Genomic DNA, 142,581 nt, shown 5'->3' with positions numbered 1-142,581 from the left:
ATGTGATTTAGTGAGCTAAATTCAGTGCCGCAATCTGGGCAGAGTGGATCGATGTCCGGTAGGAGCTTGTTCAAAAAGCCCCTAGAGGGGTAGGACCCCGTCTGGAGCATGCGAAGCGTGCTATCTTGTGGCCTGTTAAGCTTATGATGGGGGAAAGGAAAACTCTGCCTATTCCCTCTGTAATGAGAGGTGATTTCATGAAAGGTAACCAGTGGATCACTGTGGACGAGCTATCCCGAACTCACGCGAGACACCATCCCGTCGCGGCCTACGAAGCCTCGCGCACGCTCGTGGGCTATCTCATTGGTGTTCAGGTGACCTGGTAATACGTCTGGTCCCATGTGAGCTGGGAACCAGCCTATGTGGTGAACAATGTCAGAGGGGTGTTTGCCGTTTAGAATCCTGGCTGCTTCATTGGCTATCAATCCCGATGCGAACGCTCTAACGGCTGCTCGGGAGTCCGTGTACACCGTAGTGCGTTTTGAGTCCAGTAATCCGAGAGCTATAGCAGCCTGTTCCGCCACATCGACCGAGGAGGTTTTTAGCGAGGCTGCCGAGAGGAGTTCTCCCCTGTCATTGACTATGGCTACGGAGAACTTGTTGGCACTGGCGTGTCGCGCCGCGTCAACAAAGGTCTCCGTTCCGGATATCTTCTTTATGAAAGTTCTAGCCCTCGCTAACCTTCGACCTTTATTGTGTTGGGGGTGGACATTTCTTGGAAAAGGGTCTACAATAAAGGAGTTCCTTGTCTGAACATCAAGTTGCGTGATATTTTCCTGATTGAAACTTTCAGCAATTGATTTATTGCAGCTGGTGAGTATATATATATACTCACTGGGACGCCACTGCAATAGAACACACTGACGGGAAGGAGGAAAAGACAGTCATGTGACTATTATGCCCAAAAATTCAAGCTCTTTCCTTGATAAAAATATAGACGGCGTGCTAACGCACTCGTCACCTGCTCTGGCTATCTCAGCTGCTTCCACAATTTCCCTCGTAATTTTATTCCTGTGGCGATAGACAGATACAGCTAATATTAGCAGGCAGGGAGGAAAGATCAAGTTGATATACGACAAAGTTCGCATTGATAATGAAATGTTTCAATGGGACAGTACCCAAACGAAAATAGTGCCCATCGTTACCCGTTCACTCGCGTCTGAGAAGACAGCATGACCCGACTCTCCTGTTAAAAGTACATGTTGTTGTCTCAACGTGAACGCACGTAGTATAATTAACAAAACAGCACATCTGGAAAGTATTGTTATGGTCCATGGCGCACAGATCATAATTATTACTGAAACTTGGTTACATCGAGGTATCAACGATGTCGAAATCACTCCAGCAGGGTACGGAATTTACCATAACGACAGAGATTCCCGAGGTGATGGCGTACCCGTACTTTTTAAGGAATGCTTGAATGTGTCCCGACTACCTGACCCCGTTGTAATGGAGAGAGAGAGAGAGAAACTTTATTGTGATTGTAAAGATTTGAACGAGGGGTGGTCGGAGCCTCTCAGTACAGGGCCCCTCTTGCCTCTGCCGCCTGCCTGACCTGGCTAATTAAGGACTTTTGTCCTGCCAGATCGGAGCGAGCGAGCTGCGCCTCCCACTGCTCCATTGTCCTACTGGTGTTTGGCCTATGAGAGTGCTTAGTGCAGTCCCAGGTTATGTGCATTAGGGTAGGTATGCCATCGCACCAAGGACAGTTGGCCCTATAACGAGTGGGATACATGGCGTTGAGCAATTTTAAATGGGGGAACACCCCGGTCTGTATTTTGCGCCAATCGGCGGCCTCTTCCCCGTTAAGTTGTTGGTGAGGCGGCGGGTATTTTCTTCGGACTCCACGCTGATGAGCAAGGATGTCTGTGGCATTTAAATTGGTGGAATTTTGTGATGGGTAGTGCGGGTGGTTGGGGTTAGAAGAGGACGCCGTCGCTCGGTTAGTGAACCCTCGAGCTAACGCGTTAGCCTTTTCATTCCCCTGTACCCCCGCGTGGCCCGGGCACCAGAGTAGGCGATGATGGTGGTTGAAGGATTTGGGGATTATCGCGAGGCTAGCCGCAGTCACGTGCCCCTTGAGAAACATGCGACATGTCTCCTGGGAGTCCGTGACCACGACCGAGTCCCTTTGCGAACGCTTCGCGTGAGCGAGTGCGATCGCCACTGCTAATATTTCAGCCGAGGTTGGGGATCCCGCCGTGGCCGACGCGGTAATTTGCTGTTGGCTGACAGCGTTCACGACTGCCAGGGCGTACCTCTTTTGGTAGCGCTGCCCGGTCGTCTCTGCATACAGAGCTGCGTCCGTGTAGTACGTGTTGTACCTATGGTTGTTAGAGTAGGCTGATTGAATGTGTTGTGCACGTGCTTTGCGCCTTTCTTTGTTGTACTCTGGGTGCATATTCTTTGGAATTGGGGCTACTGTAATTTTGGATCTCATCGAAGGAGGGAGAGGTATGGCCTGCTCTGTGAGATAAATGGGGTATGCTGGGATATTGAGTCTAGCCAATATTGCCCTACCAGTTTTTGTGAAGCTGAGGCTCTGTCGCATCAGGGTGGCTTGCCTCAGTTCGTCGAAAGTATTGTGCACTCCCAAAGCTAACATGCGCTCCGTTGAAGTACATTTAGGCAGGCCCAGAGCAGCTTTGAAAGCGGTTCGGATTATTGTGTCAGCCTGCTTTTCCTCCTCCCTGTTCAGGATTTGGTACGGTAAGCCATAGGTTAATCGACTAACCACTAAGGCCTGTACGAGCCTTAGGGTATCGTCTTCTGGCATTCCCGCTTTTCGATACGTCACGCGACGTATCATTTGGGCTATGTTGTTGGCTGTGGATTTGAGGGTCTTGAGTGTCTGTAGTGCTCTCCCGTCGCTCTGAAGCCACAAACCCAGGACTCGCATCGTAGGTACCTCTCGGACTGATTGGCCCTCAACCACGATGTTAATCGATCCTCTGGATTTGTAGGCTTTCGTGTGCATCCGGATAACCTCAGATTTTTCGGGTGCGCACTTCAGGCCACTCCATCTAGAAAATTTCTCCCCCGCTAATACTGCACTTTGGAGCGTATATTCCTTATCCCCTAGTGAACGCAGACGACATCACGCTGTGGCCGTTGCAATGGAAAGCGTTGTTGTAAAGGTTGTTCTTGAAGATTTCCATCTTCTAACTGCGGGATTTTATCGACCTCCAAACGGCAGCCCTGCATTTTTTGAAAACCTGAATGAATTTCTATGCGAATATAGGAACCAATCTTCTTGCATTTTGTTGGTAGGTGATTTTAGTGTTCCAGATGTCGATTGGGATAATGAGTTCCCAAATGCCCGCTCTCCTACTGCGGAGCCTTTTGTTGACATAGGTCTGCTACACAATTTAACGCAATTAGTGAAACTGCCTACTCGTGTTCATGGTGTAAGTGCGTTAACATTAGATTTATTCCTCGTAATGACAAAGTTATTCGTATGAATCCGAGCGTGCGCATTTTTGAAGGATTTCAGACCACAAAATAGTGTCCTTTGTCATGGAATTGAAGAAAATTTCAAAACTGACACAGACGGAGATCTTTGTACTCGATTTTTCTCGCGCCAGTGATGTGAACGTACTCGATGCATTGGACAATTCATTCGCTTCCTTTGTTTCCCAACATGAATGCAATGGCATATCCGTTGATACGGTATGGCTGCAATTCAAAGTTTTAGTCATGCACTGCACAAAATGTTTCATTCCACACGAAAATGTTGTAAAACGTACTTGCAAGCGATGGATGACTAAAGAAATAGCCAGTGCAGGCCGTAAAGTAAAAAAAAAAAGCAAGGAAGCGTTTTCTACAACGACATTCCCCTGAGGGCGCACATCAGTTATCTGAACTGCGACTGCTTCTGAAGAATGCTATCAAAAGTAAAGACCATTATCAGAGTGTACGTTTAAAAGAGTTTCTTATTGCGTCGCCGGCAAAATTTTGGCGTCACTTGTCGCCAAAGAAGCAATCAGTTTCATACCCTATCATAAATGGCACTGCTGTAACGGATCGAAGGGACGTAGCGGATGCATTGAACCTTTACTTCTGTTCCGTGTTCGCCAGGGATGATGACGTAATTCCATAATTCAATGCTTTTGACGGAATTCCTGTAATAAATAACCTATCTATTAGTGAACAGGGTGTACTGACACTTCTGCTCAATCTAGATATCAGAAAGTCGCCGGGAATCGCGGCATTCCTGCTTCTTTTCTCTTCCGTTACGCTGAATGGTGCGCACTGTACTTATGCTTGATATTTGATAAATTATTGTCCTGTGCTGAACTTCCGAATGATGGGAAACATGCTAAAATCGCACCGACACCCAAAACCGACGACCAGTCTCTTGTCTCTTCCTACAGGCCTATTTCCTTATTAGGTACATGTGCGAAGGCACTCGAGCACATTATCTTCGCACATATTTCCACTTTTGCTGAGGAAAACTGCATTATTGATAGCCGACAGCATGGTTTCCGTCGCAAACATTCCACGGTAACGCAGTTATTAGAGATTGTCCATGACCTCGCAGCAGCATTAGATAGGGGCAATCAATTAGACATGATAATTCTGGATTTCGAGAAAGCTTTTGATAGAGTGTGCCACCAAAAACTGCTTTTGAAACTTAAACCTATTCTTAAAAATGATACATTGCTCGCATGGCTTGCGGCATACTTATCATTCAGGCATCAAACAATATATATTGATGGAATCAGTTGGGACCCTGCCCCTGTAGAGTCCGCTGTTCCTCAGGGCTCCGTCCTGGGACCATTACTTTTCTTGGTATTTATAAATGACATTGCTGCCAATATATCAGTTCAAATACGTCTGTTTGCCGATGATTGTATACTTTACCATGAGATTTTGTGCCACGACGGTCAGGAATTATTAAGTATGTCTCTACGTAAAATTCAAGCCTAGTGCTAAACTTGGCAAATGTGCATTAATTATAAAAAAACAGTAGCTATGATTGTGACACGCAAAGTTAATCCTTTGAAGTTCCGCTACACCATCGATAACAACACCTTGCCTCAGGTTACAAAATGTAAATACTTCGGAGTCATAATTACACCAGATCTGAAATGGAATGACCACATAACGTACACTGCAAATAAGGAAATGAAACAACTTGGATATTTAAGAAGAATCCTTAGTAAATCATCTGCAGAAATTAGAATGCTCGCGTACAAAACTTTCATTAGATCAATTCTAGAATATGCAGCAAGTGTTTTGGATCCACACACAAAGTGCAATATTACCAAACTTGAAAATGTCCAACGCAAATGCGTCAGGTTCATATATAATTGTTATAGTTGGAAAAAATCCCCATCAGCCCTTTTGCAAACAGCCAATTTAGAGACAATACAGGTAAGACGACACCAGGAAAAACTAAAAATGTTTTACTGAATTTACCATAACGAACTTGGAATAAACAAAAATGCATATTTTCATTCAATTACCCAGCGACAAACCCGTTCTTTCCATTCGAAGAAGGGGAGCGAGTCCTTGTGCCGAGCAAATGTGTTCAAAGCCTCATTTTTTCCGAGCACAATTAGCACATGGAATAACCTACCTGCCAATGTGGTTGAGTTTTCGACGGTGTCTTCTTTCTTAAGTGCATTCTGCAATAGCTAACGATACTTCACATTGTCGTGGCATTTTGTTTGTACTCCGCTTCGTATAGCTTATGTGAGTTCTTCTAATGCAGTAGTTGCTCGACCAAATGTAGATTGTATTCCTATATGCTGTATTGTTATGTGCCCCACTCCTGCCTAAAGCCTGACATCCAGGCTGGCAGTACGTAATAAATAAATTGTGGGGGCCGGTTGATCAAACATGCCGTCAGAGGTTCCTGGATGAAGAGAGGCCGGACTCTCCGCTTCAATCTCACGGAGAACGAGACATGTCACGTTCTCTTGAAATGTCACGGGTCAGTGTCACGTTCTCTTGAAATTGTGGGATGACCCGGCGGCTTTTGTCTACCTCGAAGCGGAGGGATTGTTTTACGATGGCGTCGATGGTAGGAACGTCGTTATAGACGAGCAAATTAACGGCGTCGTCCGCGATGCCTTTTATGATATGGCCCACCTTGTCAACCTCGGTCATGTGCTCGTCGACGTTCCGGCAAAGCGCGAGCACTTTCTGTATGTAGGAGACATACGATTCGGTCGACGACTGGACACGGGTGGCAAGCTCTTTTCGCGCAGCCTGTTGGCGACCTGACGAGTTGCCAAATAGGTCGCGAAGCCGCTCTTTTAAAATGTCCCAGCTGGAGAGGTCGTCCTTATGGGTAAGATAAAAGATCACATTGGCCAGCTTGATTAGGGTCCCAGCGGTGGCTTTGGCTCATACATGCTGAACCAGTCGTCGATGTCAACGTCATTTTGGGCGGAGAATGTCCAATGATCACGGAGCATAGGAACCGTAACGTACGTTGTCGTAGGCGCCGCAAGTGTAGATGGCGACGGGGTGGCTCCATCGGAAGCCATGGCTGAGAAGACGATGGTGCGGCCCCTTCGGAGCTCTGTGGCGAGGACGGGGAACGTTCCACCTCCACCACAACGTTACGCAAAGGACTAGTCAGTAAGACGAGCAACTATTTACAGGTTATATTTACAACCCTGATTGCAGTGCTGACCGGTTAGATTCACAGCGCGTGCCCAGTTTGTTCTTCCTCCTCTTTTCTCGAGTGATGGCGCCCACGTGTCTCGTCAAAACAAGCAAATATCACATGCGTGTAGCAATATTATTCTTACCTTAACGAGGATAAACCCGTTGTCGAAAAAGTTTCTCGACCTGATATAACCCTTGTTCAACCTATGCTGTTCACCTTTAGCTGAATATTGTATATCACTCAAAGCAGGGCGATTCAACTATAATTTTTAGTTTTATAAGGAAAGAAACACTTCCATTGGATATAAAAAATATAATACAGGAGAAACTCTTAACAATATCCATAAGTGAGAAACTTTTCACAGGCAAAGTAGACAAGACTTAGCAACCAAGGCACACATCAGTCATCATCACAAACAGTTTCTCTGCAAAAAGCCCTAACACCCTGATGGCAAGTGGTGTTGCGTGGATCTATGCACGCATTTCAAAAAGTAGGCATTCTTTATTTTCTTTTTCCGCATGGAACATCTAGTTCAAGACACGAAGGCTGATGATGTTATTTATTTATTTTATTTATAAATGCTGTTGGCCGAAGGCCGTTACAGGGTGGTTGCAAGACAAACGAAACAAGATAGTAGCGCTGCCGCAGTCTAGAACAGACCAAATAAGGCATATACAAAGGAAAAGGCGCAATGCAAAGCAAGAAGCAGCAAAAACAAATTACAATAGGGCGGTATGAAATGTGCCACAGCCACTGGATTAATCATGTGTGTTACAACCAAGAACATAAGTAAGACAAAGTACCATTAATAAAGTAGCAGCTAGGTACTTCTAGCAGAAGTAAACAATTTTGTTAGTGTCGTTTCAAATTTATTTGGGCTGTCCACTGTTAGTAATTTATCTGGCAGCGCGTTCCATTCCTCTGTTGTTCTGTGGAAAAACGACTACTTATGTGCATCTATTCGTGCTGAAATGGGTTGAATTTGCTCTAGGTTGCTGCTTCTTAATGTTCGAGACAGACGTTTTATGTACTGCTGTGTAATAAGGTTAAACCAGTTATGGTGAATCAGATAAATTTTAGTCTAGCTATCCTTCTGCGTTCTGAAACTAGAGGTAGGTTGAGCTTCCTGACCATTTCAGTTAACAAGTCGGTTTAACGCTATTTTGGCAAGATGAATCTTGCCGCTCTTTGAAGTTTTTCAATTCTATCTGCCAAGTTTTTTTTATCGGATCCCACGCGACGCTCGCGTACTCTAATGTGGGACGAACAAGCGTTAAATATGCAGCTAATTTAGTTTGTTGTGCAAGCATTGCTGTGTTATTTTATGCAAGCAGTGATTGTTTTTAAAAGGGAAGGAATACACACAAAAACCCATGGTACTTTTGAGATGCCTGTGCATGCTAGGGAGCATTCTGAAAAACCAAACGTGAGAAGATTTACTATTGTTTTGCAAACTGACAGCGCATGAATATATAAATGTAGCATCACGAATTATTTGACAATGCTGGGCCATTCATTGCCACCACGTCAAGTGTATCTTGGCCACCTCGGATTTTAGGAATAATGATAGCCTATTGCACAATTGCAGACTGCACGCACAGAATATTTCGGGAAAACTTCGCATCGTGTGAGGACAGTTATCTTCGAAGGCTAAGGTTGAAACTTGATGCCACTGAGAAAGCTACAAATAAGTTTTTCACTGAATGACCACTAAGCTTTCCAGAATGTTTCATTAATTGAGATGGATCACTAATGTTTTTGATCTGCGCAGTGTGTCTTCTTGTTTTGACTTTATAAGTGGACGTTAGAGCAATTTCTGAAAAGTATTTTTATCCAGCTAGGGTGGTTTATAGGTGCCAATAATCAATTTAGGAACCCCTATTCTGTAGCGGGGAACGTGCTTATCATTAAGGAATTCTATAGCTGCAGTGATTAAAATGTTCTGAAATTTCGAAGCAACTCTTTATGTCTGCAGAAGCTATTTTATTACGCATTGGGACGCCTGGCAACACTGACAATGAAAGGAAATCATAACACATTACAAAAACTAATAAAAAGAATGCGGTATTGATAACGTAATGTGTCATTTTATAAGTGAACATATATAAAAACACAGGAGCAGTAATGTCCGTATTCTTAATCTGCCCACACAGTTCACGGACGTAATAATAATCAGTACAGGTCAACGTCATAAAGCAACGCATGGGTACTGGATTTTTGACATTGGCTTAAAAATCATCACATGAGCATTCGACCATCTAATAAACACAGCACTTGCTTGCATGATTTTAATGAACTTTTATATGTGCAAACTTGTTTAATAGCTTTTAATCAATGGGCATGACACTACTATTATGCTTATTTTGCTGCCCGTAAAAGTGGTCAATCAGGTGAACTGCTAGTTCAGTTCTGTCCTTCCAGTGAAGGATATTGCTAAAACTGTGAGGACACAAACGTTATAGGAGCTATTTGGAACCTATGAGTGCTAAGAAACAAGATAATTTGCAATGTTACCATGCTGACATAGACAGTCAGATAAAAGATGACACAAAGAAAAGGTGGTATGTAGATTGCACGGATGCAAGCTTTCTGCTTCTTTATTGCTGCAGAACTCAGCAGCTACGGAAGGGTTTCGTCCTCTGGAAAATATTTGTAGCAATATGTTCACTATGGAATTGTAATGAGCATGCACCAAATTTGCATGCTACAAGTGATTTGGACTCTTCAGAGACAGACATCTTGCTCGTAAATGCAAGACAATGGTGAAATACTGCAAATACTCAAGAAAAATGCTTACATGGTAAGAGAAATGACAAAACTAAGAATGTGCATGAAAATACCAAATTGCCCCAAAGTCTAATTTTAGCAATGTGTGTAAGGTTTTATTAAACGCATTTACAGTTCTAAGAGAAAACGAACTACCAACATAATATGTAGAGATTGGGTGCTGCATATCAAGCGACCTTACTAAACAATAATTACATTCATAAAATCCACACATTCGCAGGAAATTTCACAATACATGACATATAGCCTATGTTTGAAGTTTGAAGTTTAATTGATTTTTTTTCTGTACATCAACAGAAATCGTAGCAAAAGCAAAGGCTATACATCCTGACAGAGGCTCTTGCTCCTATGTACAGTTCAGCAAGCAGTCACAATACAAGTAGAGAAACAATATACAATAATTAACATGAGATAATCATTGAATAATCTAAATTGTCGTTAGATAAAAAAAACAAATATCACAGAGTAAAGAAAAGAAGCGGATCGAAATACATATATTGTGATAAGAAGCAAAAAAAGAAACAATGTGTGCTAAGAAATAAAACACACAGTGCACATTGAGTAAGAAAAAAAAAGTCAATACACATGGAAGCTGTAATCAACCCTTAAACAGTAATTAAACATATTCAATGCAATTTTCTAGAAGAATTTGTTTAAACCTATCTTTGGGAATTAGTTTATTTAGGTCTAAAATGTTGCCAAGCTTATTAAGTAGACTGGGTATTTGATGCAGAATATGCTGCCGGCCATAGGTAGTTCTAATTTTTGGTGTTCATATACTTTGTGTACAGAGGAAATATTGAACACATCTAGAAGAACTGTACGTGGGCTATAGATTATTATTTTGGATATGCAGAAAAAGCTTGAGATAATAGATTTGGTTAGCTTGCAATATGAAATGTTTTGTAAATAGCGGACGCGCGCTGAGACCTTGCGGCTGATAATATCGCTCAAATATTCGTAGTACCTCTTTTTTGTAATATGAGTAATGTGGTATAATTCTGTGCTGTCGTTGTGCCCCAAATCAACACGCAGTAACTAAGCCTGGAATAGAATAGCGTATAATATAGCGCTTTCTTGAGCCAAAGTGGTAATAATTGACTTAACCTGTACATAAATCCAACACTTTTGCTTAATTTTAATGCTAATTTATTTACGTGTTCATTCCAAGACAGGTCTTGCTGGAACAATACGCCCAGAAATTTTTTAGCCTTAATTTGCTGAAGCGTCTGGCTCTCAAAGGAAACATTTAAGCTTATATTCCTTGGCTTATTGATAGGTGAAAACAATATGTATTCAGTTTTACTCGCGTTTAACCGTAACTTCTTGATTTTAACCCAACAAGACAGCTTACTTAGATAGGTATTTACACTTCCTTCAACGTTAGAATTTGAAGCACCAATAAAGAAATGTTAGTGTCATCGGCGTACATAATTATTTTAGGAGAATCCGGAATGCGACACAGGTCATTTACGTGTCGTTACATGAATCTATGTGATTCATGATGCACCTTCGTCATACATCTTTTTGTTCAAGTAATCATCTTCTTTATACAACACCCCTGTGGAAGATGGGTTAATGCAGGTATTGGTTTCTCGGATGGAAAAAGCCTAGAAAATAAATCTGCACTTTCCTGTCTTATATTTGCCAAGTACATGTGTACAGTCAAATTTTGGCACAATTTGACATCGTTTATAATGATTGTCAGATATCCAGACGCGGTTAACACCTACAGCTGCGCACGATGCTCCTGCAGCCTGCAATAACCACAAGTCTGTCGAACGTAACACTTTCTGCTGAAGAAAATCAATAAAGGCGCCCAAAGGTGCCTCAAAGACAGGCTGAGCATTCGGCACTGGTTAGCGTGTTAGCAAAGTCTGGAAAACTTGCAGGACATTGTAGAAGGTGTCAATGCATGGCAAAGTGTGACATCACAAAAATACTTGGAAAATGTAAGGCTGAAATTCACGCTGGTATATAAGGCTTTTCCCTAACCAGAAGCTAATAAATGCAATAACAAACCTTCTATTGACATCTCGAATAAGAAAACTGATTACTTGAAGAAGATCTGTGATGCATACCTGATAGGTAAAATGAGTGATGCATCGTATATCTCATGTATAGTCCAATTTTTCCGCAAATGTGAGCCTTTCTTGCATGCACATAATCACACTTGTGCAGTAAAACAACTTCGTGTGCAGTGTCAATTCTGTGCATTTCACGTGTTTAATGATTTAGTATAGTAATCATGTTTTTTATTGCCACTAACCAACTCTCCCAGCTTTCAGCAAAAGTACGCAAGATCATTTGTTCATAGAAGTATGATAGCATGAAAACAACCAAAAGAAAGACCTTTCAACAAGACTAGCACCAACTAGAAGTTGCTTTTGGCTCCTGGATGGAAACCAGTATTAGTAACCGTAATCATTATCAATATTTCAGTGAAAGTGGGTGAACTGAGAACGTGCACGAAGAATAAATACAGTAGCCAAATGGCTGCACATGCGAGCTGTCGGTGTTTCCCTATCTACACACGAGGTTAGTTGCAAAGAGCCCTGAGAGAGCCGAGAGGGAAGTGATTAAGGTTTTCCACATTAGCAAACAAGGATCGACATGTGTCAGAAAATATTCACCATTTCTCGTCAAAATGATTTCAATTATTATATAGCATTTACCCTCAATTCATTGCACACATTGCGTTAGGTACCTAATTTGTACCGCTACTGTTCTTAGTGCTCCATATAAGATTAACCTTTTCCATGTCAATTTTATTTTCTGAAAACCACCAAAATTTCCCAAATGCTTTACGAGCTTTTCTTTGTGAAGAGTTTTCATGACTGCGATATCAGCAGTTCGTTTATTACTTCTCTTTTTTACTAGCTGTGTTATTTCATGTTTTTAAGTTGTAAACAGACAAGAACACAAAAACCATCTACATGAATCATATCTTTTTGGAAAAAGTCAAGCGTGCTTTCGTTATCCTCCATGAAACATGTTATTGCAGGTGAGGCACGAAAAACAAACCGTAGAGAAGTAAGCAAATAAGGCTTTTTTCTAAACAGGTTGCAAGTGGCCCGAATTTTCCTCCCAATTATTAGTGCTAAGTTCAAGCTCCAAACATGAGTTGTTAGTTTTCCAGCTTTCCAACTTCAATTGTTTACTTCAAATGAAGAAACATGGATTCTGGCATTGGGCAGGAAACCTTTGTCACTGCGGCCACTTTCCTTTGCACTGTCATCTTTAAGCCCAGGGAAGCCAACTTCTGCATGATTTCTGCTCACTGCGCCCTCAAATATCAATTTGCTCAGAAACTGGGGTCACTCACACCAAAATCATCAAAACATTGCCGCTTGTATTTTTACTAAGTAGGTAAAATGAAATCACTGGACGAGTCAGACTCATCATTAGCTCAAAAAGAATGAATGTGGTTATAACTGTTCTCCTTCCTCCAAGAATAAAATGAGGTGGTACTTTGTGCCAGGGCTGTCACTGTTTCTTTGTGCCCATTTCTTCGTACTGTTATGTCTACTACAATGTCTCACCGAGTAGCTTAAGCCAATGCTCAACTACAATATACGTTATCTACTGTAATTTCATTAACACAATCTATGCTGGTAATACAATATGAGCTATACGAGCTTTACTATGTTTCACCGAAATATAGATGTGTTTTGCAGTGAACTGTCCCGTAAGGTTTTGGCTAACTACAGCGGGCGTGTCCTGCAGTGAAGCCTCTTCTGTATTGTGGTAAGGCGCATTGATAGTGACAAGAGCTAGCCTGTATGGCTTTAGCCAACCAAAGTTCTCAAGACAGCCTCATGCCGTGAAAATCTGCTTTGTTGAGACTAGAACACTAGTTTCTTCGCTGACTGAAACTCTGCATTCTACATTCGCGTAAATCCTTCCCAATATCACCATGCTTCACCGCAACACACAAATATGTTGCGGTGATAAAGGTGGTCAAACAGGCTGGTGCAAATATTTCGACAGGGGAGCTTGCCTCCATCAGGGCAACTGCTTTCCTTGGCAGTTTTCATATATATGAGTCTCTCCCACCCCTTACTGGGGAGATTAGCTGGGCCTTTACTAAGAGACGTACCGACAAGGCTGGTAGAGATGCAGGAGTCTAGAAAGCCTTGCGAAATTCGGTTTTGTAAGGTTAGTATCACCGCAGTACAGATATGCTAAGTGGTTAGACATGCAAGAAGTTTCGCGGTGAAACATAGTAAGAGTACCTGCCTTTGACGTAAAGCAGCTTCTCAAGACGCACGCTGATCTCATGGCTAGTTATGCAGTTCTACGCGTGCGAGTGAGTTCCCCGCGTACGGTGCTTCCCCAGTGACTACCGAAGCCTATGCAGCTGCCTCGGAGCCCCTCTGCTGACAAAGCAGTCTGCACCAGTCAACATCTCTGCCTGTTGTCTGCGCCTGCGCCTTGGTCTCCTACACCAGGGCCCTGAACGGCTTCACGGCTGTACAAAAGGCGCTCCCCTACTCGGTCCCTCTTCTTGGCAGCACTGGCGGCGATTCGAACAGTCGCCAACACGCACTTTGCCTATTTACAGGTTTGTTTAGAGTACGCTTCTTCCGTCCGACTTGTAACGCTTTATTGCTGCCGTTGCTGCCACTTTGACTTTGACACTGCGCTGCCTGCTTTGTTGACATTTGCTGCTTGTACCAGTTATCTAGTGTATTTTTGCTATGCCTAATGAAATTGAAACATTTCGAGACGAGCTGAGGAAAGAATTTTGAAAGGAGGTTGCAGCTATGCGCAGCTCAAGAGAACACGACTTACGCAACGACTCGAGATAACTAACTAAAAGTGTGGAGCACTGCAGCGAACAGTTTGATGACTTGGTTGCTAAGGTTTCATCCTTACAAGAGGAAACTAAGGCACTAAAATCTGAGAGCGCTGAAATGTCATCCGAGGGCGAGCAACTGAAGACGCGATGTTCTGACCTTGAACAAAGTTTGACAGGTGTGGAACAGTATTCCCGGAATAAACACATTGAAATTAAGGGACTTCCAGGAAATGAAAGGTTTCCAAGCATGTTGCAAAAGATGGGCGAAATGATCGATGAGCCGATACTGGAAAGTCATGTAGACGTTTGCCACCGGCTTCAGACGAAGAACAAGAGAAACACGAATGTAATTGTCCAGTTCAAAACTCGAGCAAAGCGGGACACTGTGCTATCGAAAGCGAAGAAAACCAATCTCGCAGGAGAAAGCCTTGGATGTAGTGGTTCTGATTCTGTGTACGTGAACGAACACTTGTGTCCACTGCTCAAAAAATCGCTGAGAATGTCAGTGCCACGAAAAAAGGAGCAGAAGTGGAAATTTGTGTGGACGCAAAATGGGCACATTCTGGGTAGGAAAACTGAGTCGTCGGCGATTGTGCGCATCACTTGCGTACAAGACCTAGAGAAGATAGCGTAGATGCAAAGTATTTGTTTCTAACAACTAACTGACAAACTGCGCTTTAACATGTGCTCAATCGTGTCACCTTCTAACGTTTGTGCTACGTTTACTAAAAAAAAACTATGCTCTGTCCTTTTTTCATGTTAATGCGCAATCCTTGCGCAATAATGAAAAACAGACGCTTTTAACTCATCTGCGCTTCCACGTGTCATCCGCTTGTGGAACGACCTTCCCGATATCCTGGTAGCTGAAGCTAACAAAGAAAAATTCCGTCACGACATAAACATTCATTTCTTACTTAAAAAAAAAAAACTTGTCTGTGTTGCTTCTTGTATGTTTTTTTTCTTGTTATTTAGAATTATGTACTTGGTGTAAACTTGACTCTTCGTTGTGTTTTTAATAACAAAGCATTGTATAACTGTATAATTTTGTATAATTGTTTGCTGCTCTTTATACTGTGTCAATTTCCCCCCCCCCCTTACCCAATGCCCATTCTTCGGGCCTGTAAGGTATTTTGAATAAATAAATAAATAAATAAATAATGGTGATGAGCTATAAGCATTTTTCTGTACACTGAGCTTCCGTTTCACCGTAATAATGTTTACTGGAACTTGGTATCAAAGCAGTAGCGATGTTATGCACCTACCCGGCTACAATACATATGTGCACAATCGTACTGATAAACGAGGTCGTGGCGTCATGATAGCAACAGAAAAGACTTTCAAATGCAACATTCTTGTCGACTTCACTATAACCCACAAGGAGCACGAAATTATGTCATTACAAAGCAGAAGAAACGTCTTTTCTGTTATATACAGGCCACCGAGCGGTAGCATTTCGAATTTTGTTCGCTTTCTTGATGGATATCTGCAGTGGATCACAGAAAACAACCTTAATCTAGTTCTGGGTTGTGATTTTAATATTGATTTCTTATCTTCTTCTGCACGTAAATGTGAAGTCGACTGCATGTTACACAGCAACGGATTCACTAATGTCATAAATAAACGTGCACGGCTGGAGACAGCGACGGCAATTGATGTCTTCATTAGTAACTGTCGAGTTGACTGTCTTCACTCGGGAGTCATTAATGTCCAAATAAATGATCATATGCCCATATTCTTGTTTGTAGATTTTATAACTCCTCAAAAACAACGGATGCTTCCTGGTGGACTATACCGGCGCATAAACCAAGACACAATGAATTCTTTTCGGTCAGCACTTGCAGGTGTGAACCGAAGTACCGTGTTCCATGAAAGTGATCCAGAGGACGCTTATAATGCCTTCATTATCACATCTAAGTCTGTTTATGAGCAAAGTTTTCCACTTGAGACGCTTAAAAAACCTCGTAAGGCTTGTAAAACCTGGATAAGCGCCGAATGTTTGAAATGATAAAACAAAAAAACCATAGTTTTTTTGTTTTATCATTTGATATATCTTTATAAACGCTTCATCAAAAGCAGTCACAGGATGACCTGGCGCGTTTTAAGACGTATCGAAACAAAGTCACGTCTTTTCTTCGCCAAGCAAAACAAGAGTATATGGAAAAGTTATTCCACCCAGACGTGTTAAAAAGGGGTGACCTTGTATGGAAAACAATCAATGCAATTTTGAATCGAGATGCATATGCCAGCGGCATGTTTGATGTCTTAGCTGACAACATACTACTTTGTGGAAAATGATTAGCCAAAAAATTTAATGACTTTTTCGCGTCTCTGGCAGATAGCGATATCGTCCCCCCCCCCCCCCCATGTCAAATGCCTTGATTCGCGAGTTCCTTCTACTGCATTCTTTTTGCCAACAGACACCAGTGAAATCGAAGCTTGCATCTTGACCCTCCGCAAAAGTAGCTCACGGGACATAGGTGACCTTAAGATTCAGCCAGTAAAATATGTAGTCGATGTAATAAGCCCAGTCCTAGAACATATTTTTAATTATTGCCTCGAACATGCAGTGTTCCCTAAACGAATGCAGATTGCTAAAGTAACCGTTGTTCATAAGGGTGGAGACAAAAACGACCTATCAATTTATCGCCCAATTTATATTCTTCCGATTTTCTCAAAGTGTTTTGAAAAGATACTGTATACGCGAATGTCTAGTTTCTGTGGGAAATTTAATATACTAACGCCAAGCAAGCATGGTTTTAAGAAGAACTTTTCGACAGAGATTGCACTTCTAGCGCAAAAAAAAACTAATCTTAGAGTCCTTTGAGCAAAAGCTTTTCACTCTTGGTATTGTCATCGATTTCTCGAAAGCGTTTGACCGCATCAATCACCAAACAATGTTAGCCAAACTCGAACACTATGGTTTTCGTGGAAAATGTCTTGACCTAATTAGATCCTACCTCAGTTCTCGCGTCCATCAAGCAACAGTGAACAACGAACTATCAGCTGTTAAACATATTTCTACTGGCGTTCCACAGGGAAGTGTTCCGGGACCTCTGCATTTCCTCATTTATGTGAACGACATAGTCTGGTTAAGTAAGATCCCAACATTTGTGACGTACGCAGATGATACCACTCTGTTCTTCCGAGTAGCCCATGTACGAGATGTTGAACAGCAAGCTACAGGTTGCCTGCGCCTACTTCATGAATGGTCTGAATGGAACTCACTAATCATAAACACGGAAAAAAGTAAAGCTGTATAACATGATTGCTTCTACTCCACAGATCTGCTTAAAGATGAGTTCGTCGTCCATTCAAATAGTTCCCATGAACAAAAGTCTGGGTGTTTTCTTTAGCGAAAATTTATCGTGGGACGCGCACGTTGAAATGATATCGGTTGTTGGTATCGTGTCCCGACTGCGATATTTCCTACCGAAGCGTGGTAAGCAAATGCTGTTCAATGCGCTGTTTTCTTCAGTCGTTAATTACAGTATCTTGGTCCGGGGCATCACGTCATTTACTAATATCAGACGGCTGCACATGCTTCAGAAGAGAATTGTTCGAAATATTGTTAATGCTTCGAGATTTGAACATACCGCACCGATCTTTGCGTCACTTGACGTCACCCCCCTTCCCCAACTGTATGAAAATTTATTATTAAGGCGGTATAAAACAAGTATGAGACAGAATAATACACTCATGTTAGACCTGGCAATTTTGAAATGCAAGGAACTTAAGTATGCTACCCGCACTGGCTTCACGTGGTTTGTGCCTAAAACGCGAACGAATTATGGTCCCCAAATGCTTAGATACGTTCTTCCACAGACGCTAAATAACGCGCCATGAATTGATGTAAATTTATGTACCGCTGAAACGTTTCTCACAGTGCTTTGTACTTGTTTTTGTTTTGCCTGTGATTTTCAAATACCGTTTCATTTGTGCCAATGTTACTATTGCGAATGCTTTACACATGCTATATGACACGCTGTGATACTGTTGCCCAGTCATTGTAGTGTGTGTCGACCTCTGTCAAGCCTTTCTTCTGGCTTTTTGTCGACGCACCCAGCATCCTCATGAGGATGATGTTGAATGAAGAATTGAATTGAATTAAAATGACATTTCTTCAGTGTGCATAGGCGACGGCACTACTGGTGCAAAAGCGACGTTTCGCTTTAGAAAACTGCGCTCGGATAAAAAGAACACCTTGACTTGCATATGACCAAAACAGTTGGACAGGAAACAACGAAATTACGTACCTATTATGAAAGAAATCAACAGTTCCGAAAAACATTTACCATGTAAATATTTGCTTACGAGGTCGACAAACCGTCGGTTCAAAGCGTCACAGCCAGGTCCGAAATAGCTCTGAAGGACGGCCACTTATTAGGTGCCTCGGCGAGCGTAACGTAACAGGAGACGGCGGTTGCGCGAGTACATCATGAAAAACACATATTATAGGTGTTCCGTGACTGTGGCGCATCTTCACTTTTGACGTGCTTCACTGCAATACTGTTGGGTGTGCTTCACCGTGTAACACAAGTCTACTGCGACTTCAGGACGCCGAGTTATTCAACCTATCATGCGAGGCAGGTCCGTTTATCACGCTTCAGAACGTTTGACCACCCTTCTGCATTAATTTGGTGTGTTCTTTTTAATTTTCTTATCATAGTGACCCTGTATCAAGCAGTAGCAGAGCTGATGCCGCGTTCTAACTGCGTCAGGAAACGTAAGCGTGTATGCAGCAGGCACGGCGGCACTAGCTCTTTTGTCATATTTTGTCGTTTGTTTTATTAAAAGAATGCAGGTGATGAATAAATGAGTGGCAGCAAAGCTGTAAAAAAGCAGTAGTAATGCTGTTCTAAGACCATCTCGCTCGAGCGAGATTATCCTAGAAAAAGAAACCGCGGTGTAACGCGATCTCACGGAACATCTCGTCATACCTGTGTTTTCTTACGTCCTCGTTCTTTCGCGCATCCTTCCCTGAACCAGACTACTGAATGGTTCTGTGGATGCACTGACGATCCTGACGGAGGCAATACCGCTTTCATGAGCAGCTCTATATGGGACGCCAAGGCTTATTCCACAGGCCGGCTGCAATTTCGCGCGGCCAGGAGGCAAAATACGCGCGCAAGGTACCTAAGGGTAACGCATCAAACAGCTAACAGCCCCAAGCTTTTATTACAGGCATAAAGCGTGGAAGTATAAATTACTCACGCTGTAGTAGGCACTAAATACGGACCGGTCTCGAAAGACAGACGCCATGCAAATAGGCGGGTGTGACCTCATGGGTTATAGCGGACGTGACGTCGTGGGTGAACGTAGACGTTCAGGGCACCTTTCGTCTGTTGTGCCCTGGTCGTACCAGGCGATTAAGGCCGATCCGAATCGAGCGTTGCTATACGGTCATTTGCGATGGCGATATTGCGGGATCCGGAGGATCGCAGTCAGGGTACAGTGGCTAGAATTTTGTAGTCATTATATTCAGGGGCTTTATTATGGACATTCTGCCATTTTCTATCGAGGCGTGACATAGGTGCGACGCGTACAAAACGGTACTCGTGGCCTCGATCAGCGCCTGCCTGCGACATGTGCCCCAAAGCTACCTGCCATTCCCTTTTAAACCTGTCCACTGAATGGATGGATGGATGGATGGATGGATGAATGGATGGACGGATGGATGGATGGATGGATGGATGGACGGACGGATGGATGGATGGATGGATGGATGGATGGATGGATGGATGGATGGATGGATGGATGGATGGATGGATGGATGGATGGATGGATGGATGGATGGATGGATGGATGGATGGATGGATGGATGGATGGATGGATGGATGGATGAACGGAAGGACGGACGGACGGACGGACGGACGGCGGACGGATGGATGGATGGATGGATGTTATAAGCTACCCCTTTGGAGCAGGGTGGTGTACTGCGTTACCAAACACTTTCTATTATACTGCCTAATGTGCTACCTCGATTAAAACAAAAAAACGCACGACAAATTCCCATAACCAAATTTTCCGACCCTCTATGTGAACTTTGTTTTTGTACGTCTCCGTTATTTTTGTGGGTTCCCTACGTTTCTTCCACCAGTCTTCCAATCACCTCTCACCAATCTCTATTGCGGACATGTTTACTTTCCCCCTGCTCTCGCTGCACGCTAGGGCTTCAAAGAGTTCACGTGGCGTCTAAATCGACCACTGTGCAGATACACAGTGATACACAGAAAGAAGTGATACACAGAAAGTGATACACAGATACACAATGATACACAGTGATACACAGTGATACACAGAAAGAAGCATGTACATGCTTCTTTCTTATATCTCGCTTTATAGCTGCGTTTTTTAAGGCATGCCGATCTAGTTTCGAAAAGTATTGAACTTAGCTTTGAGTTATCATAAATTGTTTCTTTCCTGATTTCGTTTTTCCTTAAGTAGTTACTCATGGCAGGTTTCTTTTCCATTGCCGCCACCCATGAGTTTATTTTAGCCTCTTTGACTTTCCGCTTTACGTTTTTGACGTTGATTCGTTGCTCACCCTACAGGCCGCATACTTGCTGGTAAGCTTCCTAGTTCTTTTCCACCACTGTGAATAGATGCTTTTTTTTGTACGAATACCCTCAACACTCTCCCAGCCCATTCACTTTCTTTTATATTCCTCAGTCGTTCTTCATAATCAATGTTACGCTGAGCTTCCGTCACTTCAATACTTGTCCAACCCATATCACCCTGCACAGCTTCATTTGTGGTCCTCCCGTGAGCGCCCAATGCGAGGTGTCCCACCGAACTTTGGTTGCCATCGAGTTTTGATTGTACCCCTGATTTCATGCAAACAACCACATTTTCAAAAGTCCCGGAACCAATTACACCTTGCCGCATACCCCGGAGCACCTCGTACCTAGTGTATCCCCATAGCGCTCTGTGCTTCAGCTGCTGCTACGCGCCAGGGTGCACGACTGCCGCGGAAGCGCATAGCAGTTCCTGCGCGCGGCGCGGTGCCCCTTCAGTAGTGAACGGTGTAAAGCCGCCGCTACGGTCGCCGCGAAACGCGTCAGGCGAGGCGCGGTCGCGCTCTGTAGTGTCCCTGGATGACATATACAGGAACACTATCGTTCTCACTTGTATGCGCTTTTTACTCCGTAGCTTTCCTTTCATAGCCGCAGAAAGTTGTCGGCGAGTATTGATCCTTTTCGCGGTCACCCCGTGGCCGCTGCCATGTTTGATCACGTGGTGCCGCGTCCATTTCTTGCCTGAGCTACCTCCGTGTTTGCAACGGATGTTTATGATGCCGGCGCGGCTTCGAAAATTTATCTTTCGGAAGATATCGTAGACGGTGACTGGGCGGACGACACGAAACTTTGGCCACGGTATCAGAGAACACGGAAAAGCGCTTTCGGAGCTGATTAAGCTATGTCCAAACGACGTGAACAACGCATATGGTGCTTGTTCTAAAAGCGGGGCTAAATATGTGTTCGAAGCTATCCAAACTTCCATTTTATGAATTCAATCACGACCAGCATGCTTTGCTCTTCGTTCTTTATTTGGCAAATATTTTGAAGTAGCGGCTTGTCATGTTTACCTCAGTAAAGTTTCTAGGTGCCGTCGTTATCTAGTTTTCTGCCTGCTATCGCTCGCGGATGTGCTCATTTCCGATGGATTTGTTGTAACTGCGCCCAAGACGTGAAACGTAGCTGTTCTGTGCATTGTAATCATCATCATCATCCAACTATATGTCCACTGCAGGGCGAAAGCCTCTCCTTGCGATCTCCAATTACTCATGCCATGCGCTAACCTATTCCAACTGGCGCTTGCAAATTTACTAATTTCATCACGCCCCTTGGTCCTCTACCGTCCTCCACTGCATTTCCCTTCTCATGGAACCCGTTCTGTAACCCTAACGTACAGCGGGTTATCTAATCTACGCATTACATGACCAGGCCAGCTCCATTTTTTTATCTTAATGTCAAGTAGAATGCGGCTATGTCCGTTGCTGTCTGATCCACACTGCTCTCTTCTGTCTCTTAAAGTTACGCCAAAAATTTTTCATTCCAATGACAGTTGCAAAGCTCACAACGTGCACGAAGCAGTCCCGCTTCGTGCAATGTCGACTTGATGCGACACGCCGGCGTTTCTCGACCGCAGCACTGAAATGCCCAAATTGGCTAGGCCATGCCTTCGTCCATGCCTTTGAACATAAGCGAAAATACATAACCACAATAGGGACCTACCACACTTCTTTTACATCGTTCTTTCACGTGCAACAAAGTGCGCGGTGTGTACGTCGCTAACATTGACAACCATTTAACTTTCAAGCCCAAGGACTTGGCACTTCGAGACGAGATTGTCGGCATTGGGAGACGTAAGCTCAACAGATCATTTAACTAGGGTCACAATCATAGTCACCGTGCCCTGTCCAAGAACAATCGACATCGTTGAAAACGAAGTCTTCGTTTACTGATGATATAGTTTCCGGCCTCAGCTGCAACGTGCAGAGCCTAAACTCACAAGTGCCAGACATCGAGTCGGTCGTGTCCAAAACGAAAATCATCACTCCATTGGAGAATATATGTGCAGGGCAAATCCAGCTATGCTCTATCACAGACTTCCAGCTGCTCTGCTTTTCAAAATGTTAGTCCAGTCGTTGCGGGAGAGTTGTCATCTGCGTAATTGAGTATATCGCTCACTTAAATTTTTCATGGTGCCACCATCTACACTTCTCAAGAACATTGGTCTCCCAAGACTGTCGCTGGCCTGGTCTGGGAGATTTTCGTGTGTCTGCGTGGAAGTATGACTCGAAAACCTAGCGTAGTTGCAGTGTACGTGGAACCAAAAAAAAAGTCGCAGTTTCGCCCGAAAGGCGTAGCATTGATTGCGATGACAAATTAGTGGGCAGCTATACGAAGTAATGATAGTACCTTTATCGGCCACATAAGCTTGTAAACATAGCCATACTAACCAAATTACCAAGCATGGTGTCACACGTGCATAAGCAGAAATGAACACATCTCACTCGATGACAGCGGAAACTCGCTTTCAAAACGCTGGAGTGAGGAAGTGCAGCAGCAGCAGCGAGCGAACTGACCATCCTGTTACATCTCGCGTGAAGGTGAACTAAGCCTCGCAAGCAGCGCACGGTGGACTCTGTCCCCGTCGCAGATGGCTTTCATGATGCTGCGGCCCTGGCAAGTGCGCGTGGCTGCCCGGTATTGAACTAGCCCCTCCCCCCGACACCGGAGGGGAGGGGGGGAGGGGGTACACCATCTTCCGCGCTGCGGAAGACGGTGTGCTGCCTCCCCGCTATCCTCCCTTGCGTGCGGGAGATGGAGCCGCGGTCCCTGGCTGAGCGACGCATCCTTTCAATCCCACATACAGCATACGACGCGCGGCGAAGATTTTACCGCCCTCGGACTTTAATGGGGCCTCGCGGTCGCGCTGACGGCTGAAATGCGCTTGCAGTGTCGACGTAAATGCTATTGCAATAATACGAGCTAAAGGGAGATTCAAATATTCTCAGCCTTGCAGAGGAGGAGGAAATAACTTTATTGAGTCCTGAGGAACCCCTCCCCACCCACTCTTTGTTTAGTGGTCGGCAGGGGTCGCGGGCCGCACCCACGTTGGGACGGGAAGCCCGTGAGCCTCCGCCCTTTCGTGAGCCCTCTGGACGGCCCGGAGCTGGGTCTGGTCGTCGTAGCTTCGCAGGGCGTCCCCCCAGTCGTCTTCTTTACTGAACACCGTGACGCTTAACACGGAGCATTGCCAGTGCTTGTGCGCTAGCGAGCAATACGATTCGCCACAATCCGGACAATGCGGCTCTACTTCTGGTGAATAAAGGCTCAGTCTGCCTCTCGAGGGGAACGACCCTGTCTGAAGCATTCTGAATATAGACGACTGTGGTCTGGTACGTTTAGCGTGGGGGAGCGGGAAGGTCCTCCTCGACAGCTGATAGTGCGTTGTTATTTTGTTGAAGGTGAGTAGCGGGTCTCGGTGCTCTCCTCCCTCCCCGCCACTTCGCTCGCCACGATCGCCGCGGTGCATGAGTCCTCGCGCGCGTCCGTGCGCCAGCTCGTTGGCGTTGGGAACGTCGGGGTGCACGTCGGCCCCCATGCGGGCTGGAAACCATTTGACGATGTGATGAACCGCGGCTCCCTCGTTGCCGAGGACGGCCGCCGCCTCCCGTGATATCGAGCCCGATGCGAATGCTCTGGCCGCCGATCGCGAATCTGTGTACACATAAGGATGTTCGGGGTCCCTCATTGCCAAAAATAACGTACAGCGCAAAGGACAAGGACAGCGATAGACGACATACACAGCGCTGACTTCCAACAAGATTTTATTGCGTTGCCACATCGTGTGTATATATACAAGAAGAGGCATGCGCAGAAAATGTACGACAGTCACAGGGGGTGTCCAAACAGCAAGTCATTGAACTAAGAACATGGTCACCTGAAAAAATAAAAATTACAAATTAAGCACCATGGTGACCATGTTTCATGTGACCAGGTGACCGTGTTCTTAGTTCAATGACTTGCTGCTAGGACACCCCCAGTGACTGTCGTACATTTTCTGCGCATGCCTCTTCTTGTATATATACACACGATGTGGCAACGCAATAAAAGCTTGTTGGAAGTCAGCGCTGTGTATGTCGTCTATCGCTGTCCTTGTCCTTTGCGCTGTACGTTATTCTTGATCATGAATTACCAACTAGCCCAAGCAACCACCCTAGTTCCCCTCATTGCCATGGCTATTGCCACCTGTTCGGCCACCTCGGACGTTACCCCCTTGACCGGTGCTGTGTTTATGATCGTATCATCCCAGCGTATCGAGACGGCCGCGTACCGGTCGCTGCACCCGTACTGGGCCGCGTCTAAAAATGCCGCCTGTCCCGGGCAGTTGGCGGCCGATTTCAGCAGTGCTCGGGCCCTCGCCGTTCGGCCCCCCTCGTTGAATTGTGGGTGGACGTTTCTCTTAAGCAGTTCTACTTTGAAAGTGCCCCTGACCGCCGCGCTGAGTGCGACCTTGCGTGCGTTGCACTCTGCCTCTGCATTTATCCCTGCTTCTTCTAGCATGCGTCGGCCGGCCCTGGTGGTCGACAGCCTGACGACCTGTGCCTTGGTCTGTGCTTCTATGATTTCCGCTAGTGAATTGTGGACCCCTAACCTATCGAGCCCCTCTGTGCTTGTAGTGATCGGAAAACCTAGCACCCTTCTGATGCCCTTGCACATCAGTGTCTCTATCTTGGCCGTGTCTCTCTTGGTCCATTTTAGCGCCGAGGCTACGTAATTTACGTGACTCATCAGGAAGGCGTGGCAAAGTCTGATGAGACTGCTCTCGCTGAGCCCTCCCCTGCGGTTCGTCACCCTGAGGATCAACCGGAGCATGCTCTCCGTTTTGGACGTGAGTATCATGACCGTTTGGGTGTTGCCGCCTTTAGCCTCAATTAGCAGCCCCAGGATTCTTAAAGTGTCCATTCTGGGGATCGGCTGGCCGGCACTCATGTGTAATTTGATCGGTATTTGTTCGATCGGCGTCAAATTCCTCATGCCTTGTTTCGAGAACCTGTACAGCAACAGTTCCGATTTGCTGGGTGACAGATGCAGTCCCGTTTCCTTCAGGTACTCTTCCGTGATGTCCAGCGCCTCTTGAAAAGCCCGCTCGACTTCTTCGTCGGACCCTCTCGGACACCACATCGTAATGTCGTCTGCGTACAGGGCGTGATGACGTTGGTCACTCTCGTCAGCCGGTCCGAGAGCCCTTTCGTTGCTAGATTGAATAATAGTGGGGAGAGCACCGCCCCTTGTGGGGTGCCCCTCGAGCCCAGCGTGTACCAATCGGACGTGGTCTGTCCTATTTTGATCGCGGCCTTCCTGCCTCTGACGAAGGAGCCTATGTAAGAGTGGAATTCCCGGCCGAGCCCTATCACCGAGATCGTTTCCATTAGAAATCGGTGTTTGAAAGTGTCGGACGCTTTTGTTAGGTCAAGGGCCAGTATGCCCCTGGTGTCTCTGATCATGCCGTCGATTACATGCTTTTTGAGTAGTAACATTACGTCCTGTGTGAAGAGGCCCAGTCTGAAGCCCACAATGTGATGTGGGAAGAGGCCCTCTCTCTCTCTATGTACCGCGATACTCGCTTATGTATGGCATGTTCCACCGTCTTGCCTACGCATGAGGTTAGCGAAATTGGCCACATGTTCTCCGCCGCAAGTGGTTTACCGGGTTTCGGCATTGGTATGACCGAGGCTTCTTTCCAGACCTCTGGTACTCGTCCCGTTTCCCACGCTTTCCACTTTGTACCAGATGCGGTCATTCCCTGTCATACGGAGAGTGAAAAGAACAAGGCCATGCCACTCATTGTAACGAACGTCAGCGTGGGTATACAGGAGGTCGAAAATGCATGGATCGTATGAAAACGACTTACGGGTCAACATTGCTAATGCCGAACAGTACAGACAATCTCCCATCTTCCAGAATGGACAATATTATTCACCACGTGCTGGAGGCATATATTGCATCAATGTACATGCCAGTGTAGCTTTTTGGAGTTGCTTTGGGGTGCCCTAAGCTTGCTGAACACCAAAATCAAAAAGCTGAATCAAGAACCGAAAACAACATCACAGAAGAAAACAGCTAAGAATCTCGGGAGTCCATGCTCGTAGCCGCGGACTTGGAGGGCCAGCTAAAGCTGGTGAAACAGGCCAAGGAAGCATCAAATGCCAATGACTGCCTAGACTGAGGAGGCCGCACACCTTGGGTGAAGAAAAAAGTCTTTCTAATTTATTCGAATTATTACAGCTTTGTTCTCACTGTCCTTCTGTGCCCACTGTGGCTCAGTAAAAGTTCTCGAAACGCTCTATGTTCTGTCTGTGGGTCTTTTAGAATAGAATGTAGTCGACTTTTATGAAAAAGAAAATAATCAGATTCGAGTAAATGCAGTGAAAATCAGTGACGTCATGCAAGCTCTCTCGGGAATGTCTTGTCTTGTCTTGTGTCCTCAACAGTGGCACATACCCAATATGGGTATGCACCACTGCGCATACCCAATACGGGTATTGGCCAAGAAGCAATGGGTTTTCCGTATGGTTAGAAGTAAAGCGAAACTATATTTGAATAGTGGTGCGTGGGACGATAGAACTGTAGGTTATAAGTGTAATGAAAATATGGTTAAGCATTTTGATAAAATAAGTGAACGTAAATTAATGAAATTATAGAAATTATGGATAATTTTAGAAATTGAGCAAGGTACTCGTTTTGTCTCTCTAATAAAATTGTAAACTGCAAGAAAGGCACCCCTGTGGCTAGATTCCAGTGAAGTCGCCCCGCCCCCCCCCCCCCCCAAAAAAAAATGCTTGGCGAGGTTATCGATAGGCCAAGTTTTGTAAATAAGCATTCTAATAGTTTTCTTTGTCTTAGAAAGCGGCGGCACGAGAGAAAATAATGTTCGATAGTTTCTGGCGCACTGCAAAATGAACATAGAGGGGACATAGTGAGACCAGACCTGTGTAAGTAAAAATTTAGAGGAGCATACGACATCTCGATTTTGTAAAAAAAAAAAAAAAACTCGCAGTTGCCTCCGCGCAGCTGGTGCAGCCGACGAGATGTCGCCGGAGGTTCCATCCTAGGTACCCGATCTCTATCCAGAGGGCGCTCACGCTCGAGAAGGAGAGAGCCCAAACCGAGGCAAGGCTCCTCCAGATCGAGATCCCGGTCTCGCTCCCAGTTCGTCAAGCGGGCCAGGTGGGCTGACAAGGTCAAGGGAGCGACACAGCCGTCTGGGAAGAAGAACGCATCAAGCAAAGAAACGACAGGTGAGGCACAGCCAGAGCATAGGATCGATCCCCGTATCCAAGCGCTCGAAGCAGAAAATAGGGAACTTAGACGCGAGCTCGCAGAGCTTAAGGAATCTTTTAACAGCATGAAAGGACAACTTATAAACCGGCATGAGGTTAGCAACAGTAACCCAGGCCCATTAGCCGGGCAGTCGAAACGCAAGGCGCCCAACCCGGAACCTTTTAGCGACACAGAGGAGGAAGAAGAGGGTGACATAACCGAGGTCAATGAGACCCCGTCCGCCGTCTCGGCTTCCCCCGTCAAAAACGAGGGTAAACTGGAAAAGACCCTCAGTAGGATTATGGTAATGTTCTCGGCCATAGAGTCGAGAGTAACGCTATTAGAAAGACTTAGGGCTCAACCCAAAAGTAGACAAACAACACCTACTGAACCGCTCCCGACCGGATCAAATCCCGACGGGGGCGCCAAAGGTTTCTAAAATTTCACAGTAAACAAGATGGCTATCACAAATAACAATACCGTTAAAATTTGGCAGTGGAATTGCGCTAACTTCCAGAGGCGTGAGGCTCCGTTAGGTCAGCTCGTCAGATCGGTGACAGTCAAGCCACAAGTCATTTTACTGCAGGAGACGCTCGCGGAGAGGGAGATTACTCTGTCGGGGTATCGTGCAGTAGCGTACAAAGGCGAAACGGGTAGAGGCATCACCGCCTTAGTTAAAAAGAGCGTTTCTTTTGTGGAGCACACCGTTCCAAAATATCGTACCGGACTAGAAGCACAACTGATCGAGCTCGTGCCCAGTAGATCGAGCAACGCGAATGTCTTTATTCTTAACGTCTACAGTTCGCCTGCAGATAAGAACAAGGCCTTTAATGCACTATTCCATTCCGCAATCAGGGCAGCCAGAGACGCGCCCCTCTTAATTGCGGGGCACTTCAACGCTATCACGGAATGGGGATACGGGTTTAACAGCAAGAAGGGCACTAACTTAGCCGGATGTGCAGCCTATTTTAACCTCACGCTTGTTACAGATCCTAGGTTTCCCACTAGAAGGGGTAATTTGGTCAGTCGAGACACAACGCCAGACCTCACATTCTTCCGAAATATCGAGGGCACGTGGGATAATCTCCAAGAGGACTTGGGTAGTGACCACTACGTTCTCGATATCGCGGTGCGGGCCAAACCCAAACCTCCTGTCAAATACGAATACGTCGATTGGGATCTTTTCCGGAAAATTCGAGCCGAAACCGCCCCATCAAGCGAATCCTACAAAGAACTAATTACCAATCTTAAACAGGCCGTCAGAAACGCGACCAAAGAAATTAGCACAGAACTGGAGGTCCCCAAAATGGACTCGCAGTTAGCGCATCTCCTGGAGGCTAAACACGCTCTTAGAGAGAGGTGGAAAATACAGAAATTGAATCGCCGACTGCGAGCAAAACTAACATCCCTAAACAAGGAAATAGAGTGCTATTCCAAGCAACTGGCCCTGCAACAGTGGGACGAAACGTGCAACGAAACGGACGGTCGCATGAGAAGAGGTAGCAAGTGGAATCTGCTTAAAAGCCTCCTAAACGATAAACAGTCCCGAAATGCGCTAAATCTTGCCGTCGATATGGTCATACATAAACAGGTCACCTCGGGCCTCACAAACGATGTAATTGTCGACGACCTGGCGCGAACTTACCTGCCCGTCAAGGAAGGAGATTCGCAAGGCATAAGCACGAGAGCGATGTACACGGGGATACACAGGCCAGAATTAGACGAACCTTTCGCGATTTCAGAAATCAGAGACGTACTCTTCAACCTAAATGGAAGATCGGCCCCGGGGCCAGACGGGGTCACCAACAAGCTCCTCCAGAACCTGGACGACAAGGCCATCGAAATCCTAACGGCAGAGATAAACGAGGTGTGGAGCTCGGGGCAGGTCCCGTCGGAATGGCGCACCGCCAAGCTCATCTCCAAACCGGGGAAACCTCCGCACATAAATAACCTGCGTCCCATCTCTCTAACCTCGTGCATTTGCAAAGTGGCAGAACATGCAGTGCACAATCGAATCATCGAACACGTAGAAAACCACGAACTATTCACGCATAATCTAATAGGTTTTAGAAAGGGACTCTCCACACAGGACGCAATGCTCCTCCCGAAAAGATCTATATTCGATAACGAGACGCGGGACGTACGAGGTATCATTGCACTCGACGTCGCTAAGGCGTTTGATAGGGTGGCTCATGAACACATCTTGACCGAAATTTCCAATCTGAACCTAGGGCGGAAATTCTTTAATTTCACTCTCTCGTTCCTATCGGAAAGGAAAGCGTTCCTTCGACTGGGCACGATCTCGGGCGGTCCTTACGAACTGGGCAACTGCGGAACCCCTCAGGGCTCGGTCCTATCCCCGCTGCTATTTAATATCGCCATGCATAAACTATCCGAAAGGCTGGCCGCACTCCCAAAAATAGGCCCCGCAATCTATGCAGACGATATTACATTCTGGTCCCCGGGGGGATCTCTGGCCGATCTAGAGCAATCTCTCCAGGCGACCATAGATGTAACGGAAGAATTTCTTACAAGCACAGGTCTCAAGCTGTCACTGACCAAATCCGAACTCCTTCTCTACAGACAGTCGAGGCAGGGCGTTAGGAACCTCGAGCCTCTGGAAACACTGCCAGTCAAAATTACAACACGAGAAGGGCACCCCATTCCGAGGGCGAACTCCATCAAAATTTTAGGACTTCTAATCAACGTCAAAGGCTGTAATGCAGAAGCTCTAAACAAGCTGGGTGCGCAGGCGAAAAACATAAAACTCATAACTAGAATCGCAAACAAAAGGGGGGGGGGGACTCAAGGAGGACAACCTACTCAGGGTCTTCCAAGCTTTCTTCATCAGTCACATTACCTACACAGCACCGTACCTCAAATGGAGCAAAATTGAAAAGAACAAACTCGACACGCTCATCAGGTCCGGCATCAAAAGAATACTCGGTATCCCACAATCCGCTAGCACAGTAAAACTACTGCAACTCGAAATTCACAATACCACAGACGAATTAATTGAAGCATAGTTTATTGCACAGATCTCCAGGCTTTCGTCAACTAAGCTGGGAATCGAAATTCTCGATGAAGCTGGTCAACTCCCTATACAGGCACCGCTCGACAGCCACCCCCTGTCTAAATTAGCCCGTGAAGGTATAAAGGTTGAGCTTGTGCCGAGGAACATCCACCCAATATATAACGAAGGTCGCAGAAGAGCGAGGGCTAGAACCATCCTTCGACGAATCGATCCTTACGGGGCAGACGCATTCTTCGTCGACGCCGCCAAATATGGCAGCGAAGACAGGTTTGCAATCACGGTCGTTGACGCGCGCGGAACACTTATCAGCGCCGCATCAATTTACGCTAAACACGCGAATGAGGCGGAGGAAACCGCGATAGCCTTGGCTCTTCAAGCCGCAAAAGGCCCGGCGACCATTTTCTCCGACTCGCGCACGGCGGTTAGGGCTTTCTCGTCTGCTCTAGTTTGTAAACACGCAGCCGACATCGCCAACAGATCCTTTCGTATTACTACGCGAGAACACATTGGAGGTCATACATTAGCGTGGTTCCCGGCGCACATGAACGATGTAACTAACCAAGCGGGTTGCAACCCTAACGAGCGGGCCAACTGCCTGGCGCGTGAATTCACGAACCACGCCCGAGATAACGGTCCGGCTCTCCCGCAGGATTGCCCCTTCAAAGATAATCTTACGACCTTTCATGAACTTACATCACATTACAGACAAAGCAGGAGAAAATTCCCTCCCCCCAGCCCGAGACTGAACAGGGCTCAGGCTGTTACTTTCAGACTTTTGCAGACGAGATCCTAACTCACCCCTAGAGCGCTGAGTTGGATAGACCCGAACTTCCCGCAATCGTGCTCCAAATGCGGTCACGCGTGCTGCTCCTTCGACCACATGCTCTGGCTGTGCCCGTACAACGCGGGCTCCGACTTTCATAACAAGTCCAAGTGGGACGCCTTGCTGATGTGCTCGGATTTCACAAACCAACTACAGGCCGTCCAGAGGGCCCGCGACGTCGCGGAGAGTCACCACCTCTCTGTACCGTCGTGCGCGGATCCACCAACTTGATCGGGGAGCCTTCGGTCCCCCCAATCGAGTTCCTCAGGACACTCTTAATAAAGTTCTTGTCACTGTCACTGTCCCGATTGCCTTAAAGGACAACAATTAATATTCCCTGGGACGCCAAGATGGTGGAATTCAGAAGATGGTGTTAGCATGGATATTGCAGGGTTTTGAGATGTAACGAAATTTTTGTATCTAGCTGCGATGACATAAGCTGATGTCGGCAAAGCAGATATGATAGGGCAGTTCAGGGATGCTCGTGCTAGTGAATGAGCCATTTCATTTCAAGTGCAACCCATGATGTCTCGGTACCCAAAGCAAACATACTTTCCCTAAGTACGGAGGTACTATCGAACGAAAGGTTCTTTAAATTGTTGAATTTAAAGATACAGTTAGCGCTGTACATACAGATAGCGAGTCGGTCACAATACCAGCTGATGGGTCATTTTGGGGGAGTTTTCGTAATGCTAATGTAATCGCTAATAAATATGCCTGAAATATATGTGTGAAGTCGGGAAGGCGAAGAGAGTAAGACCATTTAATAGATTCAGAGAAGATCCCTACTCCTGCCTTCTCATGGCACACAGAAGCGTCAGTAGCTATTACATTGTCAGTGGTCAGGTAGTGTTGGTGGCCGTGTAAGATTTTAATTACATCTCGCCTTGGTAATAGTTTAGAATGATTTGGAAATATGTCCTCGAACTGAATTTTGAGGTTTGTTAAGGCATCATTTGAATGGTAAACTTGGCGTATGGACACATCCAATTTTCGTAAGTGTTCTTGTACGAATATTAACTGACGACTGTTGAATCTCGACCACGATACTTGAAAAAACTCAGACGGTTCAGTGATAAATGCATATTGCATACGTCTTTTTAAAAAGTCGTACATTTTTAAAAATGTCTGAACCTTAAGTATGCGGAATCTGCAATCTAGGGTGGGTATGTGAGCTTCCTGATATAAAACAGCATTGGCAACAAATCTAAGTAGCCCAAGGCATGACCGTAGAGCTTCTTTTTCTAAAAACATGAAAGGTTTAATTTTGTAGGCGGGGCCACCGGAAAACATTACGCAGCCGAATTCTAATATGGACCGAACATACATCTTATAGATCATCAGTAAGGTATCTCTGCGTAGTCCAGAGCGATGGTGGCTGAGCCGGCGGAGCATAGCTACGGCTAGTTCAGCTTTTGTTTTAATATGTTCAATGTGACTGCGTCAGATGAGTTTGCCATCGTAAATGACACCAAGGTACTTGACTTCGTCAACTTGAGGACTGATTTCCTGCCGGTATTGTAAAGATCTGAGCAGTCCACGGGAATACTAATACCTCACTTTTGCTAATATTTAACGAGATACATAACCACTCTAGCCCCCCTCCCTCTAATCCCTCCAGCATTCCTAATTCTGCAACGACTGGTGTAGTGAATGCATATTATTTGCGGATGTAAAAAATGCGATATGATTCGCATAAACACAAACATGTACTTCCGGTGTCAAAGGAATTGTGCTTAGCAAAATGTTAAATAATATAGGGGATAGAACGCAACCCTGTGGTACACCTCTTGTCTGCTTGTGTTTGGTCGTCGAAATACCGTGTTGGTAAGAATAACACTCTCTATCTCTTATAAATTCATAGATCCAAGCCGTTATATATTTTGGGAAATTCGTAGACTGAAGCTTATCGAATAGAATGCAATGTTCTACAGAGTCGTGTGCTTTTGATACATCTAGCGTCACCAAAGCTACGTACTCTCGTTTGCGGCGAGCAAGTTTAATGCGGCTCTCTAAATCTACATGGGCGCACCATATGGAGTGGCAGGGACGAAATCCAATCTGGCAAGTACTGAGAAGGGTATCATCCTGCATAAAATGTGTTATATGGCCGTGAAGAACCCCTTCTTATTTTTTGAGGGCATTAGAAATAATAGAAATTGGTTTTATGCTGTCTAAGTCAAGTCCAGCTGATTTCTTCTTTAATAGTGGAATAATTTACCTATTCTCCACTCTCTTGGAACCCATGAATTCTTGAGAGAGAAATTTATTATGTTTAGGAGGGCCTGAGGCACATAATCGAATAAAGCTTTTGTCATTCCTGTTGTAATTCCATCTGGACTCGGGGCTGACGCCGGTAAAGAACTAATAATGCCTTCAAGCTCTGTCGCTGTTACTGTTTCAAAGTCGTCTCCCAAGGGAGGTTTCTTTAGGCATAAAGGTCATTTATGTTTGAAACGTCGCGGAAGTCCTTGAGCAATTTCCTCAAGTGATTCCGATACTTCTTTTGTTGATAGAACGACAGAATCGTAATTCACGGGCGCCGGTATAACTTTTCGAGATCGAAGAAATTTAAGCAGGGCCTTTTTCGAAGACTTCGAAAGGTATGTTTAGAGCTTGGAACCATAATCCTCCTTAGCTTTTGAGATTGTTCGTTTAGATGTAGTAGCTATATATGTATAATCAACCCAATTATTTGACTTTGGCTGTATAAAAGCTTTTCTACGCAGGTTTTCTACGTCTAAAATCTCGCTCGCAGTCAGAATTCCATCAGGGACAATATTATCCACCCTTAGTAGATTGCACAACAAATTTATCCTGTTTTGATGACGATTTCAAAATTGAACATAGGCTCATTGCTTTATTATTCCTCTTCATGCCCTCCTCAGCGTGTAATGCTGATTTTATCGCATTTAAAATTTTTTCGTAATTAACAAAAGTGCGCACATTACTATCTAAACTAGTTAAAGGGGTAAGCAGTTCAAAAATTATAGAGAGGTTATCACTGTTAGTTTCGAAATCTACAGTCTTCCAGGAGGTGACGGACATAGCAAACGTAAGATCTAGGGCAGATCGCGACTGACCCTGAACGAAAGTATGAGCTCTCGAATTTTAAGCAAGAGAAATGATTCGTTAAGACCTAATCCCACAAGCATTTGCCGCAAGTGTCCGTTCGGAAACCCCACGATACATGATTAGAATTGAAATCTACCACCAGTACCATGTTCTTCGGGCTGCGAGCAATAGAGGTATCTAGATAACGGGTATCTTGCACTCCAGCGGGGAAGTACGTGTTAAGTATAGAAAAATGTGTGCAACCAGGAAGTATTATATCCAGTGCTAAGATTTCAGACTCTTGGGACATTATCTGGTATGTTATAGTAGCTCTATGGCAGATTTTTGATGAGACAAACAAAACTAAACCACCGCCTCGGGATAGGCGATCCAATCGAAAGCATCGGAAATTTTTTAGATGAAAAGTCTGACCAGCAACAAGCCAAGTTTCCTGTAAAATAATAATATCTGGAGAATATGTAGAAATAAGATACAATAAACCTGTTGCAGCGGAAAGTGTGGAACGACAGTTCCACTGAATTACTTTTAAAGTTCCTATGGTGAACAAATCCGAGCAGCAGAGACTGCTTGGTCTAAAACGCCCCCTTTTAAGAAGTCCTACTTAGTCGGAATCTCTCTAACGTACTTTTTCGCCTTGGAGGTGGTGGCAGAGCTAGATTTTTTTCAGTCGACGACCTTGTACGTTTAAGAGATCGGGGGTCCATATCTAAATCTTGATTTTCCATCCCATCTCTGTTAGAGAGACAGATTTGGTCGATTTTCTCAGAAGTTGATGGCTTTGATGAATTGTTATTTGTGACTGTCTGCGAGGTTGATATTCCAATTGGTCAAGAAGGTGTCACCAGGCGTGTGTTTCCCTTTTCTTCTTTCCTGGCTTTTCAAGCTTCTTGCAATGAGAATGGTCTTTGTGTGTAGTGGAAAGTTAATTTACCATTGCATTTCAAATATCTTTAGCTTTAGTGTGGCTTCAAAGCTTCACCATGTATAGACTACAACAAGGTGCACCTAAACGTCGCATTTCTTTAAGAGTTGTCCTCTACAATCGCCGGGCTCTGGGATGATTCCGCATAGTGGGTCGACGCTGTTATACGGGAAACAAGCAAGCAAGCAAGAGTCCGGGAGGCCAATCCCCACCCCCTTCCCTCGTGGCTACATTCTTCAAGGAAGAAGAAGAAGAAGAAGAAGAAGAAAATGGAGACCACGCAAACCTGTGCGTGGGACCTGATCGTGTCCCCGCCCTACCGGCTCTCCCGGCTCTCCCGGCGTCGTCTATTGACAGAAGCACTCACGGACACTTCGAGCACCGGGTCCGCACTTCACTACGGCGCGTTCGTGGCCCTCGTTGCATCGCTTATGTCCGCTTCGCTGCTGGTGACGCCCGCTGTCCTGCTCCGAGTGTTGGGGAGCGCTGGCTGCGGCGCCCGATGCTTCTCGCTCGAGGAAGACCTGCTCGCCTCCATCAACCACAGCGTGCACCCGTGCGACGACTTCTACCGGTGGGTTTCGGGCGCGTTGCATCTGATTATGCCTGTTGACTTATTGTGGACGATGCCAGCGCAATATATGCACCCGCGTCACGCGGATAAAACTGGGCCACGAGCACTTTCGTGTCCCTGTTTTCGAAGCAGAGTCCATTTGTGCTCATTTACTTGCGAGTATAAAAACAGCAGGCGGAGGAAGGTGTCTTCGCAATCGTAAGTTTCCTGGGGACCCGCTGTGGCGGCTTGTGCCTATGCGGTGCTCCTGCAGATCCTGAATGAGGTCGTGGGTTCGATTCCATCTCGAGGGGAACACAGTTCGATGTGAATGGCATCCAAGAAATGTTGACGCATATATGTTTAGGGGCACATTAAAGGGGCGATAAGGCAGTCGTCTGACAGCTCTCAGTTTTGTCATTGTAACTCTGAGTAAAGAGTCCCCAGTATAATATAGACCCAAAAAGCTGCGCTCTCGGCGCACATTCGAAGTACCAAGTTTCAATTTGAATTCACTGCTTCTAGTCCCCTCCCACCCACCTGCAGCGACCGCCATTTTATGGCTGTATGAGGCCAAGAAAGGAGGGGCCACCGCTGGGTCATTTGAGATCGCATCGGGCGTCTTGCTCCGCCCGTTATGACACCCAACGGCCCAGCATGGGGCGTCGTCTTAGAATAGCGCGCCCAATTCGTTCACTGGCGCGAAAAAATGTAAATGCATATGTAAAAACAACACGATGTATGGCGGTCATGGCGCATGACGCTCCTGCAATCACTTCCGGTGTTTGCACTATAGAAAAGTATGGCTTTCGAGTATGAGGTCGAGTTCTGGTATTTCAGGGAGTCGTTTAAGGTGACGTCAATTCATTTCATCACAATTTAATGTTGCCAGACTAGTTTGCGGTTCTACAGCGAGATAAAACAAAATAAAATACATTAATTTTACTGCACCGAATGCGCTCGAATTTCGCCTGAGTGCCGTGGAACGTTCCGGATTCAAAATGCAATGCATAATGCAAGCTGGAAAGTCTTTACGGCCCCTTAACGAAGCCCCAGGTGATCATAATAAACTACGGCCTTTCTCGCAAAGGGCAAGGATTCACAAACGACGGGTTGGTGAGTCGGAATATGAGCGGGCGCAAGACTTCAAACATTTAACGACCTCATTCCCCCGTAATTTATGTGCGAGTTGCGGAGCTGTAGCAAAATTCGAGCAGCATTGGTAAAACAGGAAGTGCAGCAACACAATTTTCATGGGTCATAAAAAATGGCCTTTCGATGTTATCGCTCTGTTTTTGCGATTATTACCTCGACGGGAAAGGCGCATGCCTCTCGCGCAAGGAAGCTGCGGGGTACGCAAAATGATTCTGTCGTGGGCCAGCGGCGGCGGCCAGAGACTAAAGCAACACAGGCAACCATGTCGCTGCGCAGGTTATCATCGGATTGACAGCCATGTTGGATAAGTGGTGGCGCCACCTACAGTCGGCGAAAGTTGCGAATACCGCGGCTACAGATGGTTTATACACTACTGCTAGATGTCTATACTGCTACTACATTTGTGCCGGTTAAAGGCCCTGGTCACTACGAAATAGACAATGGACGGTTTGCAAAGTAGTGAGCGCCATTCGGCGCAGAACAGGCAAAGCTGCAGCGCTCTGCGTGCGAGAGTGTGTGGCTAGAAAGCGAGTTTCGTCTCTCGGCTTCTGCCTCGCCTCTACCGCGGCAACCGCGTATGTTCACTGCGGCAAGAATAATTGAAGACGCCGTCACTCCGTTGCAGTTTTCGTACCTGACGTGGACCTCCGACAACTCGAAGCGTACGATTAACTGACCGCGTGCGGCAGTATCTGCTTTCTAAAACTGCCATTATTCAACAGGCTCATCGAGGTTCGGCTTTGTAGAAAGATTACGTTAAAAATGTCGTATATTCGGAGGTTGCTGACGCCAGCACGGGACTGATGCAGGCGACATGAACTCCTTCAAGAGAGAGCGGAGTGCACGTCCTCAAAACACACTGCCAATGTATCGCTCCGTGTTAACACTTGATTTCGCAGGCTGGCCGCGCACAGCGACCACCGTGCAAAGTGGCTCACCTTGTTTGCTCTTTGCTGCGACAAAGTATAGAGAGAACCCACTCTACGTTAATTTAACCGCGACCTAATTGCCCAAACGCTCTGATGCTCAGGAAAATAAGCGCTTTTTGACTCGCGGCGTTTTCGTTGCAAGCGCCGTCAGCTGCTGCTTCGACAACCCGGAGCTATAGGCCTGCCGGCTCGAGCGATCGGCGGCTGCCGACAAAGTCAGCGGGTTGAGCGTGATGTTCCGCTTAGGAGAGTTTACCGTACTAATACGACCCATCTGTAACAAAGCAAAGTTTCACAAAGCTCTTTGTCTTATTACGACTGTCCTTTTCTCGCGTACAGTAAATAGGGGAAAGTCTCAAATGGCGTGCCGTTCTCTCGACTGCATGCACTAACTGCCACCGACGAAGATGGTAGGCCTTGCTCGCTGGCCGTGGGTGTCACTGGTTACGAAGAAACTTCTACAAGTAGTCGAACGCAGAGCTTTTTTAGAAATATTTAATGTATGCACGAATATTAAGAGGCTTAATGAAAAATACATTTATATCTGTACACCGTTGGCAGAAAAGAGCAAACCAGGCGAGCTCCGTCGCATGGTGGCCGCTCTGCGCTGCCCGTGGTGCGTTTGATGGTGTGCTTCGGTCACTTCAGTGGCGTAGCACTGGGCGCTGATTGACATATGAGGTGCACATTCGACACCACTTTACAATATTTGTTACAACTACATGTCAGCGACAACCGAGTGACACCAGTGCGCTTTCGCAAGCGCTGTCCGTCCTCGTCCATTATGAGCTTTCCACATTTCCCGCAAAATGCGGCTGCGTTTAAGGGCGTCTCGAAGCTTGCAGGCCGAAATGAGCTCGCGGCGCTGCCATATGACGATTCAGTAGCCGCGAGTAGCGCGATGAGAACCGGCTCTGTTTGGAGCGAGCAAGTTGCGTGCTGTGATGGCATCTCCGGCCGTCGGTTATCCATGCTGCTTTCCTCTCCAGATAGCTCTTCTCGGACGGAAACCGAAATAAACTCGTGCTCCGTTATGCCAGTGAAGCAATTTTTGCGCAATACGCAACACCACTAGCCGCCTTTTCACGAAAATACCGCGATCAAAACCAATACAAGTCGGCGTCTCAAGGCGCACTAAGGCTGCGTTGGTTGTTCGTCTGCTTCTCGTACCTAAACATGTAGAGGGCGCTCGTGACAACCGTGTCGCCTCGCATTGGGCGCTGACGGGAAGACTACAAATGAAGCTGTGCAGGGTGATATGGGCTGGACTAGTTTTGAAGTGAGGGAAGCTCGCAGTAAAATTGAGTATGAAGAACGGCTGAGGAATATGGAAGAAAGTAAATGGGCTGGGAGAGTGTTCAGGTATCTGTACAGGAAAAACATTGATTCACAGTGGAGGAAAAGAACTAGGAAGCTTACCAGCAAGTATGCGGCCTTTAAGGTAGACAACACAACAACAAAGGTCAAGCGGAAAATTAGAGAAGCTGAATTAATCTCATGGGTGGCGGCAATGGAAATGAAACCTGCCATGAGTAACTACTTAACAGAAAAAAACGAAATCAGGAAAGAAACCATTTATGATAACTCAAAGGGAAGCTCATTACTTTTCGAAGCGAGATCAGGATGCCTCAGAACACGCACCTATGAAGCGAGATATAAGAAGGAAGAAGAAGCATGTGCTTGCTGTGGTAAAGCTAGGGAAACTACGGGGCATGTTTTATTAGAATGTGAAGACGTCTACCCAGTGGTCGATTTAGGCACCACTGGCCTCCTTGAAGCCCTTGGGTTCAGAGGGAGCAGTGGTAAAGCAAACATGTCCGCAATAGACATTAGTAAGAGGCGACTGGAGGATTGGTGGAAGAAAAGTAGGGGACCGACAAAAGACGGAGACGTACAAAAGCACAGTTCGCAATAGGGGATCAGAAAATTTGGGCGTGGTAGTTCATAGTGTGTTTTTGTGTCTTTTTTCATTGTTTAACCTAGGTAGAATATCAAGCAGTATAGTAGCAAGAGCTTGGTGGCGCAACCCTCCACCCCGTTCCAAAGGGGACGCTCATAACATCCATCCATCCATTCGCGCATGCGCAACAGTATTTTCGCAAACCGTCCATTATTTCAGAAGTGCGCTGCTCAGCCCGGCACGTTTGCCCTGCTAATGGCTGCAGTGGTCATCGTTCAATTGAAGGCGAAGCCCTGGCTGCGCACTTTGGGGCTCGTGTCCTGCGAAAGTTTTCTTGATCAGAGTTATACGTATATATACTGCGTGCGATAATTCGAGCAAACTGCGCGTCAATGCACTGCTAGCTTGCGAAAATGACTAGCCTCCTCAATACTTAACCAAACTGCCTCGCAGAAAAAAAGCTATAGCTGACAATATGAAAAAGGGTCTATTAAGAAACGGAACAACAAACGCTGTCTACCCACACTGCAACAAATTTGGGCCTTCAATCGCATAATTTCTTGAATAAAGCGAATAGCTTTCTAAAAAAATATGTTCGGCTGTTGGCTCACATTTGCGGTCATCGTCGGTGGTTGCTTCGGTATTTCACGAGTGCCTGCGAAGTCTTCGCACGCGGCCGATCAATGCGGGCGTCCCCCAGGCACGTGTGCGGCGGCTGGGAATCGGTGCGCAAGCGACGCCACGATGTCCCGCTGTTCAAGTACCGACGCTACGCCGACCGCCAGGTGATCAGCACGCTGCTCGGCCGCACGGTGCCCCGGGCTCCCAAGAGCGCACTCGACAAGGCGGCCGTGTTCCTGCTCCAGTGTCTCGGACAGGTACGGTGACGCGCTCCGTGTCAAAATGTGGGCGGATGTGGAGATTACTCGGGCGCCTTTCACATTTCTAATGCAACTGAATGGGTATGTTCTCGCAAAGCTACATTCGAGCACTGAATCTAATGCTCAATCTTTTCTCATCGCTAAACGAAGCGAAATATACAGGTTGCCCGAAGTCCACTTGATAAATATAACATTATCTGGTATTCTTTATTTCATGCACAAAGTGCTCTTCCCAACTGTAGTTTTGGTCAGTAGAACAACTTTTAAATAAGAAACAACAGAAACAAGACGGAATCTGGTACACTCCATCAAAGTGGAAGTAATGAAACAGAAATACAGAGAACGCCACCATTCTTAACTAGAAAAGAACAATACTGCTGAACCGCACATCGTTCTAAATAGATGCAAGAAGTGTGCGATTGTCCAAATAAAAAATTGCCTCAATCTAAAAAATAAAATCGAAGTTGGTCGAAAGGCGGGACGTTATTATTTAATGACTAGAAATTATGGAATACAAGTTAGCTACATCATGCATTAGCTCAGCAACTGCTTCATGTACAGAAAAGTTACCATTCCTTTGGAACAGGCTATTTTGGAGTACTCGCAAATTGCATCTGACTCTTTCCCTGCAAGATAGATAGATAGATAGATATGCTTTTTTAAAAGATAATAAGAAAAACCGCTGATTGTCGGGGCCCTTAGTCCGGGGCTCCGCTGGCTCTTGCCATCTTCTCAGCTCTCTTTATCAGCTTGAGCTGGTCGTCGAGGACCGAGCTGGACAGCAGTGCCTCCCATTGCTCCCTCGTGGTGTTCGTGTCTGGGTGCTCTATGTTGTGTAGCGTGCACTCCTACGTAATGTGGTATAGGGTTGGTGTGGCCCCACACCCTGGGCATTCGTCCCTGTCGGCTGTGGGGTGTATCCGATGTAATATGTGTAGGTTCGTGTAAGTGCCTGTCTGGAGCCTACGCCAGGTAGCGGCAACTTCTGTCTTTATGTTTCGATGGGTTGGTGGATATCGCAAGCGACGCCCTCTGTTGTAGTTCACAATGGCTGAATACTCGAGGTCGACAGGGTCCAGGTCTTCTGCAGCCGGTGTGATGAGTGCTCGGTTACGTACGAATCCTCGAGCTGCTGTGTGGTCTTGCAGGTTGCCCGTGATGCCACTGTGGCCCGGTATCCAGATGATGGTTTGGATGGTGAAATCCTCAGAGTCCTCCTTGAGTATTCCGGCTAGGACTTGTGCAGAAGGTCTTCCAAATCTACCCTTAAGGAAGCTACGGAAGGCCTGCTGGGAATCCGTGAGGATCGTCAGTGGTTGGTGTACGTGTAGGCCCTCGCGGATGAATAACGTGATGGCCAGCTCTTCGGCTTCCGTAATCGTGCAGGGGCGGGTCGATGCCGCGGAGGTAACGCGGCCTCGGTGGTCGCATGCCACTGCAACTGCGCCCTTGTTGTTCGTCCCATACATGGCGGCGTCTGTAAAAAGGGCCGCTGTATTGAACCTGAACGCTTTCTCCGTGCACTGGGTCTTTGCTCTCCTCCTGCCGGTGTGTAGGTTAGGGTCCATGTTGAGTGGTATCGGGGCAACGTGAAACCCGTCCTGGACGTGACGAGGTATCAAGCAGGTTTCTTGGGTTCGTGTTGTTATTGCTGGGAACCCCAAGGTTTGTAGGACCTGCCGGCCCGTGCGAGTCCGTGCAAGTCTCTGTTGTTGCGAGACATAATGGGCTTCTGTCAGTTCGCTGAGGGTGTTGAGCAACCCTAGCGCCAATAATTTTTCAGTCGATGTACTCATCGGCTGGCGGAGAGCGGTCTTCAAAGCCATCCTCAAAAGTGTGTCGGCCTGCTTTATCTCGGACTGTGTGAGGTGGTAGTAAGGCAGGCTGTATGTGATTCTGCTCACCACCAGGCTACTGACCAGTCGGAGGATGTCCCTTTCCTTCATGCCTCTGTTCTTGGATGTTACGCGGGAGATCATGCGTGAAATTGCCTTGACACTGGCTTTGAGGGGTGTAAGGTTGTGTGTGGTCGGCTGGTTGGACTGCAGCCACTTGCCCAGCACCCTCAGCAATGGCTTCTCTCGTATGAGGCCCCCGTTGAGGCGTACCTCGTCTCTTCTTGTTGGGTATGTAGGGACTGTGTGGTTGCCCACACAGTGTGGTTGTGTGGTGACTGTGTGGTTACCCACACAGGCGCCCGTCTTGTCGTTTGTGTTCTTCTTCCTAAGTCCTGGTCTTCTGCACCTTGCCTTTACCTACTTCAAGCATGAACCAACTAGCCCAAGCAAGAGTTTTACTTGGTTACCCCAGCCTCGCCAGACTCGTAGGAGCTCACATTTCTCGGGGGAGCATTGTATACCCCGTTGGCTGACGTAATCTTGGATGAGATTTGCTGCAGTCTGTAGCCGTTCTTTTTCAACGAGGGACCCTGTTGTGGTTTAGAGTGTTATCTCGTCTGCGTAGATTGCGTGCCGAAGACCTGCTACGTCCTGCAGTTTGCTTGCAAGACCGATCAGGGCGACGTTGAACAGCGCGGGAGAGATGACAGCACCTTGTGGTGTGCCCTTTTTGGGAGGGTGGTACACTGGAGTCTGGATCTCTCCCATCTTCAGCTCCGCCGGGCGGTGGCTCAGGAAGCTCTGAACATACTTGTACGTTCGCTCGCCGCAGTCTGTGTTGGCCAGCCCTTCTAGGATTCCTTGGTGGCTGACGTTGTCGAAAGCTCATTTGATGTCGATTGCTAGAAGGACGTGTTCGCCGCTGCGGGAAACGTTACTGAGGACTTCTTCCTTGACTTGGAGTAGCACATCTTGTGTGGACAGGCCTGCGCGGAAACCGAACATGGTGTCCGGCAGGTGTTTGTTATCTTCCAAGTGTCTCTGTAGTTTCGTGTTTACAATTCTTTCGTACACCTTGCCGAGGCAGGACGTGAGCGATATCGGTCTGAGGTTTTCAATTGCCAATTTCTTGCCTGGTTTGGGGATCATGATTATTCGTGCGTGTTTCCACATCGCCGGTACCGTACCTTGTTCCCAGTCTTCGTTGAGGAAGGCCGTGAACGCGGAGATAGACTTGTCGCTCAGGTTTCTGATCATCGAATTCGTGATTTGGTCCGTGCCCGCCGCTGTATTACGGGTGGTGGCTGCGATGACTGCTCTCAATTCGTTTTCGGTGATAGGTTCGTCCATTAGTGGGTTGGGTTGTCCTGTGTAGGGTGTTCTACATGATTGTGTGGGAGTGGGATCGCCATAGCACTTGGTCTTGATAGCATCGATGAGGTCTTGTTGGCTGCCTGGGTAGGTGTGTAGTAACCGTTCCAGAGCCCTGTGTCCTTCTCCTTTGGTTTTGGTGGGGTCCAGGATGGCTTTGAGGATGTGCCACGTCTTGGCCGTGTCCAGCGTGCCACCGAAAGAGTCACAGACTCTATACCAGTTCGCTGAGGCGAGTTGCATGGCATATTCTTGTGCTTCCGCTGTTATTTGTGCTATGCGCGTCTTCAGTTTCCTGTTATATTTCTGTTCTTTCCAGCGGCGGGTAAGGCCCCGTTTGGCATCCCACAGGTGTAGTAAGTGGGTATCCACCTCTGGTGTCTCTTCCGTTCTGGCGATTTCCTTTGTGTGGCGTTGTTTATGTTGACGGAGGTTGTCGCACCAGTCTTCCATGTTCGTGATCGTGTCGGCGTCCTGTTCTTGGGCTTCCCTGATTTTTCGCCTGCAGGACTCTAATAAGTGTTGCTATCCTTTATGTTCGACCCAAAGCGAATATTCGACAACTTCAAATAATGTATTCTCTGATCTAACACCAATCGTACGGCAAAGGCTGTTCGACTTGTTACAGAAAATTGAAATATTTGCAGGCAGCTTTTATTTATTTTATTATTGCTTAATATCGTGGTAGAAATTTAGGCGGTTTCTATCGTCGTAAAAACAAAAACGGCCCATTCCAAACAAGCTTCAAGATGCAAGAAATAGTAATGAACATCTGAACCACTGAACTCTGTTGAATGCCTTTGTCCTAAAAGTGCAGCTGAATGTAAAAGCAATTGGGAAGTGGCCCATAGCCTCAGGGAAGTGGCTTAAGGCGGCACGTATTGATTGGGGCCTGTTTGTTCAGAGTGTAGTTGATTGTTCTATGGAGGAACCTTTCATTATTTAGAGTGCGACAATTTCATGCCGTAGAGTAAGTGAACCTGATGGTTCTACTGACGCGGGTACGCAGCGTTATTTATGTTTCAAGCATTTGTTTGAGGAATTTTTCATCACGGTTGTAATCAACGGACCCGCTTTAAATTGGCCCACATACGACCTTTAAAGTACCCCCATTTCTTTTAAATGGAAGCCTTCTGGCACGTTGATTTGTTTCAGAACATTGAGAAATCTCCTTACGCTGTTCCTAGAATACGCTGGGGATAGCTGTGCATTGATTGAACAAGTAGTTTGCTACAAGAGCTGTAAATACGCTACAGGTTTCAAACATTTATTTACTGGTAGTTTAAAACATGGCCTTTATTTCCTCAGGGTATGGAATCGCTGTCGCATCTTGTTCACCCAAGCCAACGGGGAAACTCTCTGAGGCTTTCAGAGAACTCTCTAACACGGCAGGAATTGAGGGTTTATACGTTCTATATTAATAATTATTACCCACACAATTCACAGTCCTGTCCCCCCCCTCACTAACGTTACACATTATTTCAAAAATAATAACTTGGTGCACGATGTAGCTAATTCAGAACACCGCGAAGGCACACGTATAGCGTTTCCGAACATTCTTTTCACACTATCAGCATCACTGTAAAGAAAAATGCACAGGCAGCGTCCAATGTAAAAAAAATGGTGATGTCAGCCCTATGTGATGACGTAGTTTTGTTGTTTTACATAAGCCCTTCATTGCCGTCGCAGGCAGGCAGGCAGGCAGGCAGGCAGTGAAGCGACAAAATGTTTTGTGACAGAAGTTGCTGTATCCGACAAAACCAACATTGTCGCGAGTACAGAGCGTCCCATATAGGGGGCATACACTAACGTCATCTAGGGAAGCTGTAGCGTAAAGCTATTCCAAACTTTTCCAATTCTGCAACCAGCATTCCACGATTGGTCAAAAAATTTTCGACCCATCTCCCCTGCGCCTGTCTGTCAGGCGATGTTACGAAATTGGCGTTAACGCCCATTGTTATATGATATGTGAACACAGATTAAACATGATTAGACCGAATGAAAGGAAAATAATAATTCCTGATTCGACGCCTTTTTCGCCATCAGCGATAAAGGCGTCGTTTGACCAATCGCTATTGGTCAAACGTTTTCGGGCTGCGCCCACTTTGCCTGTCTGTGACGCGACGTCACAAAACGGCGAAAACTCACCGCATCAACGTGACGTGCACGCGTTAAAGGCGCATTAATTTGCCGAAGAAAACTGAAATATTTTCGGAATGGCCGGATACTGCCCCGTTCCGAAAGGAATAGAGTATGTCTGTCCGGAGATCACTGTGGTACTACACGCAGCAGCCGGGGAGCATGGATTCAGTTGCGTATAATAAAAAAAAGGCAGTATAACGTTATCTAGACCTTTCAGCACGTATGCGACATCACTCTGCCAACTCTTCTTTGCTAAGGAACCGTTCTGGGGGCATTTTTAACGTTCCGTTGCACGCCGCCGTGATTTTCGACCAGCCAGCGCAAGCTAAGTAAGCAGATGTGTACCAATCGCAGACGCCTTTCTTCTGCTTTGAAAGCAAAAGAAAGTGACATCTTACAAACAATAAGCGCGTTTGATTGGGCTTTTAAAACAACGCTGCAGGTTTCCGCCCGATGCTTGCGTCGGTGGTTATGTAAATATGACATCAAGAGATTAGAATAAAAACTGATCGGAATAGGTTTACGTTGTAGGGCCCTAGGCCACCATATAGTAGTGGTACACGCAGATCTATGTTGGCCACATCTAGGTTGGGTAGCTCTGACCTAAATCACCTTATCTCCAGCAGCGCAGTGGAAGCTGTGAATAGAACAAAAAAAATTCTATTCGTGGCGTTATGTGAATACTCCTATAGTTAAGAAATTTTCGCACTTAGTTACCTATCACGAAAACGCCAAACCACGAGACGAGAAAAGAAGAGAATGAGCGCTGATTTCTCAAGGTGACCCCCTACTTCTTTCATTGCTCCTCATTGAAACTGCTCGGTCGGTGTCACAACCGTGCGCAACGCAGCACGGGAAGCAACACTTGTTGCACAGGCAAAAGAAAGCTTTCTCTGCAAACCAAGGAGCTTTAAACAAACAAATATTAGAAGAAAGGAAAAAAAAAACGCCTTTGTGCCAGCGAAGCTGAGGCCATGGAGGGAAAGCACGCACAAGTAGAGCGCTCCTGCAAGAAGTGTTACATTTTCATCTTGGTTACTTTACGCTTGGGAAGGAGAAGACAAAAATCTTGACACCTGTGAATAAGAACAAAATTCTCCACTGAGTGTTAAGCTCTGACTTAATATACTGCGATAGTTGTGCAAGTGCACAACTATCGCACGTGAAATCTATGCCTGATTAAGTTTCTCTTCCAAGAAATCAAGGACGCTGTCGAACGCTGCCGGAATACCTTGCGCATTAATCCACCTGTGGAAGCTCCGCTTCTGTTGCTTTCCCCTTCACTACGCAGAAAACAGTACGCGAGTGTGCTAGGCAACGACCGCTGGATAACAAAAAAAAATTCAATGCCATTTCACTCTGTGGATGACCAGCGAAGCTCTGTATAATGATGACTATATTGATTTAACTATGGTGATTGCTGTATTGAGCGCATAAAGACACGTACACGTGACTTCGTGATTCTCCCGTCGTTTATGTTATTTGGTTACCATAGAGATCGTCGCTTTATGGTCACTGTGGTAGTCGGCCAACCATGGGCTGAACGACGATGCTGGAAAGATTTTCAGCAAATGTGAAGTCTGTATATGACCGATGACGCATAGCTGGTACAATGAAGTGTGTATAGCATTGAATGCCGAATCTATCCTCCTCACGGTATTCGGGGTCCCGACGGGTATCCCGCATACGCTTGGCGTTGATAGTGTCCCATGTATATGCGGGAGCATGTACAGGAACACTAGGCGTTGGCGGCCCGCTTGCCGTCGGTGGTCTCCTTCTGCCGCCGCCATGCGCGTTTCTGTTCGCGAAGGCGATCTTCACCGCCAGGCTGCTCTTCGTCAGACGCAAGGCACGCGCGCACGTACACCTACGTACCTACGTACGTATCTACGTACACGTAGGTCCAGGCGCGTCGACCAACGAGCACTCGGTGTTAGCGAGTTCTCTTCACTCCGTCTCTCTTGGAGGGCACGCGCTGCGCTTCCTCGGTGCGAACAATGCGCGTCTTACCCTGTCACGTACAGAACGCAACTGATCATAACGTCGCTAGGCAGTGCTGACGTCACAGAAAAGAGGCGCACACTTAACGTCAGACTATAAACGCGTCAATAGCGCTTATACTCCGACGCTATCGACGCGCGGGCGAGCGCCACTCGATGCCGTGCACGTCGGAGTGCTGGACTTAATTATATTGATTTCTTGGTCCACCGAACCTCTTCTACGCGTGCGGAAAAAAAACCGCAACCTAGCTAGCAAAAACCTAGCTAGCAAAAAGAAATGACCAACCCTTCCCCTGCCGGAAAATGGGAATAAACGAAGCTTATCTTGCGTGCACCAGAGCTTCGTCACGGATAAGTAACCTACAGTTAACGGTGCCGGATTGCTTCAACCTTCCGCTCCCTCATCTCGGGATCCTCTTCTCGTTGCCGTCAGATTGCCTGGACTCGGGCGGGTCTAACGGCTGGATCGTCGCGCCGACGGCAAGCCCTTTCATGGGCGAGTTTTTGTTGACGCTGGTCGAACGCTGCCCATTCCTCGGGGGAACGCACAATGCGTGGCCGTCCCATCCGTTTTCCAAGACTGAACGGAAGCGAAGCCGGCGCAGTGCGCGCGAAACCCTTCCCTGTCCTTTCCCTTCCAGGCTGAAGCGAAACGGCTCTGGTGGCGTGCGCGGCGTGAGCGCGCGCCTGTGCAGCTGTATTGTTTGCTAATGACTCACGCTCCAGCGCCGGCGCAGCTGTGAACTCATCAAACCGCCCTTTCCCGCAGCCGCTTCTGCTCTGGGAGCAACTGGGTTTTTGCAAGACCACGCCAATACAAGATTCGCTTGAAAAAAGTGCGCACTGCCGCGTCAGGCTGACTGAAATGGGAGCGAACGTGACAGCCGTAGTTGCACTCTAGGCTGCTTGGCTTGGCCGAACGGCGCTACCTGTAGGGGCTGGGTGTTTCGGCTTCCACAGCCGATGGCATTCCATGTGCCTTCCTCACGCATTTTCTATGCCGATCCCAGATAACAGGCCCCAACTGGTGGTGCCACAGCGGATCACATCGTTTGCAATGCAGGCGGCAGGCCGCACTTTTTTTTTATTCAGTGACCGTGGCCAGGCATCTCAGAACGCTAGTGTGATAAGGAGAAATTTTGTGCTTGCTCGGGCTTGCCCCCCCCCCCCCCCCCCCGCAATTGCCACGCGTCGTCTAGAAATGGCGGAGAGAGAAACGGGCAGCCAGACAGAGGGATCTCGAAGCCTTTCACCATGGCCGATCTTGTCCGTCTTCACAAGGAGCGCAAGTGCAGGAGATTGAAGCAAGGGTAAGAGCCATTAGAGTGGCGTAGAGCAGTCTCTGGCCCCACCATTAAGGGGGGGTGGGGCGAGGAGGGGGTCATTTCTGTAGCCTAGTGCCGAAACACCATTTGCGAAACAAATGCGCATTACGAATAGGGAGCTAGCTGTAACTTAAGCGTATGAGCTTACTAATACGTTAATGTATGTAACTTGTGTATCGTTCCGTCATTTCTGTACCCGAACCACCCTTTGCAGCACACACAAGATGGTTCCCGTTCAAATGGTGTACCATATTTTTTGGTGACCCGCGTCCATTATTGAGGTGTGCTTAAAACCGCTGTCCACCTTGTGAGTGCCCTTGCATATGATTCACGCAAGGGAGCACAGTTGCACGTCCGTTTTCGCGTGTCACTCGTGCCCTCATTCGCCCAAACACGGTCACGTGCGCTGAAAGCATCCTTCTTGCACGAAATTCGACTTCACTGCTGCGCTTCCAACCTCCGCGTCTCTGCCGCGGACCACCGCTCGTCGCTATTTGGTGGTCTGAAGATCTCTTGCGTGTTGATGCACTGCGTGTCATGTCGGTTGGTGCAGTCTTCTTGCAGGACCTTCTTTTTGTTTGTTTCGGTTTCAGCAACCCATTGTCACGATTATTACCTTGTCATTATTGATCGTATTGCTTCCCATCGCTGCTGAGTGGCGGCTATATCAGTGTACGCCGAGCAAAAAATTGCACAAATCGGGCAGAAAACGGAAAACATCTAGCAAGGCAGAACAATACAGTTAGGCAAATTGCGCTTGCAGAAGTTCTCAGCTATCTATAGAAACTATTTTGGCGCGATCACGTTAAAGAAAGCAAAAATCGCATTGGAAATCTTGGATTATTTATCGAGTACAAATACAGCAACTTCGTAGCAGCATTTATTGATCAGTAATCATTGTTTGCTCGAATTTTTTGTATACCTGTACAAACGTGTTGCTGCCGCCAACAACGTGGAACGAACGAAAGCGCAATGCAACCGCCGGATCGAACGTGTTTACTGCAACTGACAGGAATGGCTTTTCTGCCTACCTTGAATGCTTCGGCACGCAGGATGGCTGAACTACCCGCATATTGAGTTACGTTTTTTGGAACGCACTACCCTCGTAATATAGCTTTAAATTTGTTTTTCCCGAGTACGTATAGACACTTCGATAGGGCTGCGAGACTTGCAGTCGATTACAATTTTAGATTTATCTTACCACCCCAAAAGTGGCTAGCCACTGACCTCTCACGCTGCGGCGGGTAATAATTTCAGAGCATGCACGACGGCACCTCGGACATGAAGCAATTCCTTCGGCAACTGGGCCTCAAGTGGCCAAACCCTTCAGCCTCGAGTCGCGCCGACCTGCTCCGCTCCGTGATCAGGGCGTCGCTGGGCGTAGGTCTGCCGTTGCTCTGGGGTTTCCACGTGGGCCGGGACCCGCTGTTGCCGGCGCGCCAGAACGCCCTGTACATAACGCTCGACACGCACGTGCTGACCTGGATGGAGGACGTCCTGAAACTCGCCCAACGCGGCAGGCTCCGCCTGTACCTGCGACGCTGCGCCGAAGTAGTCGGCGGCGCCGGGCAGTCGTACGCGCTCATGATTGCCGACGTGGCCGCCATCCACAAGGAGCTGGCCACACAGGTAGGCCGGTACACTTGTGCCGTGGGTGCGGTGCGAGGCTTCCATTCCGAGGAGCTCCCTGTCACGGTTACTAGATCGAAGTGTGGCGCTAGTGTCTGCGGAAGCTGCGAGCACGTAGGACCGTTCACCTGTGCGTGAGAATGGTGGAACTGTGATGAGCCGTGCGTGGATTTGGCTATAGACTTCGTCTTTCAGTTTTTGAATGGCTCGGTGACTGCCTGTTGATCACATTCAATGTTATATAGCGTTATAAGTGCACCAATTCTCAATATAAACGCGTTCGGGTGAAGGCTATAATCCTCTTGCTGCGTTTTACAAGAATACAGCCTACTAAATAAGGCCGGAAGAACGTTTGAAGCCGCAAGCGGGAAGGCGAGGCAAGTCCATGCACTAAAGCTCATTTCCATGGCAGTGGCTATGGACGTGCGCTGATGAGTTCGAACCAGGTCGCGGTGGCCGCATTTTGATGAAGGTGAAATGAAAAAAAGAACAACAAAACGGGTGTACTTCCAGTTAGACACGCGCACTAGCGTTCTTGAATTACGCCCCCCATCGAAACGCGGCCGGCGTGGCGGGGATCAAACCGGCGACCTCGAGCTGAGCAACGCACCACCATAGCGACTCGTCGGATGCCACCGCGGTGACATGCTCGACAGTTTGTTCTTCGTGCAAAACAAATCCGTAGTACCACCATCTCATGCCTTACATATGGCATCGGCGCATGATTTACAGGCAAAACCAAATAGAGCGAACTCGGGTGAAGCGAGATTATCTACACGTAATACACTAGAAATTTCCTGACCGACGCTTACGCAACAACCCGCACATAACGAACTGGACATTGAATATGTTGAACTCGGGCCATTCGTTGCATGTGCCATAAAGCCGCTTGTATATCGCCCCACATGTTTCGTGGCAGTTTACCGTGATTTATACTTTCCAACCGTATCGAATACGCCTTTCTCGCTGACGATAAAAAAAGAAAGAAAATGAGATAGCCAAAGCAAACGGCAGAAAAAAGCTGTCTAGTACTTGGCACAAAAAGTGCGGCGCATTACGCGTAGTTTTGCTTTCGATAAGTGCCTTCAGTAAGTGTATTCCAATAAATGCATGAATGCAATGTAATGACTTAGTTTCTTTTTTCTATTGGAGATGGGAAAGCTGTGCATCACGAAGGTTCATAAAGGGCATCAACGCATTATAAAGGTTCGTTCAAGTTTGTTATGTGTGAGTCTTGTGTATCGAATTGTCTGATATATCGAAGGTCGAACTATTTTGAGTGCATAAGCCTTTTACGGATAACTAGGTCTGTTTGTAATGCCGTATTTATTCGAGCATATAGGAATGTCTTTTATATATATATATATATATATATATATATATATATATATATATATATATATACAGAGAGAGAGAAATGGCTTTCAGAAGTCGGGGCTTGGTTTACACATTCGAGGACGGGGTTTAATAACAGATGCTTTCCGCCAGTTCCCCGCTACACGGAAAGAAGAACGAAACGAACTTTACGTACCGGACTGCTTATACCGTACCACAAAAATGTATACGTCATGCTTTCGAAAAAAAGATGTTCAGTTTATCGGGAGACGAAAGAGAAGCGTTAATGTTCGTAATGATGCAGATTACACAGGTGAAGATGCGGCACGCTGTCAACGCGCAGAGTGTCGCTCGGGACAATTGAAGACAACTGTCTACTTCGGCGCGTGAATACGAGCAATCTTAATACGAGTGAAACACAGTCAAATGCCTTATTTTTTTTTTCGCTGGGCTCACATTGCATGAGCGTTTTAGAGCAAGGTTCTTTTTGACAACCTCCTCATGGTTTGACGTGCTTCGTTTTATCCCCGGGCTTGAAGTATATTCAAGTGGATGCGTCTTGCAAACACGCCAGCTAAAATTCGTGAATGTCGAAATGTGCCGTGAACTAATTAATCAACAAGATAACACGCGAATTTTTGATAAATACTTGATTTCTCGCGCTACTGCTACACACACACGCGCACAAACACTCACTCACACACACACACACACACGCACACACACACACACACTTCTCTTTTTGACAGCTAACGCATTAAATTAATCGTGCATAAAACTGAACTCGTAATGTCGCCTCAGAGGCATCCGTAGAGCAACTCAGCCTCTCAGAGCAGATGATTGTACCTGGCGGCTGCCTTTGGTTCGCCTGCCCTTTTACGACGTGGATTCAGCCACTAGGCAATGTGTCACTGGGCGCGTAACTGTTTTTGACCGGTCTTCTGAAATGGATATGTGCTTCTCCACAATAGGTATGCTGCGCAGTGAAACAACAAAAGATAACTAGATATTTACAGGTCAGCTAAATCATACACTTCCAAGAGCATAATTAGTATATTAAAGCTAAATTTTCTGCGCTTTATTTTCCGTGGGTTTGATGCGTCTGTTCCCCACCCGCTCGGTTGGCTTCTTGCCGAAAAGGTGGGCTTGTTCTGGAGATAGTGCTACAGCAGACTGTGCTCATGCAGGAGACAGCGTATGCGGAATTTGACACGCCGTGGTGGCGTCGTAGCTTCAGGCAAATGTCCTCATTTTTTTTCCGCGCTCACCCTCACGACGCCAGTACCGTCCTCACCTCACCTTCAAGTTAAATAATTTGACCGACCTCCCTCACTCTCGTGCTGAAAAGGCTACCATCCTTCTCTTCCGTTTTCTACAGATTCAAATAAACCATTTGCTCGACCCGCAAACTTATTTCACAACACTGATTGTCTAGCGTCATTCTTATTGTCAAAGCTTGCCACACTGTTTTGCTTTTAGACGCTTGACCATAGGTCGGTAAAATCATCATCAGTCCATTTTATGTCCACTGCAGGATGATGGTCACTCCCTGCGATCTCAATTACCCCTGTCCTGCGCCAACCGATTCCAGCTAGCGCCTGCGAATTTCCTAATTTCGTCAACCCACCTGTAGTCTTCTGCCATCCTCGACTGCGCCCTTCTCTTGGCACCCATTCTGTTACCTTAATGGTCCACCGGTTATCTAACCTACGCAGTACATGACCTGCCCAGCTACATTTCTTTCTCTTAAAGTCAATTAGGATATTGGCTATCCTTGTTTTCTCTCTAATCACCACCTCTCTCTTCCTGTTTCTTAACGTTACGCCTAACGTCCTTCGTTCCATCGCTCTTTGCGTGATCCTATGCGCTCCAACCCATTTTTATTCTTCTGTAAATTTCCTTCTGATGATCCAGGACCCTGCCAGTAATTGACCTAGGTAAGCCTACTCCTTCACAGACTCTAGAGGTTGACTGGTGACCCTGAACTCTTGGTCCCTTGCCCAGCTATTGATCATTATCTTTGTCTTCTGCAAATTAATCTTCAACCCCATTCTTATACTTTCTCTGTTAAGGTCCTCATTCATTTGCTGTAACTCGTCGCCAGTGTTATTGAACAAGACAATGTCATCTGCAAATCGAAGGTTGCTGAGATATTCGCCGTTGATCCTTACTCCGAAGCCTTCCCATTTTAATAGCTTAAATACTTCTTCCAAGCACGCAGTGATAGGATTGGAGAGATTGTGTCTCCTTGTCTGGTCCCTTTCTTTATAGGTATCTTCCTACTTGTGGAGAATTAAGGTAGCTGTGACATATCTGTAGATACTTTCCAAGATGCTCAAGTAAGCGTTTTCCAGGTCCTCTTTTTGTTCCAGTGCTTCCTGAGGAAGGTGTTCATTACTTGCAGGTTATTCCTTTTCGCAAATTTTACCAACATCTCTCTTCGAATGTTCAGAGCTCACTCGGACACACTGACAAATTATATATTTTGCTTAAAGCTGACTCGGACTCAGACTCAACGAAATGCTGCTCAAGCGGGATCACTCGGAGTGAGACTCGCCAGAACCGTAATCAGCCAGGCTCACTCAGACTCAAACCCTGCAAAATTCTACTCAGCCGCGTTCACTCGAACTCACTTAATTACACCCATAGATGTCTTCTTGGCCCACAGGTCTCACGAAATCGGACTTTTTTTAATTGAACATTCGTTACGGTGAGGCGAAGGGGAGACGGAGGATGGTCCTGAAGACGACGAAAAGTCGACACAGCCTGGTTGAGCTATTTTCCGTCTCTGAGAACTTTCTGTATATGCAAATACATCCTCTAAATAGTTTTTAACAACGTTGCTACTGTCGACAACCGTCATAAACGATTGCCGCTGTTTCGAGCTAAACCGCCATGACGCCCATCAGTTTTCCCCGCCGTTCAAATACCGCCGCGACATCCTCCCGGATCGATCATGACAGCCCGCCACCCTCATGCTACAACGTGACTCGTATTCTGCGTCGCGCACTCAAAGCTGCATTTTTCGCCTCGCGCCGGCAGACGCCCTGGAACAACTGCGCCGAAACGGTACCCTTAATCCTATCTGTGGTTCGACAGGAAGGCGCTAACTTGGGCCTCCCTACCGCCTGCTTTATTAATCGCCCTGACGCCAATATGGCTCCTCCTATGACCATGCCCTACCGCAGCCCACCCTTTACTGACCGTTATCGGGATCTATCGGAATGGCGCACACCTGACGACAAGGTCTTCCGTTTTTACTGCAGCCAAATTGGTCACCTTTCTCGTCACTACCGCAGTCGTCGGACGCCCCTGCCCGGAAGCACTTTTTGGGATCACTCCACTTTGCCCCGAAGCGCTTCACCGCGCCACTTCCACGACGCTTCCGACGCCTTTGCTGCTGATCGCCGTTATGCTGGCTCGCCCTTACCACAACATTGTCAGCTACATCCACCCCAACTTCGCCGCTCCACTTCGCCGACGTAGCCAGGACCCACACCCAACCGGAAAACTAGGCGATGCGGCACCTAGAGGTGGTGCTGCAATGTCCGATTTGTCCCAAGTCCTCCACTGAAGCTATCCACAAAGCACAACCTTCTACATCTTGGAAGTCGACGGCACACCTGTCACAACACTCATCGATACTGGCTCACACGCTTCCACTAGGAGCCCTCACATTCGCTCTCACCTATAAAAAATTCTCACACTTGCCATCACTGGAGTCGTACGCGTCGCCGACGGCAGGACGGTTGGTATACTGGGTGTCACGATCCACCCGGGTTCGCGAAAAAGGGAGGGCTCGAGGCACCCTCCGTTAGAAGGACGCTCCGCAGCGTGGGGGTGCTGAACGATGACTGACCAGCGAGCAGCCGTGCTCGTCGGTGTTTATTGCGGTGCGGTGACCAATGTTGCCTGCCGAGCATTAGCAGGCCGCCGAGCCTGGCGGCGAACGAACATTAGGCCTGGGGGGGCGTCACATACTTGCTACACCCCCTTACCCGCAGTTTGTTTGTTAAAGAAAAAACAAACGTCCATGTTTTAAATACGAGGCTCTACCTCCATCCTAGCTGGGTCGACGGTGCCTGCTATCCAGGCGAGTAACGGTTCGGAGGCCTCCGCCGTCGAGTACTCCGCCTGGGCACTGGTGTTGATGGGTCGGGTGTGGCAACGCCGGGCGCTGCCTGAGCCAGCCCTGCTCCATCCGGAGGGTCCGTAGCGGTCGGCCTTGTGAGTGGTGCCGGTCTCGACACCGGTCCAACGGTTGCCGCTCCACTGGCTATGGTTGCCGCCTCCGAGGTGGGTGGTGCTCCACTGGAAGCGACTGGTGCTGCCGCAAGTCCGCCTGCGGGCTGGAACTCAGAAGTGGCAGTCGAGGGTGCTGGCCAGGCCCCGAGGCGAGGCCTGACATGGTCGGCGTGTCTGTGCCACACGGCCCCCTCTGGCATGCGCACGAGCAGCGATGAGGCGCTGGCAGGAGACATCACCTGTCCGGCAGACCAGGGTGGGCCAGGACGGAAGTTCCTGGTGAAAACTCGAGCTCCAGACTCAGGCATAGGCCCGGGACGGCACCCTTGGTCAGCAGCCAGCTTCTGCTTCAGCTGCTTCAAAAGCACTGTGGATCAGAGGTCCGGATGCAAGACGTCCAAGGTGTCTTGACTATCCGGCCCAGCAGGAGCTCCCAGGGGGCACAGCCAGTGACATCGCGGGATGTGGTCCGGTACTAGAACAGTATCTGGGCAATCTGCGTCCAGAAATCCCCAGTCTGGCTCTTCTTGAGCTTGTCTTTGATGGTTTGCACCACCCGCTCGGCTGCACCATTTGAAGCACGGTAGTAAGGCGGAACCATCATCCGGCAGATTCCTTTCTTCGTCAGCCAGGCCAGGTACTCTGTGCTGGCCAAAGCAGGGCCATTGTCCAACACGATTATATCCGGCAACCCCTGGGCGGCGAAGACCTGTCGTAGCGCTGCAATAATCGCGCCTGCTGATGGAGTGGTGACAGGTAGAACCTCCACCCACTTCGGAAATGCGTCCACCACCACCAGGAAGTAATGGCCCTTAAAGGGTCCCCCAAAATCCACATGTAGGCGGGACCAGGGTCTCTGCGGGAATGGCCAGGGGGGTGCTTTCCACATGACGCGAGGCTCGCTGATGCTCCTGGCAGATGTGGCAGCTCTGCACCACATGCAGGCTGGCTTCCGGGTACTCTAGTAGACGAATGTCCAGTGCATGAATCCAGTTTTGGCCCAGCAGCGTCGGCGACGACCCCTTCGTTAAGTAAAGAGGAAGGTTTGCCTCCCTGTCGCCAAAACGAACGCTGACCTGTTCCTGCCCTTGGACCTGGGAGAGTTGCCCGAAGGAGCTGCGCAGCATCACGCCCGAAGCCTCGACGGACACGCCGGGGAAAGCAAGCTTGAAGAGTTTCGAGGCCATTACTGCCACGCTGGCTCCTCTGTCCAGCTCCATGGAAATGGGGTGCCCGCAGATTTGGACGGTCAGCATGTACGGCGGCACGGACGACGGTACAAAGCGTGTCTGCCACATGTCGAAAATTGGTGGGTTCTCGGCCACAACGTGGAGCCTGGTCGCGGACGAACTTGAGCCTGTTGCCGCACGCCACTGCCGCATACGCTTGCGACGGCTACCCTGGTCGCGGGCTTGTCTGGTACCTGGGCTTGAATCAGGCTGCTGCTGCTATTTGCTGTTCATCCTCCCCCTTCGGCATACACGTGCCAGGTGCCCAGTTTTCCCGCACGTAAAGCATTGTACTTGAGAGAACTGACACTGTGAGGGGGAGTGGGCACCACCACAGCGACCGCAGCTACTGCCCTTTGTCGCGAACTTGTTGACCGCTGCTTCCGCCGACGGTGAGCCGGTCGCACTGTCGCACGGGAAATCTCGCCGGCGTCCTTGGCGGCAGCTTTCATTGCCAGCGCTGCCATTACGGCGTCGTCCAGCGAGGGGTCGGGAAGCTCCAGGAGTCACGTCTGTATGGCGGGGTTGTTGATTCCGCAGACGAAACGGTCCCGGAGCAGCGAGTCCAGTTGATCCCCGAAGACGCAGGCACTCGCTAACCCTCGTAGTGCAGCAACGAACTGCCCGAGGGTCTCTCCTTCCCGGCGGCTCTGGTTAATGAAGCGGAAACTCTCCATTAGTGTGGACGGTGGTGGGTTAAAATGCGAGCGCAGTATAGAGTTACTGTATATGCTACCGCAGGTAGCAGAGTTGCGCGTCTGTTTTATCCCGCCGCTAGCGCCCCTATTGGCAGAGCGACATCACGTGGTGGTCAAGCAACCGTGCATTGCGGAGAAGCAGATGCCCAGGCCAATTTTTGTATTTCCCGACGCCACCGCTGCAGCGAACTGGATTGACACCAGTGAAATTCAAAGCGAATCCGGCCGATCTTGGCGTTCGCTGTTCGCGTGCGCGCTAGCTGCGGAGCAACAACACAACGTGCGCAGCGCATCTCACAATTGGTTCATCGCAGTGTCCGCGCAGTCCCATCGGAATGCCCGGGTGCTCTGCTCCCGTCTTCACGAATCGCTCTGAAAGCGGAAAAGCTTTTTATTCGATCCCATTCAAATCCATGCACCACACTGCTTTCACAGAACTGTCATAAAAAAGCCAGCTCACATTTTCAGAATTATGCACTGCTTTGGTTGCTGTTTCTGAACATAAAAGAGGTTACACAGCTAAGTAAAGATATTTCATCTACTACTGCTTATGTGAAGCAGGATGCAAGAGGAATTAATGTCGTTATTTACCATACGGTAAGGGCCTTTACTGTGTTTGGCATTATTACCCATATTGTAGCTATGTCAATCCTGTGAGAGAAAAACTTTCACTACACTCCCACAGAAGGTTACTTTTCGAATCCCTGCAGTGAAAAGGCACATAATGAAATGGCACTTGAAGGTGTGGCTGATATCCAGTGCCTGCTAGTCGGTGGGTACGTTTCTACAGCAAATTTAATGGGGTACCATAGTCGAAATACTAATGGTTGGTCATTGATTAACCAGTAATATTTAAGACTACCTACACGTTGAGAGCTTTGGCACATAAGCAGGTATGCCTATTGCAAAACCCAGTATCCAGTGTCCAGTGCAGCGCCGGAATATGGGCCCAGTGCCGCGCGCTGGATACTGGGGTGCTGGGCAGGTGCGGCGTACTGGGAGGCACTGGGTACTGGTGCGAAAAACAGCTCTAGCGCGTTAAATACGCGGTGCCTGGACACCGTATACATATTTTTGAGAACAGAAAGAAACAGAGCATTTTGGCGCGATAAAAAAAAACGAAAACAGAAAGCAAGCTCTGACGAGGATTCGAACGCCGTACCTGCAAATCCCAAGTCCGACACTTTACCACTACGCCACGCCAGAAGCAGAAAATCGTTGCATGATTTTCTATGTCAAGGTCTAAGAAGCAATAAAACAATAAAACTTGGTGCTGGGCTAGTTGGTGATGCATTCTTTAAAACTGATGGTTGCGCTAAAAAGGAACGGACACACGAAGAAAAAAAGACACGACGACGAAGAAACGCTACTGAAAACTGGTTTATTTTTCGAAAGAATTCTATATTTAAAAGAATCACAACACATGCGCACAACCGAACTACACCAGCCTTCTTTATCGCCATATCAAAAACAATGTCATGCACGCGAAGCGAGCATGATGACATGCTCGCGTGCATGACATTGTTTTTGATATGGCGATAAAGAAGGCTGGTGTAGTTCGGTTGTGCGCATGTGTTGTGATTCTTTTAAATATAGAATTCTTTCGAAAAATAAACCAGTTGTCAGTAGCGTTTCATCGTCGTCGTGTCGTTTTTTCTTCGTGTGTCCGTTCCTTTTTAGCGCTACCATCAGTTTTAAAGTCTAAGAAGCAGTTTTAGTTTCACAGAGATAAGTCTCGCTCAGTCATGGTAGATGCGCTATCGCCCAGCAACTAAAGCGTGCACGCCTGTACCACAAAGAAAATTTTGCTGTTCATATTCAGTAGCTTGCTCGGAATTGCCACAACACCGATTTTCCCTTGCGATTGGCATTTTAACTTCGAAAAAAGTCCTAAATGAGTCGCCGACCCGGGACTCAGTATGGGCTGTTACTGCCGATTTCGATAGCCGTTTCTTATTCTTCACGCGAGGGATATGCAACGTTTTCTTAGTTCAGTGATGCCTCTCAGTCAACACGTCCGTCTATTCATATATCGTCGAAGGACTGTGATCCTTCGGCGACAGCACATATATACCTGTGTTCATGACGCGTCCCATCGGCGCTCATCGCTACTTGTGCTGTTTGTGCGCTCATGCTACTTGTGTTTATTTAAGGACACTGATGCGAAAGCTGAAATATGGTGATTTATCCTTGTTAGACTTCTTGATTCCTGAGCCTAAACGCGCCGAGAGCGTGCAGACGGACTCGGCGGATACGCTTGGCATAAGCTTCGGTGGGGACCGATCTCGGCGCCTATTCTTGACGATCTTATTCAGTCAGCTGTTTCGATGCACTTTGTTTGCGATTAGGCGGAAAATCAGTCCACAAGCGATGCAAAAGCGTCCACGGTCGATCGACGATACGGTAGGCATGTCGCCTGCAAAAACAGAGTGCGGCTTCGCCGCATTGATTTGGTTGCTTACCAGGCAAGATGGCGGACCTACGCGCAACTCTGCTACCTTTGGTAGCATATACAGTAACTCTAGCGCAGTATGGCAAGCAGCTCACCGAGCGTCTTAACGTGCGGCGTGGCTGGCTTGAGATGGTCGAGCAGGAGGCTGAAGACGCGGGGCCCGCAGCTGGCCAGGAAAATGTCCCGCTGTTTGGCCTCGGGTGTGCCGTTTGCCCGGAAGAACACGTTGGACTTGCTCCTCGTAAATTTGCCAGGCGGACCCACCTTCCTCGAACGGCTCGAGCCTTCCGCACAGCGGCATGGCGACAGCAACGGGGGGCGGTGTTTCGCCGCTCGCGGTGGCGTGGGACGATCTGTGGGTACTCGTCGCCAGTGTCATGATCCACCCAGGTTCGCGAACAAGGGAGGGCTCGAGACACCCTCGGTTAGGACTCTCCGCTGCGTGGTGGTGCTGAACGACGACTGACCGGCGAGCAGACGTGCTCGTCGGTGTTTATTGCGGTGCGGTGACTAATGTTGCCTGCCGAGCTTGAGCAGGCCACCGAGCCTGGCGGCGAACGAACATTATGCCTAGGGGGCGTCACATGCGTCACGTCCCATGTTAAAAAAGTACCACCACACCAACTGACGTTGGACGACGCTACAGAAGCACCACTACTACAGGCAACGTACGTCACGTGCGCGCGCACGTGTGCGAAAGTATAGCATGCGTATTCATTCTTGCAGGCTCTTCCCAAGTGCAAGTGCATTATTGAACTAAATGATTCTATAAAAGTAAATTGCGTCATAAAAATTGTTGAGTGCGGCTTACACACAACCTGCAGACTTGATAGCATCGGATTGTAATTCGAAGCCAATAAACACCACACATTCATTCATTATAATTCGAATATGCGAAAAACATATATATTTTACGCGGAAACTCACACAAAGCCCTTTTCGAGCTGCCGTTTCAGGTATGTACGAGTGGCCGTGGTTTCTAGGCGGCAGTAGTGCTTCTTGGGCGAGTACCCAATGGAAAATCTCGACCAAGTAGAGGCTAACAGCTTCGCTGTATAGCCTTGGAGTGGCACCAAAAAGTCGCCGTCGCTCCTCTCGCTCTCGTTGCCACTTTCTGTGGGTACAGCTTTCAAGAGGTTTAGCTACATTTAACATAAACAGCCATTTATGACTTTATTCAATTAAAAGTGGGCTCGACGTAGGTCTATGCTAGAGAGAATTCCTCTCAGCGCACTTCAAAACTCAGCAGAGTTCAACCCCACCAGGCACACGATCTGAGTGACTTTTCTATAATGCGACAATATGAATCGCCTTTTCCTCATTTGACCTCACATCGTCATCGCCCTCACATCACAACCAGAAGTAGATGTTGCTGGGCTAGTCAGTTAATATTGCTGAGTAGACCATAAATATGATCCTCTAGCGCAAACAAGGAAGGACGGAAGGGAACAAGGGGAGCGCCAACTTTGGACTGTTTATTCTCTATTGTATAACATTGCAACATATACACGCAGGCTAATGCGCAACATACAAAACAGCTTCAATCGCACAACACCCTAATCACAGCGTGCAAAATTAAAACTGGTGCGTCGCCAATCCAAGACGAACCTCGCTCTTTAATGTCAAACGTCTCTAAAAATTCGCATGCCGTGGGGCTCCCCTTTCTACCTTCCGTCCTTCCGTGTTTGAGCCCCAGCGATCACATTTATGGTAGACTCAGCAATATCGCCTCACAACGTCCGTCCTCACCTCACCTCGTCCTCAACTCATCCTCATCAATCTTCGCGAAGGCGATCACCCCTTCCTTCACCCACTTGAGGGCGAGGTCAGATGAAAGCTGAGGGTGCCGGGGATGAGGGGATGAAGGCTGAGGGCTGAGATGAAGGCGTGAGGGTGCCGATGTGTGAAGAGGAGCAGATGCGTTACGCAGCTGCCGAGCCTCCCCTCAGCGCACGTCCCTGCCCGCGCCCAGATACGGGACCTGTGGGACGAGCATTCGCCGCCGGCGTACCAAGCGCTCAACGACAGCGAGCTGCGCCTCGCCATCAACAGTGAGCTACCGGACGACTCGCAGCTGTGGTACAACGACGCCCTGGTCAACCTGCAGCCGCGTCTGTACGAAGGCTTCGACCGCGACCAGCTGATGGGGGACGATGGGAGACGCAAGAGGCTCAAGCTCTGGCTGGGCGCCTACGCCGTTTGGAGAGTGGCCCCGTTCGCGTCGAGGTTTCTCTTCTTCTCCTTGCTCGACGACATTGGGTACGTCGACCTGTGTTGACCATCCACTCAACACGCTGAGCGCAGGTGACGTAGGGCTTAATTCGGGCGTGGAGTTTCGTTATCACTGTTCTGTCGCTATGCAGCGCTTGGCTGGGCAATGTTTTGCGATACCGCCATGCACCTCAGGTTCTGGTCATGTGATCTAGTCCTAAGGTATACATATACATAGCTTAAATACATGTTTCTGACCTATCGCGTTATGCTACCATAAGCGTACAGTAACAGTGGTCGTCACAATTATCAAATGTATCACCTCCTGTACAAGAAGGTTAACCTAGAAAACACTTATACCACGTCTAGTTACATGTTTTATTCCGCCAGCATACAAACTCCCGTCACGCAAACGAAGCACAGTGTATAAGACATTATGTGACACTGACACAAATGTCTGTCGTTCTTCTAAAGTGAAGCTGTCATTGCGACTACAAGAGCTCGAAATTCTTATACGATGTTTTCACGGCGTCCTGGGAGAGCTATGCCGTTCACCGAGTTCACAATAAAATGAATGGGGATGAGGACGGCCCGTTAGTAGTGACATGTAAATTTTGAAGTGTGTGGGTTAATTAGAAGCTAAATTCACATTGTCAAGCACTCATTTTCTGTCCTTTTCAAAGCGTAGTACGAAACGCTGACGTTTTCCCGCTGCTGTAGAATTAAAGATGGCAGCACTTTCAACATCTGCAGACACTAGTGGTCATGCTGTCGGTGTCGGGCACAGAAAGTTTAAAATATGTACGTTAATTATTAGCTTCGAAAATACGTATTGAATACTCGTTTTCTCCTCGTTTTGGTGCGTTATACAAGAGCAGCTATAGCTTACCCCGTCTGCTCAGTAAACCAAACGAGGCACATCGATTACATTTCTCTGAAGTAAGGTTAAAATTAAAGTGTTTAAAGACAACTATACAAGTGGATCAGCGTTCGGACCATGTAGAAAGCTTGCCAAAAGCTCCGAAAGAACTCTCCGAGTAAGTGAGTTGGCGTTTTGAGGCAGTGAGGGGGGCATTTTATGGGTGACGTGTGGGCGAAGTTTTAAGAGAGTTAGTCAGACATAGGTTGTGCGAAGCAGTTTATAAACAAGTGCTCGAAAGTGTTATAAGGTTGTTATCGACAATATATTTGCGAGTATCTTATAGGAGAGCCGTACGTGGTACCAAGTTCACATTTGGTGAAAGCGGTGGCCAGGTGTGTGTGTGTGTGGGTGAAGTGTGGGGAAAGCTCGCTTGTAACTTCTGGTCGGCGCCTAAATTACTGTGTACTAGCTTCCTCGCGTTGTTTCCCGAGTTGTACGAGGCGCGCAGGTTTGCCCGGGCGTCCTCGTATATATATTGACACGTGTACTTATCTTTATCGGGCGACCACGTTTCGCCGCCTAACAAATGTAATCGCACAGCGTGGGACGCGCCTACGTGTATCCGAAGTTTCTGGAAAGTTATCGATGCTTCTATCCGGCTATCTGTTATCGCCGAACCTTGTATTATCTGATTTCATTGCGTGACACGAATGGTGTAGAATTTTGTGGAAGGCACGCGGGTCCGAACGATTAGTCTGGAACATTCGACGACTGCTGTATAAAAGCCGACGCGCTTGACCCGCTTACCAGACTTTCGACGATCGCCGACCTTCTTCGCCGCTATCGCTGTGCTATAAGGGTAGCATGTTTTTGTGGGCACAGGTTCGCCCAATAAAAGTTAGTTTTGTCGTTCACAGCATTGCTACTGTGTTCTTCAACGTCACCACCACGCGACAATATATATATATATATATATATATATATATATATATATATATATATATATATATATATATATATATATATATATATACAGTCTAGCCCGGTTTTAACGAAGTAAATAAGAGCGCGTCAACGGATATAACGAAGAGATTTAATACCAACCGAAAAATAATCTGTCAATCAACACATTTTTGCGTCCTTGAGGCGATTTTTTCCGCGAAAATGAGAGCAAAATAGACGTCGCTGCAACCGCTGATGCTGCCGCCGCGATGGCCTGCTTGGAGCATCTTTGGGATTCCGCTAGTGACTTGAACCTTGTGCCTGCGGGTCTAAGCCACATGGACTTCGTTTTCGCCGATGAAAACGTTGTTGCCACCGAGGACTTCATGACTGAAGAAGTTGCCGGGAGTGTCATGGAAGAGACCTTGGCGGACAGCGCCTCCGACAGCGAATGCGACGATGCTAGTTGTGCCCCTAAGCCGGTCACCTCCGCAGCGGCCATCGCAGCTGTCGACACGCCACGGATGTACCTCGGGAGTCCGGAGTTCGACCAGATGCTTGGTTCGCAGTTCGATGGTATGGAAACCGCAATCCTGAAATCCGCACTCGCGAAGCGTGTTCAGGGGACGCTGGACCACTTGTTTCAGCGGCAATAAATCGGTATGCCCATGTTTTCATTTTTTTCATAGTCCACATATTACGAAATAGCGGATATAGCGAAGTGATTTCCGACTCCCGCCGACTTCGTTATAACCGGGCTAGACTGTATATCATTTCAATTCAGGAAGCATCCCGAAACGCGAAGGTCCCACGTCGTCCGAGCCTGCGTCGAGTCCGTCGACCTCGTGATGCCCCTCGTGGTGTGGACGATTCAGACGGACACGGTGCCAGACGTGACGCCGGCATTCACGGCGCTGCACGCGGTGCGCGAGTCGCTTCGCGTCCTGCTGGCTGCGTACGGACCCAGCACAGCGGCTCGCGTGTTGCCTGCCACGCGCTTCATGTCGGTCAACGCGCTCAACATGAGTGTCACCTGGCCCGTGCTGGACGCCATTTACTCGTTTCTGCCGGTGAGTCCGCGGCATGATTTCTCAAGTGCGTGGCATAAGGACCTTGGGGGTGTATACAGAGAGCAGGTTTTTTTTATCGAAGATAAGTCTGGAGAAAAGGTTATGCTCGTAAACTCTCATTAGCAAATAAGAAAGAGCAAATGTGGTTGTTGTTCACTGGCCTTTTTTTGTTCTTAGGTATTCATGTATGTCGCCCCTTCTGATTGGAGCCTGTTAGGGGTCAGCACTATAGTATAAACAAAAGAAAAAAATTAATAGAAGAATAAATATAAACTTCGCTCCCTCGTGATGAAGCACAGATTTCAGTGCCATTCCTTCGACATTGCTACTGTTGATACTGCTGTCCGGCACCCCGCGTCCGAGAGTGGTTTAGAGCGTGTGTGTACATGACAGGAGCGCGGCAGAGAGGAAAGACGACGTGAGAAACTTGGTTGGACCCCACCACGTCGAATGCGCAGAATGCCTTCTGGAGCTCCCTATACGTCGCCACATAACCTTCTTCACAGCTGTAATTATCCGTGGCCCCCTGCAAAAGCATTGCAGAAACTGCAGCGCTTTCCTTTCTACTGATGTGCAAGTCCAGAGTGAAGCTAGCTAGGATGGTGAAGAGGAGAAGACGGAAGGAGGTAGAGAATAGGGGATAGAACGGACGCAGTCGCGAAACGAGTGAATAACAGCCTTGACGCTCTTGTCTCGCAGTTCCCATACATGGGGGTGAGGGCGGATAAATTTAAGTGGATAAAAAAGTCGATAAATTTAAGTTCAACGTAGGGTATACTGCACGTTCCTGCTATTTCTGAAAAATAGGCACCATGCAAATTTGTCAAGCAGACAACTCCCGCAGGGCGTGCAGAAGCAAAGCCGGAGTTAAAGTGCACCCTAGGGTCTAGGCGACACTACAGAAGTGGTCGCACGTCATACCGACACTTCCGTGCCTCCACGGCAGCATTGCGGCTATGACATTGCTCGAGGTCGCGGGTTTGATCCCCACCACAGCAGATGCATTTCGACGAGGGCGAAATAAAAGAACACTGGAACATTTAGATTTAGGGACACGTTAAAGGATACCAGGGTGTCTAAATAATCCCGAGTCCGCCACTACAGTGTGCCTCATAATCCGATTGTGGTTCTGGCAAGTACAGCCCCATAATTCAATTAAAGCCTAATACTTCTCCCACGACGCGATATGCCGTGCAAGGCATTGATAATGCTCAACTCTCTCAGAGATTATGAACAGTGGCGCCCAACAACGCCTGAAGCAAATGGCTCCCTGTGGGTTCTGTGTATACTACGCATAGAAACAGTAATAGTGCACGCAAGGTCTTCCACAGTGGACACAAAGGGGAGATTTCACCCAAGTGGTCATCCAGGGTCTTTGAATTTGGCAGCCTGCACAAGTCTGAGTTGCCCTAATTGCACATAACTCAATGTAAGAGCGCCGCTATCTTGATTTTTCTTTTGTGCAATAATTCTGCTTTTTTCTTTTTTTTTCTTTGGTGTCGTTCTCATCAGCGAACGGCGCGAATGTCTGTTAACCCCATTCTTGTGCTATAGCGCGTGCGGCAGATAAGCCTAGGGGCATTTTCAGCTTCCACTAACACGTACGTCAGCACTCAAAGGGAAGATGACAAATTTTCATTGCGGAGCATGCACTGATGATTACGGCTCATATGTCGAGTTGCAGATTCCGCCTACGTGTTTACAGTTTGTTTACAGTTGTTTTAGTCGACTGAAAAGCGACAGCCATTAGGAGTCGCAATTCTGATTAGCTTGGCTCGGCGCGTCTGTTCAGCTGGGCGACCAGTGGTCACCAAGTCCAGAGGTGAGCACATTACAAGATAATCAACGAATCAGTTATTGTCACCGTAAATAAATGAGCGCTTGCCGAGAAGATTCGCGGCAAGAGAAAACTGCAGCTGCGCAGCTCGAATAAGCTGTGGTTATATCTGTATAACAGCAATGACACGGCGATTTGCATTACAGTACAATCATGCAAATACATAGAATGTTACAGAAGAATATGGGGAGCTAAAGGAAACAATTATGCAATATGCATATCGCTACAACTGAATTAAGTCATTTTAGTGCCAAAACCACGATCTTATTATGAGACACGCCGTAGTGCGAGACTCCGGATTAATTTTGACCACATGGGGCTCCCTAACGTGCACCTCAATTTAAGTACCCGGGTGTTTTTTGCATACAGCCGCCGTGGCCGGGATTTGATCCCCCGACCTCGTGCTTAGCAGCGCAACACCAAAAGCTATGTACAACTGTGTACACACCTGAGCCAGTTGAAGGAACAAAAAAAACGAACAGGTTAAATATTTATTTATTGCCCACACAACAACATCAGCACCTGATGACATCGTTTGCCTTTGTTTCCGGCAGGTGCAGGCAGGCGGCAGCTACTTCGGCGTACTCTGCAGTGCTGCGACCGCCACGGTGCGCTTTTTCATAAGGTCGCTGCGCCAACCCAAAAGCAACGTGTACCACGTGGCTGGGGTGGCACCGCTGCGCACCTACCGGCTGCTGGTCGCACGCGAGCTGGTGGTCATGGACTACTTTCTCCGGCCGCCGCTCACCGAGGAAGGGCATCCGCCCACCGTGCTGGCCGCGGTCTTGGGAACGACGATCGCGCAGCAGATCTTCGCGCTGCTCTACATCCTGTTCTTCTACAACGACCGTTTCGAGGTCAGTCTCGAGCAGAGCAGGCGCCAAATGACTTCGCCCGATGGTTGCTCTTCCGCAGCTTCTTCAGCCTATACTATACACGCTTTTATAGTCAACGGGCAATGCTAAAAAAGTACCTGTCGAAGAAGTCTCAATGCGCGCCTCCCACAGTGCAGTTTTTTTGTCTCTTTTTGTTAGTCTGCGATGCTTTCTGCGTCATAACTATACTTCGTATTGTCACGTATTAGTGACGGTAAAGAACATGGTAGCGATGTTGTGAATGACGAAACTAGCGTTTTATTGGGCGAACCTGCGCCCTAAGAACAGGCTACACTCAAAGGACAACGGCAGCGGCGAACACAGTCGGCAATCATCGAAAATCTTACCTGCGGCGCAAGCGCGTCGCCTTCACACCCGAGTCGTCGAAAGTTAAAAGAGTAATCGCTGCTGCCGGCGCGTCTTCCCGAAAGTTGTACACGATTGGCGTCGCTCATGGAAGCAGTCAGACTACAGAAGATTCGGTTACAGACAGAGGACAGAACGATCGATAACATTCGAGAAACTTCCTATGCATGCAAGCGCGTCCTGCGCAGTGCGATAACATTAGTTAGGCGGTGAAACGCGGTCGCCCGATAAAGATGGACAGGTACACGTGTCAGTACCCCCCCCCCCCCTCTTAAACAGCACCGTCCCGATGCTACAAACATAAGAGAGCGAAACGCAACAGGACACTAATTAAACAAAAGTGACAAAATACCAAAACGAAACAAAGTCCAAAGTAACACAGTCCAAAAAATAAAGTCCAAAGTCAGCTACGCAAAGTCCCAAAGTTCATTAGCGCTGGTACAACGGCTTAAGTCGCACAACGTCGACTATTTCAGGTAGTGAGCGGCGCCGCTGTGATAGCGAAATGCCGTCTGGTGCGACCTCATAGTCGAGTGCGCCAATGCGTCTGATGATCTTGTAGGGTCCGAAATAGACGTGTAAAAGCTTCTAAGTCCTCCTCGGCCTATTGGGGTCCAAACGCAGTCGCCGGGCTGGTACTCGACGCAGCGTCGTCGAAGTTTCTAGTATCAGCTGTCGGTCCTCTGCTGGTTCTTGATCCGCATGTGGGCGAGCTGTCGGGCGTCTTCGGCGCGCTGGAGATAGGTGGCGACGTCAAGATTCTCTTCGTCGGTGACGTGTGGCAGCATGGCGTTGAGAGTCGTGGTCGGGTTCCTGTCGCAAACCAGCTTGAACGGCGTGATCTGTAGTGTTTCTTGTACAGCAGCGTTTCTTGCACCGCCAGGTCTTGTGTTCGATGTCGACCTACATTGCTAGCATGTCGGCGAGGGTCTTATTCAGGCGCTCCGTAAGACCGTTCGTCTGCGGGTGGTAGGCAGCTGTCCTCCTGTGGCTTCTCTGGCTGTTATGCAGAATGGCTTGGGTGAGCTCCGCTGTAAAGGCGGTTCCTAGATCTGTTGGTGATGAGGATTTCTGGGGCGCGATGTCGCAGCAGGAAGTTCTCGACGAAGAATTTTCCCATTACGGGTGCGTTGCCTTTTGGCATAGCTTTCGCTTCAGTGAAGCGGCTGACGACAATCCACTTATTTCCGGTTGTCGACGTCGGAAAGGCCCCAACAAGTCCCTCCCGATCTGCTGAAGTTGTCAGCAAGGAGGCTCAATCGGCTGTAGTAATCCCGCTGGCCTTGTCGGTGGTGTCTTGTGTCGCTGAGAGTCTCGGCATGTCTTGAGGTACCGGGCGACGTCGGCGGTCAGACGCTGCCAGTAATACCTTTCCTGTATGTTCGATAGCGTCCGGGAGAATCCGAGGTGGCCAGCGGTTGGATCGTCATGTAGGGTGTGCAGTACCTCTGGACGGAGTGCTGAGGGGACAACAAGAAGGTAGTTGGCACGGACTGGTGAGAAAGTCTTTACGAGTAGTTGGTACTGGAGGCGACTGCATGCATCGTGTGAGTTCTTGAAATGCGTCGGCCTGCGGCGTTTCCCGCTAGAACTCGACGTCAGATTAAGTTAGATGTGTCAGCGACTCAGCGATGCATGAGAAGTCTTTGACAAAGCGTCTGTAGTAGGCACACATGCCAAGGAATCGACGCACTGCCTTCTTGTCAATGGGCTGCGGGAACGTTGCGAAGGCAGTTGTCTTCGGCGGCTCAGGGCGTACTACAAATTTGCTGATGACATGGCCCAGGAACAGAAGCTCATCGCAAGCGAAGCGGCACTTTTCCGGCTTCAGAGTGAGCCCTGATGACTTGATGGCCTCTAGTACTGTCGCAAGCCCCCTAAGGTGATCGTCGAAATTTTCTGCGAAGATGACAACGTCATCCAAGTAAACAAGACAGGTCTGCCACTTTAATCCTGCTAACACCGTGTCCATGACGCGCTGGAACGTTGCAGGCGCCGAGTGCAGTCCGAATGGCATGGCCTTGAACTCAGAGGCCGTCTGGCGTGATGAAGGCGACGTTTTTGTGGTCTCTCTCGTCGGCTTCTATTTGCCAGTAGCCAGACTTCAGATCCATCGACGAGAAGTACTTAGCGTTGCAGAGCCGATCTAATGCGTGATCTATCTGTGGTTGGGGGTATACATCCTTCTTTGTGATGTTATTCAGTCGGCGGTAATCTACGCAGAAAGGTAAGGTTCCATCCTTTTTCTGCACCAAGACAACAGGAGATTCTCATGGGCTTTTGAATGGCTGGATGATGTCGTCGCGCAGCATTTCGTCGACTTCTCTTATAGCTTCACGTTCTCGCGTCGAAACTCGTTAAGGGCCCTGGCGGAGTGGTCAAGCGCACTCTTCGATTGCTATGCGATGCTTTGCGACTAGTGTTTGTCGAATCCTCGATGACATCGAAAAGCAGTCTTTCTATCATCGGAACAGACTTCTGAGCTGTTGCGGCTCAATCATGGAGAGACTTGGATTTATGTAGAAGTCTGGCTCGGGAACTACGGTCGTCAGCGTAGATGCGGTAGAATCCGAGAGGACAAACGTATTGCTGGTTTCTAGAATTTCCTCGATCTATGCGATCGTCGTGCCCTTGTTGATGAGCTTGAAGTTCTTGCTAAAGTTTGTTAGCAACACCTTCATTTTTCCTCCGTGAAGTCTAGCGATCCCTCCTGCGGCACAAATTTCAGGGTCGAGTAGTGGACGTTGGCCACCCTCAATGACGCCTTCTACGTCAGCGGGTGCGTCGGTGCTGACGGAAATAATAATGCTGGAGCGCGGTGGGATCTTGATCTTCGAGCACGCTCAAGGCGTTGTGTCTACGAGAGCTCTCCGGCGTTAACGCTTTATCTTCCGACAGCGTTATCGATTTCGTCTTCAGGTCCATGACTGCACCGTATTGGTTCAGGAAGTCCATGCCGAGATGATGTCTCGTGAACAATGTTGGAGGATAAAGAAGGTGGCAGGGTAAGTCCGGTCATGAACGGTAATTCTTGCCGTGCAGATTCCAGTCAGCGTTATAAGGTGTCCTCCACCTGTCCGAATTTGAGGGCCTTCCCATGCAGTCTTAACTTTCTTCAACTGGGCGGCGACTGGTCCACTCATGACGGAGTAATCGACGCCTGTGCCTACGAAGGCGGGGACTGCGTGGCCGTCGAGAAGCACGTCGAGGTCGGTGGTTCTTTGTCTTGCGTTACAGTTAGGTCTTGGCGTCGCATCACGGCTGCATCGCGTTGACCTGTGGCTGGTACGTCGCAGCATCAGCTCCTTGATCAATGCATTTTTTGCTTCCAGGTTTCGTCGGGATGGCGGCGTGTCGTTGTCTTCCTCGGTGGCGGACGATCTTAGTCATTTCGACGAACAGCAACCGCCCCTCCATCGGTTGCTGCTTTTAGTTTTCCAGGATATGGGCTTGCATACCAGCCCCGGGCTTGGCCAGTGTATGGTCGGCGTTGCGGGGACAGGTAGCGGCCAGGTGGCGGCGAACGGGATGGTCGTCGAGGGCTCCACTGAGTGGCGGCTAGGTAATCGACGATGTCACGTGGGTGCTCCCCAAGCTGTGGACGTGGTGCGTTGGCATCGAACCCTCTCAGTCAAAAGTCGTGGTATGGGCATCGCTGGTACACATGGCCGGCTTCTCCGCAATGATAGCAGGGTGGGAGGTGATCGGGGCTCGCCAAATGTCCCTCTTCCTCACGTAGTTGCGCTGGTAGACGGAATTGCGGCGTTACAGGGCCCTGCCGCGGTCACGGAGGGGTACCTTGCCGGCGTGCGACGGCGGCGTAGGTCATAACTTCCGGCTGGGGCTGCGGTAATTGTGGTTGTACCTCAGGTGTTCCAAGCCATCGCTGAACCTCTTCTTTCAAGATGTCGGCGATTGAGGCCCCTTGAGGCTGCTACGAAGGCAAGACCTTGGGCAATTCTTCGTGCGCAATGACCATGATGGTCTCTTCAAGGTCGTCGGAACCCAGTTCTTCGATAGCGCAACGCGGCGTCAGCACTTGTCGGTTATACTGCCGAGTGCGCATTTCCAGAGTTTTCTCGATCGTCCATGTCTCTGTACAAAACTCCGGTATGGTCTTGGGCGGGTTGCGAATTAGTCCGGCGAACAGTTCTTGCCTGAAGCTCCGCATCAGGAAGCGGACTTTTTTCTCCTCCGACATTTGCAGGTCGGCGTGCCGGAAAAGATGGGCCATCTCCTCCGTGAAGATCGCTATGGTCTCATTGGGAAGCTGTGCTCAGGTTTTTAGTAGAGCTTGGGAATGTTTCTGAATGTTTGCAGGAAATCGCTTTGGAACAGGTCCCACGTTGTTAAGGTGGCTCCTCGATTCAGGAACCACGTCCTGGCGGCGTCTTACAATGCGAAATAGACATGTCCTAGTTTGTCGTCACTGTTCCAGCTGTTAAACGTAGCGACCCTCTCATACGTCTCCAGCCAGCTTTCCGGGTCCTCGGATGTAGAACCGCGGAACGTCGGTGGCTCCTTGGGCTGCTGCAGAACAATTGGGGACGCTGCGACTGCCGTTGGTAGAAGTCTGTATTCCGGGGGAAGCTGCTGTCGCCGGCGGCTTCTGGATGTTCCGTGACGACGTTGGTGTTGTCTTTGCGGTCCGGGTTAGGATGACGGCTTGTCGTGGGCGTCCGATACATGAACGTAAATCATCTCCACCAGATGTCACGCAGTATTGACGCTGGAGGAGGCAGCAAAACCGTGATTAACGAAACTAGCGTTTTAGTGAGCGAACTTGTGCCCTCAAAAGCAGGCTACACTCAAAGAACAAAGATAGCGACGAGCACACTCGGTGATCGTCGAAAGTCTGATCAGCGGGTCAAGCGCGTCGGCTTTTATGCATCAGTTGTCGATGGTTCCAGAGTAATCGCTGGGACCCGCGTGTCCTCCAGAAAGTTCTACATCAATCGCGTCGTGCGATGAATTCAGATTGCAGAAGGTTTGGTGGCAACAGACAGCAGATAGGCTATCGATATCTCTCGAGAAACTTCCCATACATGCAAGCGCGTCCTGCGCTGTACGATAATATTTGTTAGGTGGTGAAACGCTGTCACCCGATGAAGATAAACAAGTACGCGTGTCAATATATATACTCACTAATGTGCTGAGCGGTCGCGCTGCGGCGGAGGAAAACTAGGGGGATGCCTGCTACCAGTGGCCGCATGCGGTACTGCGAAGGAGGAATTCCCTTAACAACAACAACAATAACAACAATAACCCGAGGTTTCTCTGCATGTTGCACACTTAGGAACGACGTGCCCCTAGGCTGAGCGTGGCTTTAGGTAGATTGAGGCTCAGTGACTACTGAGATTTCCAATTTCAATTTTTTTAATAGTTTGATAACACTTACTATGTAGGGCAAAATGAGGCTTTCATTTGAACAGCGGTATTTGTATGGTTGTAGTTCTGTTGTACACTGGGCAAAAAAATGCTTATGCCTGCATCGAGTCGGCGTTTCTCGTCATTGGTGTCTAACTTGGAGTCGCCTTGCGACGTAACGCAATTTCGCTCGCCGAAAAATCGCTTCACATGAGCACATGCTGCTGATAATAGGCGTTGACGACGTGGATTACATGTGGCTATTCGTTCCACACGGGTGTTCTATGCTTCGGAAATCAAAAGCGCACGCATGGCTACGGCAACACGCTGAACTGCGTATCAAGTGTAAAATCGTCGTTTCGTTTTCAAGCCGATTGGTTTCGCTTTGGCTGTTTAAATACCAAAGCAGTTGGGCAGGAAACAATGGAAACATGTAGCTATTACCGCAAAAGTACTTAAAACTTCGGAAAACATGAATTGCAGGAACGTCGAATTGTCAGACAAACTACTTTGTCACACTTACGGCCGCACTTGTCGTCTGCCTCCCACTAATGCCGGCGTATAATCACTATCGCGCTCACCTACCACCGCGCAGTCTTTCACAGCCAGTGAAAGACTACAACCTCACTGCATATAAAAAAATTCTGATAAAATATGTTCCACGGCGTTTTCCGCGTTGCCACTTCATGATTACACACTCTGACTAGCAAACTTTCCATTGCATTAAAAAATAGGTACCATGAAAATTGGCTCTCAGCTCTTTAATATTCGCATATAAGAGTGGAATGTGTTAACATTCAAAGATCCCTGACTGCTTATCACCCTTCCCGGTAACTGCAGTGTACGCAGCCATAATGTTTACCTGCAAACGCTGGAGGCGAACAATATGCATGAAGGTGAGCTTTCTGCTTCTTTTTTTTTGCATTCCACTCGTACAGCAGGCGCCGCTGATGCTGCGGAGGCGAGTGCCATTTGTATGGTGTTGCATGGAACCGAGCGGGACGCGCCGCTCCTACTTTGCAGTAACCGCTTGTCCTCGTTTTTTTCCTGTGTCCCATGTCCTGATTCGCACTGCACCACTCAGCCTCATGGAAAGCCAACTAGCCCAAACCATCGCCCCCCTACTAAGATGCCGAATAGCAGCTAGAAAAGGCGTTTGTGTTCGAGGTTCCGCGTAACAAACACATGTTAACGCGACAGCGTTAAGGAGCTCGTGTCGCAGAAAAGCCGGTGTCGTCGGCGTTGGTGTCGGCGTCGGTGTCGGCGGCGTTGGCCGTGAGCGATAAATCCCAGCAGGCACTCCATGAATAAAAAACAACTTGCGAGATGGGCTGGGTGGGAATCGAACCAGGGTCTCCGGAGTGTGAGGCGGAGACTCTGAGCCACGAGTTCGATGCTTCAAAGCGGTACAAAAGCGTCTCTAGTGAATGCGGTGTTGCCTTAGAAACGAGCTGTTTCTAAGGCTCAGGCGTGCGTCGCTTGCTCAGGCGCACATTTCGTTGCCGCGCCGAACGCTGCGTTGCTCGACGCTCACCGCGTCCGATGCGGGGCGCGTAGTCGCTGCGCCGTATAGCGTCTTACACCGCTTGGCGGGTCGACAGGAACGCTGTCGCGTTCCACTCTTGAAGGCGAAGCTTAAGCGTACTCCAATTTTTTTCTCGTATAATCAAATTACAATTAGACGCTACCATGTCTATAGAGTGAGCGGAAGTCGTATTTTACGAATTTTCTGCCGCGTTTTACTTTGAGAAAATCAGTTACTTCAGTAATGCATATGCGCCAGCCGAAGGGCCTACGTGGTTCGGGATAATTTTTTCACACGGCAACGGCGTCGACGCCGGATTTTCTGCAACACAGGGCCCTTAACGCCTGTCGAATTAAAGTTCATTTTGCACGTAAAGGAAAATGGCAGTAAAAAGCTTACCGTGGGAAACGCGGACTAGGTCAGAATCTGTGCCTAGCGCGATACTTCAACCAGACACCTTCACCTTGGACACACTGGAGCGTGTCATTTACCCAGGCTTCCCTTCTTTCATGTCGGCGCCACAATGGCACAACCATATTGCTCTCTGTTTCTCAGCATAGCCATGTTAGTACAGTGCACTGTGAAACACCCTCCACTCGACAGGCTCAACCCGATGCCCAGTGATGGGGTGCCGGGATAAGACGAAGATGAGACAACATCGCTGGAGTAAATGTTAGCACGGTGAAGCGCGGTGTAAATTTAAGTTCGTCAAGGATAAAATCTTCGGCTAAAACAATGGTGCTCTGAGGGGGAGGGGGCATTTCGCGCACACGCGCACAGCCACGCTGCTGACTCAGCCAGCTAAAACATAGCCTTCAAGTTTTGTTTCTACTCTATGAGAGTCACCTCTGGATCGTGGATTAAGGTGCCACTCATAGCCTAAACAAACCCAAGTTGCAGATTTTCAGTAGCCCAAATATAGCCACGTAACCAACTCACCCAAGTCAACGCCCAAAATTTTTTTGCTGCAGCCCAATTTGGCTATATATAGCCAAACCTAGCAACACTGTCTGCAACCCGTGAGAGAGCACGGCGAAGCGTCGTCAGGGGAGAGGGAGTCGGGGCCGCGACGCGCCTCGCACTGGTCCCCGCACAGCCCCAATGCGCGCGTGGCGTGCCACCTGTCGGGGCAGCGCCGTACATTAAGAGGAGGGGGTATTCTGTGTTTGCCGCAAGATGGCTCTGCGTGTGCGGAAAGAGCAGAAGAAATGTAGCGGAAACGTACTTCGCTACTCGTGTAACTGCAACTTCTGTAAGTTACATGCTCATAATTACCGATATACACCGCAGTATAACATTCTACGGCACGTTTCTAAGACAACACCGCAATCACTAGAGGCGCTTTTGTACCGCTTTGAAGCATCGAACTCGTGGCTGAGTACATTTTCTTCCGGGTACCATTCGGTGTGGACGCGGAATCATGTGCTCCAGCGGAGCGGCGATAGCGGCCTCTGCAAGCCGCGGAAACAGGATTGAAGACAATGATGGTCAAGACTACGAGATCGTTTTGCCTATATTGCCCACCGGACGTGTTGTGGTTACTACTGTTTTTTTTGCACGGCGACGTACGAGTTAGGCTCTACAGGGTTGAGAACTCCCGCGGCGCCCTAGCCAACGCTGGTGCGCTTCCCGACGTGGTGGCGTTGGGGGCATACCAAATCAACCATGTTTGGGCGGTGACTCTCAACAGCACCGAAGCAACCAAGAAGCTGGCCGCTCTCAAGGAACTGGAAGTAAAAGGACGCCGCTGCATTATCTTCGATCCAGATAACCAACAGGTGAAACTACGGCTGCACTGGATGTTGCACGGCGTTGTGGACGACGACATTCGGACGGCTCTCGCTGCTTACGGCAGCGTATCCGAAGTGACCCGGGAGCGATGGCGTGTCTCAGGCGTCAAGGAGAAAGGGACCACAACGAGGACCATGCTCCTGAAGCTGAAACCCGGTTTGAAGGTCGATGACCTACCTCACCAGCTACGCGTTGCAGGAGAGTTGGCCCTTGTGGTGGCGCCTGGGCGGCCTATCCAATGCGTACGCTGCGGTGGTACGGGCCACGTTCGACGTGAATGCAAGGTGCCACGGTGCTCAAAATGCAGAAGCTATGGTCACGTCGACAGCGATTGCGTCCGCACATATGCGGTGGCTACATGCCGGCATCGCAAGACAAGTCGACGGAGCTGCTGATGGACGTCGACGAGGCGGAGGAGGCAGCGAAAGGAGCCGAGGAAGTGGGCAAGCCAGCAGAAATGACCGACCCATCGGGGCTTGCCAGTGGTGACACAAGCACGTCAAGCAACGGAGAGACACACCCCGATGAGAAGGAATTACCTGCCAGCAGTGACACAACCAAGTCAAGCAACGGAGAGACGCACCCCGAGGAGAAGAAATTGCCTGCGTCTCGGGCGAAGGCATCGGAGAATGGGAAGAGCGTTCCGGCACCTAAAGTCTTCGAACCAGCGAACAGCTCGCCGAACGCGGACCTGAGCGGCGGCCGCGCAGTCAGCGTCTCCACGCCAGCCAAGCGCCCTTATGGCCACATCGGAAACGAAGGGGATAAGGTGGCAGCCACCAGCGTCGAGGAGCCGCCTGCAAAAACAACTCAAGCCAGGTGGGCCACTCTCCGGCAGCGACCTAACGTTTCGTCTGAGAGGTGAACTGGCGATACAGCACCTACGCTGCAAGGTTCGGAGCCTGCACAGGCTGGCTCCGGCATCAACGATGGCGTCTAGCCACGCGCTAGACGCGGAGGGTAAGCACCATGCTCTCGGCCTTTTCACTTCCTTTCGAAAATGGCTCCTGCATCTCCATTGAAGGTAGCTACACTTAATGTCAGGGGCTTGGCAGGAAAGAAAAAGCAAAGTCAAGTGTATCGGCTTTTAACGGAGCAGGACATTGATATATTGGCCGTGCAGGAAACAAAAGTTGACGGTGAGGAAGAGACCGGGAGCATGGTGCGACGTTTCACGTCTAGATTCTATGCTATTGCAAGCCATGCCATCGGCACATCTGCTGGTTGTGTCCTTTTTATTAAGAAGTTGCCGGCTCTGGTCATGCATGCTGATTTCTCGTGCTTGTCAGGTCGGTGTGTTGCTGTCGATTTCACACTCAGCGATACAGAATGGCGTGGTTAATGTTTGTACGCACCAAATGTTGTGGATGAAAGGGTCGATTTCTTTAGAAGTGTTCGTCATCATCATTTAATTGCCCTTAAAGGCCCTTGGCTTAGAGCATTAAATAAGGGGGGGGGGAGCAGTCGTTACATATACAATGGTCAGTAGCAACAAAAAGCAATACAAAGTGCAGGATTCATGCTCAACATTAACATCATTTAGTAGCATCAACACTAAGATAGACACAGGTAGAGCAGCGTCTCAGCTTCGATAAACAGCTGATTATCATGGGCGACTTCAACTGTGTCCTGAGTGCTTGTGATAAGACTAGTGATCGGGGGTTCAGGGACGCCATCACTGAGGTACTGTCGCAAATCATAGACAAATGGAACCTTGAGGATGTGGCGGGGTGTATGCAAGGCGCGGGTGGTGTGAAGTACACACATTTCCGGCGTGGAAGTCATGCCCATCTGGACCACATTTATGTAACGTTGGACGTGATTCCAAAATGCAACAGTTATCAAGTAGTGCCGGTGTCTTTCCCAGACCACTGTTTAGTAGAGTGCGGGATTGGGGCAAAAAAAAACGTGGCAGTGCTTTTAGCTGGGAACTGTGGCAGGTAAATAACAAGCTGATTAAAGACGATGCTTTCAACCTTGCGGTAGATGAAGAAATCGGCAAAATAAAGCCGAATAATGAACTGAAAACATGGCAACAGTGGGAGCTTTGTAAGGAACAACTTAAAATAAAAGCAATAGAGCGGTCTTGTTCTATGGCGTACGAGGAAAAACTAACTGAACGTAATCTAAGTTCTATGCTTGCTAAACTGCTCGAGAAAGAATGCGAAGCGCCTGGTAAATGGATCGATGACATTAGGAAAACGAAAAAAAAAGTTGAAGTGATAGAAGAGGAGCGTTATCGTGGTGCGCTGGTCCAGGCGAGAGCGGAACATGTAGCTGGTGGGGAGACGCCGTCTAAACGAGCGCTCGGAATTGAAAAAGCCCACGCTCGTTGAGATCACATAGACAACAAAGAATGGGGAGGCGTCTTATCGGATGATAACGAACATATTAAGCGTGCATTTTCTCAGTACTATCAGGCTTTGTTCGCTTTACATGTTGCCGACACGAACATGTTTAAGGATAAGTTCCTTGGGGCACTGCCGCGACTCAACAATGAGCAGAAGGATAGGTTCATCATCATCATCAGCCTGGTTGCGCCCACTGCAGGGCAAAGGCCTCTCCCATGCTTCTCCAACAACCCCGGTCCTGCACTAATTGTGGCCATGCCGTGCCTGCAAACTTCTTAATCTCATCCGCCCACCTAACTTTCTGCCGCCCCCTGCTACGCTTCCCTTCCCTTGGGATCCAGTCCGTAATCCTTAATGACCATCGGTTATCTTCCCTCCTCATTACATGTCCTGCCCATGCCCATTTCTTTTTCTTCATTTCAACTAAGATGTCATTAACTCGCGTTTGCTCCCTCACCCAATCTGCTCTTTTCTTATCCCTTAACGTTACACCTATCATTCTTCTTTCCATAGCTCGTTGTGTCGTCCTCAATTTGAGTAGAACCCTTTTCGTAAGCCTCCAGGTTTCTGCCCCGTGCGTGAGTACTGGTAAGGCACAGCTGTTATGCACTTTTCTCTCGAGGGATAATGGCAACCTGTTGTTCATGATCCGAGAATGCCTGCCCATTCTTATTCTTCTGATTATTTCAGTCTCATGATCCAGATCCGCGATCACTGGCTGCCCTAAGTAGATGTATTCCCTTACGACTTCCAGTGCCTCGCTGCCTATTGTAAATTGCTGTTCTCTCCCGAGACTATTAAGCATTACTTTAGTTTTCTGCAGATTAATTTTTAGACCCACTCTTCTGCTTTGTCTCTCCAGGTCAGTGAGCATGCATTGCAATTGGTCCCCTGAGTTACTAAGCAAGGCAATATCATCAGCGAATCGCAAGTTACTAAGGTACTCTCCATTAACTTTTATCCCCAATTCTTCCCAATCCAGGTCTCTGAATACCTCCTGTAAACACGCTGTGAATAGCATTGGAGATATCGTATCTCCCTGCCTGACGCCTTTCTTTATTGGGATTTTGTTGCTTGCTTTATGGAGGACTACGGTGGCTGTGGAGCCGCTATAGATATCTTCCAGTATTTTTACATACGGCTCATCTACACCCTGATTCCGTAATGCCTCCATGACTGCTGAGGTTTCGACTGAATCAAACGATTTCTCGTAATCAATGAAAGCTATATATAAGGGTTGGTTATATTCTGCACATTTCTCTATCACTTGATTGATAGTGTGAATATGGTCTATTGTTGACTAGCCTTTACGGAATCCTGCCTGGTCCTTTGGTTGACAGAAGTCTAAGGTGTTCCTGATTCTATTTGCAATTACCTTAGTAAATAGTTTGTGGGCAACGGACAGTAAGCTGATCGGTCTATAATTTTTCAAGTCTTTGGCGTCCCCTTTCTTATGGATTAGGATTATGTTAGCGTTCTTCCATGATTCCAGTACGCTCGAGGTCATGAGGCATTGCGTATACAGGGTGGCCAGTTTCTCTAGAACAATCTGTCCACCATCCTTCAACAAATCTGCTGTTACCTGATCCTCCCCAGCTGCCTTCCCCCTTTGCATATCTCCTAAGGCTTTCTTTACTTCTTCCGGCGTTACCTTCGGGATTTCGAATTCCTCTAGACTATTTTCTCTTCCATTATCGTCGTGGGTGCCACTGGTACTGTATAAATCTCTATAGAACTCCTCAGCCACTTGAACTATCTCATCCATATTAGTAATGATATTGCCGGCTTTGTCTCTTAACGCATACATCTCATTCTTGCCAATTCCTAGTTTCTTCTTCACTGTTTTTAGGCTTCCTCCGTTCCTGAGAGCATGTTCAATTCTATCCATATTATACTTCCTTATGTCAGCTGTCTTACGCTTGTTGATTAACTTCGAAAGTTCTGCCAGTTCTATACTAGCTGTAGGGTTAGATGCTTTCATACATTGGCGTTTCTTGATCAGATCTTTCGTCTCCTGCGATAGTTTAGTGTTATCCTGCCTAACGGAGTTACCACCGACTTCCATTGCACACTCCTTAATGATGCCCACAAGATTGTCGTTCATTGCTTCAACACTAAGGTCCTCTTCCTGAGTTAAAGCTGAATACCTGTTCTGTAGCTTGATCTGGAATTCCTCTATTTTCCCTCTTACCGCTAACTCATTAATTGGCTTCTTATGTACCAGTTTCTTCCGTTCCCTCCTCAGGTCTAGGCTAATTCGAGTTCTTGCCATCCTGTGGTCACTGCAGCGCACCTTGCCGAGCACGTCCACATCTTGTATGATGCCAGGGTTAGCGCAGAGTATGAAGTCTATTTCATTTCTAGTCTCGCCGTTCGGGCTCCTCCACGTCCACTTTCGGCTATCCCGCTTGCGGAAGAAGGTATTCATTATCCTCATATTATTCTGTTCCGCAAACTCTACTAATAACTCTCCCCTGCTATTCCTAGTGCCTATGCCATATTCGCCCACTGCCTTGTCTCCAGCCTGCTTCTTGCCTACCTTGGCATTAAAGTCGCCCATTAGTATAGTGTATTTAGTTTTCACTCTACCCATCGCCGATTCCACGTCTTCATAGAAGCTTTCGACTTCCTGGTCATCATGATTGGATGTAGGGGTGTAGACCTGTACAATCTTCATTCAGAGCTGGAAATAACTGAATCAGAGGTAGAAATGGCGATAGACAATTTAAATATCCTGGTAAATCGCCAGGACCCGACGGGTTAAGCGCGGCGTTTTACAAAGCTTTTAAACGTGGAATCGCGCCAGTATTGACGGTAGTGTTTAATGAAGCTTACGAAATTAACGAATTGCCTCCCTCTTATGCAAGATCACATACTGTCTTAGTTTCCAAAACTGACGATGCAGAGAAGTTACGACAAGTAACAGCGTACCGGCCAATCGCACTTACAAATGTGGATTACAAAATTTATATGAAAGGTTTAGCGCGAAGATTACAGTCAGTAATCCAGGAAATCGTTGGACCGCATCAAACGTGCGGGATTAAGGGACGATCTATTACGACTAATATTCACACAGCAAGATGCGTGCTGGAATGCTGCGATATTAGAAATAGCCGCGTGGCCATCTTGCAACTAGACCTTGAAAAAGCTTTCGACTGTGTCACGCATGAAATTTTGCTTTGCATACTAGATCATGTTAACGTTGGTTCTGTTATTCGCGAGGGTGTCGCCCTGGCGTATCGGAACTGCACGACGAGGTTGATCGTTAACCAGAGTCTGGGGGCCCCCATTAGCGTGCAGCGGTCGGTACGCCAGGGTTGTCCCCTTAGCCCTCTTTTGTTTTGCATCTACATAGAGGCGATGTGCTTAAACATCGTGAAAAAACAGATAATTCCTGGCTTTCGGTTGCAAGCAGAGGAAGTCAAGCTGTTGGCATAGGCGGATGATGTGGCGGTTTTTTCAACCAGTAGGGAAGGTGTAACTGAGGCTATTAAATGTGTAGAGAACTTCTGCCAAGTCACAGGCAGCAGAGTGAAATTAGCAAAATCACTAGGGCTTTGGCACGGAGAATGGCAATCGACGCATGACCGCTTTGCAAACGTGTCCTGGGTTACGACCCCAACGAAGTACTTGGGAGTACCTCTAGAATGCTACCGTGATAGCGCGACATAGTGGACAGCGCAGACGCATGATACACGTGGAAAGGCGGAAAGGTCGACAGGAACGAACTTATCGATTTTTGCTAGAGCCACCGTGTGCAATCTGTTCTTTATTAGTAGGCTGTGGTATGTAATGCAGGTGTTACATTGTGCAAAGCTCAATGTACAGAAGCTACATCGAATTTTCGCCATTTCCGTGTGGGATGCGCAATAGGAAAGGGTGCAGCCGAACAAATTTGTTCAGAGGAGTCAAGAATGGTGGGTTGGGCCTGGGACACCTTTTCTTTTGCGGCAGATTGTTAACAGGTTTCTTTTCCTTCGTGACGTCAGCGATCCTTTCTTGCGCACCGCATGCCAAGTAAGGCTCGGGCGCGCGTTGCCAGACTTTGTTGTTTCAACCGAAACACTCACGGGAGGCATTTTTGGATATTTTTGAGAAGTTGTCGCAAGTGTACGATTCCTTGCAACGAGGTTATCAAATGAATATTTATCTACTGTCTAAACGAAAAAAAATGGCTGTGGCTTAGCTAAGGTTAAGCCCAGGATGCGAAGCATACTAGACTTTATTTTAGTTGTTATGCGTTGCCTATTGCAATCACTCAGTTCAGCCCTTGGGCGCGGCCGGGCAGCCACCATTTAACCACGTGACGTGACGTCACGACAGGCGGAGGAAAAGCTGGGCCCCAACTCGCGCGGTCGTGCGCGGCCGCAGCCACCACCTGACTCCCGCTCCTCCCGCTAGGGGCGCTGCGCCGGTGCGTGACGTCACGGGCACGCGCCGGCGAGCGCGTGGCCGTGACAGATGGTCACCTTCCGGCGAGCGCACTAGCTGAGACCCGGCTATGTAGCTACGCGGCCGCAAGTGAGCGCACGAGTTGAGCCTCCGCTTTTGCAGCTGTTATGACGTCACATGGTAGCTACGCGGCCGCGCGCGGCGCAGCAAGGAAGAGCGTGGTTGTGCGGCTAGTATGCTTCGCATAAAAATTGTACAAGGATTTGTGTGATGTCGTTCTGCCGGAGCCAATGTACAGAGCCTTGTACAGTGGAGGCCCTGGTAGGGACGTGTTAAAGAGAGTAAAAAAAATGCAAGTTGCGCGAGGGGTTAAAACCTTTTTTTTTAATTTACACACTGAAACGTTGCCAGTAAAATGTTTTTACAGGAAAAGGGCTTATTTCTTCCATGGGGATCTCATTGCCTTATCTGCAAACAACCAGAAACGATAGATCACGTTTTTCTTCATTGTTGGGGAGGGGTATTTTCTGGGGACGTACTACGAAGAACGTTAAAGAAACAATTTCCCCTCGACCCTCATGGAATACGGTATCTACCATTACTAACGAGGATGGTTTTCCGTTTGATTTAATAATGTTAATTGGCCTCCACAGTATTTGGCGCTCTCGAATTGCAGGATACTACTGCGATCCGGACGCATGACCTAAGCGAATTTATTTCCGTGAAACTGTGCTTACATATCACATACAAATCACATTCACACCTCACGTTAGTGACATCCCTAGTTGACTTTACAAGTAGAAGGATTTGTGGCTTCTGCAGGTACCTTTGATCGATTGTCGTTGAGTCCCTGATGTAGTGTCGGAACATATATGTGCCTATTTTCTTTCTACTTTTAAGATCTTAGTGACCTTGTAGCACTGCTCAACAGTGTGCGAAGATAATGTAACTAGTGAACATTGTTAAGCTAGGTATATTCAAGATTGGTATTCACAAAAGCGCTCGTGCTTCACCCCTTAATCGGGCTGCACATACGTCCACATCTTTCTTTGCTCGTGTACTCCGAGATTCTACCAAACTGTGCTTCGCGATGCTTGCAGTATTTTCGTACGATCCAACAAAAACAATCATCACCTGTGAATTTTTCACAGCGATAGCAACTATAGGGGCGTTGGAGTCATATCCCCACCGTCGGCGCCATCACTGCCGTCGTGCTGTCCGGCTACCAACAGCACTCGCGCGGCTGTTTCTTAGACGGTCTGCACAGACGCGGAATGCGTTTCACTGCGAACACGACGAAGCGAAGGGGACAGACTTCCAATGCTCCACCCAATCGTCTCGGTGTTGGAAAGAGGCCAGCGTTCTGCCTTCCGCTGCTGGCGTGAGCATTCTGTGGATGCACATTATGGGGCACACTAGCGTTTCTGCTGAGCTACTGCGTGTACGTACAGGTCTGGGCGGAATGCGCAGTAAACGTCAGGGTAAAGTTATCTAGCGTCGTCTTCCGCAGAACCGCCCTCCCACCCTGGGATGCAGTGGAGTGTAAATGTCGTAAAACACGGCACAAGTTTCGCGTTCGCTACGCGCCAGACCAACGTGTGAGCCACGAAACGCGGATGGGTGGATGGATGTTATGAGCGTCCCCTTTGGAACAGGGCGGTGGGTTGCGCCACCAAGCTCTTGCTACTATTGGCCTCGAGATCGAACAGAGTCGGCTCCTAGCGGCGAGGTGACGAAGCTCCTAAGTGTGGATGCCGGTTCCCCGTCGCCGCTCCAGCCGCAGTGTGCAGCGATCGTAGTTCGCGAAATCACGATGGATGTTGACGAAGACGGTTTGTTCGATAGTTAGTAACCTCTCAACCTGTTATTCTTTCATTTTTGTAACGGAAATTCGTAAAGTAAATCGCTGTACGTTTTTAGTGTACTGATGCGAAAAGCATTTGCTTAACGCGACCACACAATGTGCGCTCGTCTCCTTTCAACGTGTTGTGAGGTTAACATGCGTTCTTTTTCCGTTTTACAACACCCTTGCCTCTAAGCACAATTCTCAACCATGTTAGGGACGCTGTCAGTTGTCTCGTCGAAGGCGACCAAGTCGTTGCGGCGGGCCACATCATTGAGTGTAGTGCCGTCGCTTCCACCTGCTGCTCTGACGGTCCTGTGCACGTTATCACATTCATGCTCCAGTCGTCCGCGCTTCGTAGAGACCCACACCGAGTCGACCTGAATTTGACCGACGAGACAAAAATAGCAGAATTGAACTGCAGATGCCCTGCAGGGTAAAACATTGCCTCAAGTTGTTCGGATGTAGTTGGTCGCGGCGCGTATCGCGATTTGTCTACATTACATCACACTAGGCTGACTCGCTGATTTGCGATGTGTTTACGTTATACGATAAATTTAGAGAACTTATGTTGCTTTATCAATTTTAGTTTTTAGCCAGACCGACGAAATCGCGAGTTAGTTTCAGAGTGTTACTACGATTGTAAAATGTTTTCGAGTCGCTTTATAACCAGTTGCAACCGTTACACGAAGCTCAAATAAAGCATGCAACGTATAATTTATGTTGTATCATAATCATTAGATCCCTTTAATTACTTTCGCATGCAGCCACTTGAATTTGCAGTGGTGCTTGAATGCAGTGCATCGGGCTTCAATTTTTTCCGCCCCCCTATAAAAGAGAGAAAAAAATATATCAATATGAGCAGTAGCAATAAATTCGCTCGCGCATGTTCGTTCATCGCTCAATGGACCATCCGCTGTTGGCTCGCGAAACGACACTGTTTAATCTGTACGAGATCATGCGTACACACTTGCCGTGTTTCGATGCTCGTTTACACTTCTGAACACAAAGAACAGTGCCCGTGGCTGAGGAAAGACAACGGAAAACGTGACAACTAGTCACGCTCGGTGACGGTCGTTTAAACGGACTCGCAGCTGAGCGCGAACCTTGCATTCACTGCGCAGGCGGCGCATGAAGTTTATAAAATAAATTACATGCGTGGACACACGGTTAATTTACTTGCGGAAGTATATAAAAGCACAGGCAACTCATTACTGGCATCCCAGGCCACGCCGACACGAACTTTCGCGGACGGCAACGATCTTCACACGCACAGCAACCACACAACTACGCATGCAGCAAACATTAATGCCCAGATTGCCGATTAGGATTCCCAAACGTGATATCATATTGGACTACTCGCCATCCTTTTTCGTCAGCGAACGCTTGAGCGCACCATCGTCGAAGTGCTTACTGCACACCATCGCATACTTGGAAGGCGCCTTGCCGTTCCGAAGCCTGACGAGCCATTCTCGGTGACGTGCCGCGTCAACGGGATGGTAGTGAAAGCTTATCCCTGGCTCTGTGCAATATTTGCTGCATTGCGGAACCGAACAAAATCTCACGATGGTAAATGAAGCGTTTTCTGCGGGCACGGAGCACAGAATCGCGAAATGAAAACAGTAGCTCCCTACACTTCCACACACCGCACGGGCGACGCATCCACACTAACGGGGTGACGGCGCTGCCACCTATAGGTCGTTCTCGCGGCCAATACTGCCTAATATTCTACCTAGGTTAAACAATGAGAAAAGACAAAAAAAAAAACACTATGAACTACCACGCCCAAATTTTCTGATCCCCTATTGTGAACTGTGCTTTTGTACGTCTCCGTCTTTTGTCGTTTCCCTACTTTTCTTCCACGAATCCTCCAGTCGCCTCTTACTAATGTCTATTGCGGACATGTTTGCTTTACCAGTGCTCCCTCTGAACCCAAGGGCTTCAAGGAGGGCAGTGGTGCCTAAATCGACCGCTGGGTAGACGTCTTCACATTCTAATAAAACATGCTCCGTAGTTTCTCTAGCTTTACCACAGCAAGCACATGCTTCTTCTTCCTTCTTATATCTCGCTTTATAGGTGCGTATTCTATGGCATCCTGATCTCGCTTCGAAAAGTAATGAGCTTCCCTTTGAGTTATCATAAATAGTTTCTTTCCTGATTTAGTTTTTTCATCTTAGGTAGTTACTCATGGCAGGTTTCTTTTCCATTGCCGCCACCCATGAGATTAATTCAGCTTCTCTGACTTTCCGCTTGACCTTTGTTGTTGTGTTGTCCACCCTACAGGCCGCATACTTGCTGGTAAGCTTCCTAGTTCTTTTCCTCCACTGTGAATCAATGTTTTTCCTGTACAGATACCTGAACACTCTCCCAGCCCATTTACTTTCTTCCATATTCTTCAGCCGTTCTTCATACTCAATTTTACTGCGAGCTTCGCTCACTTCAAAACTAGTCTAGCCCATATCACCCTGCACAGCTTCATTTGTAGTCTTCCCGTGAGCGCCCAATGCGAGGCGACCCACTGACCTTTGGTTCCCGTCGAGTCCTGATTGTACCCCTGATTTACAGCAAACAACCGCATTTCCAAAAGTAAGTCCTGGAACCAATACACCTTTCCACATACTTCGGAGGACCTCGTACCTATTGTATCCCCATAGCGCTCTGTGCTTCATTATGGCTGCATTTCTCTTCCCCTTTACTGCTATGGTTTTTTCTTGTGTTTCCATATATCCATTGCCTTCGTTTATCCATATACCAAAGTATTTATATTCTGTTACCCGAGGTATTTCTTGGCCCGGTATCTCCACTGTCTGTTCACTGTCTGTTCGCGAGTGTGCGACTGCAGCGCCCTCTGTAGGAGACGCGCCGAATTTTAAGTTTAGCGGACAATTTACAGCGGCCAGTTCTCGCTTGCATTCGTCATGATTAGCCGCAGCAAGAACAAGATAGAGCAATTATTGACGACCGAATTGTGAATGGGAATTGACGAATGATTCTTGTCACGGGAGTGATTCTTGGAAGTAGTAGTACTGAAATGAGGTTCCGAACTGCGCCCTCAGAACCTTGTATGTTCGGAAGTTGCACGTTCGGAACTCGAAAGAAACAACGAAAACGAACGTTGCACAATCGGACACACAAGCTGACACGGCTGCTTCACGCCTCCTCATCATCGTAGGACGCCGCAACATCGGTGACGAAATTGTCCACCTTCGTCGGCTGCTTTTGTCGGTGCTCCTGGATAGCGGCGATGATAATTTGCGTCGTCTTTGCTGTCCTACGAGCTACTGGGTTCTAGCAGCAAAATGGTTTTGTGCAGGAGACGGCTTTCATCGCGCCAGAACTGGCGATCGCGCTATTCGTCATCTCCTACAGCACGCCCCATGCTGGGATCGCATCGCGCGAGCCATTGAAAACGCTACGGGTACCGTCAGACTTCGCTCGTCAGTTGCCGTCGGTCTTAGTTGCCGTCGAGTTGCGCTGCCTGCAACGTCACTGGCGGTGCTCCTCCTCATGCGAGTGTTGTGGGACGCCTGGGAACGCTGAGGGCGCTGTTCCTTGTGCGCTGGAGAGAGAGAGGGAGATGGATTCGCAGAAAAAAGACAAGTCTCCTGAACGCACCGTAACTGCCTAGCGCACGGCTGACAACCGAGCATTGGACAGCAGTTGGGAAAGGAGCAACAGCTGTCACTTTAATTGTTACGTCACACCAATAAGTCGCACCCGTTTGTTGTAAAAACACTTTCTGGGCAGTTCGAGCCCAAAATAAAAACTTTGCTGTCACCTTCGAAGCTGCGCCCTCCAAATAAAAGTTACCATTTTCAGGCAACCTCACGCTATATACTTCGAACAGTGTGGAAACGGTGCTTTGTGAGTTACAAAAAAAAAGTGACAAGTATTTGACATCACTTAAACATTCGCCAAAGAGCGTGAAGGCGGAAGCGTGCGCGCCCAAGAGACATTCATTAAATCTATTGACATTATCATTCGAATGCCTTGCTACTTATTATTTGTTTTCTCCCACGAAAGGTTGTGGGTTCCAGTGCCTTAATTGACGCTACCTTAAATAACTGCACCGTAATCAACTTCGCCCTAATTAACACCAAATGTCGGTAGTTCGACTCCCACGAAAGGTCGAGAGTGCTACTCCCATAAAAGGTCGTGAGTTCGAGTACCGTAATTAACTATATATCAATTAACAGTCTTAATTACCTTCGCCTTAACACGAAAGGTCGGGGGTTCAACTTTCACATAAGTTCAAGGGTTGGAGTCTCACCGAAGGTCGTGGTTTCAAGTGCCTAATTTAACTCTGGCATGATGAGCGGCATCGGACCTAGCTGGGGAAGAAAACGACGACGAACACGAGAGCAGTGGTACGAGCGCGAGAGGTAGTGAGGGAACGCTGGCATGATGAGCGGCATCGGAGCCAGCTGTGGAAGAAACAAACGCGCGAGCAGTGACACGAGCGCGTGTCTGCGCGAGGAGAGGTCACATGATCTTCTGTAACGTACGCCATATTTTTCAGAACATCGGGGTATCAGCCACTTAAACATTTCGCCTTAACTGCTTCTGAAGGCGAAAGTCTTAAGACTAATTAAAATTAGACTGACGGCTTTCGCCTTTATAAGGCGTGAGCCGAAAGCCCCTGCTGGGCGGCGTAGTAAAATAAATGGGAAGAGAAAGAAGAAAGATCACCGACGACTACGATACTCCCTAAACCGAATTTTGATCGCAGCTCTGTACGTGTTCTAATTTCGCGGTAAATTGGCTGGCGCAGACATTCTGTATAGTGCAGCACGTAGCATACGGAGCGAAGTGTGGGGCGACTGTCTCGCAATTTGGGAGATCGGAAGAGGCAGCGCATGGGTGAGGCTTGGGTGCGATTCACAGCAGCCGCCGCACACAGACCTCCGCTCATGCAGCGCTTTGTTTCCGTACATGGCATCGGAGGCGACATCGGTGAACCGTTTACGCGCGCTACTGTGGAGTCATTTCGCAGCTAGCGTCGCCGCAGAGCCGCCGTCTTGCGCGGCACTACGCTTTTCTTCTCACGCTTTCGTCATACCCTCCTCCTCCGCTTTCCTCCTCGCGCTCTATTAGCCACCTCCGCCTTTCGTCCTTCGCTGTGTTCGTTCGCTCGGTTACGAAGGACAACGCCTACGCTCACTTGCGAATTTCATGCAGCGTGGCGCGGGCTTCCGCCGTTGATGGTCGCATATTTTATTGTTTCCGTCTCGTTGTTGGTCGCAGATTCAGTCCCTGTAGGTCCTATCGTACGAAATGAATTGTCGGTAGCGGCAGTATTTACAGCCGCGAAGCTCACCTGATACTAAAGCAAAGCTTTCTTTGCTACTTCTCCAGACTTTTCGGGCGCTGCTGTGATGGCCTTGCCGCGCGTGCCGCTGAGTTTCTTGCAACACCACCAGATGGCGCTCGCCTCCGCGCATCTCAGCGAGCCTACGCTCGCTGGGGATGCGCCGAGTTGAGTACTATCTGGTGGTGTTGCAAGAAGGCTCCCTACGCATCCTGGACGGCTCCACCGCGCCAGCGTTTTACAGTTTGCGCGTACTGCACGTGCTATGGTTGCCTTCCTATGTGACAAGAATGCAGGTCCCAGGATGTAGAGGCCGCGTGTTGAGCTGCAATACTGTAAACGTTACACTCGTCCATAGCCTGAGGCGAGCGCTTTGAGCTGACGTCTCAACAGCGTGCTGGCCGCCAGTGGCGTAGCCAGAAATTTCGTTCGGGGGGGGGGGTGGAGGGGGGGGGGGGGGGGGCTCACGTTGCAGCTTGGCCTCCTTCTTAAGAGGAAGTTTTAGCTCGGGTGCCCTATCCAAATACATGTAGAAGGTGAATTCGTTTTTCTCGGCAACCACCGCACCAAATTTGACGAAGTTTGTTGCATTTAAAAGAAAAATATAAATTCTACTGACTTACGCCTTCGAATTATTCATTTAGGCTGTCAATTCATTATTGAAAATTGGCAAAAATCGCAAATTTTTAGGAAACAAAACTATCACGTTTAAAACTATGTAACTTAACAATGAAACGCAATATCACATTTCTTTGAATGGCATGTAATAGTACATCTACAGCGGACAAAATTGATATGTTGCAAATGAATCTAAAAAAATTTAATATCATCGAAATATGGCTTTTGCGGAACCCTTGTACACCATGTAACCAATTCACGCTAGATACAAATTAACATACCAAATTTGTCCGATTTGACTCTTATAATAGATGCCGTTTGAAGAACCACGATATCTGTTCTTGATGCAGAGCTGTTAGTTTTTAAACGTCGTGCTTCTGTTTTTTTCGCACTTTAGAATTTTTCAAAATATCTTAAACAAAATTCAGGCCCTAAATCAAAATTTACTTTCAACAGGTATTAGAATTTAACTTTCCCTCTCAAATGCAACACATTTCATTAAAGGTGACTGAGAGATTATCGCAGAAAAGCGTTTCTGCGTTTCACACGTATTTCTATAGGCCTTATCGGAGTTGGGCTTGAGCTAAAGCTTCCTCTTAAACAATTTGTCAAGGGATCAAATACATGGAAAATAATTGCATTGCCATTGCCAAAGATGCTGCAAACGAATTCTTGAACGCAGCGCACTGTCAAAACAAGTAATATATGTATTGTTTCATAAAAAAGATATACTCGTATATGCCAAAAATTGTGGCCAAAATAACTGATATCAATGCTTCCATGTTTTTGTCTATATAAAAAGAAAATATCACACGATCTTTAGAACTATCTCAGTTCGAAACCAGCAAAGCAGTTCATGCCGCTAATATGAAAAATGTAAAGGCCATGAAATGAGCAAGTTGATGACAAATATGTTAATGAGACTTTGTCATTCAAGAACCTTGTTTACATTTTGTACATATGCAACAGCCAGGGAAAAATTTCCATAACGCTGTCATTTATTCCAATGTATTACGCAGGAGCAGCTGTCAGCGGTCATGTATCGTGAGTAAATGCACCGAAATTATTGTCCCAACAGAGAGCACGCATATAAAGCCGTCCTGCAACATATACGAGGGCGAGTCAAATGAAAGTGAGCCAATGCGAATATATGACAAACGGGGTACCTTATTTCAATGTTGGCTCCATGCATTTGTACCATTCACTAACGAGTCGGGTGATTCCCGTCTCTGAAACTCATGGGTTGCTGCTTCAAAAAATCTGGGACTGACTCTTTCACGTCATCGTCCGACACGAATCTGTTTGCCTTGAGCTGTTTTTCATTTGACCCTAAATGTGGAAGTCGCAAGGCGACAGATCTCAGCTGTGTGGGGGACGTTGCAGCGTTTGCCACTTGAACTTGGCCAGTTTTGTATTAACCACATCAGCGACGTAGGGACGGGCATTGTCGTGAAACAACTAAAGATGAATTATGGGGTTTTACGTGCCAAAACCGCTTTCTGATTATGAAGCACGCCGTAGTGGAGGACACCGGAAATTTCGACCACATGGGGTTCTTTAACGTGCACCTAAATCTAAGTATACAGTGTTTTCGCCTTTCGCCTCCATCGAAATGCGGCCGCCATGACAGGGATTCGATTCCGCGACCTCGTGCTCAACAGCCCAACACCATAGCCAGATCTTGGAACAAGATGACCCCATTCGTCACTTTTCCACGTCATTTGTTCTTGATTGCGACACGCAGACGATCCAGCGTTTCACAATATCGGAAACGATCGATAGTCTCTCCGGCGTTAGCAAATTCTATCAGTAATGGCCCCTGATGATCGAAAAAAAGACAGTCAACAACTTTCCGGTAGAAATGACGGTTTTGCTTTTTTTTGGACTGGTGAATTCGAATATTTCCACTGTAAACTTCGCCATCGTGTTTCAAGCTCGTTGTAGTGGCACCATGCTTCATCCCCAATCGCAATTGCAAGCAAGAAGTCGTCACCTTCATTGTGATACCGGATCAGATGAGTCAAGGCAGCGCCTAACCATCTTCTGGCGGTGATTCAAAATCATGGGCATCCATTGCGCTCCGCAAGAGCCGGTAAACGAGATGTTCATGAATTATGGTGTGAACAGAAGCGTAGCTGATGTTCGCACGCTCTGTCAGTTCATCGATGCTTATCCTCCGTTCTTGTCTAATCAGCTCATCAACCTTTGAAATTATGTTGGGGGTGATCGCACGGTGACTTGTGCCCGATCTTGGATCGTCTTTGCAACTCTCACGTCCTTCTTTCAACCGTTTGCTCCAACGCTTCACAGTGGTCAATAAAATGCAATGTTCAACGTACACGGCAGCCCTACGGATCCAAACTAATTTATTTTCAGGAAACACCTTCAGTTGTCAAAAACCTCACAACACCATGCTGCTCATCTTCTGCAGCGTTCATTGCGTCACAAAACCATGTTCAACCCAGTGTATGAGAGCATTAAAGAACATTTATCCTCACACCTGCATGTCACTTTTGTAAATGGGAGATGCTTGTGTGCTACGCGCATACCTCGCAGATAATGAACCGAACCATTATTACGCGGGCTGGGTTGGCTCACTTACATTTGACTCGCCCTCGTACACTAGAAATGCGAAGATACAATGTTATATACAAATACGAAGATACAGCTTGATAAAGGCCGGAAAAGTGGCGCTGGAAACAAAGCTCACTGCACGTATACACAAAACCTCGCAGCAAGATATTTAAATATACGTATAAGTCTTCAATATATCTACGTATCTAAGAGAAAAGCCACTGTTATAATGTGTCAAACAAGGCGAATAAACATGTTGCACAATCATCATCATCATCATCATCAGCCTGGTTACGCCCACTGCAGGGCAAAGGCCTCTCCCATACTTCTCCAACAACCCCGGTCATGTACTAACTGTGGCCATGCCGTCCCTGCAAACTTCTTAATCTCATCCGCCCACCTAACGTTCTGCCGACCCCTGCTACGCTTCCCTTCCCTTGGGATCCAGTCCGTAACCCTAAATGACCCTCGGTTATCTTCCCTCCTCATTACATGTCCTGCCCATGCCCATTTCTTTTTCTTGATTTCAACTAAGATGTCATTAACTCGCGTTTGTTCCCTCAGCCAATCTGCTCTTTTCTTATCCCTTAACGTTACACCTATCATTCTTCTTTCCGTAGCTCGTTGCGTCGTCCTCAATTTGAGTAGAACCCTTTTCGTAAGCCTCCACGTTTCTGCCCCGTAGGTGAGTACTGGTAAGACACAGCTATTATACACTTTTCTCTTGAGGGATAATGGCAATCTGCTGTTCATGATCTGAGAATGCCTGCCAAATGCACCCAGCCCATTCTTATTCTTCTGATTATTTCCGTCTCATGATCCGGATCCGCGATCACTACCTGCCCTAAGTTGATGTATTCCCTTACGACTTCCAGTGCCTCGCTGCCTATTGTAAATTGCTGTTCTCTTCCGAGACTGTTAAGCATTACTTTAGTTTTCTGCAGATTAATTTTTAGACTCACTCTTCTGCTTTGCCTCTCCAGGTCCGTGAGCATGCATTGCAATTGGTCCCCTGAGTTACTAAGCAAGGCAATATCATCAGCGAATCGCAAGTTACTAACGTATTCTCCATTAACTTTTATCCCCAATTCTTCCCAATCCAGGTCTCTGAATACCTCCTGTAAACACGCTGTGAATAGCATTGGAGATATCGTATCTCCCTGCCTGACGCCTTTCTTTAGTGGTATTTTTGTTGCTTGCTTTATGGAGGACTACGGTGGCTGTGGAGCCGCTATAGATATCTTTCAGTATTTTTACACACGGCTCGTCTACACCCTGATTCCGTAATGCCTTCATGACTGCTGAGGTTTCGACAGAATCAAACGCTTTCTCGTAATCAATGAAAGCTACATATAAGGGTTGGTTATATTCCGCACATTTCTCTATCACCTGATTGATAGTGTGAATATGATCTATTGTTGAGTAGCCTTTACGGAATCCTGCCTGGTCCTTTGCTTGACAGAAGTCTTAGATTTAGGTGCTCGTTAAAGAACCCCAGGTGGTCCAAATTTGCGGAGTCCCTCACTACGGCGTGCCTCATAATCAGAAAGTGGTTTTGCCACGTAAAACTCCATAATTAAATTAATTAATTCTTTCTCTCTCTCCCGTTGGCTGAGCTCCCCCGTTGCACGGCGTGCTGGTGACCAGGCGTGGCGTTTTGCAGCGAAACTGTTAATCCGACTGGAAGCTCCTCAGAAACGTTGCGTGCCAGTTTTATGGTTTCATGAAAAAAAAGTATATTCCTCACCAATTTTTTAGTTTATGGAAATGTGGGAAATTAAAGCCCGGTATGTAGCAAATTTTCGAAGTGTGTTTGTAAATTAGAAAGTTGAATCAGAATTTCTATACCTTTGTTTTTGGTCCGTTTAGAGGAGCTATATGAAATGCTTGAAAAGTTGCGCGACTTGCCTGGTAAGACCAAAAACGGCAGAAATTTCATGTTGAGAGGAAAAGGTGGCGACTCTCATGTTTACGCCTACTGAAATTTTAAATGTGTAGGTTTATTATGCGCTCTCATAGTAATTGTTATTCACCGCATTGCTTTTTCTGTGCCTCTCCCTCACACCCTAACATTCATTGCCGAATACTCGCCGCCTTCGACGTTCCCTGCGTAATACAAGGGGAGTAGTTTTTCTCGGTCTCCTTGAGGAACTACGCGAGTACCAGTGTTTATATTACGTTGTAGTATCGGAAGCATATTGTGAGTGACGAATGGTGTATGTTCAATTGGTGTAGGTTAAATACATCCTTTGCAAAACGTTCCTTATTCAAGTGTTGCAATGTGTCATATAGTCACATTATCCGCAATATTTAGGCGGTTCTAAAGCAACTGCAATATGCACCAACTTCGAATTCGGTTAAACTCGAGGAAATTTTGATTTTAGGATGTGGCGAACCTTTCACGTCTTTGGCTGGAATAAGGGCGTTGCCAATAATTACTAAACCCCCGTTTTTCTTTCTGTTTTTATGCGACATAAGTGATTTCTAGTTGCTTTCTCTGGTGTCTTCGGTGAAGTCAACAACGCAACTTGTTCATATTTGGCGAACATAAGGAAAATTCAAGGTGTAATGAGTAGGCGAAGTTCAAAATGCGTGGTCTAAGTGCGGCCTTTGCGCTAAGTTACGTCTACAAGCGCTATGGAGCCTTACGAGTACATTTTACGGGGGGCGCAAAATTTAGCTTGCGATCCTGGCATAAATGCGAATTCGACCAAAATCAAACTTCCGAAAATGGGGCCGACAGCTATAGGAAATCTGAGTGTGAAGGTAAGTGTGCGGGTCAAATACACCTTTGTCGAAACGTACCTTAAGCAAGTCCCAGAAAGCCTCACGCGGCCGTTTTCAAGCATGCATTTCCTAGTGCCCCAAGCGAACTCTCCGTTGTGCAAACTTTTGATTCCCTGGAAATGGCGGACGTGTCAGGCGCAATGTATCTCACAATTTTTAGCGCTTTTGGTTTAATTAGGCGCGTTACAAATAATTTGTCGCGTGTTTTCAGGTTTTTTATACGTTAAGTGAATGTTCTGCCGATGTCCTCGGTGAACTAGACCATACACCTTACTTATGCTTGCTGACAGTAAGGGCCGTGTAGTAAGAGATGGGCTAGCAAAGTTTAGGATGGATGCGGTCAATTGTGGCCTTTGCAATTAATTACGTACGCAAGTGCCCCGGAGCATTATTAGTGCCCGTAGCAAAATTTCTAGTACAAAAACTAATAGCCAATGAGGTTATTGACACTAATGTAGTCTATTATGTCTATTAGTGTATTAGGCTAATAGATAAATTGGTCTATTAGCCTGGTAGGTCCATTGGTGTATCAGTCTAATAAGTATATCGCCGGATTAATCTAATAAGCCTCTTAGTGTATTAGTCTAATAGATCTACTGGTGCGAAATAAAAGTTTGCAATGCACCGGATACAGAACGAAAAACAGACGTAATTGCTAGAAGGATATATTAGCACATCATGCATTTTTGCAGATTCTTCTTTCGAGATCTTCGTCAAGTCAAGAATTTTGATTGCCAAAGCTTTTACTTCACCACTTCGACCAGAGAACGTCCTTTTGAGGAACAAGCTAGAAAAAAAAAAACTGGCTCGATACATACACACATAAAACATTTAAAAGCAGGGGTGCTAGTTCCACTCCTAAATGTTTATGCTGGAAATATTTGCTTCTAAATTGGAATAATGTGGCTCCGCAATTTCCAAACTAATTTTAGGACAAAGTGTGATATGCTTAGCTCGACATGGTTATCATAATGAAATGTGACGTCACCCGACACGACAGACCAATTAGAAAGCACATAAAATGAACTTAAGATGTTCTGCGTGTTACATCAAAACTTTCGGCTGATAAGGAACAACTCTAGACAGAAATCTTGCGCAGCATTGTGGGAAACAGGCATGTCATTGTTGCTATGCGCGCAACAATCGGCCCAATGACGCTATACAGAAGTACATCAACCGTTGGAATAAAAAGAAAGAAACAACTTTATACTATACTATAGAAGCGTAAATAAGTAGAATAGTTTCCTCCAAATGGTATAATCGGCGCCGGGGAAAACACATCACATCGACGCACGCCGATAGATCCACAAACCCGCGAAGCACAGGGGTAAAAACAGTTGCCCTCCATTGTTTTGAAGTCACACAACAGCCATAGATGAAACTATCTGAATACCTATACTACTACACGAATAAGATTGCGCAGGCACCAACACATCGGTTTCCTTAAAAACACATTGTTCATTCACTAAAAATCCCGCACTAAAAATATTGTAGCCTTGACATGGCTACAGTATACTGCAACATGAAAAAAATTAAATTATGGGGTTTTACGCGCCAAAACCACTTCCTGATTATGAGGCACGCCATAGTGGAGGACTCCGGACCACCTGGGGTTCTCTAAAGTGCGCCTAAATCTAGGTACACGGGTGTTTTCGCCCCCATCGAAATGCGGCCGCCGTGGCCGGGATTCGATCCCGCGACCTCGTGCTCAGCAGCCTAACGCCATAGCCACTGAGCAACAATGGCGGGAGGACTATTGCAACATGGCAGCCGCCAATGCACACGTGCTGTGCGCAACTACGGCTGACTACTGTCGCAGTTTTACGATCTGCCCGCCCGCCATGTTCCCTTCCCTGCGATACTGCTCTTTGATGTCAATAAAAATTGCGGCCTTTTATATGCGGCATTATCAATTTAGGTTACAAGGTCAACATTTATTTATTTATTTATTTATTTATTTATTTATTTATTTATTTATTTATTTATTTATTTATTTATTCTAAAGTCTCTTGTTGAGACATTGCATGAGGGAGTGGAGGGTTAGTGACAAAGAAAGACACTACAAACTACCGAGGGATATTTTCGATGATCCGCTCAGATGCAAGTGGGTCGATGATAGTGGCAACTTTGGTGGACAGGCCATTCCAGTCTCGTGCTGTGCGCAGAAAAAAATTATTGCTGAAAAGTCACCGTATGAACTTGTGGGGGATAGACTGATTTAGAGTCACTGGTGCCAGCAATGCGATGTGCTCTTTTTATGTACGGGTTGTCAAAAGGCAACGAATAGAAAAAAAATATTAAGAAGGTTAAGAGGTGCTGTTCTACGGCTTGTGGCTAGAAAGGGTAAGTTTATTTGGGCTTTTAGTGCTGAGATGCTTGAATTGTGCGAATAAGTTGACGGAATAAACCGTGTAGCGCGGTTCTGAACTGACTCGAGGGCGTTAATAACGTTATTGTGGTGGGGGACAAATATAGCATCGGCATACCCCAGCTTGGGCCACTCAAAGGTGAGAAAAGCAAGTTGTTTAATACAGGGAGGTGCGAGGAATACGTTACGGCGTAGATAACCTAAAGTACGATTAGCAGAATCTATTATGTGGTTAACATGACAGGTCCAAGTTAAGTCACGCGAGATATGCACACCATTATATTTGAATTAACCAGTTATTGCAGTCTGCATGTTATTGGTGCTATAATTAGGCATATCGTAATTACGACGACGATGAATAGACATTAACACGGTTTTAGCTACATTTAATGACATGAGCCAATTGTTAGAGCAGTTTTGTATGCGTGATAGGTCATTTTGTAACGCCAAATGGTCGGCGGGGTTAGTATAATTGCTCGGTAAACCACACAATCACCTGCGAAGAGTCGGGCTTCAGCCGAAGATACGGGACTAACGAAACTTCACTGGCAAACAAATATGGCTGCTTTGCACCGTCGTTCGTAAACTCACCGGGCACCGCGGCGCTGCCTTGCAGATTGCGGCTGGTCGTTCGTTGGGCCTTTTTTTTTTCGTGGCGAAGTATTTGCTGTGCTGTAAACACCAGCCGTTTCCTCAACGACTCATCATGACGAGGCTGAACAGAGGCCTCATTATGCAATGTCGTCAGTGAAGCAAAATTGGCAAGACGTAATGGAGGCACGCGTCGCTTTCGTGTATATCGCTGAGAGATAGGGACCAGTTTCGCTAGCTTAGTGCGATGACACTTACACATACGTGTAAATGCAGTGTGCGGGATGTTTGGTACAACATAATTATTACATCTGTCTGTCAGCAGAGTTATTATTTCGCTAATTATTCAGCGAATAACTAGAGAGACCTCTCTATGCAAACGGTCTCCAATACAGTCTCATTTTTCATAAACTTTCACCCTCGCATTCAACAAGCCCAAACAAGGGCAACGGAATTGAATAATGCATGTTGCGTAACAGACCAGAAACAATCTGTATAAAGTCAATAGGACATGTTAGTCTAATAAGGAAACCAGCGGACGTGCAACACGGCTGGTATAAGACTTTTACGTCGAATACATAGGGCCTATTGTTCCTATAGGTCAATCAGTACAACTAATAAAAATTTTTGTTGGTCTAATACAAAACTTATACAACTAATACGAAACTGTATTAGGCTAATACAAACTTCTATTAGAATTGTTGCTAGGGGTGCCTAAATAGAGTTTGCTCGTTTTCGTGGCACAACTACAAATGGCACCGAGATCGAACTTAGCGAAAATAGTGGGAGCACTATTTGGGAGCACTAGAAAAAACGTTGCTAATCAAGTGTTCAAAACTGTCACACAGCCGTTCTCAGCTATGTTTCAAGCGTCCCGAGATGCATTACTTTATATATTTTGTGGAAACAGGGGTCGTGTTAAGTGCTTTGTGTGGCGAAGCTTTAGAGTTCCTGGCCTAGTTAGAAGGGTTGCAAGTAATTACGGAACCCTCGTTCCTTCTCTCGTTTTTATGCGTTGTACAAGGTTCGTGGTATGTTTCCACAGTGTCCTCGGTGAAGTCATCAAAGCGCCCTTTTTGTAAATCTTTAAAGTTAGAAGAGGGTTATGGTGATGTGTAGACAAAATTCAAAGTGAGTATAGAATAATTATGGCATTAGCAGTAAATTAGGTATGCAAGCGATGAGGGGTGTTTTAGGCCTGTTTTAAACACAACGCAGATTTTATTCCACTGCTTTGGCACAACTGTGAGCGGAACCGATGTGAATTTCGCAAGAAAAGAAAGAGAGGGAGGTACCCTATAGGCAATGGATTGCTCTGGCGAAGTAAAGTGTGTATGGATGAAATACTGGCTTCCTAAATGGCTCTTAACAAGTTCTAGGAAACGTTCTATGCGGCCAATGTTCCCAACGGAGGAGTTGCGTGTGGACAACACTTCAAAGTATATGATTTTATTACGTACAAGCAACTGAAATTATTGTATATCAACTGCGCGCAAAAGCCGAACAGATCCGCTGGAAATTGGGTTCTCGTTCTTTAAGGTCGCACAAGCCTGCTGATTTTTATTGGTGGTATCGCTCTCATCAGTAGAACTGAATATCTACATTTTTTTTTTCTCCATCGCGAGAAATAAAACGCCTGCTCGCACCTTCGTTGTACCGCAGCCAGTGGCGCCGGTGGATGTGGACCCGGAGCTGATCGCCATCAAAGCAGAGCTGGCGCGGTACCGTTTGCTGCTGGCCAATCGGAAGAGCGAACTGGGAACGCTGCGTGTGAGTGAGATCCGGCTGCTGACCACTCTCAGCCTGGCCGCAACCGCCGCCAGCCACGCGGCGTCCGTCCTGGAAGCGCGCAGGTCAGGAGCGGCGTGGCTGGGAGCGACTACGGCACACGGCGGCGACGCCACGTTCGCCGGTGTCCCTCGCGACAAACTCTTCTTCCTCGTGAACTGCTTCCCGTCTTGCGGACACTCTGGCCGGGAACGGATTATGCAGGCACGTCCCGACCGATTTTACGTTCCTAATCACCTTCCACATAAGTTCCACCAAGTGCGTGGAACACTTCTGCAAATATGGGAAGTCTATGTGGAACGAGGTTAACATGTTCAACTTTATTAGATGTTATGTGGGACAAAAGTCAGGATGATATACAGGAACAATGTCAAAGGAGCACGACCGAAGGAAGAGCTTAAAGTATGTTCCAGTTACCTAATAAACGGAGATATAGTAATTGCAGAAAGAAAATGACGTAAATGATAGTGCTGCCGTCATTGCATGACCATTGTCTGCAAATGGCTACCGCGTTAAAACTTGAACTTAGCCTTCCCGCGTTAACTCGCGCGAGTTATCTGAGCCATCTAGAAATTCATCCTGCAGGAAGGCCCATAGCTGTGTTTTGGCACCACGTCTTATTAATTTGGCATGCCGTCTGGCTTCTGCGATACGAGTGGCCAACAATTTTAGCAGCTTGTTAGGTATCATAACAGGTTGAAAATGACGACGACATGCACGTCGTGTTCAGAAAGACGTCAGCAACAACGGGGAAAAAAGTTAAATCTCTATATCTCCCTCTGGGTTAGGTTAGGCAACCTCATATACGTACAACTCGCACACATACGGGGTTGCAACAACATTGCAGTTTGCATGTGAATTTCCTCGGCATTTAGGTCAATACGTTTCCTGATCCCTTAACCTGTTCAAGTACGTAATCAGTCACATTTCATTAAGAAGTCTCTTCAGCAAGGACAGCCTCGAAGAACTCAATTATTGCGCGTGATTTGCATCTTTCTAAACACCATGAAGTTCACGCGCGAGCTACTTTTCGCAAAAGGCATATGTGTTCAACTCACTGCAACTCGGGAACTCCTTACTTGGTTCTCCAGCGTGAGGCCGGAAGTCACGCCCACGATACCCAGAGCGCAAGCGGCCGCTAGATGGCCGACAGGAGCACCTCTACAGGTGGCGCCACGGGGTCTATACTCTTAATTTCCCACACTTTATACAGATATCAATCGTCACTTACAGCTCATACATAGACGGAGGACAAAAAAGGACGACGTAGACAAGCGCTGACTTCCAACTGATTTTTGTTTTCAGAAACAAACGTATATACCCTGAAACACCAAGACAAAAGCGCCCTCTAAAAGCAGCAACCCGACATGAGAATGCATTCAGAATTTATTACCTAAGATGAACGAGAGCGCATATGCGATCTCAGGAAAACCAGTTCTTTGTCTGTTAGTGCGATTGATGGCTTACTAACCGAGTCACCATCGGCAATCGCTGCTGCTTCAATGATAATTCTGGTACTTTCATTGGAATGCCTAGCTAAGATAGTCGTCTCCTCAAAAATTGGGACGCAGCTGCATTGTGCGCAGTGAACACCTAGGAAGCCTTCCCGCCCTTTGCGCACTTTATTGCTGTGTTCTTGTGACCTAACGTTAAGACATCTACCAGTCTGTCCTATATAAGAGCTACCACATTTCAGGGGTATCTTATACACTACACCTTTCGAACAACCTGTAAACTTCTTCCTATGATAATGCTGCAAATACTACGTTTCTTAGCAGCAGGATTGGTTCTGACACAAAGCTGGGCAAGTTTTTTCGGAGCAGAGAAAACAACGTCGATACCTGCTCTTTGTTCTATTTTCTTAAGTTTGTGGGATATTCCTCGGACGTACGGGATAACAGCTGTTTTTTTACTTCGTTCATGTACCTGAGACTCAAAGCTATGAGGATCGGTGCTAAACTTGTTACGCAGGCTTTCCGAAACTGAGACCAGAAGGCTGCTCGGGTACCCTGCAGCCCTCAACCGAGCTATCTGTGCACTGAAACTGGGTTCTATCAAATGATAACATGATTTCATTAGTGCATTATGCAAGCAAGCCTGAACGATACCACTCATAACGATTTTTGAATGGGCGGATGCATAGGATACAGAGGCTTGTTAGCTCGCGGCTCGTACATTCAGCATACATGTTGCCGGGTAAAAGATAATTTCAAATCTAAAAACCTAAGTGACCCATTATCCTGAAGCTCATAAGTGAGTGTGAGGGGAGATAAGCATTCTTTGAACAGGTCTAACACTTGACGAAAAGAGGCCGCTACACAGCTCTCCTCACAGTTAAACAGAACCAAAAAATCATCGGCATAGCGAAAGGCTTTTTTGATTTTTGTATTGCCCATCCGTGACATGACGTTCCTGTCTAGGTAAGCCAAAAATAAATCGCTCAACAAGGTGGCGATACATGACCCTATACATATCCCAGTTTTTTGAAGGAAAACATTTCCATTCCATTCGGCGAAAGTTGAGGAAAGGTAAAGTTGAAGCAATTTGATAAAGTCTAAAATGGACACACCACATTCATTCTGGAACGCAATGTCCCCAAAACTACTGATGGCTTCTTCGATAGCAACCAGGAGCGCCTGATGAGGAATAGAATAGAACAAGTCTTTTATATCTATGGACATAGCTCTAAATGGGACATAAGAATGTTCAGACAGGTAGTGGATCACCTCGATAGATCCTTTAACCAGAAACGGATCACTAACATCTAGCTTCTTAAGGTGACACTGAAGCCAACAGGAAAGAAAGTATTGCCACGTGCCTTTTTCCGTAATTATGACATGGAAGGGCACTTCCGGCTTGTGGGTTTTTGCGGAGAAAAACATGCGAAGGGCCAACCCTTCCTTGCTGTCTACAGATTGTGCAAGATTACCCAAATTCAATTCCAATAAAGTGCGTTTTGCCTGCGATTGTACCTTCCTCAGATCAACACCAGTTCGCTTAATAAAGAGATAATCAATGGAAGCATTCGCTTTTTCCAAGAAATTAATCCTAGTTGTGACAAAAAACCCACCTTCTTTGTCAGCTGCTGCAAGACAAAGACTATTGTCGGTGAGGTAGGAAAACACCCTTTCAACAGGAACAGAGCTTTTACGAGGAGAGTACGACCGGAGCACGTCCACACCCTCAGACACGCAACGGTCACCCTCACATTCCGGAGCATGCCTCGACACATCAGGCACCATAGCGAGAAGCTCCGCTGGGGTGTTCCTTTCCACTGTGGCGAACTTCGGCCCAAGAGCGACAGTCTGTGCGACGAAGTCCGGCAGGGACACACCTACGTCTGTATGAACTTGCTTCGCTGTCTTGGGGGTAGAGGCTACACGCCGGTTGCGAAGACGCAGGTATCGACGTTGTTTTCTCTGCTCCAAAAAAACTTGCCCAGCTTTGTGTCAGAACCAATCCTGCTGCTAAGAAACGTAGTATTTGCAGCATTAATCATAGGAAGCAGTTTACAGGTTGTTCGAAAGGTGTAGTGTATAAGATACCCCTGAAATGCGGTAGGTCTTATATAGGACAGTCTGGTAGATGTCTCAACGTTAGGTTACAAGAACACAGCAATAAAGTGCACAAAGGGCGGGAAGGCTTCCTAGGTGTTCACTGTGCACAATGCGGCTGCGTCCCAATTTTTGAGGAGACGACTATCTTAGCTAGGCATTCCAATGAAAGTACCAGAATTATCACTCGGTTAGAAAGGCATCAATCGCACTAGCAGACAAAGAACTGGTTTTCCTGAGATCGCACATGCGCTCTCGTTCATCTTAGGTAATAAATTCTGAATGCATTCTCATGTCGGGTTGCTGCTTGTAGAGGGCGCTTTTGTCTTGATGTTTCAGGGTATATACGTTTGTTTCTGAAAATAAAAATCAATTGGAAGTCAGCGCTTGTCTACGTCGTCCTTATTTGTCCTCCGTCTATGTATGCGCTGTAAGTGACGATTGATACCATGTAATACCAACTAGCCCGTACTCACACCTTGCTTCTTTATACAGAGACAAGAAAAGGATGCACAACATGTATATGAAACCGAGAAAACAGCATCGGCGATGTCGAAAACGCATAGTTTAGCAGCTGCCGAGCAAACGTGTAGGAACCTGAAGATTGTAAAAGAAACGCTTGAAGAGTGCTCAAGCAGATAAAGAAAAAGAAAAGACAATCCATAGTAAGGGGTCTAGGGAGGCAGAGCAAAATAAATGAAGTAGTTAGCAATGCCGATATGAAGATTACTCTGTCTCTTTATGTGCGGGCTCGTTACATAATTCAGGACAGCCGACGACAAGGACCAATATGTGGCTAGCTTTCTTTGTGGAGAACTGGTATTCAAGAAATATCAAGTCGAGAGACATCATTGACCTTCCCGAACACGTCACTACAGGTGAGCTTCTGAATCTCATTCTGGATGAAGCCTCATTGTCTACAGAGGAACTTTTGGAGCGCCTTCAGTGAAAGTAAATACTCCGCTGCGTCTGTGGAGCAAGCGGGCGTTGACAACACTAGAGAAAACCTTCAGGCTCCGGCAAGCTTCATCTGATGAGCTACCGAAAGTCCTTCGAGCCATATCAATTCAACAACAGCAAATTTCGCAGCAAAGCTCTGGTACTGAGATTCTGGCTTCTGCTTTAATCAAGCGGGCAAACCATCCATCACAAGGAAGGAAGGCTCGTATGCCCTGAAATGTTCGACGGCTCGTCATACAGTACAGAAGGTTGGATAACTTTCTATGAACAAGCTGCGAAGAACAATGGATGGCTGTCGGATGAAGGCCTAGTGATCAGCATACGACCATTCCTTAGCAGGATAACAAGAAAGTGACACTAGTGGCGACTTTCGCAACAAGAGCCTGAACCTTCGTTTAAATGGAAGGAGAGTTTCCTTGTGACTGTCGAGCAAGAATCAGGCTGAGCGGTGGCATAAGGCACTATTTAACTGTTTGGTTTCATGTACGCAACTCGAGTATTTTCTGGCGAAACGACTTCTTCGCCCCGCTGAGCCTGTATTGTCGCTGTCATCGCTTCTTGCGCTTATGATCCACGGCTTACCTAGAGATTTGCAACGACAGGTTCCAGCAAAAGGCCGGAAAGCACTCGAAGCGCTCTTTGAACTCCTAGAGCTATTTCCACATCGTGGACTGAACAAAGCTACAAGACTAGACAAGACTTTTCAGGGACGCTAAGCGTCAGTCACTTGGATGAAAATTGTCCGTCGGTGTTTCAAGGTGTCAGATCCAACTTTGGCGTGAGCATCGCAAGACCTACGACTGTCGTAGAGATATCCAGAGTTAAAAGATGAAGAGTTAACAGAGGAAAATTCTAAACACGTATCTACAGCAAATGAGACTGTTCAACTTGTTTCATCAAGTAAATTACATGCACAACTCGAAGCAACGTTACTAGATTACCTCTTTCTGTTTGCAAACTCCCGCGTGTTCATGTTCATGTTGCATGTTCCGCCAAGCGAGGGCGCGCTCGTCGCCGTTCGACCGGTCTCGTTGGGGTCTGATGGTGGCGACGGCGGTTTCGGCGGTGCGTCGGTCTTTTTGCAACTGCTCTGGTGAAGTCAACGTAGGCTTGCCGCCACGCCGAGTGCTTCTTCGCTGCCTTCAACTGTATTGGGGAGTGATTACTATCCCTGTGAGTGTCAGCGCGATCTATCGACGCAGTTCGTGCGGCCTGCGCTCCCGCTGCAACTTGTCACATTCGAGACCACGTGCGGCGGCCTTGCGCCCGAGCTGTGTGTCTTGCGGATCGTGCGACGCAGCTTGACTAGCTCGATTCAAATCAAGGCACGAACAGCTTCTCAGCGTAATGTGCTACTACGGTGGATCACCGTTGAATATCGCAAGTGCACATATATCGTGTATGGCTGTGACGTGTTCTGAATGTGAGAAAACATGCCTCGTTGCTTTGTGACTAGTTGCCGAAGCGGCTACTATTCGACGAAATCCACGGCTGAAAACAGACAGTTTTTTAAGCCACCCGCTGACGAGGTCCGCCTTAAACAGTGGCCACGGGCTATACCCAGATTGTATAAGGAGCTGTTCAGCTCATGCACTGTTTTGCGACCTCTACTTTCACGAGGAAGATATTGTGAAAGACTTCGTTGACAAAGTTCATGGTGACGTATTGTCATACCGCGTGACAACTGGGTTCTTAAGGAAGATGCTGTGCCGCGCATTTTCCCCAATTGGCCTAAATACTTGTCCACGCCAGCCCGAAAACTCAAGGCTCTGATCATGCGTGCACCACCGGGGCCTAAGCGTCAGAAAGAGCAAAAAGAGAACCACTAAGAAACGGCGACGTGGAACTTCTGCGTTTCTAGGGAAAGCAGTGGCGACATTGAGAGCAGTGTTGTGCTGGAGAACAACATACAGCTTTTCAATGAGTTGTGTGGCATGACAACAGCAGGCCAACGGTTGCAGGGTTGGTCACTTGAGGTTAATGGCACTACAATTGTGGTGCACAAGCTCGTAGTGCCAGATAGTCACGTACCCGATATTGAACTCTATCACTGTGACAAGCATGCACATTTTCTCCTGAGATTTTAACCAACGGTTAGAAAGCAAGGAAAAGGTGGCTATATCAAACGGAAAACGCATCTCTTGTAACCATGGCTCTTGAAAAGTACTTCCCAATTGATGTTTGTTGCATTGATTCAATAAATTGTTTTGAATTTTGATTTTATTCTCGTAGCTTTTCGCGTCTGATAGCCTTAAAAACAACAAGCTTTCACTGAAGTAGTTCAGTATCTTGCGTTTATTAAACGCGTATCCTTGCATTGAGTGTTCTGGAACAAAATGGTGGCTCTAAGCTTTAGGTTTCAGTATTTTCGGCGGCATCAGATACCTATTTTACGTAGCTCACCGCTAACATGTAATTTTATAAAAAGCTGAATTAAAAAGAACAGGGAGCCGATGAATCCTCACAGCTGAATAAGTAGGAGTCCCGCGTAGCAGTAGCAAGATTAGGGCATCTCAGTCGCACCTCTGCCGAGTGGCATCGCTCAAGTGGTTCGATGCCACTAGTAGCGATGCCACTCCAGTCCGCTCTAGTAGCGAACTGGAAATAACGTTTGCTCACTATCTCGAAAATAACTCCCCTTACACGTAATTAAATGCGTAAATTGCCTTTAACGCACCGCGTAAGCTCCGTAATGAAGATGCGATCGGGCAATGGTGTCAGAAGCGCCATCTCGCGAGCGGGAACCGAGGGGGGCCACATTTGGCGCTGCATTCCGGCGGAGTTTGCAAACTGACGAAGTAATCTAGTAACGTTGACTCGAAGTGGATGGTGAGACAGTGCGACCTCTTGTAGACCGTGGAGCTTCGGTTTCAGTTATAAAAACGAAGCAGAGCCGAAGCAGAGAACATATTTACAGGAAAAATCAGTCATTGTGCGAGGCTACGACGGGCTTAGGAAGGAACACAGCGAACGGATGCGCCTAAAGCTTCAGTACCACTCACACACTGCAGAAATACTGGCACTTATTATAGAAGGCATTGAGTATGACTTTCTACTCTTCCGTCCGAATATGAAATGCTCAAGATTAACATGCATAGGAATGACACCATGTCTGTGAGCCAAGATGGGCAGGAGCCATAACCTGTTAGAAAAAGGAAAGAAATTCGCATTGTGAAGGAAGAGGATGACATTACTATAATATATCTTGAATTATGCTGCTGCGGAGGCTATCCTCTAGGTACTACGAAGTTTGAAGTTCATTTAAATTACATTGCAGAACTTTAGTAAAGAAGAAACCTTACAACCTCACCAGAGAAAAGAAAGCATGCATGCTGAAGGAAGAGCTTCTCAACATGTTAGACGTAGGTATTATTCGTCCGTCCATATCACCACATGCATTGCTGACAACCATAGCGCCCAGGGAAAATGGAAGCCTCCGACTCTGCATGGACTACATAGCAATTAAAAAGCAGACAAACCTCATTCGATTCTCTATGCCAAGAATAAATTGAATTGTTGATGACACAGGAGGGCGTACTTGGTTTTCTAGGATAGATCATTGTAAAAACTTTCGGCAAGTACCACTTCAAAAGGATACAAAGCAGTATGAGGTTTGTATAACTTAACTTGACATCTACGAATACAACCGCCCCCCCCCCTTCTGATGGAAGAACTCACTCAACTGTTTTCAGAAAATTATGAATATGCTTTTGGATGCATCCATTGGCCGCTTCCGCAATGTCTACGTAGGCGGTATTATTGTGTATTGTAAAGGAAGCACCTCCATGAACAACACCTGGCACATGTCCTCGCAGCTGTGTTAGAAGCGAACCCAAATAACAGTATTTAGAAGGGTGAATTGTTCATTGTCAGCTTCTGCAATGTCTACGTAGACGATATTGTTGTGTATTATTGTGTATTATTGTGTACACATTTAACAAAGCAGAGGTGAACCGCACAATGGCAGAGAAGGAAGGTCTAGCCATTTTAAAGGCAATTCGGTACTTCCGTTCCTATCTGGAAGGTACCGGATTCAAGCTGCACACAGATTATGAGGCGCTCACCCACCTTTTGAAAATGGCGGAGCCTAAAAGAAAAGTCGCACGGTAGGTCCACCAGCTTCAACTGTTCGACTTTGAAGTGATTCAACCTCCGGGAGCTTCTATGAAAGATCATCATCATCATCAGCCTGGTTACGCCCACTGCAGGGCAAAGGCCTCTCCCATATTTCTCCAACAACCCCGGTCATGTACTAATTGTGGCCATGCCATCCCTGCAAAGTTCTTAATCTCATCCGTCCACTTAACATTCTGCCGCCCCCTGCTACGCTTCCCTTCCCTTGGAATCCAGTCCGTAACCCTTAATGACCATCGGTTATCTTCCCTCCTCATTACATGTCCTGCCCATGCCCATTTCTTTTTCTTGATTTCAACTAAGATGTCATTAACTCGCGTTTGTTCCCTCACCCAATCTGCTCTTTTCTTATCCCTTAACGTTACACCTATCATTATTCTTTCCATAGCTCGTTGCGTCGTCCTCAATTTGAGTAGAACCCTTTTCGTAAGCCTCCAGGTTTCTGCCCCGTAGGTGAGTAGCGGTAAGACACAGCTATTTTACACTTTTCTCTTCAGGGATAATGGCAACGTGCTGTTCATGGTCTGAGAATGCCGGCCAAACGCACCCCAGCCCATTCTGATTCTTCTGATTATTTCCGTCTCATGATCCGGATCCGCAGTGACTACCTGTCCTAAGTAGATGTATTCCCTTACGACTTCCAGTGCCTCGCTGCCTATTGTAAATTGCTGTTCTCTTCCGAGACTGTTAAACATTACTTTAGTTTTCTGTAGATTAATTTTTAGACCCACTCTTCTGCTTTGCCTCTCCAGGTCAGTGAGCATGCATTGCAGTTGGTCCCCTGAGTTACTAAGCAAGGCAATATCATCAGCGAATCGCAAGTTACTAAGGTATTCTCCATTAACTTTTATACCCATTTCTTCCCAATCCAGGTCTCTGAATACCTCCTGTAAACACGCTGTGAATGGCATTGGAGAGATCGTATCTCCCTGCCTGACGCCTTTCTTTATTGGGATTTTGTCGCTTTCTTTATGGAGGACTATGGTGGCTGTGGAGCCGCTATAGATATCTTTCAGTATTTTTACATACGGCTCGTCTACACCCTGATTCCGCAATGCCTCCATGACTGCTGAGGTTTCGACAGAATCAAATGCTTTCTCATAATCAATGAAAGCTATATATAAGGGTTGGTTATATTCCGCACATTTCTCTATCACCTGATTGATAGTGTTAATATCATCTATTGTTGAGTAGCCTTTACGGAATCCTGCCTGGTCCTTTGCTTGACAGAAGTCTAAGGTGTTCCTGATTCTATTTGCGATTACCTTAGTAAACAGTTTGTAGGCAACGGACAGCAAGCTGATCGGTCTATAGTTTTTCAAATCTTTGGCGTCCCCTTTCTTATGGATTAGGATTATGTTAGCGTTTTTCCAAGATTCCGGTACGCTCGACGTTATGAGGCATTGCGTATACAGGGTGGCCAGTTTCTCTAGAACAATTTGCCCACCATCCTTCGACAAATCTGCTGTTACCTGATCCTCCCCAGCTGCCTTCCCCCTTTGCATATCTCCCAAGGCTTTCTTTACTTCTTCCGGCGTTACCTGTGGGATTTCGAATTCCTCTAGACTATTTTCTCTTGCATTGTCGCCGTGGGTGCCACTGGTACTGTATAAATCTCTATAGAACTCCTCAGCCACTTGGTCTATCTCATCCATATTAGTAATGATATTGCCGGCTTTGTCTCTTAACGCATACATCTGTTTATTGCCAATTCCTAGTTTCTTCTTCACTGTTTTTAGGCTTCCTCCGTTCCTGAGAGCATGTTCAATTCTATCGATATTATACTTCCTTGGAATAATAATAATAATAATAATAATAATAATAATAATAATAATAATAATAATAATAATAATAATAATAATAATAATAATAATGTCTTTATTTGTGTCCCATAACAGTACACGACACGGGAGACCTGCAGTAAAAGCTGTCATGAATGACAGCTTGACAGAGCCGTAGGTCCCCCATACAAGGGGCAGTTACAAACGACAAAAAAGACATAATACATTGTCACAATTGAAATTACACATTCCGAGCGTACAATGTAACGTACACAAAAAATAAGGCAAGATACAAATAGAAATTGCAAGTTCACTCATACAATAAAACATCACAGTCAACTACGGGGTAGTCACAAAAGAAATAACATAACTGCAGTTTCACTTATCCGCAAGAAATAATAACAAGAAATAACTAAGAATGTGTGCAGTGAATCTGTCGTAATTCACGTTTAGGTAGTTTAGGTAGGTCAGTCCCGGATTTTTTGCAGTTGTTTAATAGAGTTGGAAGTGTGAAGGATAATTTTTCCATTGTGTAATTGGTTCTAGGAGTTGGTACAATCCACTCCCCTTTATGATGGGTAGTGTAAAACACAGTGCTATTTTTCAGTAATGACAACTCATGCAGATATTTAAGATAATTTTTTAGTTCGCGCTGGAATGCAAGTGCTAGCTTATAATTGTAAAGATTGAATACTGGTATTATGCATGCTTTGGAGAAAAGACCTTGCGAGTGACTGTTATATGGTAGATTAAAAAGTACTCTGATAAACGTTTTTTGAAGTATAAAGATCCTTTGCAAATTTGTATACGTGGTTGTGCCCCAGACCAAGAAACAGTAATTAAGATGAGAGTAAAATAGGGAATTATAAAGCAGGATCTTTACTTGATACGGGAGATATGATCTGTAATGGGAAATAATGCCTATTGCTCGAGCTAACTTAGAACAGCATCAATGTGACTATCCCATAGCATGTTCTTAGAAAATGTAACACCCAGAATTTTAATATTATTTGTGATTTCTATTGGTGCACCACCATAACTTAAGCTTACATGAGAATTTAGCTGCCTCAATTTAGGTCTAAATATTACAGCTTTCGTCTTATTAACGTTTATGTTCAGATGGTTTACTACTGACCACGTTTTAAGCTTAGTAAGGAGAGAATTCGCATCATTGTGTAAGATATGACAGTCTGGAGCAGATAGAAATACACTAGCGTCGTCGGCATACAAAACATATTTAGGATTAGTAGAGAGGTTAGTGAGATCATTTATGCAAATGTTAAAGAGAAGCGGACCAAGAATGCTGCCCTGAGGAACACCTTTAACTATGGATTTTAAATCAGAACGATACGTTTCAATTTGAACGAACTGCTGTGGAAAACTGAGATATGATCTAATAAGTTCAAGAAAATGACCTCGGATTCCATAAATTTCCAGTTTCTTCAGCAAGGTTAAGTGATGAATACAATCAAATGCTTTAGAAAAGTCGACATAAATACCTAGCACAAAGTTCTTTTTTCCAAATTCGGACAAAATAATTTCCTTCTGTTCCAGCAAAGCTAATTCGGTCGATTTGTTCTTCCTAAATCCATATTGAGCATCTGAAATAAGTTTGTGTAAATCAAAGAACGAGCAAAGCTGATAATGGATAAGCTTCTCCAGGCCTTTGGAAAATATGGGTAAGACAGAGATGGGTCGGTAATTATTCATATCATTAGGATCACCCTTTTTGAAGAGCATAGTTACTTTAGCGATTTGCATTCGCTTTGGAAAGCATGCACTTGTTAGGCAAAGGTTAAAAATATGGGTTAAATGTGGACATAAGATATCCAACACATATTTCACCGGAGGTGTCTGAATTCCTTCAGCGTCGCAACTTGAACTATTATTTAAAGAAGAAAAAACTGAGGTAACTTGATCTTCTGTTACAGGGCTTAGAAAAGCAGATGAATTATTTCTAGTGGGCATAAAATTGTGAAAATCTACAAGTATACCTTGATCAGAATAATGAAGTAAATACTGATTAAAGGAATCTGCAAGGGCGCAGCCAGACACTTCACAGTCATTTATTGACAGCTTCTCGATTCTAGGTGAAAGTTTCGTGCGTTTAAAAACGGTGTTCAATTTTTTCCATACGAGGTCCCCCTTTTTTAGGCAGCTATGGAATTCAGAGTAAATGTAACTAGATCTGCTTTTTTTAACCTCCTTGTTTAATTTGTTTCGGCACGCCTTGAATTGCTTTAAGGTATCAGGATCTTTTGTTTTATTAAACTGATGGTAAGGCATATTTTTCTCATTGATTTTTCGGCGCAATTCTGGAGTTATCCAAGGTTTGCGGATTTTTTTACCTAGCTTAAAAGTTTTCATTGGAAAATGTTGCTTGTAAACCTGCAGGAACTGGTTGATAAATTTTTCATACCCTTCGTCGGCATTTTTTATCTTCATTACCCATGTAAAATCTGACTTAAGTAGCTCAGTCCTGAAGCTGTCTAAATTTGACAGAGTAATAGATTGAAAAAAAATGGGTGGTCGGCTTTTGCATCCTTCTAAATTCTTCCTAGGTGTTGTCATGTCAGCTGTCTTACCCTTGTTGATTAACTTCGAAAGTTCTGCCAGTTCTATTCTAGCTGTAGGGTTAGAGGCTTTCATACATTGGCGTTTCTTGATCATATCTTTCGTCTCCTGCGATAATTTACTGGTATCCTGCCTAACGGAGTTGTTACCACCGACTTCCATTGCACACTCCTTAATGATGGCCGCAAGATTGTCTTTCATTGCTTCAACACTAAGGTCCTCTTCCTGAGTTAAAGCCGAATACCTGTTCTGCAGCTTGATCTGATCTATGAAAGATACGGACGCATAGATTGGGTGTCACGATTGTTGATGTGCAACACGAAACTATAGGTGCCGTCGAAATTCGGGAAGGCACTGAACCTTCACAACAGACACAGACAGGCAGATTTGCAGTGCCTCCTACACTGGTTCCGAAAGTTGTAGACCTTTACCACAACACTCTCCATTCAGGAGATCATGATGGTTTTTGGCGTGCCTACATGAAACTGTCGAAAAGGTTCACATGGTCCTACTTTAAAGAAGACACGAAAACATACATACAGTCTTGTTCCAAGTGCCAGGTGAATAAAGTTTAAATTGTAATGGAGTGTATTGAGAAGTTCAGTTGGTAGCGTCTGTTCGTAATCTAGAAGGCAGGTCACGCAGAGCAGGAACAGCTGGTTGCCTGAACGGCTCACGCTCGTGCTAAGCACTGGTGATCCGGCTGGCCCACAGGTTCCACTGCAGGCACGGAACAGGCGATCTGGCTGGCTTTGTCCTTGTGCTCTTCTTCGTCATTACAAAACAACCAACTCTGCAGATGGCAATACCGAAGCACTCGAGCGTACTATTTCGAGTTACTCACTTGGACTTCGCTGAACAACGAAAATTATCTGAAGGTGTGAAGAAAACGCAAGCATTGTTGTTGTGTGTGAACGAGTGCACCAGGATGGTGGTAACAAAACCAGGGAAGGTGGAAGACAATAGTGTTGATTTCCTTTCTAAGCCGAAAGATGATTGACGACATGAAAGCCTTTGCGTCAGAGAATGGCCCTGCCTTTCGAAGGCGTCAACTTAAGAAATGGGCCGAGAGACGTGGAGTTACGCTCACGTTTACAGAACTGTATCATCCAGCAGCTACTGGGCTAGCTGAGCAAACTATTCGTGACATCAAAGCGTGCATAAATACTAGTGTTAATCCAGAAATAAGGTTCTCAAAGAGCTCTAGCCACACGGGAAGGTGCAAGGTGAAATCTAGCAACACTGCTGCGCGCGGCTGTTCCCCCACTCTCTATTGCCCCCGGCCGCGCTTCGTTGTGCCGCTCATTCTTGGCTCAGCAGCCGTCCGATATGGAGGTTCCCATTGCTGATGCCGCGAAGTGCGACATTCGCTCCGTAATTCGCTTTTTGCAGGCCAAAGGGCCTCCACCCGTGGATATTCATCGTCAGTTGACAGAGGTGTATGGCAACAAGTTTATGTCAGTTCAACACGTCTGAAAGTGGTGCAGGGAGTTTAGTACCGGTCGGAAATCTGTCGACGATGAGGAATGGAGTGGAATAACGTCAGTTTTGGAAGCGGTTATCGAGATGGTCCAGCGCGAACTGCTTCAAAACAGGAGGATCACCGTACGTGAACTTGTTGCTCTGATTCCTGGTGGTTCTTACGGTACAGTGGAAAGAGCTTTGACTGAAAAATTCGGGTATCACAAGTGTTGTGCTCGACGGGTACCGCGGCAATTGACATGAGACCACAAGGAGAAACACGTTTACTGTGCTCGCCAGTTTATTCAAAATTGTCAAGAAGATATGGAAGGATTGTTCGACTCCAGTGTTACGGGCGACGAAACGTGGGTGTTTCATATCACTACCGAAACAAAACAAAAATCCAAACAGTGGCGTCACCTAGAGTCACCAGTCGCAAAGAACTTCAAACAAACTCCATCTGCTGGCAAAGCCACGGCCAGTGTTTTTGGGGATCGTAAGGGGACACTGCTAATCAATTTCATGGAACATGGGGCAACAATCAACTCCGACAGCGATTGTGCAACACTAAGAAAGCTCAGGCGAGCTATTTAGAACTGCCAGCGAGAAGGGCTGGCAGCCGGTGTAACGCTGGTGCTCAGGCAGATGAAATAGTCAGAATGCGCAGTAAAGGGGCTAGGGGGTAGAGCAGAATAAAAGATCTTAACAATGGCGACTTAAAGAGTATTGTCTGTTTATTATGCGCGGGTTTGTTACAACGCTAACTATACTATCTAAGCGGCAACAGCGCTTAAGACACGGATAAAGTGGAGGCACAAAGAAAAGAAAAGCTGCTCCATTACTAACAAGTGATTTATTTGTTTGGTTTCAATGCACCTTAAATTATGACGTTACCTTGTCGGAGTCAGAGTCAACAAGTCCTAGGTGTTGTTCCCTCCTGAATAGGAAAAATCATCTAGCCGATGCTTTCATGTTGGTACACAATCCAGGCCGCGAATTACTGAAATGAACTTCTTGTAGAAACCACGAGATTACCTTGAAAACCCAACTTTGTATTTACGCGCTTGTCCTGAGCAAATATTCCAAGCATGTCCATGGGGCACTCGATGATCAAAACGAAGGTGCACTCCATAATCTTACGAATTCAGCGGTAGTTTACAAGTTGGCAGAATGCGTTTCTTGAAAAAGAAACCGTAGACACTTGGCCATCGCCAATAGGTTCAATGGATCGAATCAAACAGGAAAGCTTTTGGTGTCACAGTTGGCGCGAAAAAAGATATCCATGCCCGATTATAATTTTTTTAAATATTTTTTTAATAGAGGGCATTGTTATCTTTCTTACGTAGATCTTGGTGCTACGTTTAACCTAATGCCAAATATTTTTTTCAGGTAGCGTTCTTTGACTACCTTTGTTTTTTCGTTCTTGCCTTGAGCCACGCTTAATTGTTGTATCGTAAAGACCATCATATGTGTGGCTTTGCTTGCACATATTCTACCTTCGTTTCCGATATGGATATATGTAATACTTCGTCTGCTGCGAATATATCACCTGTCGATATACAACCCTTGTACCTTTTTACGTTCTGGCCTGCGCCTTTTCTGCCGATCGTAACAACGGAAAGAGTTCAACCTCCTCACTCTGTCATGCTTTAGCAATGTCTACCGCAAGTCCATGTGAACATACTGCGTCACCCGAGCTTTTAATGTTTAGTTAGTGGACGTCACATAGCGAGCAAAGCCTTTATTTCAAGTGTTCCTAACTCTGTAATCATAGGCCTTAGCGAGCTCGTTTTGACTAGTTATATATAATCCCGCTTACACGATTTCTGCCCATAATTGTGTGCTGGCCACCTCTACTCCCACCAAGGTTAGCAAAATATCTTTAGAAGACAGCTCTTAGGCGCCCGTTCCTGCGGTGAGCGTCGGCGTAACCGAGCGGACGAGCACAGCGAGGGATGAAGGAGCGAACATGGAGCGTAGCGGCTGATTAAAGATGGCGGTAGCGAAGAGAGCGCGAGAGGGAAAGGGGAGGAGGAGGATGCAGTGGTACCATGATGCGGAAAGCAGAGAATGAGGGCATGACGAAAGCGCAAGAAAAGCGTAATGTGGCAGGAGACAGGCTTTGCGGGGACTATTGCTACGCGATGGCGCCAGAGTAGCGCGCATCGTCTGGTAGGTCTGTCTGCGGCGTCTGCTGTGAATCGCGTCCACGCGTCACCCACGCGCTGCCTCTCGCGATCTCTCGATTAGCAAGCCAGTCGCGGTACACTTCGCTCCATTTGTACCGCGGCGCACGAGACAGATTGCCAACGCCAGTCAATATATCATGAAATGAAAGAACATGTAGAGCTGCGCCCCAATTCCGCATTAGGGCGCATCGTAATCATTGCGGAATTTTGTCGTTAGCGTTTTTGTTTATATTTGGGAATAAATAATTTCTGTGCGTCTATATTTATTCTTTGCAGTTAGCGTTCTGCAACGTGGCTTTACCGGCAGCAGCGGCGTTCAGGCGTGCTTTTCAGTGTGATCCGACTCACAGCCTCTGGACCAACTTCACGTGGAGAGAGTTCTGATGGAACCGTGCATGTCATCAAGCGGTCTACACCAGTGCTCCTAATCCGACAACTGGTCATCTATACACGAGCTCAAATGGACATACCTTTCTTCATAGATCGTCTCATAACGAATGATGTGCTTTTTATCGCCTGCATTCACTTAAATAATATAAATTACCCTCTCGTTAAAGCGAAACTCCTGATCGTGATGCAACAATTATTTTGCACACGTACTTGTAACTTTCGTGTAGGTGTGCCTCCAAACTGCGAAGACAATATTATTCAATAATACCTGACTTGATGTGGATAGCTGGCAGACTGCACCGCGTTCTCTGGCGCGCTTTTCCAAGTTTCAACGCGTGCACACGTGCTCTTTTCGTGCCTTGCTGTGCTGTCAGAACAGTGGAGGACGGATGGACGGTGCGGTGTTACTTTTGCGAACTTCTTACGATAAAGCAACTTTTGGTACAAACAGTGGTGCATGACCCCGGCCTTCACGCGTGAGTTCTTTCAAAACCACCATTCAAAGCATAAGTTACTCATTAAATGTAACAACCAACCTCTCATGTTATCAGCGCACTTGTAAAATAAATAAATAAATAAATAAATAAAACACGCAACAGGCGTTGCCCAAATGAGGGCTGCAAGCATCTTTTTCACGATCAGCATTTTTAACAGCGTGCGACACTGCACAAAGAAAATCGGCGCAGCCATCGCGATGTCTCGTGCATGTCCTGTGGCTCTTTTCTGTGTCTTGTGCAGCGCTGTTAATAATTATGCTGCTCAACAAGCCTTCTTTTACAGGTAAGCTGTCTATGGCAAGGATCCCGGGATTCCTTGTGGCGTAACGCCACCAGAAAACTATTACATGTGGCTCATACCCCCGTATAGCAGAGGCAACAAGCACTTAGCAAAGTGAATTGAACAGTGCATTCTGTGGGATCACGCCTACAACGTACAGAACAGCGTATGTTTCAATAAAGGACAAGTTCAAAGCAAGCATCCGAAACCCATAATTGATGATAAGGCGCTCCCGATAACAATGCGAAGCACGTAGCTCTCCCCGCATGCGTTTCCCGGTAAATAATACTGTTGCACAAGTTGCCGCGGAGGCGGCAGCTTGACTGTAGCATAGGAAGCAGGAAGTGACGTAACTGCACTTTCGCACGTAAAAAAAAAGAATTTGAATACGCCTGCTTCCTCGACATTGATGACCCCTTCCTCATAAAGACGCCAGGTACTGTCTCCACCTTCCTCCGTGAGAAATGTCCAGAGGCTGTCCGAGCCTTTTCCGTGGACATCAAGGACTTGTACTACTCCTTGCCTCAAGATGATGTATGCATTGAAGTCGGCCATTGCATAGACAAATATCGCGTTCTTAGGTTTCAGAATGCATGTGGTATCAACGTCGACAAGTTTTTAGAGCTTTTAAGGTTTTATATGCTTTCCACTTTCGTTTCAATGGAGGATAAGCTTTTTATACAGAAGAAAGGTGTGTGCATCGGTTCATGTATAGCCCCTGTTCTTAGTGACATTTTATTAGCCAGCTATGACAGCAATCTTGTAACTAAGCTCAGCCAGACAAGCACTGTAAAAGTGATGCGATACGTCGATGACTTTCTAATTTTTTACAATACTAACGCCACTGACGCGCAGCCTGCTGCTGCTATAATATTTGACTTGTTCCGCACAGTTCTAGATTCTTTCGAATTGACCACGGAGCATCCGTCAGACAACAAACTCCGTTTCTTAGACTTGGAGCTAACGTTCTCAAGCAATCATGTATGTTGGGGTTACGCTCCTCGGTCTCATAAGCACCTTCTTCCATTTTCGTCCGCGCACTCAAAGATAGTCAAGCGCAGTATAGCAAGATCCTGCATGAAGGTGGCCCTCATCCGGTCATGTGACCACCAAGTGGATGTAAGCTTCGAAAAGCAAGTAGCCAGACTGAAGCTCGCAGGGTTCTCGGTACCACTTTTGACCAGCATCGCCCGAAAGCCTCGTAGCGAACCTTAAAGGAAAGCAGTCGGCAGCTGCTCTGTCCGAGAATCGCTCACGGCAAGTGGTTGCGGTAATACCATATGTTCACCAGGTTGCGCACAATCTCGAGAAGGTTGTCAGTAGGGCAGGCGTCAGGTTGCTGTTTACTGCCAAAACTAAGTTAGGTAGCCTGTGCCACCAAGTCAATAGGGTAAGCAATAACAACAAAAAAAGTTGTAAAAAACAGCACAGACAGAGGTTTGTTGCTGACTGTTGTGACTGTGTGGTTTACAAGATCCCTGTTTCATGCAAGCGTTTTTATATCGGCCAAACGGGGCGTTGCATCAACGACCGCATGCGCGAGCACTTCAACAAATTTCAAAAACGGGCAAAAGATAGTCAGTTGTCACTACATTGCAATGAATGCGGCTGCAAGCCATCTTTCGAAGGTGTAACCTATCTCTCAAAATATCGTGATGACCGCGCACGCCTTATATCCGAAGCCTTCCACATTCACGTTAGTGGTGAAGCATGTGTAAGCCTTCCGTCCATTTCTCTCCTTCCGGAGGAGATTGCCTTCTTATCACATTAATTGCAATTCCCCCTGCGCATGCCCAATCCTGTAGATTCTGTGGTTTCAGATAGCGGCGGAGCATATATATGCTGACTGACGGAATAAACACACTTTAGTTGTTAGTCAGCGCCATTGTCTGTGTCCCTTCACTCGTCCCGTCGTTTAGCGCTGTTGGTATTGCTCGTAATCATGAACCAACCAGCCCAAATGCGTACTCTTTTGACGCCTAGTGTTGTTACAGTGCTATGGGAAGGTCACGTATAGAGACTGCTGAAGAACAGCATGCGTACCACGCCTGGTGAATTTCTCTTCACTTTGGCCCACTCTTTGTGGGCGCACGAAGCAGCGCTTGTGGCGCTGCTTCGTGCCAGCGAAGTTGAGTTGCATAGCCTTAAAAGAAAGCTCGGAGGTAGGAAAGACTCCGTGTGTTACCGTAGTAACACATATGCTTGAGATGAGAACTATGTAATCCAACTTCGCTTCCTTGGAAACACCTAGACTCGTTCCTTGTCGACGCAACGACATTTTTTATGGCCTAAGAGTATCAGTAGACGTTGCGCATACATTACAGATAGGGTTCAAGATGGACTCGAGAGGTGTCTTCTTGACGTAATTCGGAAATACAGTGATTTGCAAGAAACAGTGGCAGCAATTTATTATGGCGCCAACTGTAAATGAGAACAGATGCTCAAGTAGGTAGGAAGATTACGCAGGCTTTCTTTTAAGCAGCGTAGGGCTTGTAAGTTCATTGGCTGTTCTCTCAGCCCCAACTTTACAACTTGTACAAGCCTTTATATGTTCCAGATATGCAAACGCACCTCCATTCATCCCACTCAAACACACTGAAGATCTTCTTGACCGGGCACTCCGTAAAACATACACAAGCTTGCCCTGGGTTTCCCAATCTCGGCTGCAAACGACCGACTGCACGTCCTGAGAATCCACAATACTACACATGAAATCATACAAATGCAGTCACTCATCAAGCCCGATTCACTAGCATCCCCGTGGGAAGTGCAGCCGCCTTAATATTTCGCCTTCGGTGACAGTGCAATACCGCCATGATATCCCACATGACCTACGCTCCCACATCGTAGTCAGTCATCACCCAATACACATGCACGCAATTCACGATCAATACCGGCGCACTCTTCGAGCCGAATACTTAAAAAAACGTGAGTTCACCAGCCCGATGCTATATTGAGGCAGTAGGAACATGTGGGGAGCTCGGTTTAGCGGAGGCAAGAAATACACGTTTTGACGGGTTGAAAACGGGGTGTCGACTGCCTTTGTTTCACAGTAAAAGCAGGTTTGCCGAGGCGCTTTGGTGGCGCCCCTGTCGGGCAGCCACCTCACTTAAAAGAAAGAGAGGGCAATGACCCCCCTTTGAGGCCAGGTGAGGTAACTGCTGGATTTATCAGAAGAGGGGACAACGTGTAGTGACGTACGGTCGCTACAAGCGTCCCCCCCCCCCTGCCCCTAGAATGCCGGAGGCTTAGGTGTGAATGGCGAAAGGAATGAAGCGTCAATGTACAAGGTAGGCTGGTTTCACGCGGTCGCACGATACTGTCTCTTCCTTGCAGCGTACGTCAATCTTCAAAGTTTTCTCTGAACGCAAAACAACACGAAAAGCGCCTTCATAGGAACGAGTCAATGGTGGCTTGGTAGAGTCGCGCCGCAGAAAGACGTGTGTGGTTGTGTCCATTGCCGGGACACTAAACACAGGCTGCCCGCGGGCGATACGTGGGGGTGTAGGTCATAGCTGGTCGAGCCAGGAATGTATATCCTCTCCAAGTGCTGCGCGGCCGCTGGCGGAGTACCTTGCTGGCTGCCGAAAAACTTGCCTGGAACGCGGATTGCTGACCCGTTATGCATCACGGCTGCGCTGACTCCGAGGTTGCCCTTTATTTTTGTTCGCATCCTTAGTAGTACTTGGGGTAGCTTTTCCACCAGTGGTGTCTGACGAGCGTGGCTGTCAATGACGCCTTCAGTTGTCGCTAGAGATAGTCGACCATGCCCTTGCTTTGTGGGTCATAAGCCGTGGTGTTATGAAGGCGCGCGCCGAGCAATCTCGCCAGGGCAGGAAAAAGCGAGCTTGGGAATTGTCGGCCTCGGTCAGTAGTTATTCGCAAAGGACAACCGTACCATGACACCCACGTAGCAACAAATGCTTCCGTCACTGTATCGGCCGTGATTTCTTGTAGAGGCGTCGCCTCAGGCCACCTTGTGTACCAGTCAACACACGTGAGCAGATACCTAAACCCTTGGCAGGGCCGAGGAGGCCCCACAAAGTCTAAATGACCCGCCGTGGTTGCTCAGTGGCTATGGTGTTGGGCTGCTGAGCACGAGGTCGCGGGATCGAATCCCGGCCACGGCGGCCGCATTTCGATGGGGGCGAAATGCGAAAACACCCGTGTGCTTAGATTTAGGTGCACGTTAAAGAACCCCAGGTGGTCAAAATTTCCGGAGTCCCCCACTACGGCGTGCCTCATAATCAGAAAGTGGTTTTGGCACGTAAAACCCCAAATATTAATAAGTCTAAATGCACGTGACCGAAACGGTTGTCTACTGGTCGAAACGGCTGCACCGCTGAACACGTGTGCCGGGTCACTTTCATGCCTTGACAGGCTTGGCAGCTTCTTGCCCAGCTTCAAACAACTTTGTGGATCCCTGGCCAGACGAAGCATTCTGTGATAAGGCTCTGTGTTGCTCCGATGCTTGGATGACTTAGCCCGTGCATTGAATCGAATATTGGCCGCCAAAACTGGTGGGGCATTAACGGGCGAGAAGCTACTTGCGATGATTCGTACGTGACCAATGTTGTGTAGGGAAGCACACCTCCGGAAGCTAGTGCGACTAACCTTTTTCCCGCAATAGGCACAGCTTGGGAGTGTATTGCTGGGTGGACGCTAGAGCTTGGAAATTCATAGGGTCAGCAGGCACAGCATCGATCCGCGACAGCGCCTCAGCTTCCTGATTTTTGGCCCCAGAGATACGGTGGATTTCCGTAGAAACTTCGGAGATCAAGGAAAGTTGCCAAAGCTTGCGCTCTGAGTACACACTAAGAAAAAAAAGAGTACCTCTTACTCTTTTCGGAGAGTCTGGACTCGCCACGTATACGACACACTTTGTGGGAGACACCCGAACTCTCTTTCGGCAGAGAATCCCGAGACTATCCTTGCTCAATACAAGGTGTTTGCGTGACTCCGCACACAATAGTCATGCACACTCTGTTGTAATAGTCGCCTATACCCTCTCAAAAGGGTTACAAGACTAGTGCTGAGGGAGTCCGTTAACAATTCTAAATGAGTCGAACGACCCAAAATAAAAGGGTGACATGACCACTGCTGAAGGATTCGGGCAACTATTCTTGATGAGTCTGATGACTCCAGCAGTGTGTGTCAAGTTACCCTTAGTGCGTGGTGCAGGACTCTTGTAAATGGAGTAAAATAACTAATCCATGTAAGTCGTTTGACTCTCGGATGGCAGTGTCGAGCCGCTTTTCAAAATGTGTCACCAACTTTTGCTATAAGTACACACGACTATGGCTAGTTCTCAAGATGGCTACTGTGAAAAGACAACATATAAGAAAGAACCCATAGCAAACTTTCCAAAAAGGACGTGGCAGGTTAGCAACAAATTGTTAACATTTCATCACCCTTTGTTGTCTTCAGGAAAATTCAAATGTATTAGTCAGCACAGAATCACCATGAAAGCAAGACAGTTCTCATTACTATTAAACTGGAATCAATAGCCAACCAAGCAAAACAGTCTTAAATAAACATCCAATATGTAGCCTGCAGGTGCATATGCATGACACTGCAATGCAACTCAGAACCATAATGACACCCCAAAATATTATGTAACTCATGTAGAAGTTCAATTCAGCACTGTACAGGTCTCTAATGTCAAAACATTTATAAGTTAAACCTATTTCACTGTTCTTCGAGACGTGTTTTTATTTAGAACTTATGATTTAACATTTTAAGCAAGTAAGCTACACATAACAAATAAAGAAGGCCGCACTTATGTACAAAGGAGACCCAGATAATCAAGTGCAATAAAAACAATATTCCAACTTAGATTACATAATCTATGCGTTATACTATGCTTGCTGAAAACAACTGGTTGGCAATTGATAATCCAATCTAACAGTAAGAACAGCTGTCTTACCTTATGGTACTCTTGTTGGCACTTTTCCCCCACAACTTGTGCGTGTTAGCGTCAGTTGAAAATTGATCTGAAAAATACCACATTAAAAAGTTGTGCATCAATTTTATTGGCATACAACATGCAACAGTGTATAAAAGCTTCACAACAGATAATATCACAAAAATAAATAGAGCAAAATTTATACTAATGGTTTATTTATGTTGACAAACATACTTTTCAAGACGAAGTATAATAGCTGACAGACAATTTCGCAGATTGCAATAACCACTAATACAAAACTTGCCATAATGCAAACACGCTGACAAAATATGTAGCACAGGTAGCTGTATTTTGTTACCGCAAAGATAGCACATGAATAATGACGACAAGGGAGGTAGCAGAACACATAAACTATACCCAGCTGCATGCATGCAGCTGTAACAATACACATGGTGCACCGAGGTCCAAAAGAAACAAAGAGGAAAATGTGAGGAAGGCTTCTTTTACTCATCCAAGCTATCCTGTAAGAGCAGACAGATTATGCACTGGCTGTAATGTACCCTCAGCACATACGTAAATAAGTTCCATTAGATGCCACATTTACAAATCACTCATACAATGTTCTTGTGATCGTCCTTATTCCGATTTTTAACTTGGAAAGCATGACTGAGTTATGTAATGCTTCCCTACACTTTCGCACATATGCAGAAAGAAGTGTTTCTATAAACACGGGAGATCATGGAAGGATGACTGACACATACTTCTTTTAATTCTTTTGTCTTGGTCTTTATGATTATCTACCACAGTAGTCTTTTGTAGAGTGAAACACATTCAGATAATAAATACACTGTGGGCAGCAAAGTGTGAATACCTGTTCTTGATTTCTACCTTTCTCAAGTGTCCCACTAAGGTAAGATTGGTACAAAAAATTGTCTTCCCAATGTATGCAGTTAAGTTTTTGCTGATTGTTTGTTCTTTTCTCCTTGAAGTCGACCAAAGTCTCTTCAAGGTGTTTATCGGCGTTGATGAAGCAGGAGGCAGGTTGGAGGTAACAAAACTTGAAGATATATTGCAACGGAAATATTTACACAGTCAAATACAGAGTTAGCAAAAGAACACTGATACAAAACCCACAAGTAAACAGCGCCTTACTCTTCTACTTTTTCTTAAGTTAGAGCCTAGGACAACTGTCACTACATACGATCAACCGAGTCTCACTGTTCTACCACTAAGTGGTTACGGCCCAGACTAGCGTTGCATCGTACGGAGTCTTACTGTTCTATCAGGTTTAGTGATTACAGCCTAGACTGAGGAACAAGCACCTCGTCTCGGTTGTTATAGGGGAAAGAGACAAAGAAAAAGGGCGGTAGGGTCGTTAGCCCATCCCACGGAAGCAATTGCCAATGAGAGTTGACAGTTTCTTAAGCCACAACCCAAAGGGATGGGCTTACTCTCATAAGTGAATCTATTGGAAAACCACCCTGTTTTCCCTCTTCCCACATCTTCCTCTCCCCCTCCTATTTCCACGTGGTCAGTGACGGCCTCGTCCAACACGCCAGGCATGCATGATTTATTGAGGCCATCTCGCACCTCAGCGGCGTTTCTAGCCAGCAAGGGGGGCTCGGGCGCTGGTGTCCCAACACCGCGTACCGTAGTCCCCCTCAAGGTTTTTCCTGGTAGAAAACTAATTACCGCTGGCGGCATCCGGACTCGGGTGCTCTTCAAACGACGCCGCGCCCCTCTCTACGGCGCGCACTGCATGTTGCAACACGACACAAAGCGGGCTCTCCCCAGTGCTCAAAACAAGATGCACGTGGCTGCCGTCCGAATGCGAGGGGCGCGAACCCCCCGCTCCGTACGCGCCAGACGTGGTCAACATTGCTAGCAGCTGCGTCTCCAATTAGCAGGGGACTCAAGAGCCGGCGCCACAACGTCGCGTATACAACCGTCCCGCTCGAGCTTTGTCCGCGTGGCCCTATTATGACCATCGGCGGAATGTCAACAAAGCCCGCGCAAAAGCATTTGCTCCGAATCCGTTTTGCGCCTCTGCACCGCGCCCCCCGCGGCGGCGCGCGCCTCGGCTCGTTACCGACACCACGCGGGCCGTCCGACCCCTCACAAACAGAATCGTTTGCCGCCCGAGGCGCTGGGGGGTGGACGCTTCTCCATTCACAAAACGCACGTGCAACTAGCGGCACTTCAAAAGTATATACAAAACAATCATGCAGCCCTACGCCGTCCATTCTTCCTGTTCGAGAGATGAGCGGCCTAACACGTTCCCCCTAAAGAGTATACTGGGCTGATTTTCGCTCAGTGATACGATAAATCACTGCCGCGATTACGTAATGAACATTCTAACCACACCCTAGCCTAATTACATCACAAGAACAAACACTTTCAAGTAACAAAGCAAGAAGAGAGTAAAAAGAAATACACAATACATGTCATCAAACTATTAAGCACACGATTGCGGTTCCAAACTGTAAGAGCACTCTAGTGTCTCTGTGTCTTGAATCGGCACTCACAAAGTCCGCAATATACAGCGCCAAGTGAGCAGGAACATTCACGCCCATCCAGTTGGCATGGCACTATAGTATTACGCTGGCTCCCATGAGCTGTTGTGAAGCCTGGACAAAGCATCCGTGTTACCACTACTGACACCCTTCCGATGTCGCACTGACACGTGATATCGCTGTAAAGCCAGCGCCCATCTTGTCAATTTTGCCCCGTGTGGAGTCGAAGTTGTAAGGTACGACAATGGATTGTGGTCGGAAACAACGTTTATCTCGGCACCAAAAAGCCAGTAGTCAAACTTCTTTAAGGCCCATATAATAGCAAACGCTTCCCTCTCAATTGTCGACCATCGCGTCTGAGTCGGCGTGAAGCGGTGGCTGGCAAAGGCAATAGGCCTCTCCTTTCCCTCAGCTGTCATTTGCGCCAAACAAGCGCCCGCCGCCGTAGCTGACGCGTCTGTGAAAAGCCAGTAGGGCTCAGATGGGTCCGGAGTGCTGAGCGCCACGACCTCGCACAGGGACTGTTTCAGTATCTTAAACGCCGTCTGAGCTTCCTCTGACCAGGGTATGCTATTGGGTACCCCTTTCTTTGTTAACCGCGTGAGCGGGCTCGCCACCTCTGCACAATCTCGGACGCACTCGCGATAGTAGCCGCACAGTCCTAGCAGGCTGCGTAGCTCCTTTTTAGTGCGTGGTGGCGCCACATTCTTAATTGCAGCTATTTTCTCTTCGTGTTCTGGGGTTGAGAATCTTGGTGCGCAACCTAATTTCTCGAGCATCGACTGTGTGAGCTGTGATTTGAAATTAGTGCCCTGGTCGGAACAGATCATTTCCGGAACGCCAGTGCGACTGAAAATTTCAATCAACGCGTCGCAAGTCGCCTTAGCTGTCAAAGAACGCAGTGGGACAACCTCTGGCCACCCTGTGCCAATGTTCACCAAGCAAAGCGCGTACCTGTGACCTTTCGCTGACGGTCTGTCTAAGGGTCCAATGATGTCTGTACTGACAATTTGAAAAGGGTGATTTGGCCTAGTGGGAGGAGTTATAGGTACTCTGTCCGTGCGACGCCTGTCAGAGCGAATTTGACAATCATGGCACGAACGACAATGCTCTAATACCTCCTTCTCCATGCCAGGCCAAAAAAAATTACACCTAATACGCACTTTAGTTTTCCTTGGCCCTAGGTGCCCTCCGCATAGTGACTCATGAGCTAAACGCATCACCTCACTGCGCTTGTCTTTGGGAACAACTAGTTGTCTCACTCGGGTGCCTACTATTGAGTCCCAGTGGTGTAAGAGTCCATCAGAGACGAACATGCCGGATTTCCCACTCCGAGCATCTTCCCAACCTTTCTTTAAGGTAGCGTCAGCTAGCTGCCATCTGCGGAACTCTTCTCTCTGGCTTATTGACGCATCCCTCTCTTCATCAATTAGCTCAACTTCTCCAGAAACACCTTCCTCCTCCAAAGTAACATTGCAGGCTACTGCCTCGGCTTTCTCATTTGATCGCTCTATCCTCTGAGCAGGCTCGGCCGGTGCTACAATGGATTCCAGAGAGCTGCTGGCCTTGAATAAATGTTCCCAATCTTCCTTGGTCAACAAACAATCTGTGCCCTCGACGAGCTCATTAGTCAACGCGCAGAGTAGGTCAATGTTCTGGGGCTCCGCCGCCATTTGCGGGCTATTTAACTTTACCGGCAACGTTGCTAGCTTTGCCTCGATAGTTTTACCAAACGCAGACACCAATCTTATTGTGCCTGATGGCTCCACGATACTTTTCGGAAGGAGACTCTCGCGTATGACAGTTATTTCACTTCCCGTATCTAGAATCGCATCTGTGGATACGTTTCCGCATGAGATAGGGATCAACTGCAGGTTAGTCATGCCTTCGCCTTTGTGTTTCAAGGCCTCTACCTTTGCAGTGAGGACTCCATTCGGTATCTCACTTCCCGTCTCGTGGGCTATCGACACCCTTTGTGCCCTCTGCCTTGGCTCGATAGCCTTCTTTGGCTGATTTTCCTTGTCACTAGACATCGGGCAATCCTTAGCGAAATGGCCTGAGCTGTGACATACGTGGCACCTGAGGGCGCTTTTCGCTACGCGCGTCTGCTTTTGCCCCATCTCTGCCACTGATGACTTTGAGGCGTATCCTTTGCCTTTGGCTTGTTCCAAAGTTTGTAGTACTTTGGCAATCTCAGGTGGCTTAAGCCATCCCTCGCCTTCTCGTAGCATCACGTATTCAAGACCCTCTATACTAAGGCCCGCTTTTATACGATCCGCTACCATGAGTTCTGCCATCACTTCTACAGTGTCGGCTCCTCTTACTTGAAGGTAGTAGGAGAAATACGTTTTCACTCGCGACGCGAACTGTGACCACGTTTCCTCCTTCCGCTTCACTGCTCTCTCAAACCTTTGCAGATACTCCGCCGGAGAAAGCTTCAGTTCCATCAACACTGCCTGTTTAACTGACTCGTAATCTGTACTCTTTTCCTGGTTGAGGTTACGCAGTAGGTAGCGAACGCGCTCAGTTAGAGCTGGCATGACTAAATGCACACGACTCTCATACGGTACCCCGTAAGTAGCAAAAAGTCTTTCTACCTCCTCAAACCATAAGGGTACATCCGCGTCACACGGCAGGCGGAACCCTTTCAGCACTTTTGCGCATTGCGCGACGGAGTCGAAGCCCATTCGCCTCCGATCGCCCCGCTCCGACTCAGCGCTGGACGACGTCCCATTGAGACGTTCAGCATTCGTCCTTGCCTGCAACAGCCTTTCGTACTCAATCTGAAGTTGTATACAGGTAGTCTGAGCATTGAGCCTTTGAATTTCAAGTTCAAGCGTTCTTGTATCATTCGGAATTTGCAAAGGCTGAGATGCCTGCTGCGAAAATTCCTGGCTCTGACTGGGTTCTCTCATTTCATTTGACTTATCAGAATTTAGCCTATCGTCATTTGATAACTCCCGATTCCGATCCATTTCCGCCACCGTCGCACCCTCAACTCCATTAGACTCCATTGTCTCTGCGCCCCCGCGTGTCCTCACCATTTGCTCTACACATCAACTGCCATGCCAACTTGAGAAAGACGCAAGAAATCCTGCTCACCCTTTGCTGAATGCACTGTCGTTTTCGGATCTCCTCCACGGTGCCGGGCTTGGCTGCTGTGGAATCTTCTCAAAGGTGCAGGAGGTGCTCGTTGGATGACTTGATCCCTTCACCACTGGTCCAGGATTCGATGTTGTAGAGTTCGCCGATCCTGTCGACTGCGCCAGTTAAGTTTTTGCTGATTGTTTGTTCTTTTCTCCTTGAAGTCGACCAAAGTCTCTTCGAGGTGTTTATCGGCGTTGATGAAGCAGGAGGCAGGTTGGAGGTAACAAAACTTGAAGATATATTGCAACGGAAATATTTACACAGTCAAATACAGAGTTAGCAAAAGAACACTGATACAAAACACACAAGTAAACAGCGCCTTACTCTTCTACTTTTTCTTAAGTTAGAGCCTAGGACAACTGTCACTACATACGATCAACCGAGTCTCACTGTTCTACCACTAAGTGGTTACGGCCCAGACTAGCGTTGCATCGTACGGAGTCTTACTGTTCTATCAGGTTTAGTGATTACAGCCTAGACTGAGGAACAAGCACCTCGTCTCGGTTGTTATAGGGGAAAGAGACAAAGAAAAAGGGCGGTAGGGTCGTTAGCCCATCCCACGGAAGCAATTGCCAATGAGAGTTGACAGTTTCTTAAGCCACAACCCAAAGGGATGGGCTTACTCTCATAAGTGAATCTATTGGAAAACCACCCTGTTTTCCCTCTTCCCACATCTTCCTCTCCCCCTCCTATTTCCACGTGGTCAGTGACGGCCTCGTCCAACACGCCAGGCATGCATGATTTATTGAGGCCATCTCGCACCTCAGCGGCGTTTCTAGCCAGCAAGGGGGGCTCGGGCGCTGGTGTCCCAACACCGCGTACCGTAGTCCCCCTCAAGGTTTTTCCTGGTAGAAAACTAATTACCGCTGGCGGCATCCGGACTCGGGTGCTCTTCAAACGACGCCGCGCCCCTCTCTACGGCGCGCACTGCATGTTGCAACACGACACAAAGCGGGCTCTCCCCAGTGCTCAAAACAAGATGCACGTGGCTGCCGTCCGAATGCGAGGGGCGCGAACCCCCCGCTCCGTACGCGCCAGACGTGGTCAACATTGCTAGCAGCTGCGTCTCCAATTAGCAGGGGACTCAAGAGCCGGCGCCACAACGTCGCGTATACAACCGTCCCGCTCGAGCTTTGTCCGCGTGGCCCTATTATGACCATCGGCGGAATGTCAACAAAGCCCGCGCAAAAGCATTTGCTCCGAATCCGTTTTGCGCCTCTGCACCGCGCCCCCCGCGGCGGCGCGCACCTCGGCTCGTTACCGACACCACGCGGGCCGTCCGACCCCTCACAAACAGAATCGTTTGCCGCCCGAGGCGCTGGGGGGTGGACGCTTCTCCATTCACAAAACGCACGTGCATCTAGCGGCACTTCAAAAGTATATACAAAACAATCATGCAGCCCTACGCCGTCCATTCTTCCTGTTCGAGAGATGAGCGGCCTAACATATGCGTTCCCACAAAACAGGAGCAGATGATAAGCCACATTAATGGTGCGTGAAATAAAACATCTTTTCTTAACTTACCACTGCCATTGCAATCTGGTGCGATTTTCTGCTTTGTTGTGTACTCTAGCACAGGTGCTACGCAGTTCACTTGGTGCCCAAAGCAACTCTCACACTATAGCAGGATGTCAATTTTGTTTTTCAAATTCTAAGCGAAACTCAGGTTATGGGGGACAATTGTAAACTTATAGTTTTGCTTTGTATCTTCATAATGTTGTAGAGCAGGGTAGAAAGCAAGAACAGATATTTAAAATTTGGGTTCCCATTGTACATTGCATGGATATGTTTCAATGAATGATAAAACTACTTAGTAGATAAGAGAATTAACTTCGAAGTCTACCATATATCAGTAACTGGAAATTTTATGTGTAATTGAAATTTTTTGATTCCCAGTGATGAAGAAACAGTTTTGATAATATGTGCCAAGGCAACTAAGTCACTCATGCTCACAAAGGAAACAAAATAAAAACAACCAAGATTGCAATAAGTTTCAACTTGCAACCAAAAGTGAGACACCTCACATGACTGACTTATGTATTTACTGAGCATGATTTACATCTAGCGCATAATCTGCTTGTACAAGATGACGAACAATTAGTTACTGTTGCTTTCTCTCTGGGGCATTTGGCTCTTCTGAACACATGCACATTGTGTGGCAAAGCTGCGTGGATGTAGCTGGGCACAGCTGTTACTCAGCATCAGTCTGTTCTTATGGTCCTGTACTATTATCATTGTAATTTATAATTAGGAAATAGCGTAACTATTGGGTTGATCAGCTCCATTTTAAACAAAACACACTGACAGATTTCCCTGTTGATCGCTAACAAAGTGATGGGTACATCATTTCATATTTCAAGAAACAGCTGTGGAACAGAACAAATGCTGAAGACAGAAAATCTACAATGACCAGTACCTTCTTTATTAAATGCCATGTACTAGCTTTTTCTGCAATGAATACCATTATTACCAAAAATTGTAGCCTGAAAAGATAATTGGGAAATATTTACAAAAGTGACAGAGATTAGAACTGAATGTTAATTACATATGTATTCTTAAACAAGATCACAATAATTGAAGTTTCATCAATTTTATCAAAACACTGACATCCCATTATTGAAGCTAGTCAGTGCTGAAGGTATTGTTAGTTTGTAGGAGTCCTCAGACTGGCAGCTTTGAAATATTTGTCACCATACTTGGTGGAACATGCTTTGCTCTTTCGGATATTACTTTGCCAAAAAGCCTTCTGTAATCCTTGTAGGACAATTCTGTGTGGAAAAGAAATCTATTTGATCATTACTTTTTGGGTATATGTATCTCAGAACTGGTGCTAGCTGAGTTCTTACAAAGTAGACGTTATTGAGTACTGTAATTCTAATGCCTGCCACAGCTAAAATTTATGTTAGTGAAAATTGTCACACTGTCATGAAGCAGTTATGTTCAATAATTAGTGGCAGTCACCGGTGAAACACTCAGTACAAAACACAAATATATGGAGTCAAAATTTAAATGTCCAACAAAGTCACGTCTCAAGTCTACATTTCACAGAACTGTCTTTTTTTCTGTTAGTGTGCCAATACCAATCGCACATTCACAAACATTTTAGTATTGAACTTCTGGTAAATGCAGGAAAATTCACCGTCTTTAACAGAAGCCCTTGGGAAGACGGCCCATATTCGCTTCGACAAGAGGACTTGCCTTAAGCTTTGCGTAGCTATGTTGTAGGTCACTGTAGCAAGGGGAGCGTTTTGCTGATTGAATATTACTCGAAATATTTTTATTATTTGTACTAGAGGTTTCAAAAGAGAGCCAATTGTAGAGTTCTTCATGCAGATTTCATATATTCCATTAGTTTTTGTTTAGCTGCTTCTTGAGTTATGTCCTATACAACGGCAAAATACATAGTGATATTTGCGGGCACTTTCTTGTGTATTAAATTTTCACAAAAAAGCAATGTGCTGCAGCTAACTCAGCTCCCTGTAGACTGCCAGGTGCCGATATCTATTCAAACAGCACGTAAAGTTACTAGAAGTATGCAAAATTAGTAGGCAGGCAGGCAGGCCTGCTACTAAAATTATTGAGAATACTTCAATAATTTTTTTCTCACAATAGCATGAGAATAACCTCGTGCTTTATAATTGTCCTATACAAATTAAATTTGGCATACATACTCTTCAAGATAAGCAGAATACCAGTATCTAATTGAAATTGCAATCTAAAAATTATTTAAAGTGGCCTAATATTTTTTGCATAATTCCAGTAATTGTAGAAGCTGTTTGGATAGGTATCGCCACTTTGCGGTATACACCTAGCTAAATAAGATACAGCATGAAACCATTTGCGAAACTTTTACACACAAGTGCCCATAAAAATATATTGCCACTATGTAGGACATAACTAAACACCAGCTACACAAAAACCAATGACAATTCAAATCTACATAAAACTCCCTATGAATAGCAGTACATTCAAATTTCTAGTACAAATTAAAGAAGTTGTTTCAAGGAGCATTTCCCCTTAATAAGTGGGTGTCAGTGTTTCTACCAAAGGGTTACAAAACGCCTTGAGGCATACCATAGGGAGTTTTATAAATAGCACACGCATGCATCTGTCTAAAAGTCCCATGCCCTGCTTGCATTCCTTACATTTTTCTGCATTCTGTTGTATGTCACCGTTTGCATCCCTTAACACTGAGGGCGCAAAACCGAAAAACAGCCTATTAATACACTTAATTTTTAGCCTGTAAAGGGGTTGCATGCGAATGGGGGCAGCCAACTCTAGCATGAGAATAAACAAATATTTGTTGTCGCATTATTGAAACCAGTCAAAATATAATCTCGCAAATCTGGAAATGAATGCACAAAGAACCTTGCTGATTGTTACATTAGTGTCCCGAACAAGATCTTTTGATGTTTATAATTCCTAGTTTTATTCACTTTCCTCTAGTAACTGGGCTTTGACTTAGAATACTCAGTGTAGGAGACTAACCCAGGCCTGGAAGCCAATATTTAAATCTGAAATAGACATTCATCCCCCGACCACATGGCACTGCTACGTCATCAGAAGAAACATGCATCCATGGACATATAGTCTGTAAAATTATTTTTACATGATCTGTAGCGTTACTCTTGCACTAACAAATTCTGAAAATTAGGAAATACATCTGCTATTTAAAGCACTGCTGCAAACCCGTGTGTTTGAGAAATGCAATACTCAAAAGGTGTAATAAAACCAATGTGTACATGAAACCTATGCTGCCTTTGACATTCGTCAGTGTGGCAAATAAGCACCGAGAAATGCCAAGGGTATCATAGCTTTCATGTCTCAAACCTTGTATGCGAGTACCAGTATCTTTGCAGTGAAGGAAGTCACATTATTACCAGACTTATGAGGGGAACCAATGTTTCTCTAGTTCAATAGTTTCTTTCTTGTGCTCCTATATCCTTGAGTTTTTAAAAAACAATGGGTGCTTGAAATAAGTACTCTATATTGCTCTTAAATTTATCCTGCACCAGAGCCCGTGTTATGTTACATTTCTTGAACACATTGCAGTGCTGTAGATTATCAAAGGAAGAAAAAATGCCGTAAGTTCGTATTTTAGCCTTCCGTACAACAAGAATTAATAACCTATCAATTACATCCACAAGTACGAAGGAACTACTAGAAACGGGGCTTAAAGGCAGGTATACATTAGAATAGCAGGGGCTGATGGTGAGAATTCTAAGAGAAAGGAACTATTAAAAACTAGATACTAAAGACACATATGAATTATAACAGAAATATTTACAAAGAATTTGAAGAGACAAATAGAATGTCTGTTCAAATCACTCCACCCCAACATTCATCCATGGTTCGATAAGTGATCACAGCCGGTGATGCTGTTTGGATAGATGGTAGGTGAGGCACAGCTGTGAAATAGGTAGCACATGTAGAGGGGTCACCAAAGGTTGCACGCTGGTTGCACAGCAGGTTGCCTTGATCTCCGGACTCCCTCGACCCTGATGCGTTGAGCCTGGTTATACGTCCTTCGCAAGAGGCCTGGCCCGAGTGTGCGGCATGGCTTGGGTAAAATTTCGAGGCAACCTGAAAAACACAGATTCATATATTAGCACCAAAATATTCTGTACCATAGGGCAAATCTGAAGTTTACCATCTGCACATAGCGGATGATGAAAACAGACACAAGTCACCAGACTCAAGGTATATAAATGTGCAAAAGTGGAAATGAATGTGAAGAGCTGCTTATAGGATGGAATCCTTCAATTTGTCTTTTGTGGATGAATAATAGTATGTTAACATAAAGTCAAGTGTACATTACCCTCCATATTTGTGTAAGTAGGCTATTCCATGCCAGCTGTTCCAACCTGGCACACAGCCACTTGGAATTTCTTCTTGAAAACTGAGGGCCTTTCAATATAGAACAAATCTCAATTTCACACAATACTTGAAGCAAAAAAAAATTTTTACTGCCATAAACATTATGTCAAATTTCGTGTAATGCACCAAAGTATGAATCATAAAATGGCAGCCAAAAATTTGGTTATTTCATTAAGAGGGCCAAATTTTTAACAACAAAGAGAGGCCTTACAGCAAAAACTTGACTGCTTATTAGCCACTGCTCAGTTTATTATGGCTGATTAAAAATGGACAAAATGGCTTATTAACTTTATTTTCACAAAAGTGACCTACAGCAAAAGCTGCAAATTTATGCAATCCATGTGTTTAGGACTTGTGCTGTGTGCAAGAATGGTATCAGAAAGATACATTATGCAGCAGTGCAGAGAGCAGGATGAACTTGGAAAAGAAGACAGTTTTGGTGTACGTTTATCGGCCTGCTTACCATTGAGGCAGCCCTAGTAAATTTATGCCAAATACCATGTATGAGAGTACATGGTATTCTTTTTAAATTGGTAAAGCTTTATCAAAGTAGTTTTTGTGTTAAGCAAAGAAAAATTGTGCAAGTGGTCTCTTGCAGTTGGAAAGTTTACATCGCATTTCGTCTAATACACATAGCCTCTTGGCGGCTAAGACAAAATGCATGGACTTGAGCATCCCTGCACAGATAGCAGGGAGTCTAAACTGCTTCGAAGTTACGTCTTTCATTGCTGAGTGACAAGCCATTTCACTCAAAAAGACGTCACTTAATTACAGGTATTTACCTGAATCTTTCTGTCGGATGTCAGCCTGCTGGCATCATCACTAAGGCTGCCAACTCCCTAGTGGACATAGTCGGGACATGGTGGCGGCAGGATGCAGTGGCAGAAGCCGCCAAAGGCTCCCAACTACCTAGTGGACATAGTCAGGACAGGGTGGTGGGAGGACACAGGGGTAGGAGCCGCCAGAGTGTACCTGCAACAAATTTGCACAAATGTTCTTAGTCCTACCATGACATGATTTACAATAAAACTGAGCTGTCTGTGTAACATGGCTACCAATACAAATAAAGGTAAACAGTTAGGTCCTACGACACAACTAGAAGCCCAACAAAAAAGAAACGGTACTTATGTTTATGAAAATCCAAACAATGAAACAAAAAATGTGTAACCGGTTTGTGCATGGAAGCTCGGCTGAAACCTGAGCTCATACCATCAAGTGATCTGCTAGACAACTGCAAGCCTGCCACCTAAATATGTCATTGTAAATTATTTTTACATGCATTATGTTAAGCTGCATTAATACAAGTTCAAAATCTCTTAATATAAGTAAATCACCAAGCTAATTCAATTAACGAATTCCAGTGGTCGTTAATGCAACAAAGTGCAAGCTCGGAATAAAGCTGGCTAAACTGGGCAGTGAAAAATAACAATGTGGTTCTCTACATCTTGTTTTCCTGGCTTTCGCTTTAGCACTGGAATATACAAGAATTTTGACATTCCTCATATTTCACCCTGCTAATTTTTATGCCATAATGCATAATACTTCAGCAAGAGGAATAATGCTTTCTTTCAACCGTAAATAGTGATAGAACAAGAAAATTCATTGGAGCCAACGTTTTGAGAAGAAAAATCTCCTTCTCTGTTGAAATATTGGCTCCAGCGGTCCTTGTTCTACGGCTCTTCATCAGTTCAAGTCTCTTGTGTTCCTGTGTACCTCTGTACTTTCAATGTTATGTCAATGAAACTGTAATAACGGATCATTAGTAAATGTAGCTGATGAGGAACTTGGGCTTGTTGGTAGATAACGACAGAGTAACTGCGCAACATAAAGATACGGACAAAGGAGGCTTGTGTGTGTTGTCTCCTCCAGCCATGTCTCCCCTTTGGGCGATTACTCTGTCTCAATGTAAAACTGTTACCCTTTGCACAATAATAGTAAAATGCATAAAGACAGGAAAGTGGACACAAAAATTACAACAAATAGCATCATATGCTAATGAGATATGCAAAAGTGCCTGCTACGATTTGTCTCACCCATAACGTGCTGGTAAGATGGTGACTTCTGGCTGTTGCCATTTCTTGAATACCTAAAATAAAATACATTTCAAAATGATAAAAATACACAGGACAACAGCAGTAGCCGAGGACATAATGCATTGTTTAGTACAAGAAGGTTAACTAATCTTCGATACACGGCAGACGAAATTTCCTTTATTAAGTTAGTAGAAAAATACAACACACTTCATTTCATTCAATACTGTCAGCGTTTCTTGCTACAAGAAAAAAGGTATTTCTGCATGGAAGCAGCAAAATAATAAATGGCCTTCTACTTTTACAAAATATGTTGCAGCGACTAAGCCAACTACAGCTGTATATACTTAAAATTGTTGTATGCACATTACAATAGCCAAGACAGGATAAACTTGGGTTCATATGCAGCTCACTGGAAGGTATAACTTTGCAATCAACTCATTTCTGCTGGGCAAATATACGCACTAACATAAAACTACACATAAAAGGACCTTTTGTTTTCATAAACCACCGAACTCAATATAAAAAATCCAGTAGCAATAGTACAATTTTACCACATAATACAGCCAGGTTTTGTAAGGGTAGTAGGATTTACTATATAAATGTTGCAGCATATTCATGCTTTTAAATTTTTACAACCGTGAAAATAAAGATTACGTAAAAATAATACATTATATATAGGCTTAGATTGTGAGCTAATGTGTTTGCTACTTACAGCCAAATGCACAAAAAGTTTGTTGTCTTTCAGCGCTTTGAAAGCGCTGTGTCTGTTCGCTTGTGCATGCAGCCGCTTAACCGCTCTTAAAATATCTGTGCTGCCACATCGCCTGACACTGCCATAGAGCGTTGTAGCGCTTTTATTATTCGCGGCAATATACCTAAAGCGCTAGTAAATCTTCAGAATACACAATCTGCCCTTTCGATTACCTGTCCTCGCCATGCGAAAGTCACACTGGTGCTAGTATTGTATCTACACTTCAAGTTACGCAGTACTTGATATTCTACGGATTTTTCGATGCGACAGGCCACTCGTCACTAGAGTCGTTAAGAACGGTGTTTATCCTGAGGCTTCCGTCTGCCAGTAGTATTTCCGCATACATACGCGCACGCATGCCTAAGAAACGTCTGTGAACTGCCAAGAGAAACATGGCGCAAAATGTAGCCATACCGGAAGGGCCGAGTACGCGCCGTTTGTAAACTCGGAACAAAAGCTGATATGCTTACCTGAGACGTTAAGAGAAATATGGCACAGGTCACTCTCCGCTGGTAGTCGCTCGTATGCATCTGGTCGTCTCTGTCCGTTGCGATCTCCCATATCACAATGAAAGATGCAGTGCAAACCGCAGCACTTCGGGCGCTTATCGGCGATATGCTGCTGCTGGCGGCGGTCCCCTCGTCGCAATCACACAGCACGGACAGAAGCTCCCACCGTAACTTGCCACAACGATTGGTTGCAGTCGCCCTTAACGTAACGATTTCAGAACTACTCAACGACAACGTACTCGCGCGTGATGCAGCACAAGTTCAAAATGGCGTCATGCTATTGACGACTTCGGCTTTGGATCATTTTGTATCTGCACAACTGGGCAAAACAGTTGCGCTAGTTTCGGTTTTGTTTCCTTGCGTTGAAATAAAAACTGTTTTGCTCACTGATAATTTTACGTCACTTAAGTAATGTTTATGAATGAAACAGCCATGAATTTAACACGCGTCTTGAAATACCCGCTACGTTCACTTGGCAGAAGCAAAATTTTCTCGTCCGAGTGTGGTTGTGTTTTAAATATCTATCGCTGGGCTGTCGGAGCGTGCTCGAAGTCTGAAGACGCGGCGTATTGGTCCTTAATTTGCTTAGCTATAACGGTGCAGTTTGCTCTGATGTAAGGTAGAACTACAAAGCCGCCCATGTTACTGAATGATCTAGTGCACCTGAAGCTGCCAGAACTCCGGTATTTCCTCCACAAGTTCTTGCGACTGTGTGCCGCTCTCACCAAATGCGAGCGTATAGTCATTTGGCGGAGATTTAGCAACACATTTTCTAGAACTATCGTTCACCGCTTTATCACGACATGGCAGCTGCGTGGTTGGTCCTTAGTAAAATTTTCTATGTATTGCGAATTTTGCGATAGCAATTATATGGACACAACCGCCGAAATATATCTGTCGGTGTTGCCGTGAGCTTACGCATAAAGTGCGATAAGATCCTATCCTGCGCCGTTAGCTGTGCGCGTTAAAGGAAGTGTACGAG

At 46.8% G+C, this 142,581-nt stretch overlaps 1 protein-coding gene and 1 long non-coding RNA gene across 2 annotated transcripts; one reads left to right on the top strand and one right to left on the bottom strand.

The window, feature by feature from the left end:
* Positions 1-24,953: 24,953 nt before the first annotated feature.
* On the top strand, positions 24,954-120,676 carry LOC135913326 (uncharacterized). Its single transcript, XM_070521044.1, has 9 exons — positions 24,954-25,105; positions 36,138-36,470; positions 41,134-41,311; positions 51,248-51,619; positions 63,551-63,837; positions 66,378-66,663; positions 69,055-69,357; positions 102,919-103,248; positions 119,974-120,676. The coding sequence occupies exons 1-9, from the start codon at positions 24,954-24,956 to the stop codon at positions 120,079-120,081; spliced, it is 2,349 nt and encodes a 782-aa protein (XP_070377145.1). The 3' UTR covers positions 120,082-120,676.
* Positions 120,677-139,227: 18,551 nt separating this feature from the next.
* LOC135913288 (uncharacterized) lies at positions 139,228-141,609 on the bottom strand. Its single transcript, XR_010567952.2, has 3 exons — positions 141,561-141,609; positions 140,340-140,392; positions 139,228-139,278 (listed from the first exon to the last, which is right to left on the bottom strand). It is a non-coding gene; the product is annotated as an uncharacterized lncRNA (long non-coding RNA).
* Positions 141,610-142,581: the final 972 nt, after the last annotated feature.

The sequence above is a fragment of the Dermacentor albipictus genome, chromosome 6 (assembly GCF_038994185.2).
Source record: "Dermacentor albipictus isolate Rhodes 1998 colony chromosome 6, USDA_Dalb.pri_finalv2, whole genome shotgun sequence".
NCBI classification, from domain to species: Eukaryota; Metazoa; Arthropoda; class Arachnida; order Ixodida; family Ixodidae; genus Dermacentor; species Dermacentor albipictus.
Note: the sequence above shows the minus strand (reverse complement) of the source record. Positions and strands in the feature narration are given on the sequence as shown.

Coding starts and splice junctions, on each gene's coding strand:
- LOC135913326 (XM_070521044.1), top strand. CDS start 24,954: ATGGCTATTGCCACCTGTTCGGCCACCTCGGACGTTACCCCCTTGACC. Junction 36,471..41,133: donor CCGTGCGACGACTTCTACCG/GTGGGTTTCGGG, acceptor GGCGTCCCCCAG/GCACGTGTGCGGCGGCTGGG. Junction 66,664..69,054: donor CCATTTACTCGTTTCTGCCG/GTGAGTCCGCGG, acceptor TGTTTCCGGCAG/GTGCAGGCAGGCGGCAGCTA.